The sequence below is a fragment of the Chenopodium quinoa genome, unplaced genomic scaffold (genome assembly GCF_001683475.1).
Source record: "Chenopodium quinoa cultivar QQ74 unplaced genomic scaffold, ASM168347v1, whole genome shotgun sequence".
Taxonomy (NCBI): Eukaryota; Viridiplantae; Streptophyta; class Magnoliopsida; order Caryophyllales; family Amaranthaceae; genus Chenopodium; species Chenopodium quinoa.
Window position 1 is genome coordinate 3,879,460 of NW_018744537.1, and position 144,179 is coordinate 4,023,638.

At 35.6% G+C, this 144,179-nt stretch overlaps 10 protein-coding genes, 2 non-coding genes and 1 pseudogene across 16 annotated transcripts; 6 read left to right on the top strand and 7 right to left on the bottom strand.

Annotated features, from left to right (window-relative positions):
- Positions 1–1,721: 1,721 nt before the first annotated feature.
- Positions 1,722–6,234, bottom strand: LOC110698899 (auxin-induced protein IAA6-like). The gene is made up of 3 exons (XM_021876404.1): positions 5,757–6,234; positions 4,402–4,495; positions 1,722–1,921 (listed from the first exon to the last, which is right to left on the bottom strand). Exons 1-3 carry the CDS (start codon positions 6,127–6,129, stop codon positions 1,828–1,830), a joined length of 561 nt encoding a protein of 186 aa, XP_021732096.1. The 5' UTR covers positions 6,130–6,234; the 3' UTR covers positions 1,722–1,827.
- A 19,601-nt stretch (positions 6,235–25,835) lies between these two features.
- LOC110698730 (thylakoid membrane protein TERC, chloroplastic-like) lies at positions 25,836–39,579 on the bottom strand. Of its 4 annotated transcripts, none has more exons than XM_021876238.1 (15): positions 39,163–39,579; positions 39,002–39,082; positions 36,946–37,013; positions 36,784–36,860; positions 32,754–32,841; positions 32,508–32,588; positions 32,328–32,384; positions 31,491–31,572; positions 30,322–30,371; positions 28,525–28,581; positions 28,340–28,418; positions 27,266–27,324; positions 26,693–26,750; positions 26,467–26,587; positions 25,836–26,231 (listed from the first exon to the last, which is right to left on the bottom strand). In XM_021876238.1, exons 1-14 carry the CDS (start codon positions 39,302–39,304, stop codon positions 26,496–26,498), a joined length of 1,071 nt encoding a protein of 356 aa, XP_021731930.1. In that variant the 5' UTR covers positions 39,305–39,579; the 3' UTR covers positions 25,836–26,231; positions 26,467–26,495. The 4 variants fall into 4 exon arrangements, with proteins under 4 accessions (XP_021731930.1, XP_021731929.1, XP_021731928.1 ...); XM_021876237.1 differs by having other exon boundaries at positions 25,836–26,216; positions 36,946–37,085; positions 39,163–39,578; XM_021876236.1 differs by having other exon boundaries at positions 36,946–37,085; positions 39,163–39,578.
- A 2,301-nt stretch (positions 39,580–41,880) lies between these two features.
- On the top strand, positions 41,881–42,884 carry LOC110698834 (glutathione S-transferase T2-like). Its single transcript, XM_021876352.1, has 2 exons — positions 41,881–42,189; positions 42,240–42,884. The coding sequence occupies exons 1-2, from the start codon at positions 41,881–41,883 to the stop codon at positions 42,882–42,884; spliced, it is 954 nt and encodes a 317-aa protein (XP_021732044.1).
- A 687-nt stretch (positions 42,885–43,571) lies between these two features.
- Positions 43,572–44,825, top strand: LOC110698835. The gene has a single exon (XM_021876353.1). It carries the CDS (start codon positions 43,572–43,574, stop codon positions 44,823–44,825), a length of 1,254 nt encoding a protein of 417 aa, XP_021732045.1.
- A 3,769-nt stretch (positions 44,826–48,594) lies between these two features.
- Positions 48,595–53,213, top strand: LOC110698731 (annotated as a pseudogene).
- An 820-nt stretch (positions 53,214–54,033) lies between these two features.
- TRNAW-CCA lies at positions 54,034–54,105 on the top strand. The gene has a single exon. It is a non-coding gene; the product is annotated as a tRNA-Trp (tRNA).
- A 1,326-nt stretch (positions 54,106–55,431) lies between these two features.
- On the top strand, positions 55,432–55,519 carry TRNAY-GUA. The gene is given in 2 exon segments: positions 55,432–55,468; positions 55,484–55,519. It is a non-coding gene; the product is annotated as a tRNA-Tyr (tRNA).
- A 1,599-nt stretch (positions 55,520–57,118) lies between these two features.
- Positions 57,119–62,099, top strand: LOC110698732 (E3 ubiquitin-protein ligase At1g63170-like). 2 transcript variants are annotated; one of them, XM_021876242.1, is made up of 6 exons: positions 57,119–57,384; positions 58,072–58,475; positions 58,569–58,866; positions 60,685–60,810; positions 60,888–61,179; positions 61,684–62,099. In XM_021876242.1, the coding sequence occupies exons 2-6, from the start codon at positions 58,217–58,219 to the stop codon at positions 61,924–61,926; spliced, it is 1,218 nt and encodes a 405-aa protein (XP_021731934.1). In that variant the 5' UTR covers positions 57,119–57,384; positions 58,072–58,216; the 3' UTR covers positions 61,927–62,099. The 2 variants fall into 2 exon arrangements, with proteins under 2 accessions (XP_021731934.1, XP_021731933.1); XM_021876241.1 differs by having other exon boundaries at positions 57,120–57,384; positions 58,072–58,866.
- A 17,605-nt stretch (positions 62,100–79,704) lies between these two features.
- Positions 79,705–83,346, bottom strand: LOC110698733 (putative receptor-like protein kinase At3g47110). Its single transcript, XM_021876243.1, has 2 exons — positions 80,635–83,346; positions 79,705–80,461 (listed from the first exon to the last, which is right to left on the bottom strand). The coding sequence occupies exons 1-2, from the start codon at positions 83,300–83,302 to the stop codon at positions 80,058–80,060; spliced, it is 3,072 nt and encodes a 1,023-aa protein (XP_021731935.1). The 5' UTR covers positions 83,303–83,346; the 3' UTR covers positions 79,705–80,057.
- Positions 83,347–84,906: 1,560 nt separating this feature from the next.
- On the bottom strand, positions 84,907–87,391 carry LOC110698734 (N-terminal acetyltransferase A complex auxiliary subunit NAA15-like). Its single transcript, XM_021876244.1, has 6 exons — positions 87,311–87,391; positions 87,086–87,183; positions 86,942–87,000; positions 86,742–86,853; positions 86,322–86,422; positions 84,907–85,504 (listed from the first exon to the last, which is right to left on the bottom strand). The coding sequence occupies exons 2-6, from the start codon at positions 87,154–87,156 to the stop codon at positions 85,230–85,232; spliced, it is 618 nt and encodes a 205-aa protein (XP_021731936.1). The 5' UTR covers positions 87,157–87,183; positions 87,311–87,391; the 3' UTR covers positions 84,907–85,229.
- A 1,721-nt stretch (positions 87,392–89,112) lies between these two features.
- LOC110698836 (putative receptor-like protein kinase At3g47110) lies at positions 89,113–91,379 on the bottom strand. Its single transcript, XM_021876355.1, has 2 exons — positions 89,690–91,379; positions 89,113–89,516 (listed from the first exon to the last, which is right to left on the bottom strand). The coding sequence occupies exons 1-2, from the start codon at positions 91,377–91,379 to the stop codon at positions 89,113–89,115; spliced, it is 2,094 nt and encodes a 697-aa protein (XP_021732047.1).
- An 18,136-nt stretch (positions 91,380–109,515) lies between these two features.
- LOC110698735 (probable LRR receptor-like serine/threonine-protein kinase At3g47570) lies at positions 109,516–113,078 on the bottom strand. Its single transcript, XM_021876245.1, has 2 exons — positions 110,363–113,078; positions 109,516–110,189 (listed from the first exon to the last, which is right to left on the bottom strand). The coding sequence occupies exons 1-2, from the start codon at positions 113,028–113,030 to the stop codon at positions 109,786–109,788; spliced, it is 3,072 nt and encodes a 1,023-aa protein (XP_021731937.1). The 5' UTR covers positions 113,031–113,078; the 3' UTR covers positions 109,516–109,785.
- Positions 113,079–115,066: 1,988 nt separating this feature from the next.
- On the bottom strand, positions 115,067–130,263 carry LOC110698736 (N-terminal acetyltransferase A complex auxiliary subunit NAA15-like). Its single transcript, XM_021876246.1, has 26 exons — positions 130,023–130,263; positions 129,081–129,159; positions 127,668–127,750; positions 127,419–127,568; positions 126,944–127,059; positions 124,909–125,014; positions 123,541–123,612; positions 123,332–123,447; positions 122,892–123,024; positions 122,577–122,654; positions 122,440–122,493; positions 121,863–121,933; positions 121,428–121,482; positions 121,223–121,318; positions 120,889–121,017; positions 120,713–120,795; positions 120,394–120,624; positions 118,553–118,685; positions 118,367–118,474; positions 117,919–118,050; positions 117,627–117,683; positions 117,402–117,499; positions 117,258–117,316; positions 117,058–117,169; positions 116,640–116,740; positions 115,067–115,822 (listed from the first exon to the last, which is right to left on the bottom strand). Exons 1-26 carry the CDS (start codon positions 130,071–130,073, stop codon positions 115,638–115,640), a joined length of 2,688 nt encoding a protein of 895 aa, XP_021731938.1. The 5' UTR covers positions 130,074–130,263; the 3' UTR covers positions 115,067–115,637.
- Positions 130,264–144,179: the final 13,916 nt, after the last annotated feature.

A 144,179-nucleotide genomic window follows, 5' to 3' on the forward strand; every position in this document is an offset into this window, starting at 1 on the left:
TAGGGATCCCTTACCTTCCCCCCTCACTTTTAAAGTGTTTGACTTGTATATATCGAACAAAAAAAAAATTATAAGGATTGAGCTATGGTCAGGGTCCTTCTTCCCCAAGAATGGAAAATTTTGGTGTTGTGGACCTTGTGGTAATGAGGAATAACCACTGACTTGACAGCGATAATTTATTAATCTAACACAATCAAGATTACACATTATATTCGCCAATTTGATCTCTAAGTTTTACTTACAAAAAATAGAATTTGTGTTTGTGGTCATAGATTGGAACCATGTAACCTTATATTTACGCAATTGGCTTGGGGTACACACTAAAGACAAGGTTGGTGGTTGAAACCACATAAATTTATACCCCAAAAATAAGAATTCAATCATAGTTTAAGGGAGGGAAGATTAGATATATATAATAATTTGTAGAAAATAATGTAACCTGCTTGAGAAATGCAAGAGTCAAGAATAATTAAAAAGATAAGATTCTAAGAAGTTTTTGTAGCCCTATAACAAGATTATAAAATCAGAATGATGAGGTTTTATAACCCATTAATTATCAACCAATATCTACTACAAGAGCCAAGGATAGAAATTAAAGCTAATAGACATTTCTTGTTGGATGTATAAATATTATCAGAGTAACTTTCCTCAAAAAAAAAAAAAAATAAAAAAAAATGGAGTAACTAACATGAAAAAAGTGTACTCTACAATCCAAATGCGACAATAATAATATATGTCACATGGCCCAGGCAGCCAGGCCACACCCTACGTACATGTGAAAAATTATACAATAATAAAAAGGGTATCACGAAAGGAAAACATAATCAACTACCTTACATTAATGTTGCATAATTGACCATTTTAATCATTCCTTTTGTCTTATAATTTCTGGAACACTTCCTTCTACCATGATTCCCCACCGCCGAACGCTTAAGAAATCGTACTCGATCATCCCTAAACTCCTTTTCCCCCAATTATTAACCCTGGCTATCTCTTTGGTCATCCTTGACCATCTCATTACACCATATATACCAGGCCAGCAGGCACCATCAAACCATCACTTCAACCACCAATGTCGCCCTTGGAAAAACATGCACCACCAAAATCCACTCCAACTCTCTCAAAACTATCCAACCTCCACCAAAAATCCACCTTTCCACCATGCAACTACCCTCGACGGCCACAACTGAAAATCCACCACAAAACCACCCGCTCACAACCCCCAAAAACTACCCATAACCCACTAAATCATCCCTAACACCCTAAGAGCAAGCCCTAAACACAACACCACCAACCTTAATATTATCAACTAAACAACAAAATGTCCAAGTTGTAGGTTTGACTCTAATACTATGACAAACTTTATGTTAAAGGAGAATGTAAATATTGTTTAATATATTGAACAAATCATCAAGTATATATGTACTAAAAATATCTGAGTCGATTATACTAGTGCATTAACATAACATACCCAATCTTATTATAACAAATACTCTACAATACATAACAAGAACTATAGATCGATATAATATTTTTTCTAAGTAGTGGGTTGTAAATTAACATTTTCATCTTAATGAATAAAGAAACATATAGATATATAGCTAGTACTTCGTAAATGAATTGCTAGCTAAAATATAAATAAACACAAAGTAATTAAGTTATAACAAAAACAGCCATGTATCAAGAAATTTTCTCTATATAAGGCATCTACTATGTATATATTTCTTAGTAATAATTCATAATAATAATAATAATAATAATAAAGTCTACAATTTGCGTAGTTTTTTCTTAATTTCTTTGATTTTCGCCGTTCAAAAGTAGCATTTTTCATCCATGGCAATGCTTCTTAGATTGCAAACCAAAGCCCTTTGCGTCTGCTCTTTTCATGATCCTCAGCCTCTTGCAAGATTCTACAAACAAACTGTGCAAATCAAAATAAAAATTCTAATTAGTAATATAATTAAGTTATGTAGAAAACCTAGCGATGCAACTTTATTTACACCTTATTTTCTTTTGGAGTGTAATCACATTATTTTCGAATGGAGAGAGCACTCGTGTACGATTATTAGTGAGATGATTTCTCAATACTCAAAGCATTCTAATTGACAATTTATTACTCTGTAGTATAAACAATAATCTCAAAGAAAATAACTGGCCTTTAAAATATGATACGAGTGTTAATATTACCCATAACAATGTATCGATGTTATAATGGTACAAAATTGTACGCAATTGCAGTATATGAAATAACAATACTTTGTATGTACAATAAGGTTGTTCAATTGACAAGTTATGGACAGTTATTATGCGGAGTTTTAAGTATGCCGGAAAAATGTGGTCCATAAAACTTTACTACAAATGCTTTATTTGGTTAACTTTTGTTAAGTAAGCCTTTTATACAACAAGTTATAAGCACAAGATAGTGCTTTGAAAGAGAAGACAGCCTAAAAAGAGGAAAAGTTATGGGAATTAAAGTTGATTGAAGTTTGGATTTAAAGTAATTCCGTTGTTTTACATATGCTTTGCTACTAGGTTAGTCCGTTTTTATTTCTTCGTTTTAATGTAACATTTTTATTGAAAATGGTGTGTCACGCGTTACTCAAGCCGCCCTTACTAAATCTGCCTACGATAGAGAGATACACAAAGGATATATGAAGTACTTCATATGATGTACTCCATATGTAGTTAGACAACATCTAATATTAATGATTTTAGTTTTAATCTTCCATGTGGAAACTTTAATAAATTAAAAGTAGAAAGATTAAAAAAGAACAAAGGGAGTATTATCATACGTCACCACAACTAGATGTATAGCAAGATCAAAAACTTACTATACAAAAATAGCCATGCTCCTTTTGTATGATATATAAAAGGTGACAATGTGTCAATGTTTCATATTCACGTAACATGTTCGTACTGATCAATGAAAGTGTTAAAATGCCTCAATCTCATTTAGATATACATTTACAATTCGACTTGCTTTGTAAGTAATAATAATGATGAAAAAATTTTACATGTGACTTTTGTTAGTAAAATTTTATGGGATTAAATTATGACATCCATGAAATTGAAATTCCATCTCCAATATTTGTTAAATTGTTATTGCTAATCCCATTGAAAAAATTAAAGAAAATAATTGCATATCAATTTGTTACTATTACTTATTACTCGTACCACAATTTAATTAAAGGCCCTTATCAAACAAGCCAAAAACAATAAGTAGTACTAGTAGAAAGAAAAGATATGGTTTTGTCAAATAAAATTTCCTAGACCGACACTTTCATTTTTGGAGTCGAGGCAGTAGGCCAGTACATAATAGAAATTTTGTATTATGATATGGAAATTCATTTTCACCAATTTTCCGAGAATGCGGCGTTGCACTATTGTAAGAAAACGCTAGGAGTCCAATCAACAAAAAGTAAGTCCTCCTCTTTCCGGACAAGACATATAAAGAGACTTGCAAGCATATTCATTACCGTTCACTATTGTCCTCTCCTTAGCTTGCGAGAGACCTTTCTTTATAACCAAGTATTTATTTTAGAATTTTAGATCTGTTATTAGGTTGTTACTCATAGAGAAGATATGATATAAATTCAAAAGTGTTTAGGGTTTCATCAATTTTCGATCCAAATCACTATAACACGAAATCGCAGTGTAAGGTCTCCATTGAAAAGATGTAAAGACGTCGAAGAACACTGCTCGCATCATGAAGTGGTAGAATTGGAGTTGTGCTCGAGTTTGCTTAAAATTAATTGTTATGGGCATGAAAGTAATGTAAATTTTTTTAAATCTTCCGTGATTTACAGATCTTGATAATTATTGTAAATGACTTATAACTTATTATTCATGATATAATTTTTTTTTCCATAAAAATAAATGAAGAAGTTATTACCAAACATCATAAGTATCAAATAGCCATCAATGTTAAAGCATTATTCATTTGAATCATTCCGCATAGGTCACCATTAAAAACAAAGAAATAATATTCTCTAATGTAATACGTACTATACATCCTCTATTTTTTACTAGTTGACACATTTTGACTTCAAAACTATTCACCTAAGTTACATAGACTTCCTTGTGTAATTAATACTTAAGATGAAAAAAGTATAGTGATGTTAGGTCTTATTAGATTATTCTTCCCAATACATCTTCCAAATAGTAAATAACAACCTATATTATAATTTATATTGGTAAGTGAAGATATAGATGATTGAAATCATGCAATGAAAAACATGACTAGAGCAGAATTGTGTCAATCAAAAGGAAACAAAGAGAGTAATATTTACTTAAAAATATTAAAAAGAAATTCATCTAAAGGAGCAAATTATATATAGAAAAATATAAGCTAGAGTAAATTTAAAATAAAATTGCGTTAGTTTATGATTGGTAAATACTTACTTCCATGGGACATCCCCAACAAGCAGCCAATCTCCATCTTTGTCTTCATAAATAGGAATGTACTCAGAATTGTCTGCATCTTCCAATGCCTCTTCTGTTAATTAATATACAAAATTAATTAGCACCTTTATAATTTCCTTGTAGTTTGGAGGCTCAAGTATCGAATTTAATTTAATTAGACATTAATGATCAATGGTGCTTGAGATCATGGCTCCTATATATATGCTTGATGAATGATAAATTTTACTTGTGACCTAAGGTATAGAGCAAAGTGATTGCATGTTTTTGCTCATTCATGGATTATTTTTTGATTAATGATTGACATAGGTTTATCTTAATTTCTCGACTCATGTAAATGTTTATATATATACACTTTGGTAACTAAACTGTTTCAACTTAAATTACTCCGTATTAGAAAGTTGAAGTTGTAAAAGTATACATTAATTAAGACAAATCAAACAAGATTTCACAAGACTATTTTGTTAGTTAAGTATAAATCATCAAAGATTCAAAGATAATCACAATAAATAAATATATATATATATATATATATATATATATTGCATATGTTAGCAGTATTAAAGTTAAAATGTTGTAACTAAAAATAAATTAATGAATTACTTCATATGAGGAGCGAGTAAAATATGGATTTGGTTGGTTGGTCTTGAATAATGAATATTAATACAATACCTCGAATTCGAAAGCAGCAACCAAAACATCCAGTGTGAGCAGGATGTTTGCATGTATAGGAAAATAATCAAATTATATAATTCTATTGTTTATGCATGGACTTGCATACCGCTCTATGCACATGTGAAAGTAAATTAATTAGCTAAATGAAAAGGCAAACATCTTAATTAGCTAGCTAATCTAATCATTGAGACATTGACCTTCGCCTAACAAAAAGTTAAGGAGGGGTATAAATTATGGAATAGTATATCTAATGTATATTGAGCTTTTCTTCTGAAAATCATTATGTTCAATTATTTAAAACATTAAAGATATGTAGTTATGAAGTATACATTATTGTCACAAAAATGTAAACAACACACAAACAATAAACTTATTCAATGATGCATGATGCACAACAAAAGGTCTAATATTTATTTGACAATAAAACGAACCATATTTTCAAATATACGAGTATAGCTTATCTTTATATAGTAAATTAAGAGCCGCTTTTAAAAATAATAATGCTAATTTACAATGGATCGCAACAATTATGTGCATTTTAATTTAAAAACAATTTTGTTGACATTTCAAGATTATCTTTCTTTGCAGATTGGATAAATCCCGTGCATGGCATTCACTGTGGTATAAGAAATAAAGAAGAAGAAAATGAAGAAGTTACTTACTAATGCCAGAGCAGCTAAACAGATTTTCAACAGCCGCAACAAGATCAGAATACTCTTGATAACAATTAACATCAATTTTCCTAAGAAAAGGTACACCATCCATGCTAATCTTGATCAACCTCTTAGAAGCCTCTTGGCATTCCTTCTCACTACCAATGCTCCTCCTCCTATACGAGCACACGGGCGGCCACCCGACTGCCGGGCTTTTATTACTCGCCACCGCCACTTTCGCCGTCCGACCACCACCTAGCTCAGAATACACCCTCTTCTTCTCATTACTTTTGACCTCCCCTTGGTCACATGAAACCCTAGCTCCACCAGGAAGCCCTAGCCTTAACTCGGTGATCTCATGTTCGAATCCCGCTTTAGACATTTTCTTAGCTTAGCTTGCTCTTAATATGTTAAAGGAAAGTTATGAATTGTGTTTTATGAGATGAAGTTGAATAATAATGAGTTCGTTCGTAAAAATTGCAAACAAAGTTGTTTTTATACAAAATGAGAAGAGAAGGCATGGAATGATCAAGGACAGGTCAAAGAGTGGGAAGTGGTCGGTCACATGAGAGGCAAAAGTGGGCCACCCTTTGTGTTAAGGAAAATTAAAATAATATTTTATTATTTATTATAATTAAAACATATGTAACAAAACATATGAAAGGCTAAGATATTAAATTATAATATAAAGTTTTAATTAGAATGCGTGGGGTACACATAATCAAGATCAAACGGCTAATATTCTCCTGATTAATTGGTGGAAGTTTGATTAGGACGAGTTTGATATGGTGGATGGAAACATAGCATGTGAGTTTTTGCCTTATTGTGGGAAGAAGTAGGGTATATTATAGCAAAAATCGTGGACATCCATCATGTATTCGTGTCAATTGAATGGTACATATATACTTATATCATGCATCTTTTTGTTAACACTTACTACTCCCGTACTCCGATCTATTTCTAAATACTTACAACATTTGTATGAACATATAGTTTTATAATAATTTGTCGGTAGTACATAAAAATGAATTGAAAAAATATGCAAGTGGAGTTAATAGGAAGGTACGTATTTTAAATTGTTTGTGGGAGAAAAAGAGAGAGCGACGGATAACAAATAATTAGTACAAGTGGAGTTCATGAGAGAGTGATACTTTGACCTTGTTTGGTAAAAAGCTTCTAAGAGAGCTTTTAACTTATTGAGCCTACTAGAGATTTGACCATATATAATGAAAAAGACTAATTTGAGTGTATGGTAAGCTAACTTTCGGGCTCAAAACATGAGCTTTTTTAAATTAGCTTATTTAAACCTTTCGCATTTTGATAAGTTCATGATACACTAAAATAGCTAATAGTTAATAGTTGTTTACCAAACATGTTTACATCTACATAAGCTGTCATTTCCACAACAAGTTAGTCAAACTTGTTAATACATAAGTTGTCATTTCCACAACAAGCTAGCTAATCAAACCAATTATATCAATCAGGTACTAGCTAATTACCAAGCAAGACCTTTATAATGAAATAGTGTAAGTGAGATTGGTGAAAGACATAAATAATAGTAATCCCATTAATTACAAATAGAAAGTGTAAAAGTATTCAAAAATGGCCGGACAAATGTGACAAATTAAATATTGCGATATTTAGGAACGGATGGCAGTGATTAGGTTTGAATAAAGAGATAATTATATAAATGATAATAGTGAATTTCTAGTCTAAGTTGAGTAACTTATGATTTGAACTTATTGTTATAGTGAAAGTTTAGTGGCTAATTGGCTATATATTACCTTATCTAGCTATATAGTAGACGTGTTTTGGACCGATAAAAACACCCTAATCACCAGGGGTAGCTAGTACGGAGTAGCTAGCTACCAAATGCACATCCATAACTAACAACTTCGCTTAACTATGAACTATATTAATTATATTTAATGAGCTCTCTAAAAAAAAAGGTGCACCTTGTTAATGTGAGCAGTACATCAAATCATAGCAAAGCAAGTGTATTTAATTATTATAAGTTGTTCCAATAATCTTCTTTTCACACACGATTAACTATCATTATATATTATAAAAAACAAAAACTCAGTTCGAATTTGACATAGCGTATGATAGGTCTAAATAGGCCAATAGACAAAATGGTCCGAAGTAATAGACTAAACGTTTATAAATAGGCAAAAAGTCTTAATCCATATTCTCTGGATTAGACAATCTGGTCCTCCGAACAGTCTCACGCACCCATAACGTGTGATTAGAATAGCACCTTGTTTTAATTGATGATCTAAGCATTTGATTTGACTTGTTTTAGTATTAGTTGTTTTGATTATGAAATAAAATTGCGTCAATTCTCTAAATGTGTGTTTTTATCGATAATCAAAGTAGATGCCATATATTATGACTTTGCACCAAAAAAAAAAAAAGTAGATGCCATATGACTTATTGTTAATGAATGATGATTACTCTTCTCATTGTAAAAAAAAAATACTGGATACAAGTAATAATAATGCTAGCATAACTTGATTTCTTTCCACATTATGATGTGTGTAAAAGTACGTACGTAAACAACACAGGGTTCAAACAAATATGTTTACACATTTAGTGAACTAACAATGTATGTGAATACAAACTTACAAAGATTACATTAATTATGTGTATTCTGAATTAGACTATTTTATTATACGAAGTATATATATATATATACATTATTGTTGTGGTTAAACATTATCATCACAAATGTTTCTTCAAAATCTAATTACTGGTTGTTCTGTGTGTATTCCTACGGTTTGAAAAGCTTGGTGCTGTGTTGGATATTGTGGGTTTAGTACGGTCTACAATATTATCGTACGTAAAATAATTAATCACCCCACAAGTCCACAACCTACAAATTAATATGGCTAATGGATGGTTCAAACTAGAAACCTATAAACCATATTAAAGTAGTTTATATTATTTCATTCAAAAATAGATTTAAAAGCTAAGGTTAAAAAGTATGCTAGGGCTACTGCTTATTTCAAAATCTATTACGGAGTACAAAATTTATGAATATCACTAAATTTAAAGAAACTTTTAAATTAATTATTTTTTGTACAATTTTAATTTTAATGTAGTTAACATATCAAAAAAAAATAATTGCACCACACCGTCTCGCACCAAATTGTATTTTGCGGTGTGGTGATGAGGTGTGATTTGTTGATTTATTTATAATTATTTATTATTCTTTTGTATTGTGATTTGATTTGTCTTCACCATTTAGTTTGATTTGGGTCTTAAACCCTATCAAACCTAACCACGAACATACTAGTAATCTCATGAATAATGTAAACTTATATTTATTGAATCGGATCAACAAATTTATGTTAACTAGGAAGATATAGTTTTTTTTTTTTTTTTGGGACAAAACACAAGGAAGATATAGTTAATGCAGGTTTAATAGAAAATCAAAGCAGGAAATCCTCCATTATTAGAGGGTTGTTGGATTTTAATCAACACTATGGTCAATTAATATTTAGCAATTGTTTTCTTATAGTCAAAATTTGTACTCTGTCCATCCCAATATATAGTTCTTATTTGTGTTTTTTCACGGTATTTAAGAAATGGGAGGTGAAAGTAAATAAAGTACATAAAAAAAAAGAGGTGAAAAGTACAATTATAGACAAAAGTTAGAGAGGAGAAAGTGAATAAAGTACATAAAAAAGATAAAAAGTACAATTATAGACAAAAGTTAGAAAGAGAAAGTGGAAAAAAGTACAAGGTAAGTGAAAAATTTATGGGTAATTTAGGAAGTACAATGAATAAAGTTAAAAAAAATGAGGGTATAATGGTCTTTATATACTATCCAAAAATAGAAACAGGAAGATAATTTTGAGTTTCCAAAATAGGAAAACAGAAACTATAATATGGGACGGAGGAGGGAGTAAATTTTAACATAATTTTCTTATATACAATCTATTACGTATAATATTTATTAAAGGCAAAGAAATATTACTATCAATAATAAGTCACATATCACCTCCTCTATGCAAAGTGCAAAGACGTTCATTCAAATGAATAAGCTCTTCATATACAAAATGTGTCCAAGCTATTAATTTAATTAATACATAAAATTTAAATTAGTTGTCCATTATTTAAGAGATTAACTAGTATTTGGGTCCAAGCAATGCTTCATTCGGGTCATTAGACTCATTACATAGGGTTAACAATTAGTAAACACTTAATTTATGGCTCAATTATAATTCTTTAATTAGATTTGTTATTTATATTGTCATTCATTACATATTAATTTTATTTTTTTTCAAATTAGAATATAAATTAAAGTATAATATAGTTTTATGGTAAGCCATTTATTGTTTGAATTGAAGGTTACCTGTTCAAATCTTATATGAATAACTCTTATAAATAAGTTGATGACATGCATGAAATGACAAATAAAAGGAGAAGTGTGCCTCGTGGCACATATACTTCATTTTGAACGCTTTTTAATTTATAGTATAGAATATTTATAATGGTAAATTAGTGTATTGCACATTTGCACACCATGCAAAATCATTATATTTACTACCATCATTGTGAGAAAATTACTCATTTTTATATTAAATAAACATGTGCATATATAGATTTCTTAATATATATGATTGGGTATATAATATACTCTTAATTATATATGATAACTATAAATTAAATAATTTGTTGTACCATATTTAGTAGGAAGCCATATATGAAATTTCTAGAATTTTTTCATTTAACAAACAATATAGATATGGTATACTATCAATGAAATTAATCAAAACGGCAACAACTCCATAAAACAATATTGACATGATACATATCTTAGCTAATATTGAGATCACTGTATTTAATAGTAAATCATTTTATAACATAAGACACAAAATGCTCATGGGTTCAATAAAATTTTTAATTAAAAACTACAACAAGAAAATGAAAAAAAAATAAAATTTGTTTCAACTTCCAAAGCACAAATTTTATTTATTCTCCTACATGTAAATCTTAGAACCGAAAAAATATATACGATCACAAAATTAAATATATGTATTTATATACAAAAATTAAACTACTACTAGTATACATTAGCTTATTATTTCTAGTTGAACGAACTACTTATTAATGGTTATGGAATATAAATTAAATGGACCGACATGGGAACATTTATAATTAAGCTTAAAATTTTTTGGTTCATGTTTATACTACAAATCGTATTAATTAGGTATATGAATTATGGCTTTAGTGTATGATTTTCCTGGTTTTGCATGTGCAATCATAAGAAAATATCAGCCATTTGTATGATTTAAGTAGGTACGGAGTATATCATCTATTCATTTTAATCATTGACTTAAAACCGTTAAAGCTGATTAGTTTGTTAATTACTAATAAAGTAATAAGTGAATCATTAAATTGGTTACGACATTATAAAATATGCATGTAACAACTTAACTAAAGTTGTTGATTATTCATCTAGATAGTCATTGTGCCCTCGTAATACAATGGAACTGTATGTTGTGCTTCAATTTTTTTTTTTGATTTTAATTAGTTTAATACACCTATTGGCAAAATTAACGGTAGCAGGTAGCTTTTAACGGTCGAGTAACAGGTAACTGTTAGATTAGCAAGTAACTATCAATTAGTAGTGGGTACAAGTTAGCTATTAATGTAGCGGTTAATAGAATGAGTGTATGGCAAAAATAGCGGTTGAAATGTTAAAATACAATAAAAACACATGCATAATATTTAAAAAGTAAACAAAATTTGTCAAAAGCTACCTGCTACCTTTTAAACGGTAATATTTTTAACGTTTGACAAAAGCTACTTAAACGCTACCTCTATCACCAACCGCTACATGAAACGCTACCTTATCAAACACACTTATTTTTTTATACTAGTATTTTGGTCCAAACGCTAACTGCTATCTAAAACACTACAAATTTATATATTTCCCTAATTTGATTTATATGTATTTCAAAAGCTTCTAGCCAAGACTGTCAAATATATATATCATGCATCTTAATTAATGTACCATGCTCAAGGTATAATCAACCCTTTTTTTCCTCGTACATAAGTCGTTTTTTTTTAAACATACATATGCTTAAAGAGAATAAAAGGCAAAATTAGTGATTGTTCGTTCTTTCGCCAATTCGTTGGCGTTTTGGATTTTGTCTTTTAATCTTGTAAATGTTGCACCATTTGAAGTTCTTGCCGATTATTCTTATTTTACTTTGCTCATTTGGTGCTTGCAAGCAGTTTTGTAAATTCTATAGTACAAGATATACATTAACTAGTATTATCACTTAATTGGTTTATTATTGTCTTTTTTTTTTTTACACGGTAAGATACGGGGGGTGCCCTTCTATCACAGTAGGGGTGGGGTGAGGATCGAACTCAGGTCACTCCTGGGGGAGATGGAGGGACAAACCCGTTCATCCATTCCATGATCCTCATCTTGTTAGGGATATACATCACTTAATTTGATATCATTTCAAAGTAACTAGTATTATTACTTAATTAGTTCATTATTGTCTTGTTTAGGGATATACATCACTTACTTTGTTATCGTTTCAAAGTAACTATCAATCTACAATCATATCTAATTGTATATTATAGCTACTTATACTATTGAGTTAACTAGGCTCCTAATCATGAAAAGGAATATATTGTCATATATCGTTATATTAAACATTACATAAGCAATAATAATTAATCATATCCAAGTGAGTATCTATAAGCCGATAACATCTAACCGATTGAAGGTATATGTTCATCGGAAATAATTAATTTGATTAAGCATCTATTATATCTAATTACTAATTACTAACTAATTGACTACAAATAATGAAATTCTCATTTTAATAATGAAACGGAGTAATATTCTTGTAAAATGCCTCTTTCCTACCGAACATATGTTCCCGTTGAGTAGACATGGCGTAGAAATTAGAAAGACAAATAATTTGACCCTACAATAAGGTTGCACGTGATATAACCCATGATTCTCCCCCCTAGGATTTATATTTTTATTTTTGGTCGTTTTTTTTTTTAATTTCTAATACAAAAAAATAAAAATAAAAATAGGACAACAATATGATGAATTGATGCCCCATAAGATTAAGAAGCATCCATATAGACCATATTAAGAACAATATGACAATGAAATCCCATGCATAAGATCTTGCTAGCCCTCTAAAATTTGTTTTGTTCTTTTATCTTCCTCCTTCTAATCTGTAGGTCATTTTAAGTTTGTTACTTTGGGGATAAGTTAGAAGACCCTACAATATTTGGTCTGACCCAATATTAGTAATTGTGGCCGGCACTCATTGCTTGGCTAAGATATTAAAATTGTGGTCATGGTTAGTTGGTCGTATTTAGGTCTTGTTCCACTTACGTTATTTTCACTTACATATTTGTAAAAGTTCAAATAAAGTATAATAATTAAAAATCAATTCAAAAAGATATGTTCATGAAAAATAAGTTGTGATAATATATAAAGGATAATAACTAAAACTTAATTCGATCAAAAAGATATGTTCATGAAAAATATATTCAGATCAGATATATAATATAGGTTATTCATGATCAATTTAAAGCTAATATAAGTTCAAATAAGTGAAACTAAGTTTTAATAAGTGATAAATCAAGTAGAGCTGAAGTGCATCCCTAAATGTAATAGAAGTGTTGGAAGTATTATGTTAGATCCTCTCAAGCTCGCTTTATTTTTACTTATTTCAGGAAAAACGTGTTCAAACAAGGATTAATATATAATAAGATATAAGATCTAATATAGGTTAATAAGGTTTGTTCAAGCTCAATTATTAGCTAAATAAGTTCTAAGAAGTTCAGCATGTAAATCCAATCAAGTTTAGAATAGTTTAATTTTGTGCAAATTAGGCCCTTTTTTTGTGAAAACAAGCCATGTTTAGTTTGATGTAAAATATTTTCATAGAAAATGATTTTTTTTTATTTTTTTTTCATTTTCCTTTGTTTGATTTGTGAAGGGTGGAAAACAATTTTTCCAATGGTGAAACATTACATCCTTAATGGTGGAAAATATTTTCCCTTACAAGACAAGGGAAGCCACATTTTTCTCTCTTCTCCTTACCTCCTTTTTACCTTTCGTTCCTTTCATCCATCCTCACATTTTCACCCCTATTACATATTTTTCTATAACTTTTCGTGTATGAAACCAAACAAAGGAAAACTAACTTACAATTATGGTTTTCTTTTAAAATATTGTTTTAATGAAAACTAATTTTTCACTGAAAATATTTTACATCAAACCAAACGGGGCCTTAGTGAAATCAACACAATTGAGCAAACCCTTTTAAAACTAACAATGAAAGTTTTAGCGCACCTAATACAACTTTTCGAAATCCTCAACTTTTAATGTCTATTATAGTACTCATTCTTAAAAACTGAAGGAAAAAAAAATCATAAACTCTCTAAACCAAAGAAAGAATAATAACAACAATATATTATAATCTATCCATAATTATCACTCTTTGAGTAAATAAAGTGTCTTTTCTATGATTTGGGATATATTTCGTATATTAACACAATTAACATTTCATAATTCAATTGTACTCCATAAATTATTGTGAATATTGCACACTAGCTACTTCTTTCATTGATTATTTTTCCTCTGTATAAATCACAAAAGGAAATTAAAGTTTCTACTATGTAAATCACAAAAAAAAATCAAAGTTATGTAAATAATGCGAAGTGACAAATTATCAACTAATATAAAATGAGATTCTACCTCAAATCAAAATAGAAATTAGTGAAAACAAGAGTCTAGAAATGGGGATATAGTAATTTGAACGTGTCATATATGATGACCATTGATTGAGATATAAAATGGGTGGTTCGGGTTGAGAAGTTTACGGTCAATTTTTGGTCCCCGGTGCATGTGAAACCCTCGTGGTCCTATTTACTAATTTTGCATGAGAATACTTAATAAGTTATATGCCCATTTACCTACCTATTCAATCGTGCCTACTTAGCTAACTAGCTTAACTACAAATCTACAATAATAGTCACAACTTTTTTTCCATTTTCAGAAAAATTTACTAATTAGTTTGATGATTAATACGTGACGTGATATCATCATAAATTAATACATGAATATATACTTTCGTATAATGTAAGGTCAATTAAATCTATGAATCTATAATGCACTATATTCTTCTAGAAGTACCCCCATCATATTCTTCCTAATTTCATGATTATCTAGATTCTAGCTTTTTAATGGCAATCTAATATATATTTATAGGAGAGTTTTTTTCCAAAGATGTTAGATATCATCTAGGATTTTTAATTTTAAAAAATTATTAGAGCGCCATGCAAGATTAGTATTTTTAGAGCGTTACTTATAGGATTATGCCATGTAGGATTGTTATTTTAAAGCGCCACTTAAGATTAAAATTAAAAATTTAAATATATTATAAAAACAAAATACTGTCTTTTTAAATTGGAAATTTTATCTAAGAGAAAAGAAACAATTTATTTTAATTCGTATATAAAAAAAAAATACTATAAATTTTTAAAAAATGAAATTCACGTTCAATTGATATTTAAAAAAAAAATTGGATTAGATAATCACGTTAAATTATATAAATAGGAGTTTTTTTCCAAAATTTTAGAGAGCCATCTAGAATTTTAATTTTTAAAAATTATTAGAGCGCCATGTAGGATTAGTATTTTTAGAGCGTTACGTATAGGATTTTTCCACGTAGGATTGTTATTTTAATTTCTTTATAAAGATCAATTGAACATGAATTTCATTTTTGGGCTCAATGTTGATATTTAAAAAAAATTGGATTAGATAAAAAATAATGAAAATATGACAAGTGATTATAATAAAATAATTTATAAAAATATACTAATAAAAAAAATGAAATCATGTTTAATTAAAAAAAATCAGTTTTCTCTAAAAAAAAATAGTTTTAAATTAAATGCAAAAAATTAGAAAAATCCATTGAAATTAAAAATATATCCTTTCTCTTTTTCTAGAAAAAAAAGAAAGGTTCATCATTTATCATTTACTCGTCTTAAAGATTAAGTTATACGTTAAAACAATAAAATTGGCGAATGAAATTTTAAAGTTTAAAATAATAAATATAAAATATTATCTTTTGATATTAAGAATTTCATATAAATATATAGCGAATGAGAGAAATTTTACAATTTATTTTAAAATAAATAAAATAAAAAATATTAAATGATAATATGATATACTACGTACAACGAATAAATAAAGTAACAAATTTTATCACAAATATAGGAAAAAAATATAAGTTGTAAAAAAATACAAACAACCCGTGCGATAGTTAATTAATGATATGTGAATAAAATAATTAGTAGATCCAACCATTATAAGCTAGCTTAGATATTTATATTACAATGTTTTGTAAGGTTTTAAACTCAGGCCCGGTTCACTTCACCTAAAAAAATAAATATTAAGTAAAAATAATTTCACTTCAGATCCAACCATTATAAGCTAGCTTAGATACATTACAATCTTTTGTAAGGTTTTAAACTTAGGCCTGGTTCACTTCACCTTAAGAAAATAATATTAAGTATAAATAATTTCAGTTCAGTAAAAATAATTTCAGTTAAGTAAATATCAGTTCAGTTCAGTAAAAATAATTTCAATTCAGTTAAGTAAAATTCATTAACTTTAAAGAAGAAATATAATAGAAAATCAGTAAAAATAATTTCAGTTCAGCAAAAATAATTTCAGTTCAGTAAAAATAATTCACTTTAACAAAAATAATTCACTTTAGTAAAAATAATTTCAGTTCAGCAAAAATAAGGTGAAGTGAACGGGGCCTGGGCCTTAATCTCGATAATAGTAGATCCAAAAAAATAATCATCCCTTTACATTAACCGTTAAAAGAATAATTTAAATTGTAAGTAAAATATAGGATCAGAGTAGAACACGAATATTCTTTCCTAAGAACATATCGTTATGATTGCATTTTTTAACATTTTTTCTATTTCAATTTATAAAATGGAGTGATGAGTATAAAATAATTTTACTATATATCATTATACCTTGCTTCTACCTCAAAAACATCCTATTTTGAAAATTCTTAACATTTACATTTACAAACAAATAAAGCTGTGAAAAAAAAAAGGTGCAATTAAAGAGATAATGTTAATGTGGTTATATGGTAGGTATGGTGTAAGAAAATAATTGTATGTATGTTTAAAGTAAGAGGAAATGAGTGACAAGATGCACTACATACATATAGGGTTATGGTAATTGTCAAAAATATACGTAAATTGAAAGTGTGAAAAAAATTATGAGATGGACGGAAACGATAAATGTAAAGAATTTTCATATATAGAGTTAGTATATTATTGTTTGTATTACTTTTCATTTATTGATTTGTTTATGGATCATGATAGGTGAAAATGAACCATAAAAACAAAGCAATGTAGCAATACAAAAAGTTTATGGTTGAAGAAAAGTAAAAGATAAAACCAAAAACGAGTATACAAAATTAGAAAGAGCATCTTCATGTTAGTTTGCATGGCAAACTCATCATCAATTTTGCCATTGTGCTACGTACGGATAATTTTGTGGCTTTTATTTTGGTGTAGAATCTTCCATAAGTAGCATCATGCAATAGCAAAAAATTTCATCACAAAAAATAAAAGAAAAAAGAAAAAAAAAAGGCAAATAATAACCATAATTTAATCCATCATGTCACCATTTTTTATGGTTCTTTGTTTATTTACGTGGGCTTTGCAATGCGGAATTTGTGGCAAATTTTACCACCTTCCATTTTTTATAGAAAAAAAAATATATTAAATTTTTTCGCATTTATATTTTGGTGCAAATCTTATTTTGTCATTATGTAATGATGATAGCTTGAAATCGCCATGAACGGAGGAGAATGAGAGAGTAGGGGGTATGTCTTCAATTTAGGCTTTTGTAACCCAAAACAAAAAGGCTAAGATAATGGCATTATCGATGTCTCTTTTGATTGGTATATACTTGATTTGAAGATTTTTATTTTTTAGCTTTTAAGAGATATGTTCATGTAATTAAGCATAGATATACCGTATAATTGTACGTAATACAATTGTTTATTTTAGAATATGGGACTTAATATCCCAACAAAATGTTAGCTCAGTTTTGGTAAGTTCTTTAGAATATCCATGGTAAAAACTCCGTCCATTTTTTTTAATTTTTCATTTACTATTCAGGTGGTTAACTGAATTTTTGATCGTATTTTGTAAATATTATATAAGAAACAAAATTTATATTCTTAGATTTGTTGCAATTTGTAAGAGATATAAATTTCTTATCATTTTTTTTTTGAATTATTGTTCACTACAAGTTGCATAAATCTCGTGCATTGTTTTTTCTAATGGGAAAATTAAACTTTATTATCGATTTTCAAATGTTTTTCACTTCATAAGTCGAGATCTTCTCTTTTTCACAATTGTAGGGAAGCGTTTGGATAAAAACATAGGCACAATTATAGGGAAGCGTTTGGCTAAAAACATAGGCACAATTCTAGGAAAGCGTTTGGTTAAAAACATGGGCTAAAATTTGAACCGGATTTACAATTCATGTGCAACCTTATGTCTCAATACAGTTTAAATGTCAAAGTTGTGAGGTTGGATAGTGAATGTCGATAGAATATTATGCTCCAATTGACGATAAATTTGTAAAAAAAAAAAAACGTAATTTATATATTTATTAGTTTCTTACTATTGTATGTGTAAATTAATCTACCTGTTTCAAATGTAGCACGTTATTCAATTTTGCTATTAATCCTCACGGACAATTTTACTTACTGCTTTAAGATGCATAACGTATATAATTGTTTCATATAATTTTTTTTAGACATGTAATTGTTTTTCTTATAAAATTTGATCTAAAATAGATTATTGTTGGTTAATTCACTAGTACATAACTAACCTTAAGTAACACCCAAAAAGTGTTACATAAAATGGTAAAAGTGTTATTATAGACAATAGGTAACACTTTAGTGAGTGATACATCCGCCCATGTTACCTAAGATCTTATGTAACACTTTGGGTAACATATGGTAACACTATTAAAAGTGTTACTATAAACCTTCTTATGTAACACTTTTTATATTATTAGTATCATTTTTAAAGTGTTACTTATTATTTCTTATGTAACACTTACTTACCTTTAGTATCATTTTTTAATCATATAGTAACACTTTATCTGACATTGTGTATCACTTTTCCAAACTAATGTATCACCTTATTGATTATTAGGTAACATTTTTTCAATCATCTTTTGACATATAATAACACTTTGTTTGACATTATGTATCACTTTTTATAAAATAATGTAACACATTATTAATTAATAAGTAACATATTATTATTACAACAACAAGTACTACTATGATTATTTAAAATATGCAACATTTTTTATTTTTTTAAATATAAAAATAATATTAACATGTACAACAACCAAGAATATGAAACTAAAATATACGATAGACCATAATTTGAATTGATACAATTTCATAAAAAAAATTTAAAAAATAATCCATAAACACCAATTTGTTTGTTTGGCTAAACAATCTAAAAATCAAAACAAAAAGAAAATCAACTTCGGTCTCTAAAGGCAACATAAGTCAGCACAGTAGCAAAGAGACAGCAGCAGTAGCAGCAGCTAGTAGTAACAGCGCGCAAATAGCAGCAGTACCAGGCCAGCAGACAGCAGTACCAGGCCAGCAGACAGCAGTAGGCATTAGTAAACGTAGTAACAACAGATAGCAGCATGTAGCAATAACAGCATACAGTAGTACCAGGCCAGCAGACATCAGTACTAGCAGTAGGCATCAGTAAGAGCAGTGACAGCAGCAGACAGTAGTAACAAGACTGTAAAAATAGAAACTAACAGTTGTCAATATTCTCGCTTTATTAAAATAAAAGGAAGACATTGAGGCTAATCTATCACATGAAATAAAAGTGGTTTATAGCACGTTGTATCTCATCTAAAACAATCCAAGTCCACTACTCCTACATTATTGAAAGACAGTAAATAAAACAAACATAAGAGTATTGATCCATGACTGGCAGATTGTCAATTCTCTCTTGCCCTTTAATATTTCAATTTCTTGAAGGAACGGCCAGGTCTTGAAGAACTTTATATTGATGTGGACAGAATTAGCAATTCTTGATATTAGATATACTCTTTCAGAAAAACCAATCACGCAGCCTGAGTTACTAGGTTAATGAGGAGTGACTTGGTCAATCAACAGTAAATTCAAGTAAAAAACGAGAAAAATGGCAGTAGCAACATCTACCATAGCAGTATTAAATGGGCTTACCTCACCGTTCCTACCGGGAAGGAAGAAGAGTTGTGGTTGTTAACAGCAAAGTCATCACTACAACTAGCAGGAAGTTGTGGCTGTTGTAGCTGCTCCTAAGAAGTCTTAAATTGCAATAAAATTGACATCTGAAAAATAAAGAGCATTGATCATCACAACTGATGATAGAAACTTGTTTTAACATTCCACAGTAGCATAAGTGTTCAAATTTTTAATAAAAATAAAAAGCTTCCCCTTCAACAACATTGGCTATTTAGAAAAGCGTACATCAATTTGTATGATGTATACTTAAGAAAGAGGGTGGGGTGATTCCCACAGATATCTAGTAATCTTATAAATAATTTCAGAAGACTAGTTCCAATTTCTTGTGAGAAGGATCATCTCAAGTATTTATGCACAGAGGAGCACATAAGCCAATCATCTCATTTTCTACGTTAGAGCCTAAAAACATGAAATATCTATCAAGAGAGCTCGGCAACATATGCAATCACTTCTGATCTAAGGGGCTATAACAAGATAATGATTTGGCATCAAATGCCACTTTCATTCTTTGCAAGGAAAAATACTTTCCTAATAAACTGGATGCTTTTAACCATAAATCCACCTTCAATTGACATTATTAGGGAATTGTGAGAGCATAAAACTTTAGGAATGAATCATATAAATAGGATAATGTAGAAATTGTTCATGAAGCTTAAGAGTTAGTGAGCCTACTAGCGGGACTAATCCTAAAGTTTCATATAAAAATGTGAAGCAAAACAAGCTTGCAATTATTGTTTTACATAGCTTACATCCACTGATGTAACTGCCATGAGTGTAGTGGCAATTTTCCAACCATCAGCACCATGAATTTCAACGCTTCTAACATTCTAGTTCTAGTCCATCACAGTAGAAAATTAAAAAAATAAATGCACATTATTTCATGTTATATTTCATAATAGAAATATCACTTAGCTTACATTATATATTGACCAATGCAAATCAATTTGATCCAAATAAGTATTACGAATACAATAATTTTATTATCAATAACATTATAATACCAAAACAAAGTGATTTTTTAAACAAAATTCGAGTATAATACTAAAACTTAAACGTGTGAGTATGATATGGATGATGAATAGGACAGAACATTGTAATCTAGTAGCTAAAAACTATGAAGTAACATGAAATGGAAACCCTAAAACATCCCAAATAATTTGTTCATATGTTGGGAGTGATTCCATTTAATGGTAGGGTGTTCGAAGGATACAACGGAACAAAAGCTCAAGTCTTTTTATTTCCCACGCAATTTAGGGCTACCTGTCAGGTGGTTTTATAGCTTTTATTTGTCTTTATTGATATGCCAATGTGTGCTAAAATGGTTTGTACCAATTTAGATATTAAATTAATGGGCAATATTTATGACAGATGGCTGAATAGCAACCCATGATGCCTTATATCAATGGCAAGTATACTAATTGGTATCAATAATTTTAATGAATTAAAAAATGATAACAAGCAAGTATGTGTGTCACGTGTGAACTTACCCAAAAACAATAGTAACATATACCAGTTGGGCCAGTTACATATACTGCTAATGCATAACAAAAGTTGTTTAACATTTTAGGAAAAAAAATGAATTAGACATTGCATTTAAGTATCTAACCATTTCAAATATTCATAGGTATATTTTTCTACTCCATTTAAATATAAGTTGGATTTTTTTTATTTGTACTATTACAACCCGTTTGGTTATTTAGTGGTTATAAATCATGGAAATGGTAAAGAACTTGTGAATAATTGTTTTATTCATGACTTTCATGTTCAGATCATGGTAATGAAACTCCATCAACATACAAGTGAATTTTCTCCATAAATTTTCATTACTACTCAATAGCACCTTGGAAATGGTAATGGACGGTAATAATGAAATTTTATGAGGAACATAAGGGCTTAGAGATGACCTCACATACCACTGGTAATGATATACTGTACAATTTTTTTCACATATTTGCACATTATTTCATTACCATTTTCACGATTTATATACATTCACCAAATGTGCCGTTAGGTCTTAACTCATTTGCTAATTTTCTCGATGACAACATGAGTTTTGAGACAAAATAACTCTAATGACTATAATTTTAAACAATTGTGCCTTTACTCCGTGTGATGCGCGCATAGCTAGTCATGTTTAGTGAACCCTTTCAGTTGTTGTAAACATTAATGAGAGAAATATGTAAACAAATATTTTAATGATACAAATGTTCGTACACAGTTTTTAAGAGTTAAAAAAAATGATAATTAATATTAATAAGAGTAATTAAAGAGGGTATAACAAGTAAAGTAACGTTTGAGCTACATAATAGTTTTCGATGATAAAGAATATTTAAGGCTATGGAAGGGCATTTTGTTGCACATTAGTGTAGATTTTGTGGGACCTTTTTTTTTTGTCCCCTAAATGTGTATATTAGGCAATAAAGTTTCAGTGTCATGGCACAATCACACGTCTGGGCTTACACATACCGCTATGTTGCACTAAGTTTTAATCGGGCCACAAAGCTTGTATATGCTGGATTCCTCTATATGTGGACAACGAAGTATATTACATCACTAAGCTTGAATAGGGTGTCAACAACTCACCTGACCTAAAAGGTTTACCTGAACTGATTGAATTCGAGATTTTTTTATTCGAATTCGATCCGGAGTCAACCTGAAGTTAATTCAAATTCGACTTCACCTGGTAATTTATAGTCCAAACCCAATTTGAAATCAACTCATAATTAATCCAAAACTAATAAGACCCGATAATTCAAGATCCGGATTCGATCTAACCCGAAACGAAATCTACCTGAAACCATTTTGACCCGAAAAATATCTCTTTTTATCCGATCTGTATAAACCCAACCCCTATTTAGCCGACTTGAAACATCCTTTGACCCAACTAAACCCGACCCAAAACTACAATAGTCCATTTAAACCCGGCCCATTTTAATTAGCTTAACCCAAAATTTTCCATGACGATCCTCTCCTACCATTTTAAATTGTGGGGCTCAAGAGAAGTTATAATTTAGAAAAGTGAGACATATGCTCTATCACATTTACTTATCCTCTGCATTCATCTAACTAAGCTGACAAACTACAATCATATCCATGAGCCCATGATTTCCCACATCTAAATATTCTACAACATTGGCAAACTAAAAGCTCATGGATGACCAAAAATTCAACCAGTAGCCTTACACGTACATTATAAATTCATTACTCTTGTCAACACCAATGACAAAATCAATCCAACCATTCGTGTTAGCTACAAGCAAAACTGGAACCACTGAGCATATTATTGGTGATCATTACAGCCATTCAACATTACAAATGTTCAGCAAAAAATGTCTCAAGTGAATTGTAGTGAGAACAAAAAGGGAGACAGAGAAGGGAATGATAATTGGTAATAAAATGGTATAAAGAAAACTTTAATTTATAGGAAATACATACATACTAAAGAAGTATAGAGTGGTGCCGCAAAGAAATAGCAATGTTGAATGGAGTCAACATTATAGGGACGGTACAATGATCATTGATTAATATATTAGTCCATGATTTTGTACTCTAAAGTCAAACAATCCAAATAAAATATACTTCCTAAAATGTATAAAATTTGAAATTTATGACATAAATATGTATATATGATATATTAATGTGATTAGGTGTATTATATTCACCTGATTTTGATGAATTTGAATTTATCTGAATTTATTCAACTTAATTGAATTTATTTGAATTTATTTCAACATATCTGAATTTATCTAAATTTATATAAACATATATGAATTTGTCTGAACTTATCTGAATTTATTTGAAGTTATCTGAACTTATCAGAAATTATATGAATAACTGAACTTATATCAATTTATCTGAATTTATTTGAAATTATTTGAATTGATCAAAACTTATCATAAATTATCTTAACTAATCTGAATATTTCAAAAATTATCTGAACTTATCTAAATGTATCTGAAATTATCCGAACTTAGTTATTTAAATTTATTTGAACTGATTAAATTTATCTGAACTAATTTGAACTTATCTAAACTTATCTAAAATTATATGATATCATCTGAACTTATAGGCTTGAAATAAGAGAAAATAAGGTGAATTGAACAAACCCTTATCTGAACGGATTTTAACTTACTAGGGCTTATTATAGCTTATTTTAGTTGTAATTTATTTGAATTTGGATAATAGAGAGTGTAATATGATGGTGTGTCCATTTCATATGATTGTCACCAATCTAATCTTATCTTATAGGTTTAGGGTTTATGCATTGCATAGAGTTGTTGGATAATTATAAGGTATGGTCCAAAAGGAGAATTTTATAATATAAAGTGTAGTTAGTGAAAATATAATTAATTGTTAATATGAGTAAGAAATAATAAAATACTTGTGCTGGTAGGATTAATGGGGAGAAATAATAAAATACTCCGTAGTAATGTGTCTTTACTAAATAAGATGTTAGGATTATTATGAAACCAACTACGTAAAATAAATGTGTTGTGATTATTACGAAATGGAGGGACATAACTTCACTAACAATAACAAAATTCAAACATTACTAAAATTTGAAAATCTTGTACTCTCATCACGAGTTAGATGTTAATATATAATAAACAATCTGGATACTTTTAATAATCGAGTTGCTAATGAATTGATGATGATAAATAGTCGCAAAAACGATGATAAACCAAAACGGTAAGGAAAAAGACATTTTACAATGATGTGATAATCACCTGATGAAGGCAATAAATAATCATTTTCTTTAATAACTTGAGTTGTCAATCTTATATCAATTCTAATAAGCCAATACAAACTTAAATGAAACCCAAAAAAATGATATGGACTATATATGAATGAAAATCTCCAATAACAAAAATGACATGACAAGTATTCTAATATAGCTAAAACAACTTGAAGTGAGATTGGCCCGAATTCAAATGATTCGATCCAAAACCAAAACTAAAGTAATTCTAACTGAGAATGAGCTAACAATCGAAGTAACTAGATTCAAATTTAATCAGAACTGAATTGATTTGAACCGAGATCTAATCGAATTCGAAATAACCCGATCCAAAGTCAAATAAATCCATTTTGACCCAAATAAACCCGATAAAATCCGAACCCGAGTTCATCTTAACTAAGTATGACTCAACCCGAATTTGACTTGACCCAAGTTCGATTTGTATCCAACCATGCTTTAACTCAACTTTAACCCAAATCTGATTAAGTTCAACCCGATTTGATTTGGTTTGTTAGGTTAAAATAATCCATCATTACCCGACCTAAACATCCCGACCCGTCGTGGGTCAATCCAAACTTCATCTGGGTACCCGATTTGACACCTTCTAAGCTTGGTTCACTTGGTAAGTTTTTTACATCATAAGCTCGAATTCTAGAGGTTGCTTGATTAAATTTTGTTGATTGAGGGTTTCATGAGAATTTGAGATTGGGGATACCTTTACGTTTCCCCTACTCCCAAATGCTTGACCTATAAATATTGGATTAAGAAACCATGAAGGTTGATATCCAATAAGAGTAATTTTCCGTATCATCAAAACGAGAAAACAAAAATCATATTTCGTTGCCCAATATTAGAATATAAAAATCAGACAACCATGAAGTATGTTTTGTGCTGTGAAGAACCATTCAAAAATTGCAAAGATATCTCATGAATTCAAGGTAGTAAACCTAAATCAGTTTATGATCATCGAAAGGCAAAAACATATACAGAAAAAATGATATCATTGCTCATTATAAACTAGCTAAGTTTGACAGAGCAGAATTATACTGATGTTAGTCAATTAGTGCTCATTGTGGCAAGGCTACTCCAAGTCTGAGATAGAGAAGACACAATCACAGCTCGCCCCTCGAACCTGAATGGGGGGGCGAGAAAATACAACAAAAAAGGGGGGTGGGGGTGGGGGAGATGGGAGAATGAAGCAGCACTCGATGTAACATCACAGCTTTCCCTGTATACATACAACTATACAAGATGACACCAACAATTTTCATGAACTGCAGCTTCACCTACAAAATGCCTGATATGATCCTCTACTGGACGAGTGCACGATTGACTAGCCAAAAGTTCCGACGAGGACAGTACTTCCTGTTAGCCAATAAGCTGGGAATGAGTCAGGTGGCCATCTCATTTCTTTTGATGAAAAATAGGGGATTGGGGATTTGAGCAGCTAAGTTTTGGTTGATTATAAAACACAGCTTAAAAATTATTGAATTCCCCAAGAAAAAGTTTGCAGTCTTAGCAGTGATAATTTTTGCTCATGGATCTGTTAAGAAAAGCCTTAAAAATAATATTGACGTATGAAAACAAAAAAGATGCAGATGACATGAATGCTTACAATGGAGCCATACTCCCTTGTCACTTCAATTACTCAGACTTTTTAATAAAACTCAGAAGCACACCGGTGGAAAGGCTCGTAGCCACAAAACCAAGAGATACTTCTGTTCCGACATGGAACCCTGAAAGAAAACAAAAGGAAGAGACAGAAATTAAACCACTCCTGATTAAACACTAAACATAGAAAAATAAGGGAAACCAGGAGAATTTAGTGTTAAAACACCCACCAAAGTAATCAAGGATCATCTTCAGCCCAATGAAGCCTAGTACAACAGCTATGGAGGGCTGAACAAAAGAAATTGTGGCTGTTATTAGTATTTTAAATAGTCATAGGGGATAATTCTCTCCCAAACAAAAATTAAAAGATAAGAAGATGATGCTCCACAGAGCTTGGAGCCATGGAGGGGAAAGCAACAAACAATGAAACAAACCAGGAAAATAGAAATACGGATGAAGTAGAAACCAGGCCATTAGTATCATTTAATTACTAATGATATATTCATAGACTGCATTTCTATCAATCAATCAATCAATCAATTAAAGCCTTAATCAATCAAAGACTGCATTTCTATCGCCACACATTATTCAAAGTGCACAAAAGGTGAAAGAATACTTTGAACTCCTTCTGAGTTGACATATTTTGTTCCAAGCCTTCATCAATTTTTATGTATTTAAGTTTCCTATAATGAATCATTATGGTTATCAACATGCAGCATATTACTATTTACTAAAACAACAAAACCTAAGTTTGTATAAATTCACAAAAAACAGGTCTAACGATGACAGAAAAGTTAACTCACCTGCAGGTACTCCAAATTGGCCATGCTTTCAGAAATAAGAGTATATAATGATCTTAAACCTGTATTAAAATTGGACGCATCAGTTCATACTACTACTTTATAATTATAAAAAAATTAAAAATGTTAGCCATTCAATACACTTGGAAGCTTTGCATTGCATTTGGTTTTTCCAGCCTATAAGTCAATTGATACAAGTATATTATTTTGTGGTCAAATAAAGTTTCAGAGAAATCATCTACTTCGTATTATCTTTTAAACCTAGTTTATGTTCCTCCTTGCTCAGCCAAAATTTCCTATCCCTGTAGTTTTCTTAATTTTAGTTCAATCAAAATCTCAAGAAATGTCTCTTTCTTTGCCCACCCTAAGCCCAAATTTTAGTTTTGCATCTTTTTTTCCGTTCCTTTGGCTGGGCTTGAAGAAGCTTTTGACTCGTTCAATTATAAGTTCAATAATTATCTCAGATTATGTAGTCCAAACACCACCTATTTTTTTGTCCAATTAGGTTCGTAATCTTCGGACTTAAAAGCTATAGATAATTTTTTTCACTTTGGAAATGATTATTCTGTCACTTAGAGTCTAATAGAAAGGTTTGATTTATTTAGACATAACTTCCAGCAGGACCAGCACCATAGTTACAACTCTAGTTACCATTCTAACAGACAGACACAGGCATACCTCAAACCTTAGAATAACGTTATTAAGATAGGTGGTAACAAAAGAACTTAATCTAAGCCAAGTCTATATCAATATATCATCAGATGTTCAGCTCTAAATGTGCTTCTTAAGTATTCCAAGTCAAAGTTTAGCAGAAAGTTTTTAATTTTTTGGTTTCAAGTTAATATTACTTCTTCCATCATGTTATCACAATATTTAAGTTCCAACAAAGATAGTATCATATTACTCGGATAAGATTCTCATGTTTCATATGGTAATGAAGAAGAACCAGTAAAAGTGATAGCTAAACAGTACGCTCAATTTTTCACCAGCATAGTGGTCATAATGATGGAATGTTCAATGTTTTGTCTAGAAAACTAACACCTATAGATTATTGGTCTACAGAGAATAAAATATCACCTAAGATCGCAAAGAGATTGGATGAAAATACTATGAAAGGATCTCGTGTTACACCAAACACAGCTGGTATTGAGTCGACCTGCATGTAACAGAGATAGGCAAACAAAATACTGATTAATCTGTCCATGATCTAAGCATGGTTAACCATAAAGTTGATATTAAAAGGCAAGAGATAAAGAACTTACAGCAAATGCAATATCACTCAATTCAATAACTGCTACAGTGAGGAGTAAAGGTGTGGCCTGCCCAAAATTTTTTTATGCCTGTTAGAAGCCAAGTACAAATGTACAATTACTGTAACAATACAAGATAAAGATAACAAAGGAAACATATGTGCACACATTGATAAGGAAACATTCACTAATTGTCAAGTCATCTGAACAAAACTTAAGGTGAAGTGATGGGCAGAAATCTGTTCAAACAGCAAAATAAATAAATAAATAAATAACTGATTAAAAAAAAAACAATTTAAATTGGTCATCTAACCGAGATAAAAGGCAACATGGAAAGAATAATTTGTTACATAGCTTGGCCAGTCTTGAAATAAAGCTCTACTCTGAGTTACTCATATACACACTTTGGGGCAGCTCTTTTAAAAACAGTCCAGGATTTTGACGGTGTTAAATTTTCAGTTATAAATTAAATTTTACGGTATAAATCATTTTTTAGTCTCTCTTTTTTGTCTCTTCTCACTATCTACCCAGCGGCGGAGCCATCTAAGGACCTGGTAGGGCACGTGCCCGGCTACCACAAAGAAAAAAAAAGTGGGGGGGGTTCAAGTTAAATAAATATAAAATGCATAATTATAATCATAGATTGCTAGTAGCCTAGTGGTTGAGCCTTGGTGATTCCATCAAAGGTCATGGGTTCAATTCTCTTGCCTAACATTTTTTTTTTCTAGTTTGGTTGTAAATTTTTTTAATAATTCTTTTAACATATGCATGCTCGAATTATAATAATTAATATTTTAGATCTTACTATTTGATACGAATATGTATTTAGTGATTTTGAACCTACAACACGAAGGTTTTTTTTTTAATAAATTGGGTCATCGCTTAAAGTCTTGAATAGGCCAGGGTAACATTTGATGGATTTTGGAATACTACGTAAAATAAATTTGAATTTTGATATCAAGAACATTCTTTCACGATTGCATGTAGTATGTATGTAGTTGTGTCTTGATTTTTTTAAAAAAATTGAAAAGTTTAAGGAAAATTTTAGAGGCTTAATTCATCGAAAAGAGGATTTCCTGACGGCATGGTACCCTACCATTGTTAAAATCCTGGCTCCGCCACTGTCTACCATAAATCCACCACCATACTCTCCTTACTCTCTCCTCTATTACTCTCCATCCCCACTAACCACCATCTTCCTTTCTTCACTCTCCCATGGTACTCTACAAAGTACAAACACCACCTACATCATCCTATCTCCTCTTTGACACCACCACGGCCCCACCATCACCATAAACACGTGATCATATCTCAAGTAATTCTAGGCACATAAGCAAGAGGATGGACTGTGAACTATATTAAATTCCAGAAAAGTTGGGATTTTTTTTCAGAAGAGTTCCCTCAGGGTTGGGATTATTGTGAGATAAGAAAAAAGATTAATCCAATAGTTTATTTTCCCAAATACAAACCCCTTAAATAGTTAATTACATGTTTAAAGAAGAGATGACACTGATAAAGAGACATGGCAGGTGCAATAACTCAATATTTGATATGACAACCTTTACTGGCTGGTCCAATGAATGATCCTTTTTACCTGACTAGTGATGGGGGTACTGTTTCCTTTTCAATGTTTCTCTATGCATGTGTCCATGTGAAGAGGTTTAAGAGCAATAGCATTTCATGATGAAACCCATAACGACATAGCAAAAAAATCATGTAACTGTTGGCACACTTCAATTTGATTGATGTGCTCAGTCTAAGCTTCAATTAATAAAGAAAATTAACTATCAATGTTCATTGGTGACTGACCTTCCACACACCATTGTCAATTGTGAAAAACCGATTGCCATCATACCTAGCTGCAAAGTTCAGATGATGAGAAATGAGAATTTTGGACAAAAAACCCTGACAGCAAAGTGTAAACTATTATCATCAAACCTTACAGGCTTACAGCATTATAATTCAAGTATTCTAGCGATTATGATTCTCTTACAACAAGATTTTAAGTCTATTGGTAACTCATTTCACGAGACTTAACTGATATGAATCTGAATTTATCTGACAATTCAGTTAAGCGACTTAAACAACCACTTCTATTTTCTAATAAACAGCTCATGCAACCATCTAATGATCGACATCCTTATCTGTTTCAGTTTCTACATACGAAGTATTTTGTTTAAGATAACTTGTCAATTAAGGCCCATATCTGTTAGTATTGCCAATAAACATAGTTTCTATAAATAATAGAGCCTGACATGAGTTGTAGCCCTACTAAGACTAGGAATCCAAACAACTTAGGATCCTTTAAAAGAACATAGAATTTGTAGAACATGCATCATTATTTATGTTTCACTTAGAGCAATTATAATCCATTCAAAACAATAAAATATAAGGCCATTTCAGTAGTCTGCTACATGTCATTACGTGAAAGCTGGCAACAACTCAATCAATTCCTTTTATCTACTTCATATACGAGAGAATCAAACGACAATGGCTTTCTGTTGGTAAAACAATTTCTTATCAACAAACTCATGAACAGCACTCTTGTTGCCACTGCTCGTACACTAAAATCTTTGAAGCCAGACCTACTTTTAATTGACTTGACAATAATTTTTATTCGTCCTATCAGATATTCCAAGGAAAAGAGCTTCTCAATCTGACACATCAGTAACACACCCCACCCCCACAATTTTTCTTTAAGATTTATATGTATCATACTATCATCTAAAATAGTAGTAGACAAAATTGCATATTGCTCTGATCTTCAATACTAAAGTACACTTATTTTGATACATGGTTCGTAAACTTAGAAGACAAGACTAAGCTTGAAAGTTCAGGGCACTTGGTTTTTTAAGTAGAACAATATAGTATCACAAAAGGGAGCCATAACCAAGACAATATTATTTGACACATCCTCATGAACTCGGCTGAATGATTGAAAAGCTACAAATTGTCAATATACATAGAACAATCGTTACCTGTGACAGGAATTACTTTCTGGCAAGTCTTCACGATAAAATTGTCTGACAAGTCTTCATCTTCTTCTTCAGCAGTAAATAACTATTTTCAATATGCGGAAAAGGGTACACACCCAAAAAAAAAAAAAAAAAAAAATGGTATCAGAATGAAAATTTTGTGCAAAGTCAGACCAAATATAAAGCAGAAGGAACGTTTTAAGCCAACTAGGAAAAAGTTAGAAGACAAATTAAAGCAGAACCTAGGTAAGAGGAGCAATTAAAGCCACAGTATGAAGCACGGACCAGGTAACAGTGCCACAGCCTACTCAAAGTACTGCAGGTTTGCCTTAATTTGGCACCCAGGACAGGCTTTAAGCAAGGATTCCTTAATGTTTTAGCTGTCTTAAACTCTTAATATGAGCTAATTACGAGTTTCCCCTGTTATTTCAGTTATTATTGGATCACGAGCAGTGAGAATAATTAAATTTGACTTGCATCAAGAACTTTGTGTACAGGACTATGAAAAGACCAAGAGATGACAGTTCTTAGAAAGACTGCAACCATATATACCAAATTACATGGGCAACAGTAACAAAGGAAATTATAGAAAAAAGAACTACATGTTAAATTTCTTAATGATGAGTTAAAAACCACAACATATGCAAGGCATCTATACATGCTCATCTAAGAAAGGGAGAACTACCAACAGAGTATAATATGCAGGTACTTATATACTATTCTAACAACAGAGTATAATACGGCCAGTGCCTCTTAGTTTCTGCTGAACTATCAATTATAAAGTTAAAATTTTGCATCTTATACAGGTAAAAGTGGCCCTATGGTTAAAAGTAATGTTACCTTAAATGAGGAATACAGGAGTATTGCTGCTAGTAGAAGGTTCACGACTTCAAACCTCTATCAGAGCAAAACAAAATGTACAAGTTAAAACACTGTCAACAGCAAGGGAAGTTTCCAAGGACTGTAAAAAAAAAATTAAAAAATAAAAATAAAAAAACCATAAAACGGTGAAGAGTCAACCTGAAGCGTGGCTGTCCCAAGAAGTATCAGTGTTAATCGGAATATAATGGCCCCAGCGATACCATAAGAAAGAACACGATTCTAGAAAACAGCACGAAAAAAGGTAAGACATTGAAACAAATTAAACAAAATTCCCCTAAAAGTCTATCTTTCAGTGAAAGAGGTAATACAAATTCTACAGCAGAATTGTAATACTGATTTTTAACTGATATAAACTACAGATCACAATTAGCAGATAAGCCATACCTGGTACATGATTGGGACTTTGAAGTACTTGAAAACTAAAACAAAGACAAATAGATTGTCCACAGAAAGACTTTGCTCCAACAGGTACCTGAAAATGACTCTCGTCATACTGATGAAGATTCACAAAGTACAACAGCAAATTTGTATAGTAAAGAGGACAGAGATGCCATACAATACAAATATGTAGCTGTCCTAGGACACAGGCGTGGTTATTTCTACATTAAAGTTTCGTCAATAATGAAGCTCAGACTATCATTTGAGCATAATATATCTTTCCTTTTTCTACCATTACAACCAAAATTGAACTAGAATTCCCTTTTCTCTCCAATCCCATCACTACTCAAACTCAAGGCATATACAATAAGTCAAGCTACCACAACCTCGTGTCAATTGATTTAGGAAAGAATCGTAAAACAAAGAGGATGCATGAGAACACTACTGGATGAAAATTGTTTTATTAGCACATCTTCCCCAATGTATTAAATGATTCAGATGCACAACGAAAAATATGCCTGAAAATAGATGAGGTTTGCCTTGTCGTCTTGTCGGTATTGGGACCTGAAGCAGGTTTGGGTTAAGTATCATGGATATAGGTAATCAACAGTGATGTGTAACCAAGATGGTTAAGCAAGAGCCAGTTTTATGTGTATATATAGTTAGTAGTGATGACAATAACCCACTAGTGTTAAAAACTTCTTACAAAAACATGTCTTTGTATTCCTTATAGTTAGTAGTGTATTCACCTACTACAACACGTAGAAATATAAGCTGCCACTGCTCCATGTTGAAAGTTATCCTCGAAGACTTGTAGTTAGGAGCATACATCTTTCACTACACCATGTTCTGGTAGTTATCCCAAAAATTAAGGCTTCAGATTATATATTTATAGCCCCCAACACACCATAGGGTGATAGTTAACCTAACATTGGGAAAATAAGTAACATAATTTAGCTAAGACCAATCAAGTTTCACTAATATCTGGGAATTAGGAAATTCTTATTTAGCTATTTGGCATGATTAGTTGTAGTTAACTTGTCCCTCCTAAATCCATCGAGAACTAGAAATCCTGCTTAGAACCCAATTAATTCATGCACAAGCCAAGTAATCAACTCCACGCAAACCCAGCCATATTTCCATGTGTTTTTGCCAGGCACCAGCCCTGTTTCCACATGTTTCACCATACATCCACCCCCAAATCCACCAATAACAATCAGCCTAAATTTGCTGCAAGAAGCACAAAGATTAGCTCAGAAAAACAAGTTAAATTAGTGAGCACAATCTGATGCAAACCCCATAATTATCCTACAATGAACAAACCAAGATAATGAAGACCTAAATTGAATCAGTAAGCTTCCTCAACTCCATTCTGTGGAAGCTAACCTTGCATTTTAGCATGTAACCACCAAATACTCCATGCTGTCCATAGTTAATTATAATACTCTCTAAAACCAAGCCCCTCTTTTGGGTGAATATTCATGGATCCATGTAACCCTACTGAATTTACAAAATCCAAATAAATATAATTCCTCTATTCAAGTGTTAAATGGGAGACATAATAAATTCTCAGCATCATATAATATTTAATCTAAAATAGCTATGTCAAAGTTTTATACTCATTTGTCACTAGTGACAACTCTTTAACCAATGTGGCTAAGGGGTATCAAGTTTAATACCAATGTTGATTAATCGGCCCTTGAAAGTTGGTAATGATTTTGGTTCATGTCATGTGATGTGACAAAGTTTTACATTGGTTGTTGCCTACTGTAACCCTCCACCTTTATCCAGGCTTGGACTGGCACCGGCGGAGTCTGGATGAAGGCCAATTCAAGATGAGGTTCCTTGGTGTATGTTCGTAGATGATATCGTTTTGGTGGATGAAACTAAAGATGGGGTTAACGCCAAATTGGAGCAATGGAGGTAAAGGTAGGAATCTAGAGGGTTTAAGCTAAGTTGGAGTAAGACTAAACATTTGGTATGCTGCTTTGGTACACAGAGGGGGACAAGCGATGATATAGTGAGTTTGGACAGAAAGAATTTGACCATGAGTAAGTGTTTTAAATATCTTGGTCAATCATCCAGAAAAATAGTGACATTGATCAAGACGTGGCCCACAGGATTAAGTCGAAGTGGCTTAAATGGAGAGCGGCCTCGAGAGTGTTATGTGACCGAAGCATTCCTATACACTTGAAGGAGAAATTCTATAGGACTGCCATAAGACCAGTGTTGCTCTATTGTACAGAATGTTAAGCTTCTAAGAAGGAGCACATTAAAAAGATGGAGGTTACGGAAATGCGCATGTTAAGATGGATGTACGGGAACACTCTAAGAGATAGAATAAGAAATGATGTTATTCGCAAGAAGGTGGGTGTCGCAGGCATTGCAGACAAACTAAGGGAAAATCACTTGCGTTGGTTCGGGCATATAAGATGGCGACCCTAGGGTGCACCGGTACGAAGAGTGGAAAAGTAGATAAACGAGGTATGAAGAGTTGGTTGGAAGGAGTTAGGAAGGATATGAAACATATGGATTTACGTGAGAATGAGGTATTTGATCGTAAGGGATGAAGGAGGAAAATTTTTGTGGATGACAATACGGAATAATCACTTTTAGTTCATGTAGCCGACCCCACTTATGGGATTAAGGCTTTGATTGATTGGTTGAAAGTTGGTAATGATGATTTTTACTACCCCGTTTTCCTGAGTTCTACCCATTTACTATTCACTAGGTCAAAGTTTTGGAATTTTGACCATGTCTAAATATTATCAAGTTTGATTATTTAGATTCGTATCGTTATGAATTTTCAATACATCAACTTTGTATAATTTTTTACTAATGCACAATCAAAGAAATTAATGGTCAAAATAGTGCATTGAAGACCGCGTAAAATACAAGTGAGTAACACTTAGCAAAACGGAGGTAGTATATCTTTATTTGATTTTGATTTTTAATAGTAGATATCCTCTCTTTAGGTTTCAGCTCACTTTCCTAATTCCTTCATGACCTCATTAGAAGTTGCAGACCAACTATTTCCAAAGACTGTAAACATTATATACATTAACTTTGAACTTTAAAAAAATCACATAGTATTAGATTTGTTGCCAAAAATTCATGCATGGCTTTGAGATTATCGAGCTTGAATGTAAAAGTTAACTGTAACTTGCTCTCAATACTTTGGATCAAATCTTTTCTTTTCAATTTTTTTTTTTTTTTTTTTTGGAACCATTGGAACTGAAAGATCTATGTTGATCCAAACAGGGAGCTACGCAACCACATGGCCAAAAAAAAAAAAGATTTTTACAAATTTAATAAAACAGTAGGCCAAGAAAGGATGCCTTCTAAACAACTAATGGACCACACTAATATTTCATGATCTACAGCTGCTTGGAATATCGTATTTAAAAGGGAGAGAAGATGAGTTCTGATCAGCCAACTGTATCTGACTCTCAGTAACCATGTTGAAGCTAGGATCTAGAAAGGGGTAGAACACATAAGCAGTTCTCAAAATCTCTTAGAAATAAAGGAACAAAAAAAATGTTCATCTGTAGCCAAATATTCTACTGTAACCAACCAGGTTATAGCTATTTTCTGGGAGAGGAAGGTCACATAAATAATTCCGAAATTTCATTTTGAAAGAATTCCACAGACTAATGTGAATGAAGGAAACAAGAACAGCAAGTGGAAAGATATAGAGGAGGCTAAGGAATAAATTAGCAGTACTTTGAAACAAAAATTAAATATGAAGCAATAACTACAAACACTCTCTTATCCTATTTATCATCCAAATTCCAAACAGTAAAATGTGAAATCATCAGATATGATTCTCCAATTTGGCTACCCGTCGAGTTCTGTAAGCAGCACTATATTCAACATACTTATTTTTTTATGGTAGTGTGGATCACTCATTCCATTTGTATTCATATGAGATATGTAGTACAAGACAAAAGCAAAGCCATGAAGTTACCGGGTATTGGCACATATAATATATATTTAATTTGTACAGGTTTGACAAAAAGAAATTACAGTATCATACCCCGCAAAAAATTCTGTAGCTTTGCCAACTCCTTCTGTGAACCCTACACCGATACCAAATGCCACTGCTGTGCTTACCTGATAGGATGATTGACTACATTGTTTAACATAAGTGAAAGTAAACAGGGGGAAAAAAGTAAAAAATACTTTCAAAGATACTCACACACAAGGCAACATTTCGAACAGATGACATATAGCTTCCTTTATCATCCTTTTCTTTTATTGTACTGCCTGCAGAAGTTGACAGATGAGACTTCCTATCATTACTACTGGGATATGATTGAGTACTATCTTCATCCTGTTCTGCATGCCATTCAAGCAACAAGCTACTTCAAAAGAAGCTGAAAAAAAGGACGCCATAATAGTCCAAAGACTTTTCCACTTGTGTATAGATACTCAAAATGTCAAACTACCAATACCATTGAAGATTCAAAAGATTTTTCAACTCATCAAAATAAAATGAACTGATAAGCCAAACAATAGCATCAATATGGAGGGGAGGGAGGAGAAGAGGGGACTGCAAATTAATACTACTATTCCCATCAAGCATGCAACTCTCCCTCTAGCCTTTCTCTACCACTCTGCAAATTTTACAAGTAGACCATCATCTTTCTACATATATTTCCATATTTTTTTTCTGTTAGACAATCTACTCTTGGTAACTGAAAGATATGAGTATATCACAGAAAGGATTTTGAAATAACAAGGAAAAAAAATAGAAATTGGGACTTTGTAAAAATTTGAGATATGATTGTCGTGTGTGGGCAAAGGGAAGAAGTTGATGGATTAAGAAAGCCACAAGTGCACAAACGAGGTGCAGTCCTACTAACAGAAAAATTATAATTAGAGCAGCGACATGATCAGCAATTAATCTTGGTTAATGTTTTGTGAAGACCACTAACATGTAATTTAGGAACAGTATTTGACCTTTTGAAACCTTTCTAAGTGGTAAACCTCAAAATATATTTAATTGCTTTGAGTGACTCAAGATACAAAAACATTTCTCAAATGATTTTCAGGCAAGCATGTGGCTACTGCTTGTCCGCTGAATATGGAAGAAGAGAGAGTGAATGAAGCTCAAGCTGACCTGTGGCTTGAATGGAAGCTATTAGGGTGAATTTTGTTACTCAGGAAAACAAGATGATATTATGTTGACATCCTAAATAGGAATAACAAGATGATTATTTGTAGATAGAGGGAGTAGATCATAACTATACATAGTTGCTCTATGGATGAATTATGTTGACAGCAAACAACTACAGATACTCAATGCCAATCCCATATCGCCGGAAAGGCAATAATCACGTCACATACAATAACAAGCAAGTAAAAAAGAATGCATTTTGGATGCCCGGGAACTCAATGACATTACCACATCCCTTCTTGTGTTTCGTTAACAAAGATCAAATTCTAATTAGTCTTAAACTACTATTTCCATCAAAATTGAATCATTTACAGCCAGCTTAGCAAGTGATAACAAATAACGATATCGCCACTATATTGGTAATCAATTTATACTTTATTCTATAAGGACAGTACCATGCATCTATGCTAATGTCTAAGGTTTTTTGGCCTCGTAAAATTTAGACTGGCATTCCCTTGTTCTTTTTAGACTGGCATTCCCTCGTAAAATGTAAACGAGGGAGAGGGAGACCGAAAATGACTTGGTGGAAGGAGTTAGGAAGGATATGAAATATATGGATTTGCATGAGGATGAAGCATTGGATTGTAAGGGATGGAGGAGGAAGATTTATGTCGATGACTACACAAAATAATCAAATTTGGTTCATGTAGCTGACCCCACTTATGGGATTAAGGCTTTGATTGATTGATTGATTCCCTCGTTCTTTAATGTTGACCCCATTTGACCTTTTCACGATTTCAAATGAACATCATTGAACAATAATATCTTTAAATTTAATCACGTATGATTAAAATTATGAAAATTTAAAATATTAAAGCTGCATCAAAATGAATTTAAAAAAATCTACCTACAGGTATGTTCTCGTTAAATTCATGGATACATAATCATGGTCACAATTCCCCTCTTCAAATGAAATTATTCGAGACAAACATAGAACAGAAAGAGAAATCAATTACAATAATTAATAGAAATTATACTAGTATAAGGTAATCATTTACAGTAATTATACTTGTATACTTGTAATTATACTTGTATAATTACAGTAATTAATAGAAATTATACTTGTATAAGGTACCTGAGGTAGTGGAAGTAGTATCTTCCTCCTTAGTACTCTTGGCATAAACAACGGATAAACTATGCGTTTGCTGGGAATTCACTGAATCAAAATCAATCAAATTAAACAAAATCATCAAATTAAATTCGAAACATCGAAAACGAAGCTTAAGAGAGAGTTGCCTGAGGGAAGAAGAAGAGATGGAGGATGCAAAAAGTGAGTAGAAGACAAAGAAATGGAGGATGAAATTCTGGTGGAGAAACCCTTATTGAATTTAAGAGGGATTGTTTGGACACCATTGTTGATCACTGAAGTAACTCCCATTTTTGCAAAGATTTCTGGGTTTTGGGAGGTTGTGATTTCGTAACACTTTAGTTTAAACTCTCACTCAGTCACTCATGAAAGAAAGAAGAAGTCTGGAATTCGATTTTGTTTTTTCTGAATTTGGAGGGAGGAGGAAGGTCGTCCATTTTAGATGGGGATAATAGACACAGAATCTGTAAGGCTTGATGATTATTCTGATGCTGGGTACGGGCTGGGTCGGGCGAGTGAATGTGTCGTGCTAGTGGCCCTCGTGCTGTGATTAAACATACTACTTGTACAGTAGCCTTGTAGGAAAAAAAATATGAGTTAAAATTACTTCATATACTACAAATTTGTTATTTAGAAAACGAAAGTTTAGACGATTTTAACAAGATATACAAGACACAATTACGAAAAGATAAATCCTTACCGTTTAAAAAGTATGAGAAAATACTTATTAATAGTATTAAGACAATTATATCCTTAAAATATTTGTTTACTTATATGCCCCTATTAATATGACATTAATTACTTCTAAGCTTTTCATTGTATGATTTAATGATTTAACTCCTATAAATAGTGTTTGGATAATTATAAACTCAAAAATATTTATTTGTTCACTTATTTACCTTCATTAATGGTACTTGTCTTTTTTTGTTAATAGCTCTTAAGAATAATGAATGGATATTTATACCATAAAAAAATTTGTTTACATAATTTCTCTCATTAGGTTGTCAACCGAAAAAGTTCTTCGGATATTGCTAGCTATAGCAAAGTTGCCATAGTCACAAAAAGGTAACATAAGTTAATTGCTAGTCTAGAATAGAGTCTTGAGATAAGTCTCATGCAAGACTCGTGCGTTAATATCATCAAAGACTCATGTGAATCTTGGATTGAGTTTGGAAAATCTAAACTCGTCTCCAGACTTTGCATGGTAACAAAGGTGCTGCAGCATTTGATCATGAGCCAATCACAACTTACCACCTCACTTAACAAAGTTAATGGCAATTCAATCTCAAGAATCCCAACGGCTACTTGCATGTAATTATAAAAATTTCGCAAAATTAAATAATTTCGTAGTATTATAAAATTATCGTTATATATTATAAAATAAATTTAGTAATTATCATTAAATTTAGTAATTATCGTTAAATTTAGTAATTATCGTTGTGTAATATGTCGTCTATAACAAGTTTTACAATATTAACTTAAAGATAATTTTATCCGAATCATCATAAATGAGTATTTTTATCCAAAATAAATTCATAAGACATGAGTATTAATAATGTTTACAATAATTAAAAAATAATAATTAAAGATATTTTACAAAAAAATCATCAATCATCAATAACATAATACTAAAACAGATACCAGAAATGACACGTGTCAGTGTGTCACTTCTTGGTGCAAAATTTTCCCTCCAAAAACTATTTTTCTTTTTTCTTTTTTCATTTTAGCCATTATGGGAAAGATTTTATTATGTATGGGTATAATTTAATTATCTCCTTTTGTTTCTTTTGTAATTGTTTCAACTATAATATTGTTTCCTATAATCAAGATTTAAATTTATCAAATTTATTTCAAATTTAATATTATTTTTTAAATTGGTCAACATATATATATTTTTTTCGAACAGGTCAACATATATATTATTAGAGCACTCTCAATGGTGAGCATTTTATTTGCTCATGGGCATATTTGATGAGCAAATAAAATGCTCACCATCTACAATGGTGAGAAAATACAAAAAACCCAAAAAAAGCCCACGGGCAAAATGGAAAACGCCCAAAGTATGGGCATTTTCTTTGATGAACAATAAAGCAAGTGGGCATTTTCTTTGACTGAGCGCGTCAGCGAGCTGACCAAGGGGAAGAAGACACGTGGCATGCGCAGTAGATTGTCCAATGAGAAAATTGTTACCGTTTACAACGGTTACAATTTTTGTAATGTATTTTCTGAAAAATATATTTTGTAAAAAAAAAAAAAAAAATTACCAACGGTCATAAAATTAAATTCTCTATAAATAGACATGCATTTTGATATATTTTGATATAATTTCGTAAACACTTTAAATCCTCCACATTTTAATTTTCTTAAAAGTATTTTAAATTTGTAGAAGAATATTGTTGTTGCAATTCACCCATATTCAGGTAACAATTAGTTTTTTTTATTTTTAAATTTATTTTTCTAATATAATTAGTATATATGTGATTTTTTTAAAAAAAAAAATTGTAGGCCATGTAATTATATTGCAATATGTAATTAAACAAAGTTGTGTATATTTTCTCCATAAATTTCTATATATAAATGTAGTTACGTAATAAAATTAGTATATATGTGATTTTTAGGCCACGAAATTATATTGCATTATGTAGTTAAACAAAGTTGTGTATATTTTCTCAATAAATTTCTAAATTCATAGTTCTTAAGTGTTGCAAGTATTGGTTAATTAATTTTTTTTAATATGTACATGTAATTATGTGTTAAAATTAGTATATATGTTATTTTTTGAGGAAAAAAAAAATATTGTATGGCATGTAATGTAATTGCATTATGTAATTGAAGAAAGTTGTTGTTTTTTTATGCAGAATCTTTTAATGGATCCAAACAACCCAAATTTCCGTCAACAATTTTCGGGTTTTAGTGATGATTTCCTAACTAATCCCGAGTTTCAATTGTTCTTGCAAAGAATAGGCAGTATGTCTTCGCAACCACCTCCTCTGCATCAGACACCCACTGAGGTTCCCCTACAAAACCCTGCTAATGAAGATCGTACACCCGAAACTGATCTTGGTAGTAACACACTCTTCGATGAGAGCGAAGAGGAAAGCGTACCAGAGACGCCGCGATATCCTCCTCCAGCAGTTCGCTTGTGGAACCCAACCAGGTTCCTGCACGAGCTACCCGTATTTGGTATGTTGCGGAAGATGAAGCTCTGATTGGGTTGTACTTGCAGATTAGCGAGGATGCTATTAAAAGTACAAGCCAAAAAGCAACTAGCCTATGGCGCAATGTACATGCAGCATATCAAACTTTGCATAAGCAGAAGCCGCATATAATTCCGCCAAGGCCTATTAAGAGTCTGACGTCGCACTGGAGAAGGTTGGCAGCGGACACACTGCAATGGATATCTTGCTATGATGAAGCAGGTAGACTTCCGGAGGGAGGGAGTGGTTACAATGAAGCTGATCGTATGAAAAGTGCGGCGAAGCTTTTTCATGTCGCCCAAGGTCGCAATTTCACTTTTCCTCACGCAATTGAAATGCTTAACAAGGATCCAAAGTGGAGACCAAAGTTGAGATGGTCAATGTCCTTGAAGGAAAGAAAAGCCGCTTGTGATGCTGAGGAAGAAGGTAGTGCTGGAAGTGGGAAGAGGTCCAGAGATGATGTAGAGGATGAAACCCCTACGGATGGTTTTTCATATGGCGGTTTACAACGACCCGAGGGTGTCAAGAAGGCAAAGGCGAAGCGTAAAGGGAAAGCAGTAGCAATAGAAAGTGGTTCGTCTGAGCTTAGCGAACGAATGAAGGAATTCGCTACAATTCGCGAGAGGGAGGACATTCTGAAGGAAAAGAGGATCAAAATTGAAAAAGACAAGTAACAAAGGAAAAGGGAGGAACTTGACATTCATAAGATGAAAACCTGGTTTGATATGGTGCAAGCTCTGAAGAATTCGCCTACGCCACTCACTTCTGAAGAAGAGTCGTACAAGAATTTTTTACTGGGTAAATTACAAGGCCTTTAAGCATGTTTGGTTGTAGTCTTTTATTTATTAAGCGCAATTTAGTCTTTTATTTTTAAGTTGTATTAGTGGTGTGGTTAATCTCAATGTAAGATGTACACTTGTATTCTGATTTTCCAATATTGAATGACAAGTTGTTTAACAAGTTGATTTAAGTTTCCATTCATACCGACATAATTGCTTTAAATCTTTGTCATTGTGTAGTCACAGTTTTCTGATTTCACTTTATCAGAATGCTTTAACTTTGTGTCATTGATACCGACATAATTACAATAAATCTTTGCCATTGTATAGCCACGTTTTCCTATATTCACTTTATTAGAATGCTTTACCTTTGTGTCATTGATACCGACATTATTGCACTCAAGACTTGTCACTGTCAACTAGCATAGTATACCTATTCCGTGGTTGAAAATTTGATTCCTGTACTTGGTGTGGTCATTCAGATTTGTAACCACATATTCATTTGATATTTTTGCTATATATAGTAGGCATGACACATATCCACAACCACACCCCTTCATCAAGTAACAATATTAATACGAGATGTATTCTAGACCATCATCACGCTCAAGTTCAAGCTCATCTTCTTCAAATACTGAAGAATATGACCAACTTGTTGATGAACTCTTCACATACCAACCCCCACCTGTCCTCATGCCCCAAACACAATCCCAACACTCTTCAAAAAAACCTAGAGGGGGTACGAATAGAAAAGATAGGGAAATTGGACATGCCAGGTTATTTAATGATTACTTTTCCAATAACCCTGTGTACAACACCACCCAATTTAGAAGAAGATTTTGTATGCAACGACCTTTGTTTGTACGTATAATGAACAAGGTCGTTGAAGGTGATGTTTACTTCCAGCAGCGTAGGGATGCAGCTGGAAGGTTAGGTTTATCACCTCTGCAAAAATGTACAGCGGTGATAAGAATGTTAGGCTACGGCATGGCTGCGGACGCCGTGGATGAATACGTTCGGATCAGTGAGTCAACCGCTCGAGTTACCCTTCAACGTTTTTGTACCGGTGTCATTGAGCAGTTCGGAACCGAGTACATGCGAAACCCTACAACTGATGAATTAGCCAGAATACTGCATCAAAATGAACTGCGTGGTTTTCCAGGCATGATAGGCAGCATTGATTGCATGCATTGGGAATGGAAGAACTGTCCAACGGCATGGAAAGCGCAGTACGCCGGTAGGAACAAGAAAGCAACGCTAATACTGGAAGCCGTTGCAGATCAGGATTTATGGATATGGCATTCCTTCTTTGGGATTCCTGGATCTTGTAATGACCTTAATGTCTTATACCGTTCCCCAGTGTTCGATGAGGTTCTGCATGGTCGAGCTCCTCCGGTAAATTTTACCGTTAACGGCCATGAATACAACATGGCATATTACTTAGCCGACGGTATTTATCCGAAGTGGGCAACTTTTGTTCAGGGTATCACAACCCCTCAACTTCAAAAAGATAAATTGTTCGCTGACCACCAGGCTGCTGCTCGAAAGGACGTTGAAAGAGCATTCGGTGTTTTGCAAGCTCGATTTGCAATAATACGAAAACCGTCACTGGCGTACAATGAGGACATACTGCGAGACATAATGAAAGCATGTATCATTATGCACAACATGATTGTTGAAGATGAGCGCCACAACTACACTCAAGCCGAAGTTCTAAGAGCCTTCTACGAAGAAGATCAACAAGAATCAACACCAGCATCAACATCTACAACGCCACCGTTTGAATTCAATGTAGGCCGACCTACCAACTTTGACTTCAACGCATTTCTACAGTGAAAAGCTTCCCTCCGTGACAGAGAAATTCATCTATCTCTGAAACGTGATTTAGTCGAACATATTTGGCAACGATACGGGCCACGTAATTAGGGAGAAATTAGCATGACTTAAATAAAGCCAAGTACTATGGCGTAGCTATTTTTCCGTACGCAGTCGAGTTATTTTTTAGTTGTTGTGTTTTTTTTATTTCCTAAGTTTAATTACGCATGACGTTGCAAATGTAATTGGTTTCTAGTATTGTACCGCTTTTAAAATAAATAAAAACATTTAACAAATTTTGAGCTTTTTTTTACTATTTTTTTTATATAACGTACTTAATTTTACGACAAATTTTAACGATAAAAAAGACAAAAATAAAAAATATAAGTTACACAAATTTAAACTAATTTTTATTTATTTGGAGTAACATTGTTAAAATATAAATGAAATAAATAAATAAAGAAGTGTTGTGTAGGAGAGAGAAAGTAATGTTGGGGTATTGAAAAAGTAAGAGAGAGAGAGAGTGGTGGGTGGACATTTTTTTTGCTCACCATTGGGAGAGAAAATGTTAAAAAAATTTGCCCATAAGCAAAAGTGATTTGTTAAGAGAGAAAGTGGGTAGAGAGAGAGAGTAGGTGAGCATTTTTTTTGCTCACCATTGAGAGTGGTCTTAGTAATATTATTTTTTTGGGAAATTCTCCTTGGTAACACCCAATTTTTCATTTTTCTTAATGGTAAATTGGTCAAAAAGTTATATCAATAGTAACATTGTATTTTTTGTTACCAAAGATAATAACTATTTTTTTTAATAAAAATCATTAAACATGGTTAATATTTTTTTTTAATAATAAAATTATTTTTAAAATAATTTTGTTTTTTAAAAAATATTCAACACCTCCCCAACTTACCCAGCCACCACCTAACCAACTCTCCCTTGCCGCCGTCGCCTAGCTCCCCACCCACGCCGGCCAATCCCTCCTTCCCAAGTCAGCGACTTCAAAAAATCAGAAAACTCTACACCACCATCACCATCACTGTTAGTTTTACAACCACCAACTACATCAAAAACATCATCAGCCTCCGATGAATCATGAACGATTTCGACGGCGGCGATGGCAGAGCGTCGACGGCAGTAGCCGCCGGAGCACCGCTAAAATCACCCTCATTGCTCGACCATGAAGCCGCAACAATTTGCGCAACACTGATGTTGTACAGTTCTGGCGAGCCTAGGTGTTCAATTGCCGAACAAAGTGGAGGAAATCGCAACTATTACCGGAAAACGAAGCTCCGCAGCTGCTACCTTCTTCCCGGCCGGAATCCTGTCCCCACCCCGAATCGACCTCCCTTTCCCCTCCCCAACCCTGAATCTACCTCCCCTTCACCCTGAAAATCCCTCCAAACCCAAAACCCCCTACCTCGAACCCCCATCTGAAACCAACCATCAAACACAGCTCGAATTTCGCCATTTTTATACGAAGATCTGCAATCACATTCTCACATCAATCAACTTTGAATCACTAAAAAATTCAACATTTTCAAACAAATTATTGGTGCGGAAATCAGGGTTTCAGAAATTGCAATGTATGAGCTTGAACCTTGAGCTCGAGATCTGAGTTTTCATGGCGGTTTGAGGATTGATATGGAACGAGGAAGTTGAAGGAATTGAGTTGAAGACTAAGCAGGAACCATGGAAAATAGAGAAAAAGAAAGGGGAAAAATAGAGGAGAGAGAAAGGTGGGGGAGGCCGGCCACTAGCAAGGGTAGGGACTGGCCGCCGGCACGAGAGAGGGGGCTGGGCTCCGGCTCCGGCACCAGCGCTGACGGGGAGGGAGATGGCTGGTGGTTTTTTTTAAAACGGCTATTTCACCGAATGCCTGAGCACATTAATAATTCACCAAATGCCATTAAGGTTTTCAAAATTCACCAAATGCCACCGAGTTTTAAAAAAATTCACCGAGTGCCATTAATGACTTGCCACTTGTCACCTTCTGATTGGTCCGTTTAAAAAAAATATATTTAAACAAAAATTAAAAAAAAAACAAAAAAAACAGAAAACCCTTGAAACCACCCCAGCCACCACCCGTTCCCTGCCGCCGAACCCCGAAACCCTGCCGCAGGCGGTGCCGGCTGCCGCCGAAGCAAGCCCTCCCCCTCCCCTCCTCTATCCCGTCGCGAAACCCCTCCCCTCCTCTCCACCGCAACCAGTCACAGCGCCACCAACAATTCTCCACCTCTCCTCACCCTACCCCCATCAGCCCCCAAACCCAATTTACACCGCCCTAACCAAAGCTTCTCCAAACTCTTCGTTTCACCAATCACCGTCATCGTCGAATCCCGCAATTCCATCGCAGTAGACCAATCTAACGCCATCAAACCCCGACAATTCGCAACCAAAACCGCTAAACCATTTCAAGTGAAAGACTTCAACCTCGACAGATCAACTAACTAGATCGAACAAGTTTGTAGTTGAAGATGAAGTTTCCGCCATTGTTGGTGGTGCTGTGACTGGTTGTGGTGGAGAGGAGAGGTGGAGAATTGTTGGAGAGGAGGGGTTTCGCGACGGGAAAGAGGAGGGGAGGGGGAGGGCTTGCTTCGGCGGCGGCCGGCGCGCCTGCTGGTGAGGGTGCAGGTCGCCGGCGGCAGGGAACGGGTGGTGGAAGGGGTGGTTTCAAGGGTTGTCTGGTTTTTTTTTTTTTATAGTTTTTTTTTTAATTTTTGTTTAATTTTTTTTTAAACGGACCAATCAAAAGGTGACACATGGTAAGTGGTGGGGTCAACTAACAGTCGTCAGTCATTAATGGCACTCGGTGAATTTTTTTAAAACTCAGTGGCACTTGGTGAATTTTGAAAACCTTAATGACATTTGGTGAATTATTAAAGTGCTTAGTGGCATTTGGTGAAATAGCCGGGGTTTTTTTTTTCAAAAAAAGTTGTTAAAATAGTATTTAAATTATATTTATCTTTTTTTTTACTGTTAAAAAATAAAAATAACTAACTATAGCTAAAGATTCATTAAAAATTCATCATTAATGTTATATTAAACTTAATATCAAAAGTACAAGTTTACCAATGATAATAGGCTTTTTACAATTCACCATTGAGAAAAATAAAAAGTCTAGTGTTACCAAAGAGAATTTCCCTATTTTTTTCAGTCATTTTCCTAGATAACATTAAATGCAATTGAAATCATTTTAATTAATTTTATTTGTAGTTCTTTGAATAATTATATCCTTTCAATAAAAATAAAAATCTACAAAAAAAAACTTTGACAATACTTTTCTTTGTTTTGCTGTCTTTGGATTTTTATTTTTTTTATTTCTTAATCTTTTTGGTAACAATTTTAACATTAATACTATCGAGACAGACCATTTATGATCACCTCTAATGAAAACCTAACATATGTCTTTATAAATTTTTTTACATTGAATAATTAATTTAGAACGATACTTCATTTATAAATTCCACAATACAATAATTTCTTTTATTATTGACAATGTCTTATTCTTTAATAATTTCTATCATTGTTATAGGTTTGTGCCAATTTGTGTTTACAGATTACTATGAGCTATGTGATTAATTATATTTGATTAAGTTATTTGAATTTTCTGAAATAAATCAACTTTTTTTTAATAAAGAGTGGTTGAACTATAATATCTTTATAATTCTTTAAAAAGTTTAGTAATATCGTGCGTTGCAAGGGTACTAAACTAGTATAAATATATTTTGAAAAGGATAAGTGAATCTTGGGATTATGTGTGAATTTGGAGAGAATCTTGTATAAATTTGAATGATAAATAATTTTTTTTTAAAAAATTAGTAGAAAATTGATGTAACCGAGTCTAAAATCTGACGTGGATTTGGGGATAAATTCACCCTGGCCTGTATGAATGGGTTAACCCAAAGAACATTGTCTAAAAGTCAATTACTCAATTATAGTAGAAACTTAACTTAAATGTGTGTCTTCGACCTTCCTCTAATAAAGTTTTCTACTTTTACCCACCACCCTTCTGTCGTCCCTCCATTTAAGCCTACTCTGAATTCTCCATTGAAGCGGCTTCTGAGCTTTCTCTCCTCCGTTGAAAACAGCTTCTGAGGTTAGATTTTTTTTCTTGCTTTTTCTTCTCTTTTTTTTTTTTATTAGCCATCGAATATCAATTTCACAATCTAGGGTTTATCGTTAATTCAATTGTCATATATGAGTATTGTCAATTTAGGGTTCTTTCAAAGTTGATTATTGAACTATTAATTATGCTTACAGAAGTTTTGAAAGATTATAACAAACGATTTTGATGCTAGAATTTTGTTATGTGCAATTTGTGTTGATATTCTTAAGCCAGAAGAAATTTATGTGAATTTTCTTGCCTAGTTTGATGATTGGATCGACTTTGTTTGCCATCTTGCCAATATGTTGCAGGGTTTTGTTTATAACCCTTTAATGTTTGGACAGAACTATAAAAAATGGATCTTTTCTCCCACGCCCAAGGCGGTAGCCCCTTTTCCCCTAGCTAAGGGACGGCCTGGATAAATTTTTTCTATGACAATTTTATTTAGTTGAGGAAGACTAGCTGAATGCGATTTATTGTACGAGTATTTATTTACGAATCTTAAGATTTAGAACATTTGGAGGAGGGTTGGTGGTGTGGCAGTGTAGGTGTATTGTGCCATCAAATGCAGCTGAAATTCTGAATATCCCTTTAAATTATCTGTTGGGACTTCAAGTCGTTAAATAAGGGCTGGTGTCATTTCATGGAGTTCAATCACGGGTAAATTTTTATTGCATGATGTCTTGAGGACTGTACTATTGTAGCAATGCTAAGAGTTGAAATACAGGAGTGTAGATGTAATCATGTTGTTTTTCACTGTATGGTTTAGAGGATATCGTTCTGATCACGGTCATTCATCATCAATTCAGACTTGGGAATTTCTATTACTTGTATTGTATTAAAAGAATTATCACCTCTTATTAGAACCGCAGAAGCAATATAAGTGACAGTGGGCAAATCAAACACACATTGTTCACAGTTTTATCATGGTAGGGCTGTAGGAGATGTTTAATTTTGTAAGATGACCTTCGTCAATGAAACAAGTCTGTTATTATAAAGATTTTTTTTTCATTAAGGAAGTTGTAGTTGTGTGAAGTATGACTGCGTTTGTCAGAACCAACACTAACAACCCCCCCCCCCCCCCCCCCACATGCACTTTTGAAGTGCTGCCATATTTATCTGATGATGGAGAATTACAATCTAGGGTTTTATAATAACTCAAGATGAGGAAACTTATTCAATGGTCATGGCTAACTGCTTTTGGTCCTAGATCTTTGGGATAACATTTTCAGTAAATGTAAGCATATTAGTTCTAATAGAATTCATTTTGTGGATGAGTGCTCTTGGGAATTGTCTTTATACCTATGAACATGTGACTTCATTATCCTGCTGAAGGTCCCAAATGAGAATGCAACTATACCAAAATATATGGAGTGAGGGTCAGAGTCTTAAACACTTTGTGCTTGGATGGCGGCTTAAGATTATCCTCATGTAAACTTGTATTCCTTGGATTGGGTCATAGTTCATACTCTTAAGTCTTAATGGTGTGTTCTGTTACTGAATTTGGCACATCTTAATGTAGGTTAACTTAATTTATTGGAGTCTATTGTAGTTGCGAATTGAATTTATTGGTACGAATGGTACCTATTGGAACTTATGAGTCTGTAGTAAGTTAAAATAAGTTATGTATAAAACAATTCTATGGAACTTTGTCTTTATTCGGCTGTGACGAAGAAAAGATATTTGAAATGGTTGCAAAGACCTGCCATGTGCTTTAGTCTCTTAATGTGGCCCGAACCATAAGATGATTTTGTGTGGTTATACAGCCTTTTTTGTTGGCAAAGAACAAGAAGTTATTTGTATAAATAATGAATGACTAGCCCTTTTTTTTTCTTTTTTATTTATTTATTTATTTTTTTGTTTTTTTGCTGCAGCTATTGTTTCTGATGGGAAAGAAAAAATCTGATGATGCTGGAGGCACTTCAAAAGGTCAATCAGCTAGTTCTAAAGACGGGAGGAAAGAAAAGTTTTCTGTTTCAGCCATGCTTGCTAGCATGGATCAAAAGCCAGAGAAAACAAAAAAAGGCATCTGTGTCGAATAAACCCAAGCCAAAGACACAAGCTTCATCTTATACTGATGATATAGATCTTCCTCCATCAGATGATGATGATGATTACTATGGCTTAGAAGAAGAGCGACAGCTGGATGAGAAACAAAGCTCTTTACAGCAGCAGACAGAATCCAAGATGATTGGTGCTTCTATAACTGATAAAGAGTTGAAGAAACGAGAGAAAAAAGACATGCTGGCTGCTCAAGCTGCTGAACTTGCAAAAAGAGAGGCCTTGAAGGATGATCGTGATGCATTCACTGTTGTCATTGGAAGTCGGGCTTCTGTCCTCGAGGGCGGAGATGATGCTGATGCTAACGTCAAAGATATTACAATTGAGAACTTTTCAGTTTCCGCTCGGGGAAAAGAACTTTTAAAGAATGCATCATTAAAAATCTCTCATGGAAAGAGGTATGGTTTGGTTGGTCCCAATGGGATGGGGAAGTCTACCCTTTTGAAGCTTTTAGCCTGGAGAAAGATTCCAGTGCCTAAAAATATTGATGTTTTACTGGTTGAACAAGAAATAGTTGGTGATGACAGATCAGCACTTGAAGCAGTTGTTTCAGCCAATGAAGAATTGGTGAGACTGAGGAAAGAGGCTGCATCTTTGCAGAATGTTTCTTCTGTGGAGGATGGTGCCAATGATGATAATGGTGAGGATGATGCAGGTGAGAGACTTGCTGAATTATATGAGCAGCTGAATTTGTTGGATGCAGATGCCGCTGAGGCTCAGGCATCTAAAATTCTGGCTGGTTTAGGGTTCACCAAGGATATGCAGGAACGCCCTACCAAGTCATTCAGCGGAGGATGGAGAATGAGAATCTCCTTAGCCAGGGCACTATTTATGCAACCTACTCTTCTGTTGCTTGATGAACCAACCAACCATCTTGACCTTAGAGCAGTTCTTTGGTTAGAAGAGTATTTATGCCGATGGAAGAAAACTCTCATTGTTGTCTCCCATGACCGTGACTTCCTCAATACTGTCTGTAATGAGGTTATACATCTTCATGATATGAAACTTCATTTATACAGGGGTAATTTTGATGACTTCGAGAGTGGATATGAACAGCGTCGAAAAGAGATGAATAAAAAGTATGAGGTATATGAAAAGCAATTGAAAGCCGCGAAAAGGGCTGGAAACCAGGCTCAGCAGCAGAAGGTGAAAGAGAGAGCAAAGTTTGCAGCAGCAAAAGAAGTGTCAAAGAAAAAATCAAAAGGAAAAGTGGATGAAGATGAAGCAGTTCAAGAAGCCCCGAGCAAATGGAGAGATTACACAGTGGAGTTTCACTTCCCAGAACCCACTGAGCTCACTCCTCCACTACTTCAGCTCATTGAAGTCAGTTTTAGCTACCCTAACCGACCTGATTTCAGGCTTTCAAATGTTGATGTGGGTATCGATATGGGTACCCGTGTTGCTATAGTGGGGCCCAATGGTGCTGGCAAATCAACCCTGCTCAATCTTTTGGCAGGTGATTTAAGCCCTAGCGAAGGGGAGTCGAGGCAGAGTCAGAAGCTGAGGATAGGAAGGTATTCACAGCACTTTGTTGATCTTTTAACAATGGATGAAAACCCTGTTCAATATCTCCTTCGTTTACACCCTGACCAAGAAGGGATGAGCAAGCAAGAAGCTGTCCGAGCTAAGCTTGGGAAATTCGGGCTTTCTAGTCATAACCACCTTAGCCCGATAGCAAAATTATCAGGAGGTCAAAAAGCTCGGGTGGTTTTTACTTCCATATCAATGTCAAAGCCCCATATACTAATGTTAGATGAACCCACAAATCACTTGGATATGCAGAGTATCGATGCACTTGCTGACGCACTAGATGAATTCACCGGAGGTGTTGTGTTGGTTAGTCATGATTCTCGGCTGATTTCACGGGTTTGTGATGATGAAGAGAGGAGCCAGATTTGGATTGTCGATAATGGGACAGTGAGAACATTTCCTGGATCATTTGAGGAGTATAAGGAGGACCTTCAGAAGGAGATCAAGGCTGAAGTTGATGACTGAGAGACCTTTCCTGTATACTGTACTATATCTTGTTATAGCTCCTCGTTACATCCAAGTCAGAGGCTATTATAATGCTGCAATCTGAATTATCTGATTTATCTCCCATTTTTGCTTCTGTTTTGACAAGGAAGCAGATGAATTTTGCAATTTTTGCTTTTCTTGTTTCCATGTAATTTTTTTACTTATTCTTTACTGGATTTTCTACTGGAGTTAAATTATCAATTCAACTGCTGATAGTTTTTCTTTTAAAGTACTGTCTTCCGAATTGAATTACATGATTTACATCTGTATTTTACTGTAAAGCAAGCATAGAACGTGCAGATATAAGAAAATTTGCTAGAAGTTCTGAATTCTCAAGCCTTGAACTGTTACTTCAAAATCAGCAAATACAGTAATGATCTGCTAGGAGATGATTATGTTGATTAAAAAAAATTATGTTGGAGAAGTTATTGGGTTTTATTTTAGAAACGAGAGAGTAGCAAACTACCACAATATCCCCTACATTAGCTATATATGATGATATGAACATATGCTTATATGCAAAGTTATCAAAATCGGGATTCTACGGGCTCTCAGAGTCAAATCTTAAAATCGAATCTAGATTCTACGGACATGCATTATTAAGACGTCATATCCATATTTAATTGAATATATTTAAATTATGATTTTGAAACCTAATTATTAATAGAAAATAGTTGTTTACCCATTAAGCAACCACTTGTAAGGATTTCGCTAGTTAAGAAAATTACGTAAAATCAGGTAGAATCGTAAATCGAAACGTATGATATACATGAATCGTAAAATCGTAAGATTTTAAGATTTAAATCGAGATTTTAATAACAATGCTTATATGTAAAAAAAAAATATTTTGAAATTGGAAAATCAATCCAATTCCTAACACCGAGACATATATTTGATCAAACTTTGGACCATATCCATTTATAGATGACATTAGATGATTAAAATCGTTGTTCATAACTTAAATGATTCGAACTATTTAATTTCATTTTAGTGCAAGATGTAAAATTTAATTAGAATAAATAACAAATAAAGTGTAATAAATTCAACGGGGATCTGTGGCGCAATGGTAGCGCGTCTGACTCCAGATCAGAAGGTTGCGTGTTCGATTCACGTCAGGTTCAATATCCTGGTCCCGACAGATCATCTTTTTTTTTTTTTTTCTTTTTCTTTTTCTTTTATTAATACCATACTCTTTCTAAGTCTTTAATAAAACTTAAACAATTAAAGTTTAGCTTATTTGCAGTTTTTAAAAGTTCTGCTAAGAGAAATAATTAATCATACATTTAGTATGGAGTTAGGTAGATAATTGATATTTGAGAAAGTTTTTCATTTAAACAACTTTAAGTTTAGCTTTAAAAAAATTTATATACGTAGTAAAATACTTAATCTATTAATTTATACAAAAAAAGGTTTCCCTTTTTAATAACTTGAAGGTTAGCTAGTTTGCATTTTTTCGCTCAAAAGAAATAATTAATGCAGCAAATTGAAAATTAATACATTTACTCATTTGGTACTTACATGATTTAATGTACAAGACATTTGGTAACGAAAATGAAAAACTTTTTTTTTCTTCGATGTGGGTCTAAGGTTGACACCCCAACATTCGCTACCTACATGGTTTAAAGTACAAGACGTCTAAAAGAGCTTATGCATAGTTGAAATAATGCTTGGCACAATAGTATTTGAAAAAAACAATTATATTTGACTTTCTACACATGGCACTCGACCTATTGTCAAAGATATAAGAATAACTTTGACCATGTTTTCTTACTAATACATAAAAATCAATTATTGTTGTTGTTGCTGCTTCTATTGTAACAAGTGTGCTAATCAAAATGTTACAAGTATTCAGAAATGTAAGAAACAATTTATTCAAAAAAAAAAAAGAAAGAAACGTAAGAAACAATAATGAAAAACAATTCCACTTTTGAAAAATGCTAAAATTATCAATGCAACATTATCTATCCACTGAACTAGTCTTCCTAATATTATGCATATTAAACCTCTAGAATCAAATAATTGGTTACTGAATTCTTGATATATGTGTATCTGACCATTTTTTTTTAATGACAATCACAATTTAATATGAGTGGAAGAAGTAAACTAAAAAAAATATTATTGACAAAATGCCTACAACCCGCTCTAATGTCATGGACAAACCAAGTAAGGAGGCCAAAAAAGATTCCATATTAAAACTTTAAAATTAAAATTACCAATGTGAGTCACAAATGAAATAAAATGAATTTCAAGTCGAGACAACCCAAGCTATTTTAATTACTGATAACAAAGGCATGAACTTTGGGGTTTCATCTTTACCTATTTATAGTCTTGGTATTAGTGGTAAACTGGTAATCAAATTAATTTAAGATGTAGACCATCTTTGTCGTCAATTACATTTGTACTTGAACAATATTCATTACATTTGTCAACCAATGAGAAACAGCGATCCGACCTTAGCTCAGTTGGCAGAGCGGAAGACTGTAGTGGTTTACACAGCTAATCTTTAGGTCGCTGGTTCGATTCCGGCAGGTCGGATTTTTTTCCTCTTTTAATTTTTCTTTGGTTGATCAGTCAGTTAAGGTACTTTATTGCTGATATCAACTTTTCATATTTTTTTTTTTTTGGGAAAGAATTAACCGTTAGTTTCAACATGGAGAATTAAGAAAGTGTTTCTTGTTTTCTGCCCTTTTTTTTCAACTTCAATGAATAATACAAAATATTAGGTTATAGCCTTATAGGTAAGACTTTATTATTACTAGTATTTATGCACACGATACATGCTCAAAATTTTCGGTAAGTAGTATCAAATTAGCTATCGAGCTTTATTATTTTCTCCGTTCAAAATTAGATGATATGTTTTTTTTTATCTTGTTTGTCAACTCATAAATTCAATTGTAATTAGCTCTAATTATCAATATGTAAAAATTATAGAAATATATAATTTGAAATTACATGTTGAGAAGAATCTAATAAGATCTCACATGACCATATTTTTTCTTATGCATTAAAATTAGTAAAGAAAGACAAAGTAGAGTTTGCGAATTATGTTAAAAGTCAAAACATGTATCAATTAAGAGGAGATATCAAGGGAGCTATGGTTCTCACAGACTTGCTCAACACCAAAAGGAAAAAATCTAGCTTGATGATAAGCAACTAAGTTGTCATCCCTTTTGACACCAAGGTTAAAAAGAGTCCTCTAATAAATGACGTCGTTCTAAAACAGCTCGAGTAGGGATCATGTTGGTGCATTATTTCCATAAGAGATGACAGATTTTATCTTGGTGAAACATCAAGGCTCCAAATTTCTATATGATCGTGTTGGATTAGCCTGAATTACCACTTTAGGCAAAACTTCCTTCCTTGCTTTGGACAATAATTTCTCCTCCCATCCTTAAAGTTTCTTCTAAACTCTATCGATTAGAAGTTAGGTCCCCAAAAGTTATCTTCTTTATTCTTCTAATAATTGACGGATCCCCAAATATTTCTTGTGCTCATCTACTTGTCTCATTTTCAAATTACCAATCTTTTTTTTTAAATTATATTTTTTTATAACACAAACAACACACCAATTAACTCTTTGTGATCAATACTTACCTCGTTACTAAACCTAAACTTTTTCTAATAATAAACAATAATCAAATACAACACTATTGACTTATATGAAGATGAATTTGTCATTGAAGTATTAACAAAGAACACAAAAAACCAATGAACAGTTATTATTTTGGATAGAATGGAATAAATAATTTACTTGCAACAAAATTTTCCTTTGCTATGTTAACCAAAAAAAAAAAAAAAAAAAAAGAAGAAATTATAATTAATTGAACTGGACTTCCATATTAACAATATCAACAAGGAACAATTTAAAAAGAATTTTTTTTAAAAAAAAATTAAAGTAATTAGAAATTTCATTACAAAATGACCCAAATTATCTAAGTCAAATTGTCAGTTTCTCAGAAAGTCCTACTTTCAGGTACAATTTATGTTACTCGTACTTTGTATTTTATTTCAAGTATCTATGTAAAATTTTTGTCATTAAACACATTAGTGGAACATACATTTGAAAACTTCATTATAGGCCAAAATACTTTCTTTCACAAAATATCTAATTTAGACACCCATACACATATCCAAATCAGACACAAGCACCCGAGTTCAAGTAACATACTAACATAGGGCACACTAAATTCTATGGTTGAGGCAATTGGGTAAGATAACATTAACAAACATAGTACTGCCGTTATAAAGCTTGTATTCAGCCCCTTTTTCTATGTTTTGCGTCATAGTGTGAAGTAGGAATACTCAAACCAAAAGCTGCTACGTATTTTGCAAAAGCTTAATTACCCAGAAGGCCAGAATGAGTATCAGCTCAGAAATCTGAAACTTGTCTGACCAAATTTGTAAGATTCCCATCATTTTTTCTAATTTTATCTACGGAGTACTTTTTTTTAGCATCTATTACTTTTCTTTCTGTTTTCTTGCTTGATTTTATTCTGTATCTTCTGCTTAATTTAGCACAATTTGCTCGGATTATGCCTTTTTGTAGTGTTTCAGCTCAACTTTTTTACTGTTGAAGTTCATCGAATTTGTAGTTTCTCAGGAATTGTGCACTTTCCCACTGATGGGTTTGTGCTTAGCTCGAATTAATGTAATGGGGTTTTATAACACAACGATTTATTTAATTATTTTTGTATTTTTTTGTTGGGTTTAATTGGAAAATTTTCTGTGAAATTTTATCTTATAAGATTGGGGTTTATGTTAATTTATGGAATGAGATTTAGTTGTTGCTTAATATATGGATCTGCAATAACCCATTTTGGATTTCTGGGAAAAAAGGTAAAAAAAAAAAAATGGGGTGAGGATTCTTGTAAATTTGCAGAAATAGAAAATGGTAACCTCTTCATTAAGCAATTATTGTTTGAGAACATGTGAAATTGTTTGTTTTTTAGAGTAGTTTTTGTTTGGTGTGTGAAATTCTGGTTGAGTGATAGATTTATCACAATACTTGTGGTCTTGTATTTGCTGCCCTTTTAGTCTTTGTTTGGCTGTTCAAGCACATTGAAGGTCCTATATTTTGCTGGTGCTAGGTGTTCAGCGATGTCTGGTGACTGATGCAGAACGCAAGCCGAGTCTACTTGTAAAAGGAGAGAAGTTGAAAGGCATAGAGAAAGTATAAATATACCGGGCTCTCTATGCTACGCCCATCCTACTCGCTTTTGTTTTCAGATTTAGATGGGCATTCCCCTGCTGGCATTACATAGTGAGACATCCAGAGACCAGTTCCCTTTACTTATGGAGCGTTTGGAAGATCGTGAAGGCCATCAGCATGTGATTGATATTGCTGTAGTTAATGATGCTCCTTCAAGTATATCGAATCAAGCAGAATCTCATGATACTGTAGATAGACCTTCAAGTAGTACACAACAAACCAACTCACCACAGTCTTCTTCCGGAAGAAATAGCTCTGGAAACCCCTCTTATGTGGGGAGAGGTGATTCTTATGGTTACACAAGCCCATTGAATTCTGGTCTATGGATCTCAGTTGAGCTGATTGTCACTCTTGCTCAAATTGTTGCTTCTGTAGTTATTCTGTCCTTGTCAAGATATAAGAGTTCAGATGCCCCGCTATTTGCATGGGTTGTGGGCTATGCATGTGGTTGTCTTGCAACACTTCCTATTCTTTATTGGCGTCTTCGCAATTGCAGCCGTGGTCGTGATCGTGATCGTGATCGATTTTCAGTTCAAGCACATCAGAGCTCCTCAGAGAGTGTCACTGCTGAAGCTACTGTGTCCACATCACCTCTAAGTCAAGAAGTAAATAGCCATGACAATTCACGTATAGTTGCTAGAAACAGTCAATTGAGACGAAGAATTAGTGTACGGTAAGCTATTTCTTTCATTTCAAAAGGTTATCTTGGCCGATTGGGCAAGTGCTAAAATATGGTATGTCTAGTCTTGAGTAGCTTCTTTATTAATCTTAGCTGCCTTTACGCCATAAAGATGCTTATCAGGAAAAGAGAAAAGAGTAAACATCTATTTGATTGAGTTAGTAGCTCAGTTATGATGAAATCTTTTTATTGATGCCTTGTCATAAATGATATGATCTGCAACGTTCTGATTTGGTTAATAGAGCATATGTGTTCTTAGATGCAATCTTTCTTCTAATTGAAAGTTGCTTTTTCACTTACATGCATTTTAGTCAACATTGTTTATAATTATTGACGATTAAAATCTCTAAGGAAAATCTACAGCAAGTGTAGTAGGGCTAGTTTATAGAAAACATTTCATTAACTTCTCTGTTATTTAGGGAATTTTCAATTTTCTAGATAGTATAACCATGCTGTTGATGAGTGTTTCATTCTTTGGTGCTACTACTACTGCATGTAGGTTTCCCTGTTTCAGCATGTCTTGCTTTTTTCTTTTAATTGACCAATTCTCTATCATTTGAATAATCCAAAAAGTGGCTGTCCTTAATGAGGTCGAACCAGAATGTGTGCATTTTATTTCATTATTTGTTAAAAAAATTCCCTTATAGAGCAAGGGGAGGGCAAGAATAACTGAATAAATTGGACTACACTAGTCACTTGGAATGAACTGGATGTTGATGCCAATGATGAGAGAATTACAGAGGGGGTTCGCTCACAATATGAGATGATGTAGTTAATGATGTACTGATGTAGTTAATCTATGCAAATTTCTTGAAGATCTAATTGGTAGTTTAGAGTTTAGCGCTTAAGATGGTTGCCCTTTATCATGTGCTGACTGCTGACTAAGTTGAACCATATACAGTGTGCAACATTTGAAGTCTATGCTGTTCTGATGTTTTGTGTAACCTCCATGTTATCCATGTTTTTTACTCAAATTTGAAATATATATAGAAAACTAGGATGACTGATGCTGAGTTATTGAGTTCGCAAAAACTGTGCATGATAAATTTTTGGCTTGTACTTTAGACTTTCCAAGCTTTGAAACATCATGGCTCATAACTTTTGTGGTTGAATGATTAGTATATCTGGTGGATTGGAGGGATTCACTGGTGGATCATGGATGCAAGGAAGGAAATCCAAAGGATATCTTTGTGCTGTCAATTCTGTTTATTTCCTTATTTTAACTCTGCCGCTGAAAGACAATAAATAACAGAGGCAACAATTTAATTATTTTTAGTAGTCAAGGAGACCTCTTCCCTCTGGTGGATTGGCTTTTATAGTAGTCAAGCAGACCTTAGAGAACTATGAACCAAAAAAAAAAACTGTTTTCATGTGTGAATCTAAATCATTTTTCCGGATTACTGCGTCTTGCAAAAGCTTGAGAGCTTCAGGTTGATTATTACCCTTACTGAGGTCTTCCAAATAGGATGGAGTTGAAAGGACATAAATCCAGCCTATGTTGGCGGGCATACATGGAGTGAAATTTTTTTTCTAATCATTTCCAAATACTATTTTATGGCATATGCATCACTAAGTGAAGGGAATGGTAATGGTAATGGTAAAATGGATACAGTAAAAAGGAAAGTAGAAATAGTAAAGCTCAGAGTGGGGAATAAGGATATCCAGTCAATAAAATAGCTGGCCAATATCTAAACTAGGATGAATATGCAGCCTATAAATTTTCAGGTCTTGGGTAAGATTTTTGGTCAATTTCTTTGTAAGTTGACATAAAATGATTTTGTCATTACTTAATAAGAAACTTTTCATTTGCAGACTCAATGGAGTAGTGGATCACTTCAAGATGGCCTTGGACTGCTTCTTTGCAGTGTGGTTTGTTGTGGGTAATGTGTGGATTTTTGGGGCACATTCCTCTCCTTCAGTAGCTCCAAAGCTGTATAGGTACATAACCTTAATTAGTATCCATCAATCTTCTACATCTTTATACCTCATGTGAACTGTCTTTGTGCCCTATGCAGGTTATGTATAGTTTTCCTTACCTTCAGCTGCATTGGGTATGCGTTGCCATTTCTATTATGTGCTACCATATTCTGCTGCTTGCCCTGTATTATTTCAGTAATGGGTATTCGAGAAGATCTCTCAAAACCCAGAGGAGCAAGTATAGAAACTATTGATGCTCTACCGACCTACAAATTTAAGTCAAGAAAAAATGGGAGCATTGATGATGAACAGATATGCTTGAAGGCTAGCAAAGATGACATTTTGTCTGATGGAGCTCAGAATGAGTGTGTCATATCTGGAGAAGATGCTGTAAGTGTCGTGTAATTTGTTTCAATCGATTCTTCATTTATGATTTTATAATCATGGTTGGGGTTAAATAAATTTGGATTAGAAAGCTTAAAGTAATTTGCTAATCATCTGGTTGATGGAGGGGCAATAGGAGGATAAATGACAGGTAAGATAAATGTTCTTACTCTGATCTTTTGAAGGAATACATATGGGAGTACTAGTATAGTAGTATTGACATAGAAGTTAATTTTACATATCCATGCCACAAGGTCACAGATTAGTGATCGTTCACAGTGACGTTCTAGATCCCATTAACTTACAAACCACTTGTAGATTGACCGTGTAGCACTCGAAAGGAAATTTTTTTACTAAGCTGAATAATGTAATGTTCCTCTTCTTCTTCCGCATACTTGAGCTCATGTTTCCAATTCTTCTTTCTGTTTAATAATCGTACAGCTTGTCTGTTTTGTGAATTTTCAACTTAGAATTAGCTACTCATGGTTTCCCTCTTAAATTTGGATGCAGCTTTGTTGTATTTGCTTGGCAGCCTATGTGGACAATGACGAGTTAAGGGAACTGCCTTGCACCCATCTATTTCACACGGAGTGTGTGGACAAATGGTTGAAGATCAATGCTTCATGTCCTCTATGCAAGCTTGAGATTGGTGAGGATAGAACTAGGGCCTTGTCATCCAGCCGAAACAACAGCATGCGACAAAATGTGAATGGTGAAGGCGATCTCAGTTTAACCTCCTCCAATAATCCGTAGTGTCAAATGTTATATACTACATATGTAATACCAACCTTCTTCTTTTGAAAAGTTCACTATGACCAGTTTTCAGCTTTGTAAAAATTTGTGATTAATAGTACAGAGAGAGACTGGTCTCGAATATATTGAATGAGCTTGGATTACATTATGAAAATGCGACTTAATTGTCTCAATCCGTACATTCAAAAGTTTATGATCAATTCGTGTTGATTGAAGAAAGTTTTCAGACAGCTAACAAGAGCCTAGGCAGAGTCTGGAATTCTATCTATCACCATTATTGCTGTTACTATGAACTATTTTCTTAACCATTCAATCTAAGGTTAGGGCGCTCGGGACTCGGATATGTTCATACCTGAAGAAGACCCAGGCCGGGCAACCTTCTTTGTGCAATCATACCTCAGGTAAAGTTCAGGCACTACTAATCTCACTGAACTGCTACATCATGCTTTACCAACAATATAATGTAACAATACAATTGACACGTTGATCTTTTTTCTTTTTTTTTTTTGTTTTTTTCCCTATTCATATATTAACTTTGACTATAATTTTTTACTAACGTAATAAATACATATTTATCATGAAATATATTGTTAGATAGGTATTGATTTAAAGTTTTATAATATAATTTTTTTAATAACTTTTATTAATATTTAATTATATAAAAATAAAATCAAACTTGTATATCGGCATGTATGTACAGTTTGATTGTGTCAATTATTTAGAGACACATGGAGTAAAGAACACAATTGAAAATACATTGATCAAATGAACATATGGAGGAAAACAATTATACCCATATAAATAGTAAAAGAAAAAACTAATTTTATACGGTAAGCAAAAATGACATCAACTTTCAAAAGCATGATAAAGATCATAAACAACAATCAACTTATCAACCCAACATAAAAAACAATAAAATAAAAAAGAACAATCTAATTGAAAGAACATCCAACTACAAACAGCCTTATACTTGTGTTTTTCTTAAGGTCCTTGTACTTTTTGGTTGATAATTTCTTTTACGTAGTATTAGAACAAGTTCAGTTGTTAATATTAACTATCCTTAAAATTATATGTTGAGACATCACATCTGCTATATTTTATCATAACTATAGATCACAAAAACAAGTTTAAAGTAGGGTTTGTGAATGATGTCTAAAGTTAAAACAATAAATGAGAGTGAGGGATAGCTCAAGTGGTTAGAGCTTTCCTCTCGATTCCAAGAGATCTTGGGATCAATTCTCATCATTTGTCCTTGTGGCTCTCTAAACACCAAAAAAAAAAAAAAAAAAAAAAAAAGTTAAAAACAATAAATCAAGGTAAGGGCGGTGTAAATTGGGTTTGGGGGCTGATGGGGGTAGGGTGAGGGGAGGTGGAGAATTGTTGGTGGCGCTGTGACTGGTTGCGGTGGAGTGGAGGGGAGGGGTTTCGCGACGGGATAGAGGAGGGGAGGGGGAGGGGAGGGGGAGGGCTTGCTGCGGCAGGGTTTCGGGGTTCGGCGGCAGGGAACGGGTGGTGGCTGGGGTGGTTTCAAGGGTTTTCTGTTTTTTTTTTTTTTTTTTTTAATTTTTGTTTAAATATATTTTTTTTAAACGGACCAATCAGAAGGTGAAAAGTGGCAAGTGGTGGGAATTAACGACCGTCAGTCATTAATGGCACTCGGTGAATTTTTTTAAAACTCGGTGGCATTTGGTGAATTTTGAAAACCTTAATGGCATTTGGTGAATTATTAATGTGCTCAGGTATTCGGTGAAATAGTCGTTTAAAAAAAAAAACCACCAGCCATCTCCCTCCCCGTCAGCGCCGGTGCCGGAGCCGGAGCCCAGCCCCCTCTCTCGTGCCGGCGGCCAGTCCTTACCCTTGCTAGTGGCCGGCCTCCCCCACCTTTCTCTCTCCTCTATTTTTCCCCTTTCTTTTTCTCTATTTTCCATGGTTCCTGCTTAGTCTTCAACTCAATTCCTTCAACTTCCTCGTTCCATATCAATCCTCAAACCGCCATGAAAACTCAGATCTCGAGCTCAAGGTTCAAGCTCATACATTGCAATTTCTGAAACCCTGATTTCCGCACCAATAATTTGTTTGAAAATGTTGAATTTTTTAGTGATTCAAAGTTGATTGATGTGAGAATGTGATTGCAGATCTTCGTATAAAAATGGCGAAATTCGAGCTGTGTTTGATGGTTGGTTTCAGATGGGGGTTCGAGGTAGGGGGTTTTGGGTTTGGAGGGATTTTCAGGGTGAAGGGGAGGTAGATTCAGGGTTGGGGAGGGGAAAGGGAGGTCGATTCGGGGTGGGGACAGGATTCCGGCCGGGAAGAAGGTAGCAGCTGCGGAGCTTCGTTTTCCGGTAATAGTTGCGATTTCCTCCACTTTGTTCGGCAATTGAACACCTAGGCTCGCCAGAACTGTACAACATCAGTGTTGCGCAAATTGTTGCGGCTTCATGGTCGAGCAATGAGGGTGATTTTAGCGGTGCTCCGGCGGCTACTGCCGTCGACGCTCTGCCATCGCCGCCGTCGAAATCGTTCATGATTCATCGGAGGCTGATGATGTTTTTGATGTAGTTGGTGGTTGTAAAACTAACAGTGATGGTGATGGTGGTGTAGAGTTTTCTGATTTTTTGAAGTCGCTGACTTGGGAAGGAGGGATTGGCCGGCGTGGGTGGGGAGCTAGGCGGCGGCAAGGGAGAGTTGGTTAGGTGGTGGCTGGGTAAGTTGGGGAGGTGTTGAATTTTTTTTAAAAAACAAAATTATTTTAAAAATAATTTTATTATTAAAAAAAAAAATATTAACCATGTTTAATGATTTTTATTAAAAAATATAGTTATTATCTTTGGTAACAAAAAATACAATGTTACTATTGATATAACTTTTTGACCAATTTACCATTAAGAAAAATGAAAAATTGGGTGTTACCAAGGAGAATTTCCCAAAAAAATAATATTACTAAGACCACTAATCCTGGGCACCGTGCCGTGCCGGGCCGCCGCGGGCCGTGCCTGGCGGGCCGCGGGCTGGTTCGTGCCGTGCCGGTCGTGCCGGCGGGCCCAGGATTTCGTGTCGTGCCGGCCATTTTCACAGGCCAGCCCACGGCACGGCCCTCGTGCCTGGCGGGCTCGTGCCGTGCCAGCCACGTGCCGGGCTGCGGGCTGGCCCGCGCGGGCTGGTGCAGTTTTCAATTTTTTTTTTTTTTTTTTTTTTTTAATGACAACATTATTAATTAATAAGTTTATAATGTATATAAGTTATAAAATTATAATTATAAGTTTTATAAGGTAACTTATAAGTTTATAACTTATAAGTTATAAGTTATTAAGTTATGAATTTTATAATTATAAGTTGAATATTTATGTTTTATAATTTGTATATTCAATATTTATATTTATATATTTACTTTATACTATTACTTTAAAATTTAATGTTTATGATTTATTAGTAATTGGTATAATTTTATTTTTTTTAATATGAATTTACAAATTGTAACAAAACGGGGAAAAAAGGCAAATTGGACTTTGGATGTGAATAATGCGTACTTTATATTATTATTACTTGAGTTGAGAAAATTGTACAATGATAACAATGATAAAAATCATACAATGATGGTATTAAACAAAAATTGGAAAATGATAAAATTGATATTTTTAAAATCGTACAATATACAATAATTGTCTATTCTTCTTCTCCTTCTTCTTGCTCGTCTTCGTCTTCGTCTTCGTCTTCGTCTTCGTCTTCGCCTTCGCCTTCAAGGTCATCGGCTAGTTGCATAGATTGGGAACTAGCCGAACCCGAACCGGAAGCGGAGGTTCCTTCTTCGTTGTCGTTGTGGTCGTAAGAACGGTCTTGTGAGCGATTTTCCGCATCCAACCAATCTTTGAAACACACGCACATTTCTAGTGTTTCGGGTTTTAGACTTGTTCTTCTATCGTCTAAAACCCTTCCGGATGCGCTGAAAGCTCGTTCGGAGGCGACGGAGGAAACTTGGATAGCAAGAATGTCTCGTGCCATTGCCGCCAAAGTTGGATGCTTCGAGCTTTGTTGTTTCCACCATGCAAGGAGGTCGAGGCTGTTTATCTCATCGTCGTCCATGCCTTTGGTGAAGTCGTAACTCAGGTACATCTGCAACTCCGAGACGTCGCTTTGCGTTCTCCTGATTGATGAATCACCTGAAAACCTTGAAATCAAGTTAGTAGCTTGTGAAAATAAATGTTTGGCCTTCTTACTTACGTTTTTAGATGGTTGGGAAGGCCCTGAGCGAGGAACGGTGCCATATTTGGCTTCATAGACTCTATATAAAGCAAAAAACTGATCCTTCACATTAGTCTTATAGTTTTCCACATCATCGTCAAGAAACATGCATTGAAAGTAAATGTCAACTAACATAAATGTGTTTTCATACTTTTGCCTAGGATCTAATATGGAAGCAAAAATATAAATCAAAGGAATCTGACTATAATATTTACGCCACTTTTTTTCCATTGCTGGAAGATACTGATCATAATCACTTTGATCGCGATGATCAGCGAAGAGTTGGGCGAGTAAGCATGCATTAGAAAGAAAGTTTTGAGCACAAGGATTGTAAACAGTAGAAAAACAATACGTCATGTTATATAATAACTGTAAAAATTGCATATATCTTTCACAGTTATTCCAATCATCATCATACAAATCATTTTGTGGAAATTTTTGGTTGTAAAATAATGTTAACGGGCCCTTGTACTCAATTGCCTTTGTTAACATGTCATAGGTGGAATTCCACCTAGTTGGGCAATCGGTTCTAATTTTTATTACCCTTATCTTTTGTTGTTTTAGAAAACTCTTCCATTCTTGGTATCTCATGTTAGAGCTATTAATAGACATAATAGCATCTCTGATTTTGCTGTAGTATGGGCCAATTGCCCGAACTCCATCCTGTACACATAAGTTAAGTACATGGCAAACACATCTAGTATGAAGAGCTTCACCGTCTAATAGTACATCGGTTAAGTTTTGTTTGATAAGATTAGCTGTGTATGTCATAGAGGTTGCATTATCAAAAGTCATAGACATCATTTTATCTCGAAGGTTGTATTCGTCTATTGCTTGCATTAAATGGTGAGCAATGTTAATGCCGGTGTGTGGGTATTCCAGCATTTTGAAATGTATTATTCTTTTTTGTAACATCCATTGATCATCTACCCAATGGCAAGTCACACATAAATAGTGATATTTATAACCACTATCCCAAGAATCGGCTGTTAAAGATACTCTACAGTTAAGGTTACTCAATTCGGCTTGTAACCGGACTTTGTACTCTAGGAAATTTTTCATTGCTGCGGAACGAACGGTTTTCCTAGAGATTCTTTTATGTTGGGGTTGTAGTGCTTTGTTAATGTAGGTGTTGAATGCGTCACTTTCCGAGAAAAGAAAAGGTTGTTCAGCGTGTACTATCATTTTTCCTAGTTCATCCCTATCCCTCTCATAGTTGTATGTAAAGCCGTATGGATGGAATTGGGAAATTTTGGGCTGGGTTGGATCACTAGCTGGTTTTGCACAAGCTTTCATGTGTCTAGATAAGTGTCCCGTCCCGTTTTTGGTAACTGCCGTGAATACACTATTACATGTTTTACATTTTGCCCATTGTTCACCATCTTTACTTAGGACAAAATAACGCCATACCTCACTCCTTCGGTTTTTCAAAAGTAGCATCTCAGTTTCGGTTAACCATTCATGATGTGTGTATTGGTTAGTAGGGGGACTAGTGGGAGTGGCAGTAGAAGGGGTAGTAGAACCGGAGGGAATTCGGGTACTTTCTTGGCTACCTTGGCTAGAACAATAGTTTTGTTGATTACCGATATAATTAGGTGGAAATTGGTATGGTGGTTGTGGAAATTGGTTTAGTGGTGGTGCTGGAAATCCCGACGTATTATATGGCTCATAGCCCGGGGGGAAGTAAATGGGGTCATTGGTTTGACTCGTAATTTGGGGGCTTGTTGTATTTGGTGGTTCCCTAGAACTACTACTACGGATAAGTCGGCCTTTCCCCCTAGACCTAGATGATGGGTTGTTCGATGCCATAATTAACAATTAATTTTTTAATAAAAAGTGGTTAACTATAATAATAATAATTAATAACAACAATTTTAACAATAAAAATATCAATAATAATAATTAATAACAACAACTATAACAATAACAATAACAACAAAAATAAATAATAACAACAATTGTAACAATAATAATAATTAATAACAACAATTATAACAACAACAATAACAATTAACAACAATAATAATTAAACAAGATTATTCTAATAATAACAATAAAACAATAATAAATTTAAGATTAGTTTAGATCTTACAACCGTGCTTCAACGCTCCACTAATTACGATTACGAACTTTTTAATTTTTTCCGATATTAGGAAAATAATTAGAGAATTTAAGAGAATAATTAGAGAATTTAAGAAAATAAGGATTATTAGAGATTTAGAGAATATAAGAGATAAGAAGAAGAGATTGTGATTTTGTGATTTGGGAATGAAATGGAGGTGAGTATTTATAGAATTTTTGGCAAAAAACTAGCCGTTTATAGCCGTTTAACTAGCCGTTTAACTAGCCGTTGGCCAGCGGGCCGTGCTTGCGGGCCGTGCCTGCGGGCCGTGCCTTCGGGCCGTGCCTGCGGGCCAGCACGGCGGGCCTTGCTCGTGCTCGTGCCGGGCCGTGCCTGGGAATTCTCCACCGTGTCCGTGGCACGGCCCGTGGCACGGAAGTCGAAGTTCGTGCCGTGCCGTGCTCCGAACGGCGGGCCGTGCCGGGCGGCACGCGGGCCAACCCGGCCCGTGCCCAGGTTTAGGTATATGTATACATCAAAATATTATCCTTAACCAATAAGGATTGCCTCAAGTAAAGCTTTTCTTATCTATAGTGTTCTGCCGTATTTACCCTCAAAAATACCCTACACTTTGCTTATATACGGTGTTTGGACTTTTTTGCCCTCAAAAAGATACAAATACGTTTGTTTTCACTTTTCCTTTTATTTTATTCTAAAGGTGCTCAATATCGGCCCGGCCCACTAACCTTGTCCGATCTAACCTGAAAATAAGGCGGGTTTAAACGAGCCTAAAAATGCATTTTTAGTTAAACTAAACTTGGACCCGAAAAGCCCGAAAAACCCGGCCTGATTTTTTGATCACCTCTATTTTATTCCTTTGCTAAATTTATCTCTCTCCTATTTGTTTACTCCATTTTCGATCATCAATGGCTTCCTATGCCTCTCACATTCCCATCACTGTTACTCCTCCCAACCAGATCGCCAAAGGTAATATTCTACAATGTTTTTCGATCTTTGAAGTCACTTTTGAGACTAGATTTGTAGGTGAATGATATCACAGGTCCAATCGCTAATCTTATCTCACTTAAAGCTCAGAGCTTTATCTCACAAAAAATGTTATACTCAGAAAATCTCTTAACACCCATCTATCTTCTGGGCTTCACCATATTAACCCCATCTTCTCTCTACTCACTCCCTTATCTGCGTATCTCAACAACAACAACAGTAGCAGAGGAAGAAGAGAAAGAAGAAGAAGCTCAAAAGAACAATAACAATGGCGGCTTTAACACAGCAAGTAGCTGGAGGATTAAGATGCCCACCACTTTTAAATTCCAACCTTTCAAAATCCTTTTCCACTCTTAAGCCTCGATTCTCCCCTATTATTAATTGCTTAATTGTTAATGTGGAAATTATTTTGTGGGTTTGGATGATTGATTGTTTTGCTGTAATGGGTTAACTTTGTTGCAATTTAGATTGTGATGAATTTGATTTTTGTTTGATTGGAATTGTTCCGAGTAATTATAGTTTTTTTTTTTTTTTTTTTTTTTTTTGTTTTAATTATTATTATTATTTTTTATTCTGTTCATATATTTCTATAGATTTTACCAACTTTTGGGTGATGAATATATGTGTTTGACAGTTTAAGGGATGTGAACATGTCATATATTTTCTTTGTACGGAATTAATAATCACGTATATGTTAGGAAGTCCATAATTATGCTACCTTTCTGTATAATTAGCTATGGCAATGTTAATTAAGTGATGTGGTGGGATGAAAGAGTTTAACAATGGCGATGATTGTAAATTCATGTTATATCAATAATTATGCAATTAAGTTTAAATAGGAAATGTAATGTCACCCTTCTAAAATAAGTAATGGCTATGTTAAATTAAGTGATGGGAGGGCATGAGAATTTAACAATGGCGATGATTATAAATTCATATCATATTATTATTTAACCTTTCCGAAATTAGTAATGGCTATGTAAATTAAATGATGTGGAGGGATGAAAGAATTTAATTATATGTGTATTTTTAAATCATATCATTAATTATGTGAGTCTATAATAGTGTGATGATAAAAGGTGGATCTAAGGTCAAAGTTATGGGGTCAATTGATCCACTTAATTTTATTTTTTTTCTTTAAAAAAAATTGTTAAAATATTTTTAAAAAATAATTTATTTAACATTAAATTATTTAATATGAAAAAGATAATATAAAAATTATGAGTAATCTAACATTTACTTCGTATTAATACACCTAATTTTATATAATATATAGGTAGTTTCACATAATTTGTTAATTTATGAATAATTTTAGTATAATTTTTTATGTTATTTGAACCCACTTATTAAAAAATGATGGATTCACCATTGTATATAACTACATGCATAAATGTTGTTATGACATTAATGCTAATTTCGTTACTAATTATCTGAGGATAATTACACAAATAGTTCACCGAATTATATTGTAAACGTGTTAAAAATGAGTTTAAATATTTGAATTTTTGCAATTCATGGTAAAGGGCATTACTTGAGTGCAACTGCGCATAGATTCTTTCTTTATTGTCCCCTCTCTTTTAGGAGATGAAAATTTCCAGATCTTTTCACACTTTCAAAAACAAGTATCCAATATTATATGCCGGACTGAAACAGTTGTTTTGGACTCTTACTCCTCTTGCCGTGTTTGAAAATATTGTAGATGTACGTCCAAGTCATAAAGGAATAGTTTATAATAAACTATTCGGAACTCGAGATAAGGTATGTAGTTGTTTTAATTCTGATTTTCTTTTCTAACAAAAATCGATTTGTGAAAAATAAGATTTGTTTATATCCCCTTCCACAACCATCCCTTGAAATATGAAGGGAATAAAGGCTAGCTCTTCATGAAGTTGGTTTTTAAGCTCATAGAGAAAATTCGATAAACCATTTGATTTTTTTTTTAATCCCTCCTACGCGAGCAATTGATAATTCAGATGAATAACTACGAAAGGGGATGAATTGTAGTAGTTAGACAAGATTAGCCCTAGGTCGTCTTAAGACTATACATGATATTAGCAAATCACTTTTAAATTGTCTTAACACAAGACTTACAAAATTTATGCATTTATGAAGCAAAGTCTTGAATGGAGTCTTGAAAACTTAAGACTCATTTTAATATTTTATGCACTGTATTTTGCCTATATACGTATGCCAAAGCACAACTTTTTTTTTTTCTGAAAATATTATCGTTAATAAGAATTTAATTTAATTTTATTGAAATAAAATGTAAAGTGTAAATTTAATTGCAATTGACTGTTGTATTTATTTTTATTGATAAATTTTTTTGTTGTATTTTAATATAAAGTATTCCTTTATTTGCTATTTTTTGTTGTATTTTAATCTAAGGTATTCTATTATTTGCTATTATTTTCATCAACAAATTTAAATTATAAAAAAAATGTAAATTTTACGTCTATGGTATTATGTATATATATCGATCACAATATTTATGTAATTTCATTATCATTTATAATTTTGTATCTATTAATGGTTTGATATTATTTTTCAGCTATGTGCGTATGTAAGATACGTAACTTACGACACCATTGTAAATTATACTATTAAAATATCTTATATAAAAAAGGAAAATAAAAATAGTACGTATATTTGAGAAATTTTAAATGAGTCTGAGGAATGAAGATCTGAATTTAGTTGAATTTTATAGAGTCTTAACATAATTATAAAATATTAAAAATTATTAAAATATGATGTAGTATGGGAAAAAAAATTTAACACTAGATAAGGCTAATCTTGCTCTTACTAAGTGACTGATTTTTTAAAACAAAACGGAAGCATAGAGGAACTCAAAATCAAACACGCAGATTATACAAGGAAAACATCCAACCAAACTACAGGATTAACCTTGATCCACTTAAGGATTTTAACTCAATAACTTGTTCACTATAAAAAGCCATTATGAAGTTTTGCAATATGTTTGGGCACCGTACTACACTATCCACAAGGTACGGATTGTGTGTTAGTCTAAGTTCAAAAGATGATATAAATTCTTTTCTTTAATCCCTTCTTAATGATGTACCACTGTTTGTATCATTGACAGATTATGGCAGGCTTCTTGGACCAGTATAACTTTGCTAATAACACTCAAACCCTACAGATGGTCACGTCAATAGCTAATTACTTTTATATTCGTGTTCCGAATGTAGTAAAGCAATACACTATTGAACGACATTATGCAGCACAAGATAAAGAGACTGGTGGCATGAATGATGTCCTTTACCGGATGTATAAGTTATTTTGCATCTCAAAAGGTTAACGCAGAATTGTCTTATTTGTATCAAAAGTATAAAATTTATGTGATTTGAGGCAATATGCAATAGGCTAGATGTATATTTAGGTAATATGTAACTTTGTTAGGCTTTTAAGCCAAAAGCTAGGTTAGTAACACTGAAATCTTATGAAGTTATCAATTACTCCCTCCATTTTTTTTTTTTTTGGCATCACTTTTTTTTTATGGGTGTTTTTCTTTAAAAATGCATCACTTCTATATTTGATAACTTTATACTATATTTTATCATTTCTCTCTCTTACTTTAAACCCCACTCAAATTATTTTAACAGTTTTCTCTCTTCCATGATCTTCACTTAAATAATAAAAATATCTATTCTCTTTCACATACTTTCTCTTTCATGGTCCCTATCTTACTTTTACTATAATAATTTATTCACTCACTCACAATATTATATTACTCTCCTAAGACTCTATGCATTCCCAAGTGATGCAAATAAAAAAATAAAAAAAACGGATGGAGTATTTGGTTTCTATGTTAATTTTTTCTAAGCTGTAATATTATATAGAAGAAACTTTTAGAGTGTAGGATAAGAGGATTGGATTCTTGGGGTAATATTGGAGGATGTGGGTGGATTGTTCCTACAATGATGTCCAAACACCAATACTTATAGTCGAAGATGGTGAAGGAAAGAAATGGCTAGAAAATTCTAGAACTCCATTCACATTTTTTGTAACTATAATGTTCTAGAAATCTCAGGAGTCATTACGGTACCTTTAGTTGCTTCCAATTTCAAGTTTTCCCTAGAATGTTCTTGCATTATATGACCAAGAATTAACCTCGCTTGATAATCCGCTTACAATATATGCATGTACATACATACATTTCACCAACAGGCAATGGCCTAGAAATGTTGGATCACGCCCAACAATCTCCACCTTGGACCAAATTTTGTATGCACTCAACGTCTAAACCCAAAAGGGGTATTTTTGCTCAAACAACCAAGGATATATGTGTCATTTCAGAAAAACAAAAAACCCCATACTCATTACTTCAATGGAGTTTGGAGATCGAAGAATTCTTTAACAATGGACGCAAAACTCACAAATAATAACCTACACGTACCATTTAGATTAATCATGCCCTTAATATATGAGAAGGTATTGGGTGCGGACTGTTGGCTGATATATTTTACTTGTTGGCTAATATGTTTCATTTGTTGGTTGATATGATTTTTATATTGGCTAATATATTCCTTTTGTTGACTGATATGTTTATTTTTTTTAATTTTTTTTAATTTTTTTTTTTTTTTTTTTCATATGTTTCTTTTGTTGGCTGCTATTAGACATCAGTTGACTAATATGTTTCTTTAGTTGGCTGATATTTTTATTTTGTTGGCTAATAGGTATATTTTAATTGTCGGCTTATATGTTTCATTTTGTTGGCTGATATGTTTATTTTGTTGGCTTACTTGTTGCTTTTGTTTGCTGATTTCATCATTTTGTTGGCTGATATGTTCCTTCTGTTGGCTTATTTGTACCGTTTGTTGGCTGATAATATTCCTTTTGTTGGCTGATAGGTTTCTTTTGTTGGCTCATAGGTTTCTTTTGTTGACTGATACGTTTATTAATGTCTAATACATCTCTAATATTGACTGATATCAGACATCAGTTGGCTTATATGTTGTTTTTATTAGCTGATATGAGTCATTTGTTGTCTTATATAATTAACAACATACTTCGTACAACGTATTGTTGGCTGATATAATGTTGTCTTCTTCACAAAATGGCAATTTCTCTCTTCCCCATGCATTCTTTCTCTCTCTTCTAATCCTATACAGCCCCAACCCACCATCAACACAACCACACTCTCTCTCCTTCCTCCGCCCCTGCCGCCGCCCCTTACCACCATCACCACCACCACAACAAAGTTCACTCACCTTCCTCCGTATTTGCTGCCACCACAACCCACCACCACCAAGCGAACTCCCTTGTTCCCCCAATTCACCAACACCAAATCGCACCACCAATAGCAACCGCAACTCCTACCAGGCCACCTCATACACTCCCTCACAGCCCTCAATTGAGCCACCACCGAACACCAAGCCGTGCAAAACTGCCCATGTTAACCCATACACACCAAATCACCACCAATCGTACCAATCGCCACCACAGTTCCACCTTCAGCCCGCAATTGAGCCACCGAATCGCCACCATTTAATCGCCACCAAATCGCACCAAATTGCCACATAATCGACCAAATCGCCACCACCAAATCGAGACCACAAGGAGAGAGAAGATTGTTGTGATGATTGCTCCTGCAATTGTTGATTTGATGAAGAAGATGATGAAATTGAAGATTGAGGAATACTTCCATTATGGTGTTGTTAGATAGGTTAGAGTCTGGAGGAAAATTGAGCTTCTTATTGGGACGTTTTACCAAATTGAGCTTTAAACGGAAACTATTTACGAAAATGGTTGCGTGGCAAAACTATTTACCAAACTAAGCTTCCAGCATAAAACGCTGTCCGAGACAGCGTTTTATGCTCTGGTATTTTTTAAAAAAATATTCAGTTGGTAAAACGCTGTCTCGGACAGCGTTTTTACCTTTTGTATTTTTTTAAAAAAAATTATTAACAATTGTATGTTGAACATAAAACGCTGTCTGAGACAGCGCTTTATGTACTACATACAACGCTGTCTGAGACAGCGCTTTATGTGTGGTACATTGTTGATAATTATTGATGGTGATGTGGTACATTGTTGATGAAATTGTTCATGAAATTGTTGAAGTTGTTGATAATTATTGATGAAATTGTTCATGAAATTGTTCGTCGTTGGAGGTGATCTGATGCAGGGCGTCATGGATCCTGACGATCCGTACATGGTGTGGTACAGGCGTATCACATGACGTTTCATCAACCCCAGCTACGCACCACCATCCACACATTACCATCCAGCATATGACATCATTAGCGGATATGTGAGTTATTTTTATTCTACTCATTTTCATCAATTTTCAAATTTGTATACCATAGATCTGACTGATCGATGATTACTGCAGGCGGCGGATATGGTGGCGATGGTTGATGCATTGTCAGTCTCCCTTGAATGCGGACCTACTAGAGCCCAGGTCGAGCAGGTGCGAGATATGGGCGTCGCTACCTTACAGAGATATGGTCACGCTCATCTCGTCCACCGGCGGGACGGTCATGATGGCCACTCACAGTTCGAGCTCGGCCAGAGCAGCGGTGGATGTGATCCTACGTCACCCAGACACGCAGAGGATTACAACATCCACAGTATTGCGCCCTCTGGTACCCAGGAGGACCCCTCGTCCAGCCAGCTGACTCCCCCACCGCCCCGAGACCCATTCACCACCATTACTCATTACAGGCGGCGACGTGTCAGACGGAGGGCTGACACACAGGAGGAAGAACCTTTACCCCGAATAAATGAGTCGGGCTAGTATTATCTGTTGTATTGCCTGTTATTTTGTGGAATGATGTACATAACACTTATGAAATTAATATGATAAATGTTTTTTGAATGACTCCGTGTGTGCTTTGAAGTTTAGTTCCTTATTTGTCTAAATCGGACTTATGTTAGTCAAAATAGATCATTCAAGGGCCGTGGTGGTTAATTTGGTGGTTCATGGTGGTTGGACTGTTGTTGGGGTGTTTGGAGTTTTCTGAAGTGCTTAAGGTGGACGGAACTCCCAGAAGGTGGTGGTAGGTGGTGGTCGACAGTGGTGGGACGGTAGGGGTTGGTGGTGAAGGTGGTTGTACTGTTGCGGGGAGTAGTTGGACTGTTTTAAAATGCGTAAGGGTGGTCAAAAGTGGCGGGAGGTGGTGGTCGACGGTGGTGGGACGGTAGGGGTTGGTGGTGGTTGTGGTGGTGGCTGTTTGAAGGCTGGGGGTGCTGTCTGCAGGGTAGAAATGGAGCCTGCATGCAGGATGTTGTTTTCTGTCTCCAGCAGAAAAGCGCTGTCTGAGACAGCGCTTTATGTTCAACATAAAGCGCTGTCTCAGACAGCGTTGTATGTAGTACATAAAGCGCTGTCTGAGACAGCGTTTTATGTTCAACATACAATTGTTAATAATTTTTTTTAAAAAAATACAAAAGGTAAAAACGCTGTCTCGGACAGCGTTTTATGCTGGAAGCTTAGTTTGGTAAATAGTTTTGCCACGCAACCATTTTCGTAAATAGTTTCCGTTTAAAGCTCAATTTGGTAAAACGTCCTTCTTATTGGGCTGCCGCACAAACTATTGGGTGCGCACCCAATAGTTTGTGTTAATTTATATATATATATATATATATTTTTTTTTTTTTTTTAGGATTTTCGTTAAATTCGGCAGCGAAGCCGCCAGAGATTGCGGGGTTAGGGTTTGCTGTGGTGTCGGTGGTTTTGGGCATGATGTTGGTGGTGATGGACATGGTGTTTATTATGGTGTTGCAATTCGTTCGTTGTTGATGATGGTAAAGGTTGAAGAAGATAAAAAAGGTTGAAGGAGAAAGGAGAGGAGGAGTCAGTTACAAAAAAGAATAAAATATTCATAAAGTTGCTATTATTTATAATTTTGCCATGTTGAAAACATTGATGTTTCTCGTGTTGAGAAAGTGGGACATGCCCTCTAAAAGGTATTTTGTAGTATGTCACAATTTTCTTAACCCCAAGTGTTGGATTGGGTTTATCAAAGGTATTATGTGGTATGCCCTCATCAAAAACTCAACTATCGTTCTTGTTATTTTTGTCCATGTTTTTTGCATAACTATGCATTTTGGTAAGCCCTGGCTAATTCCTTGCATGGCTAGCTGATCTTATGATGAGTAATAATTTCTTTCTTTTTTCACTGCATTTGTGCGCATCAAGTAGAGTGTAGTGAACATGCATTGTCTAATATTCAATTCAAATGTCAATTCAATTATGAAGTTCTCTTCAATCTTGTTATATCTTGACAACCTTGTAAATGTCTCTCAATTGATGTTATTTGTGATAAATTTTGTACCGTTGTAACGCTGTTGTGTTGCCAACTTTCAATTGTTTAAAATAGAATTGACCATTTTGTTGAAATCATTCTGCTTTAGTTCTCTGGATAACGAAGTCAATTATTGTAAACATCTGACTCACAGTAATGTGGAATGATGCATGCATTTCTTTTTGCAGCCGTGGGAAGATAGAGTTCTCGTCCACTTGGTTACTTGGTTTTGTCCCTTTTTTTTTTTCAAAAATCAGAAAAAATGATTTGAACTTTTTTATTGTTAGTTTTCAAAATCACTATGATTCTAATATATTTGACTAATTATTACACTAAAACCAAGAAAATGGAAACTACAATATAATAATACCAAACGAGTCCTTAATTATTACATATGTTCTTTCTGTTGGCAAGACTACTTAATACATCCGACTCTAGTATCCATTTTATTTCTATATTCATGAGTGCATGAATAGTGTAAAAGTTAAACTGTCGCAGCTAAATAAAAACGGAGAAAAGAAACATATTATTCTGTATCTTTTTTAAGATCAGATGTAGTGTTTTTTTCCCCTAAGGGCCAATTCTGATCTCAGAAAACTTGGAAAGAAAATCTTAAATCAATTTTAGCCTTGTAAAACTAGAAAGTATCAGAAAAACATCCTTAAATTGTTAAGTAACAAAGTTTATAATTGAGAACAAGAACACTTTGAGCTTTGTTATTGTGAGGCAAAACGATTAGCACTGTCAAAACGGTTTGACAGTTCGGTTTCGGTTCGGTTTGAAATCGGTTCGGTTTGAAATCGGGTCGGTTTAAAATCGATTTAAATGTCTTACGGGTCGGTTTCAGTTCGGTTTAAATAATTTTCGGTTCGATTCGGTTTCGGTTTATTCTTGAACGGTTTAAATTCGGTTCGGGTTGTAAACGGTCCGGGTAGTAAACGGTTCGGTGCAGACAAGTTGTGGTTTGTTAATGGTTCGGTGTAAACGGTTTTTATCCCGGTTTAAATTCGGTTCGGGTTGTAAACGGTCCGGGTTGTAAACAGTTCGGGTAGTTAACGGTTCGGTGCAGACGGGTTGCGGTTTGTTAACGGTTTGGTGTAAACGGTTTTTATCCCGATTCAAACAGTTTCGGGTTAGAAACGGTTCGGTTCTTTTTTGGTTCGATTTAATTTTAGTTCGGTTTTATAACTGGTTCGATTTGTTAAAGCGTTCGATTCTTCTACGACTTAACATTATTTGGATCGGTTTTATTTCTGGTTTACTAAATTACGGTTCGGGTCTGTTTCTGATTTCAAAAAATCGATTTTTTATCGAGTTATTTGGATTCAGCCAATCAAACAGTTTTGGTTTGAAATTTTATACTACTTTCTAACTTTTTGCTAGTTAACAAGTTTTATATCAAGCCGAGACGTCATCACTTCATATTGATGCACCATATTATATGCAAATTCTCATTAATTTTATAAATACATATCATGTTATGTTTCAAGTTTAGCCATACTGATCTTACTAGTTTATTACGAAGTAGATTATAAAAGTTTAGTGCATTAATGTATTATTGTTTTACTATCAGATTATTATCTGCTTCTTATTTGATCATTTAGTTAATAGAGTCATAATCATGATTTGATGAGTTGTTGTGACATCGAAATTTGCAATTTGGTATTTGATACTTAATTAGTCAACAAGACTGATAATTAAGACTCGTTTATCATTATATATTTGCATAAACTGATAGCAGAAAGTAGAAGTTAATGGCCCGTTTCACTTTTATCTCGACCTTGACCCGACCCTGACTCGACCTTGACCCGCTAAATATTCATCTTGACCCGCAACCGATCGCTAATGACCTGCATCGACCCGCCCAATAACCACTGCTAGTAGTAAGTGGTTTGTAAACGGTTCGATTTATAAGCGATTCGGTTCATAAACAGTTCGGTTTATAAGCAGTTCGGTTTATAAGCGGTTCGGTTTATAATCAGTTCGGTTTTTAAACGGTTCGGTTTATAAACAGCTCGGTTCATAAACGGTTCGGTTTATAAACGGTTCGGTGTAAACGGTTGTTATGCTAGTTCAAACGGTTTCGGGTTAGAAACGGTTCGGTTCATTTTCGGTTCGGTTTCCTTTCAGTTCGGTTCTTAAACGGTTTAACGTTACTCGGATCGGTTCGGTTTCGGGTTTACTAAAATGTGGTTCGGGTCGGTTTTCGGTTTCATAAAAACGATTTTTAATCGGTTCGGTTCTCATTCGGATCGGTTTGAATCAGTTCGGTTTCCCCGGTTCGGTTCGGTTTTTGACAGTACTAAAAACGATTCATTGTTGTGATGGCAAAGACTATAAATAGAGTACAAAGATATGACGACCTTAGGAAATATTCTGGCTAAGATCAAATAATGCTATATTCTATCCTATGCAAATCATAACATAACATAATTATCATATCTCCACATAATTCTATTTTAACATTTTTGTATGTAAGAGCCTCATATCTTTCAGCTACCTAGCACATATTCCTGCAGACTGTAAGAGCCTAAAATTTCAACAAGTGCAGCATAGAAACCTTAAAAATGCATTGCTTCAACGACGCTTAGCTCTTTTAGGAACATCTCCTGTGTTATTTTTAGCCCTCTAATGGTATCCTCGATTCTCATTCGATCTTGAGGTGATTCCACAGAACACTTCACGCCGATGTCAATGACAGACCATACACATTTAACATAACAGTCATATCGTGCCAAAGCTACATATTGACTTCCACTGCTTGCAACAACATTATCATCAAAAAGCTTTGGGTCGATAATCTCTGTTAATTGGTCAGACAATGCTGATTTTGCATACTTATGAAGGTCTAAATCTCCCTCGAACATCCTATTTGTGGGATATATAGTGCTCATCATCTCTATCAACACGATGCCATAGCTGTACATGTCACCTTCCTTTGATACCACACTTCCTAGGCCGTACTCTATCCAAAGCAGAATGTTTCAAAAGTCAGATCAGTAAAAATGATAATAATAACTTATGAAAAATGCTAAGTTTTCCTTTACTGATTTTTACTCTAGTGAAGTAATTTGCACATCAAAACTCTTTTTTCGCGTAAATTAAACAGAATGGCCTTAAAAGAAGTAGTGTAGTTACCTGGAGCAGCATATCCAATTGTCCCTTTAACTGCAACTGAATTGCTATTATAAGTCCTTGCGTCCGAGTGAAATGTAGCTAACCCGAAGTCTCCAACATGGGCAACCATGTCACTGTCAAGAAGAATGTTGCTTGGTTTGAGGTCACAATGGATTATAGGAACATCACAACTGTTGTGCAGATAATCAAGTGCACAAGCAACATCGATGGCAATTTTCAATCTTTGGAGGAGGCTTAGAGGTTTTGTATGTTGTTCAATATGAATCCATTGTCTAAGGTTTCCATTTGGCATGAACTCGTAAATTAATGCCTTAAAATCATTCCCTTGGAAGTCAGTACTCGAGCAAGCAGTGACAATCTTAAGCAGGTTCCTATGACGGATATTTTTCAATGCTTCACACTCTGCCATGAAACTCTTCCTCGCTCCTTTCTGTTCAAGGCTGATAACCTTAATGGCTACAACCATGCTGTTTTCTGGATCAAGGACTCCTTTATAAACAGAACCAAAACCGCCTGCACCTATTAAGTTTGCTTCCGAAAATCTGTCAGTTGCCTTCAGAAGCATATTATAAGATACTTTTGAGAAAGGCTCCTTCAAGTTCAACAATGATCCCTGAGATAGCTTGTTCTTTTTATTCCTAATACACATCAGGAAATATATTGCTGAGATTATCGACACACCAACAACTAATGAAGCTACCGCGATAATCAGGGTCACAGCAACAGAGAGTCTACCCCTCCTTTTAGACCCTCTTGCCAAGGTAGTATTGGTTGAACATTTTGGCAAATGAATCTCAGGAATCCCTCCACAAAGCTTTTTATTTCCCAAAGTTGTCACAGCACTTATATTTGTGAAAACTCCTCTTCTCGGAACCTCTCCCTCTAAATTATTAAAAGATACATCTAATCCTAGTAATGAAAAATTAGACAAGAAATCCGGAATTTGGCCTGACAGTCTGTTATGAGATAAATTCAAGTACTTGATACTAGTTAGAGACTTGAAAGATTGAGGAATCGAACCAGTAAAGAAGTTTTCTCCCATTTGAAGTTCAAGAAGGCCAATGCAACTAGCAAGGCTAGATGGAACCTTTCCTGAGAACGCGTTGCTTGTTATGTCTAACACCACTAAATTCCTCAACTGACCAATCTCCACAGGGAAGACTCCTTGCAGATGATTTTGATCCAAATGAAGTTCGACTAACATTGAAGCATGGAACAGATGAGAAGATAAAGGCCCACTGAGGTTGTTTTCTGAAAGTGTCAAGTATAATAAATATGTGCACTCTCCTAGACTCGAGGGAATAGCTCCTTCAAAGCTATTGTTAGCCATATGTAACCCACTCAACCGCGATAAATTTCCTAATGAATAAGGAATATCTCCAATGAGGTGATTGTTATTACAGTTAAAGACTTCTAATTTGCTAAGATTTTCAATCTCAAGTGGAAGATGTCCTGTTAGTTCATTGTCTAACAATCCTAGTCTTTGTAAGTTAATGAGGTTGAACAATTCAGTTGGAATGGTTCCAGTTATTTTGTTTTGTTGAAAATCAATCACAGTAATTTCTGTTGACAGATTACCAAGAAAGCGCGGCAGACTCCCACCAAATCTGTTAAAACCACATTCTAACATACTTAACTGACTACAGTTAACAAGAGTTTGTACAAAACTCAGATCATCAGGTTCTCCCATCCCCAGATAGTTAGAGGTGATATCTAGTTGTCTAAGATAGGGCATGTCTCGAGCACTAAACATGAATTTTCCTTTGAAATTGTTAGAATAAAGTGCTAGAACTTGAAGCTGAGTAAGGTTAGAAAGAGACAGAGGAAGAGTTCCATGGAAAAAGTTTCCACTTATTTTAAAGTATTCAAGCTGAGGAAGTCGAAACCCAATATCGAATGGAAGAGTGCCTTCTAGTCTATTAAGGTCCAAATCAACAACAAAGAGAGATGAAAGGTTGTAAAACGACGAAGGAATAGTACCTGAAATCTCATTTTGTGCAAGACTGATGTAAACTAAATTTGTTAAAACACTTCCAATGTTGTCAGGGATGCTTCCTTCAAAAGAATTGACAGCTGCAGACAACACGCTTAACGAAGTCATGTTCGTTACAACTGTATTAAGGAGGTCCCCTGTGAATCGATTTTCGTGCAGTAACAAGTTATTCAAGTTTGACAGACGGCTAAGTTCACGAGGAATGCTTCCTGTTAAATGGTTATTTCCAAGACAAAGTGTCTCTAGTTTCGAGCATTGAGATATATTGGCTGGAACTTCTCCTTCAAAGGAGTTCAACTGTAAAATTAGAGACTTTAGACTAAGAAGATGACCAATTTGAGGTGGTATATGACCTTGGAAAGTATTATTAGACAGACTCAGACTCTGAAGGAAACTCAGGTTTCCAACAGAAGGTGATAAGGTTCCTACTAAACCGTAGGAGACAAGTCGTAAGCCAATGACTCGTTGTGAAGGTGTTGCATCACAAGTTACACCGAGCCATTGACACACGGAAATGGTGCTGTTCCAAGAGTTCAGAACACCTTGAGGGTCATTAGTAATTTGAGACTTGATCGCTAAGAGGGCGAGACGGTCTACTGAAGAATTGGCAGAAGTAAGGCATGAATTTGGCAAACAGAAATAGAACATGAAAAAAATTATGAAGATGAGATTCATGACTGATATATGGTTTCAGACTTTCAGGTCAGCTAACTGCTATAACTTGATGAGTTATTCCTGGTTTCTGAGTATATATCAGTATATGATTTTATATGAATTAATGAATATATATATATACATACACGGATACGGTTATCCTGGTAACTTACATAATACTCATTTTTATGGTCTCCCAATCTCAAGGAAAGACGAAATGCTAAGTAATTGTAGGGTAATTACTTGATACTTGATACAATAATGTGTGGAGATGTGTTGACTCTTGACTACTAGGGTAACTATTGTACATTTCTAGATGCAATACTGTGTAGGCGTGTAGAATGGGCTGACTAATTGGATTATTAGTCAGTATTTATCTCTGTAGATATGACAAATAGACGTTTAAATTGGGCATAGTTTGGGTCAGTATTTAACTAAGAACTGTTTTCCTATTCAATAAAGTTTTGCTGCCAAGTGTGAGACTTTCAGTGAGATTTCGAGGAAAGCAGAACCTTTTGAATATTAGTGCCTAGTTAAGTTGAAATAGTTGATTTACTTAGAGTGAAAATTTCTTAATTTCAGCACATAAGTAAAGCAAGCTTTGAAAGCACCGACTGAAAATTATAAAATGTAAATTATTGAAATAGTAAAGCTTGACCAATATTGAAATAGTTTATCATATTCAATTTATCTCTGATATTAGTTAGTCCACACGGAGTTTATATTTTTGCTCCGCAATTTGTCATTAGTTAATTATTTATTATTTATCATATTTAATCTCAAATTGGCATTAATTAAGTTATGTTTCTATATAAATACGGAAAAATGATAAATATAGCCCTTAGGGCTATGAATAAGAAGTTAAAAAAGAAATATTGAGGATAGATTAACATAATCACACCAATATGCACGTGAATTTGTCATGAATTTCAAACTTAATTCCATTTTAGGAAGTATATTTAATGTTTATATCATTACCCATAAATAAATATTTCTTATACTTTGTACTTCCTCCATTTCTTTTTAATTGACACGTTTTGACTTTAGCACTATTCACTCACTCCCCTTTGACCATGTTTTGTAATTTATACGTAATGAAAAATATAGTTGTGTGAGATCTTGTTAGATTTGTCATTATATATATTTTTAAAATATCACTTTTTATAATTTTTGTTTATCGGTAATTAAAGATATTACTGGTTGAAATTATGCATTGACAAACGTGACTATTGAAACATGTCAACTAAAAAGAAATGGAAAAAGTACTAACTAACCTCAAAAGAAGACTAAGGGGCTCAGCAAGAAAATATCCTTTTTTTACTAATATGATTGAATTAACTCCGCCAGTGGGAAACCCACTGTCAGGTGGATAAAGGAGGGTTGTTACGGTAGATCAGTGACAACCAATGTAAAACTTTGTCACATCATTTAAGCCACAATGAGAGTAGTATTAGGATGGGTGACCTCATGGAAAGTCCTCATTTTGGTTCATGTAACCAGCCCACTAATGAAATTAAGGCGTTCAAGCAGAAGAAGATTGAGCTTATAACTAATATGAATAATTAGCTAGTACGACTAATGAAGAAAGCCGAATGCAACAACCGCCAGTGAAAAAGGCATGAAACAAGCACAAACCTAAATAAGAATTCTACTAAGATTATAGAATTGACCAAAATTTTTCACATGGATTGGCGTTTATACAAAAAAGATAATTTAGAATATCTGAAAAGCAATACAACAATTTGGAGCAGTTCATCTCCATCTATTCTTTGATCACAAAAAGGAACCCTGTAATCCAAAAACTCCTGTAACCCTCCCGAGTTCCTTGAAAAGAAGAATCAAACTCCAAATGTGGAGTATGCAATCATCATCATAACCCAAAAGCAAGGATCTCATTGAAAGCACATCTTGAGGGGCAAAAAATGAAAAAATCCTAGTCATAATGGACCTAATTATACACATTTGCAAAGCACATTGATAATTGTGTGGTGCATGACTCGCACATGAGAGCCCGGACCTTCTTCTGATGGTTCAATAACCTGAGTATGACATGCAAATCAGCCGGGAATAGATTGTCTTTGACTCCACGGGAACACGACCCCCTTTTCCTCTCCGACATTCTGACCCAAGTCATGTTTAAACAGGCATTTGAGACAGCAGAGCTCTTGCAGCCTTCAAAATACACAGAATGAGGAAAAAATTCGGCACATCGTGTCTTCCATCCTGCAAGATTTAGATAGCATGTTGAAGATTAATAAATTTGACCACGAAAATAAAAACAATCAGTCACATTCAACTCATACCCCGTGACAGGCAAAAAATCTAAGCTCACGACTTCACGAGATGATAAATTAGGTTACACATGTACAGATATGTGACGCCTGTGGAAAAACTGACTTGAAAAGATAATCCAAATATCCCTACACAAACCAGAACTGTACGCATGTGCCAAACCCACAATATTCCAACCCGGCCTAGCACAAAAATTAATGTGACAGCTAATTGACAATACACATATCCCAACCAGACCCGAATCAGAAGAAAGATGAATCCATTTACGGGTTAAATACATATTGTTAAGATATTCATTTGGTTAACAAGAAGAAAATATATATAAATATACATACATGCGTATTTTACAATATCTATTTTGGTAATAATAGACTCTTTCATAACAAATTAATTTTATGAAGTAATAACTTAATGGATTTAACTTTTTATAATTAAATATAGTGTTAATTAAAGAATAGTTATTGAAAATTATCGTGAATGGCACGAAATCTAACCTAGTTTAAGTAAAAATTTTGCCCAAATCAGACGGCACAGAGCTTACAGCTATTGACTAGAGGACCTAGCCTATAAAGTTTTAGTAAGAATAGCATCACAGTGGTAACTGTTAAAGCAGCAGATCAAGCATGTTTCCAGTAGACAAAATTCACCAAGATTCTTTACAAAACTGCTCATGAAAAATTTGCCAATACAGTCAATTTACTTTTTGTCAAGACAGGCAATAATACTAGAAAGGCCACAAAATACTTACTGGATGCAGCATCATTATCAACCAAAACACTTTCCAAGAGTTTGTGAACGGCAACACAGTCCTTAAGCTTCCACTGCCCAACACGGCCGAAAGCTCCATTTTTCTGTAAGAATATTAAGTTTCAACATCAGCATAGAAAGATCAAAAACAGTACTCCCTTCATTTCAAATTATGTTATCTGCTTCACGGTCTTTTAACACACATGAAATGATAAAAATAGTAATTAAAAGTTTACATTGAAACAAATCTAACAAGATCACACGTGATAATGCTTTTTCTTATCTGGCAGTGAAAGAAAACATATAATCAAAAATTCACGAGTTTAACTTTGAAAATTCAAATGGAGCGAGTTAATTGAGATTGAGAGAATAATATTGGCACTCAAAACAGCATTTATAATATCAGATGAGATCATATTACATCGAAAACACGTCATCTGATGATTCTTCAATCAACTTAACAGCCTCAGACTTTTTACTTGGATCCAAAAGACAAAGCATTTCTGCAACTGCTGCTCTGTGCATCAAGGAATCTGCAGTATAATAGATGTCAGAACATATTGCCAAAAGGTCCAAAACACAGGAAACGAGAGCAAGAGCCAAATATTTCCAAGAAAGCACCTTTATGCTTCGTCAAGAACGACATGTTTGCATCCATCAGAGATTTTTCATGCACTTGACTGCATTAGAAAGCAATGAAGCAATTAGAACGAATAAGGATAAATTGAAAGAACTTATATACGGCAATACAAACAACTTAGAAACCTTATAGATTGACGCTCTGCTTCTAAGACATTCCAGACAAGCTGCTCGGCATCAGAGGCAGGAGCAGGCATAGAGCTCACCTTGTTGAAAAATCTTACCTGTAATTAAGCAAAAAACTTCAGCACTCAACCAATCCGATAATCAGAAGGACAAAGACACCCACCGACACAAACCATGATATGGAAAATGAAAGGAACAGCCAAACAGAATGAGAAAAGAGCATACCAAACAGCGATGTGAATCTGGGTTTTCAGCATCCAACCTCAACAAATTCTTTACAGCCTTCAAACAAAAAAACAAACAAACATAAAATTAAAAAATTAAAATATTAAAAAAAAATTAAAAAAAAAAAATTATCAAAGCCTGCAAAAGTTTCTCTCCATGAGGATCAGGATCCACTGCTTTAACATGTTTTTTTCCAGATTTCGAGACATTGCTTGCAGTTGCTTCCTCATTTTTACTTTCTGCCTCCTGAAATTAGGCAGAAATTAGATTGACATTCAATGGACAGGAAGGATCCACGATCATCATTAAGAAAATGACACGTACTTTCTTAGCTCGGGCTTCTGCCTTCCTCTGCTTTTGCCTCATTTTCTTTTTCTGAGCAGGAAGCAATTTTGACATCTCCTCATCTTCTTCAGTTGCTGACTTGGAGGGGGCATCGAACAGCTTAATGTAGCATCTGCAGCCACCAAAAAACAGTCAACACCAAACAAACAGGAAAAGAAGAAGGAACAAAAAAACCAACTTGAAAAGGTCTACCGTCATATATAGATTATGCATCAACTTGCAGAGCCATAAACATATAGAGAAGCTAATATATAGGTTAGGGCGCTCGGGACTCAGCTCGGATATGTTCATACCTGAAGAAGACCCAGGCCGTGCAACCTTCTTTGTGCAATCATACCTCAGGTAAAGTTCAGGCACTACTAATCTCACTGAACTGCTACATCATGCTTTACCAACAATATAATGGAACAATATAATTGACACGTTGATCTTTTTTTTTTTTTTTTTTTTTTTCCTATTCATACATTAACTTTGACTATAATTTTTTACTAACGTAATAAATGCATATTTATCATGAAATATATTGTTAGATAGGTATTGATTTAAAGTTTTATAATATAATTTTTTTAATAACTTTTATTAATATTTATTTATATAAAAATAAAATCAAACTTGCATACCGGCATGTATGCACAGTTTGATTGTGTCAATTATTTAGAGACACATGGAGTAAAAAACACAATTGAAAATACATTGATCAAATGAACATATGGAGGAAAACAATTATACCTGTATAAATAGTAAAAGAAAAAACTAATTTAATACGGTAAGCAAAAATGACATCAACTTTCAAAAGCATGACAAAGATCATAAACAACAATCAACTTATCAACCCAACATAAAAACGAGTCCTTAATTATTACATATGTTCTTTCTGTTGGCAAGACTACTTAATACATCTGACTTTAGTGTCCATTTTATTTCTATATTAATGAGTGCATGAATAGTGTAAAAGTTAAACTGTCGCAGCTAAATAAAAACGGAGAAAAGAAACATATTATTCTGTATCTTTTTTAAGATCAGATGTAGTGTTTTTTTTTCCCCTAAGGGCCAATTCTGATCTCAGAAAACTTGGAAAGAAAATCTTAAATCAATTTTAGCCTTGTAAAACTAGAAAGTATCAGAAAAACATCCTTAAATTGTTAAGTAACAAAGTTTATAATTGAGAACAAGAACACTTTGAGCTTTGTTATTGTGAGGCAAAACGATTCATTGTTGTGATGGCAAAGACTATAAATAGAGTACAAAGATATGATGACCTTAGGAAATATTCTGGCTAAGATCAAATAATGCTATATTCTATCCTATGCAAATCATAACATTACATAATTATCATATCTCCACATAATTCTATTTTAACATTTTTGTATGTAAGAGCCTCATATCTTTCAGCTACCTAGCACATATTCCTGCAGACTGTAAGAGCCTAAAATTTCAACAAGTGCAGCATAGAAACCTTAAAAATGCATTGCTTCAACGACGCTTAGCTCTTTTAGGAACATCTCCTGTGTTATTTTTAGCCCTCTAATGGTATCCTCGATTCTCATTCGATCTTGAGGTGATTCCACAGAACACTTCACGCCGATGTCAATGACAGACCATACACATTTAACATAACAGTCATATCGTGCCAAAGCTACATATTGACTTCCACTGCTTGCAACAACATTATCATCAAAAAGCTTTGGGTCGATAATCTCTGTTAATTGGTCAGACAATGCTGATTTTGCATACTTATGAAGGTCTAAATCTCCCTCGAACATCCTATTTGTGGAATATATAGTGCTCATCATTTCTATCAACAAGATGCCATAGCTGTACATGTCACCTTCCTTTGATACCACACTTCCTAGGCCATACTCTATCCAAAACAGAATGTTTCAAAAGTCAGATCAGTAAAAATAATAATAATAACTTCTGAAAAATGCTAAGTTTTCCTTTACTGATTTTTACTCTAGTGAAGTAATTTGCACATCAAAACTCTTTTTTCGCCTAAATTAAACAGAATGGCCTTAAAAGAAGTAGTGTAGTTACCTGGAGCAGCATATCCAATTGTCCCTTTAACTGCAACTGAATTGCTATTATAAGTCCTTGCGTCCGAGTGAAATGTAGCTAACCCGAAGTCTCCAACATGGGCAACCATGTCACTGTCAAGAAGAATGTTGCTTGGTTTGAGGTCACAATGGATTATAGGAACATCACAACTGTTGTGCAGATAATCAAGTGCACAAGCAACATCGATGGCAATTTTCAATCTTTGGAGGAGGCTTAGAGGTTTCGTATGTTGTTCAATGTGAATCCATTGTCTAAGGTTTCCATTTGGCATGAACTCGTAAATTAATGCCTTAAAATCATTCCCTTGGAAGTCAGTACTCGAGCAAGCAGTGACAATCTTAAGCAGGTTCCTATGACGGATATTTTTCAATGCTTCACACTCTGCCATGAAACTCTTCCTCGCTCCTTTCTGTTCAAGGCTGATAACCTTAATGGCTACAACCATGCTGTTTTCTGGATCAAGGACTCCTTTATAAACAGAACCAAAACCGCCTGCACCTATTAAGTTTGCTTCCGAAAATCTGTCAGTTGCCTTCAGAAGCATATTATAAGATACTTTTGAGAAAGGCTCCTTCAAGTTCAACAATGATCCCTGAGATAGCTTGTTCTTTTTATTCCTAATACACATCAGGAAATATATTGCTGAGATTATCGACACACCAACAACTAATGAAGCTACCGCGATAATCAGGGTCACAGCAACAGAGAGTCTACCCCTCCTTTTAGACCCTCTTGCCAAGGTAGTATTGGTTGAACATTTTGGCAAATGAATCTCAGGAATCCCTCCACAAAGCTTTTTATTTCCCAAAGTTGTCACAGCACTTATATTTGTGAAAACTCCTCTTCTCGGAACCTCTCCCTCTAAATTATTAAAAGATACATCTAATCCTAGTAATGAAAAATTAGACAAGAAATCCGGAATTTGGCCTGACAGTCTGTTATGAGATAAATTCAAGTGCTGGATACTAGTTAGATACTGGAAAGATTGAGGAATCGAACCAGTAAAGAAGTTTTCTCCCATTTGAAGTTCAAGAAGGTCAATGCAACTAGCAAGGCTAGATGGAACCTTTCCTGAGAACGCGTTTCTTGTTATGTCTAACACCACTAAATTCCTCAACTGACAAATCTCCACAGGGAAGACTCCTTGCAGATGATTTTGATCCAAATAAAGTTCGGATAACATTGAAGCATGGAACAGATGAGAAGATACAGGCCCACTGAGGTTGTTTTCTGAAAGTGACAAGTATAATAAATATGTGCACTCTCCTATACTCGAGGGAATAGCTCCTTCAAAGCTATTGTTATGCATATATAACCCACTCAACCGCGATAAATTTCCTAATGAATAAGGAATATCTCCAATGAGGTGATTGTTACTACAGGAAAAGACTTCTAATTTGCTAAGATTTTCAATCTCAAGTGGAAGATGTCCTGTTAGTTCATTGTCTAACAATCCTAGTCTTTGTAAGTTAATGAGGTTGAACAATTCAGTTGGAATGGTTCCAGTTATTTTGTTTTGTTGAAAATCAATCACAGTAATTTCTGTTGACAGATTACCAAGAAAGCGCGGCAGACTCCCACCAAATCTGTTAGAACCACATTCTAACACACTTAACTGACTACAGTTAACAAGAGTTTGTACAAAACTCAGATCATCAGGTTCTCCCATCCCCAGATGAGTAAGGAGATATCTAGGAATCTAAGAATAAAGTGCAAGACCTTTAAGCTGAGTAAGGTTAGAAAGAGACAGAGGAAGAGTTCCATGGAAAAAGTTTCCACTTATTTTAAAGTATTTAAGCTGAGGAAGTCGAAACCCAATATCGAATGGAAGAGTGCCTTCTAGTCTATTAAGGTCCAAATCAACAACATAGAGAGATGAAAGGTTGTAAAACGACGAAGGAATAGTACCTGAAATCTCATTTTGTGCAAGACTGATGTAAACTAAATTTGTTAAAACACTTCCAATGTTGTCAGGGATGCTTCCTTCAAAAGAATTGACAGCTGCAGACAACAAGCTTAACGAAGTCATGTTCGTTACAACTGTATTAAGGAGGTCCCCTGTGAATCGATTTTCGTGCAGTAACAAGTTATTCAAGTTTGACAGACGGCTAAGTTCACGAGGAATGCTTCCTGTTAAATGGTTATTTCCAAGACAAAGTGTCTCTAGTTTCGAGCATTGAGATATATTGGCTGGAACTTCTTCTTCAAAGGAGTTCGATTGTGTATAAAAATAAAATAAAATCAAACTTGTATATCGACATGTATGCACAGTTTGATTGTGTCAATTATTTAGAGACACATGGAGTAAAGAACACAATTGAAAATACATTGATCAAATGAACATATGGAGGAAAACAATTATACCCATATAAATAGTAAAAGAAAAAACTAATTTAATACGGTAAGCAAAAATAACATCAACTTTCAAAAGCATGATAAAGATCATAAACAACAATCAACTTATCAACCCAACATAAAAAAGAATAAAATAAAAAAGAACAATCTAATTGAAAGAACATCCAACTACAAACAGCCTTATGCTTGTGTTTTTCTTAAGGTCCTTGTACTTTTTGGTTGATAATTTTCTTTTACGTAGTATTAGAACAAGTTCAGTTGTTAATATTGACTATCCTTAAAATTATATGTTGAGACATCACATCTGCTATGTTTTATCATAACTATAGATCACAAAAACAAGTTTAAAGTACGGTTTGTGAATGATCTCTAAAGTAAAACAATAAATGAGAGTGAGGGATAGCTCAAGTGGTTAGAACTTTCCTCTCAATTCCAAAAGATCTTGAGATCAATTCTCATCACTTGCCCTTGTGGCTCTCTAAACACCAAAAAAAAAAAAAAACAAAAAGTTAAAACAATAAATCAACTAAAAAAGGTAAGGGGTATATGTATATATCAAAATATTATCCCTAACCAATAAGGATTGCCTCAAGTAAAGCTTTTCTTATCTATAGTGTTCTGCCGTATTTGCCCTCGAAAATGACCTACACTTTGCTTATATACGGTGTTTGGACTTTTTTGCCCTCAAAAAGATACAAATACGTTTGTTTTCACTTTTCCTTTTATTTTATTCTAAAGGTGCTCAATATCGGCCCGGCCCACTAACCTTGTCCGATCGAACCTGAAAATAAGGCGGGTTTAAACGAGCCTAAAAATACATTTTTTAGTTAAACTAAACTTGGACCCGAAAAACCCGGCCTGATTTTTTGATCACCTCTATTTTATTCCTTTGCTAAATTTATCTCTCTCCTATTTGTTTACTCCATTTTCGATCATCAATGGCTTCCTATGCCTCTCACATTCCCATCACTGTTACTCCTCCCAACCAGATCGCCAAAGGTAATATTCTACAATGTTTTTCGATCTTTGAAGTCACTTTTGAGACTAGATTTGTAGGTGAATGATATCACAGGTCCAATCGCTAATCTTATCTCACTTAAAGCTCAGAGCTTTATCTCACAAAAAATGTTATACTCAGAAAATCTCTTAACACCCATCTATCTTCTGGGCTTCACCATATTAACCCCATCTTCTCTCTACTCACTCCCTTATCTGCGTATCTCAACAACAACAACAGTAGCAGAGGAAGAAGAGAAAGAAGAAGAAGCTCAAAAGAACAATAACAATGGCGGCTTTAACACAGCAAGTAGCTGGAGGATTAAGATGCCCACCACTTTTTAATTCCAACCTTTCAAAATCCTTTTCCACTCTTAAGCCTCGATTCTCCCCTATTATTAATTGCTTAATTGTTAATGTGGAAATTATTTTGTGGGTTTGGATGATTGATTGTTTTGCTGTAATGGGTTAACTTTGTTGCAATTTTAGATTGTGATGAATTTGATTTTTGTTTCATTGGAATTGTTCCGAGTAATTATAGTTTTTTTTTTTTTTTTTTTTTTTTTTTTTTATCCTGTTCATATATTTCTATAGATTTTACCAACTTTTGGGTGATGAATATATGTGTTTGACAGTTTAAGGGATGTGAACATGTCATATAATTTCTTTGTACGGAATTAATAGTCACGTATATGTTAGGAAGTCCATAATTATGCTACCTTTCTGTAATTAGTTATGGCAATGTTAATTAAGTGATGTGGTGGGATGAAAGAGTTTAACAATGGCGATGATTGTAAATTCATGTTATATCAATAATTATGCAATTAAGTTTAAATAGGAAATGTAATGTCACCCTTCTAAAATAAGTAATGGCTATGTTAAATTAAGTGATGGGAGGGTATGAGAATTTAACAATGGCGATGATTATAAATTCATGTCATATTATTATTTAACCTTTCCGAAATTAGTAATGACTATGTAAATTAAATGATGTGGAGGGATGAAAGAATTTAATTATATGTGTATTTTTAAATCATATCATTAATTATGTGAGTCTATAATAGTGTGATGATAAAAGGTGGATCTAAGGTCAAAGTTATGGGGTCAATTGATCCACTTATTTTTATTTTTTTCTTTAAAAAAAATTGTTAAATTTTTTTTTAAAAATGATTTACTTAACATTAAATTATTTCATATGAAAAAGATAATATAAAAATTATGAGTAATCTAACATTTACTTCGTATTAATACACCTAATTTTATATAATATATAGGTAGTTTCACGTAATTTGTTAATTTATGAATAATTTTAGTATAAATTTTTATGTTATTTGAACCCACTTATTAAAAAATGCTGGATTCACCATTGTATATAACTACATGCATAAATGTTGTTATGACATTAATGCTAATTTCGTTACTAATTATCTGAGGATAATTACACAAATAGTTCACCGAATTATATTGTAAACGTGTTAAAAATGAGTTTAAATATTTGAATTTTTGCAATTCATGGTAAAGGGCATTACTTGAGTGCAACTGCGCATAGATTCTTTCTTTATTGTCCCCTCTCTTTTAGGAGATGAAAATTTCCAGATCTTTTCACACTTTCAAAAACAAGTATCCAATATTATATGCCGGACTGAAACAGTTGTTTTGGACTCTTACTCCTCTTGCCGTGTTTGAAAATATTGTAGATGTACGTCCAAGTCATAAAGGAATAGTTTATAATAAACTATTCGGAACTCGAGATAAGGTATGTAGTTGTTTTAATTCTGATTTTCTTTTCTAACAAAAATCGATTTGTGAAAAATAAGATTTGTTTATATCCCCTTCCACAACCATCCCTTGAAATTATGAAGGGAATAAAGGCTAGCTCTTCATGAAGTTGGTTTTTAAGCTCATAGAGAAAATTCGATAAACCATTTGATTTTTTTTTTAATCCCTCCTATGCGAGCAATTGATAATTCAGATGAATAACAACAAGAGGGGATGAATTGTAGTAGTTAGACAAGATTAGCCCTAGGTCGTCTTAAGACTATACATGATATTAGCAAATCACTTTTAAATCGTCTCAGCACAAGACTTTACAAAATTTATGCATTTATGAAGCAAAGACTTAACAAAGTCTTGAATGGAGTCTTGAAAATTCAAGACCCAACTTAAGACTCATTTTAATACTTTATACACTGTATTTTGCCTATAAATGTATGCCAAAGCACAACTTTTTTTTTTCTGAAAAATATTATCGTTAATAAGAATTTAATTTTATTTTATTGAAAAAAATGTATAGTGTAAATTTAATTGCAATTGACTGTTGTATTTATTTTTATAGATAAATTTTTTTGTTGTTTTTTAATATAAAGTATTCCTTTATTTGCTATTTTTTGTTGTATTTTAATCTAAGGTATTCTATTATTTGCTATTATTTTCATCAACAAATTTAAGTTATAAAAAAATGTAAATTTTACGTCTATGGTATTATGTATATATATCGATCACAATATTTATGTAATTTCATTATTATTTATAATTTTGTATCTATTAGTGGTTTGATATTATTTTTCAGCTATGTGCGTATGTAAGATACGTAACTTACAAACACCATTGTAAGTTATATTATTAAAATATCTTATATAAAAAAGGAAAATAAAAATAGTACGTATATTTGAGAAATCTTAAATGAGTCTGAGGAATGAAGATCTTGAATTTTATAGAGTCTTAACATAATTATAAAATATTAAAAATTATTAAAATATGATGTGGTATGGGAAAAAAAAAAAATTTAAGACTAGATAAGGCTAATCTTGCTCTTACTAAGTGACTGATTTTTTAAAACAAAACGGAAGCATAAAGGAACTCAAAATCAAACACGCAGATTATACAAGGAAAACATCCAACCAAACTAGAGGATTAACCTTGATCCACTTAAGGATTTTAACTCAACAACTTGTTCACTATAAAAAGCCATTATGAAGCTTTGCAATATGTTTGGGCACCGTACTACACTATCCACAAGGTACGGATTGTGTGTTAGTCTAAGTTCAAAAGATGATATAAATTCTTTTCTTTAATCCCTTCTTAATGATGTACCACTGTTTGTATCATTGACAGATTATGGCAGGCTTCTTGGATCAGTATAACTTCGCTAATAACACTCAAACCCTACACATGGTCACGTTAATAGCTAATTACTTTTATATTCGTGTTCCGAATGTAGTAAAGCAATACACTATAGAACGACATTATGCAGCACAAAATAAAGAGACTGGTGGCATGAATGATGTCCTTTACCGGCTGTATAAGTTATTTTGCATCTCAAAATGTTAACGCAGAATTGTCTTATTTGTAAAAGTATAAAATTTATGTGATTTGAGGCAATATGCAATAGGCTAGATGTATATTTAGGTAATATGTAACTTTGTTAGGCTTTTAAGTCAAAAGCTAGGTTAGTAACACTGAAATCTTATGAAGTTATCAGTTACTCCATCCATTTTTTTTTTTTTGCATCACTTTCCTTTTATGGGTGTTTTTTTTTTAAATGCATCACTTCTATATTTAATAAATTTATACTATATTTTATCATTTCTCTCTCTTACTTTAAACCCCACTCAAATTATTTTAACAGTTTTCTCTCTTCCATGGTCTTCACTTAAATAATAAAAATATCTATTCTCTTTCACGTACTTTCTCTTTCATGGTCCCCATCTTACTTTTACTATAATAATTTATTAACTCACTCACAATATTATATTACTCTCCTAAGACTCCATGCATTCCCAAGTGATGCAAATAAAAAATAAAAAAAAACGGATGGAGTATTTGGTTTCCATGTTAATTTTTTCTAAGCTGTAATATTATATAGAAGAAACTTTTAGAGTGTAGGATAAGAGGATTGGATTCTTGGGGTAATATTGGAGGATGTGGGTGGATTGTTCCTACAATGATGTCCAAACACCAATACTTATAGTCGAAGATGGTGAAGGAAAGAAATGGCTAGAAAATTCTAGAACTCCATTCACATTTTTTGTAACTATAATGTTCCAGAAATCTCAGGAGCCATTACGTACCTTTAGTTGCTTCCAATTTCAAGTGTTCCCTAGAATGTTCTTGCATTATGACCAAGAATTAACCTTGCTTGATTAATCCGCTTACAATATATGCATGTACATACATACATTCCACCAACAGGCAATGGCCTAGAAATGTTGGATCACGCCCAACAATCTCCACGTTGGACCAATTTTTGTATGCACTCATTGTCTAAACCAAAAGGGGTATTTTTGCTCAAACAACCAAGAATATATGTGTCATTTTAGAAAAACTAAAAACCCCATACTCATTACTCTCTCTCCTCCAACAATGGAGTTTGGAGATCGAAGAATTCTTTAACAATAGACGGAAAACTCACAAATAATAACAAACACGTACCATTTAGGTTAATCATGCCCTTAATTTATGAGAAGGTATTGGGTACGGACTGCTGGCTGATATATTTTACTTGTTGGCTAATATGTTTCATTTGTTGGTTGATATGATTTTTATGTTGGCTAATATATTCCTTTTGTTGGCTGATATGTTTTTTTTTTTTTTTTCATATGTTCCTTTTGTTGGCTGCTATTAGACATCAGTTGACTGATATGTTTCTTTAGTTGGCTGATATCTTTATTTTGTTGGCTAATAGGTATATTTTAATTGTTGGGTTATATGTTTCATTTTGTTGGCTGATATGTTTATTTTGTTGGCTTACTTGTTGTTTTTGTTTGCTGATTTCATCATTTTGTTGGTTGATATGTTCCTTCTGTTGGCTTATTCGTACCGTTTGTTGGCTGATATATTCCTTTTGTTGGCTGATAGGTTTCTTTTGTTGGCTCATAGGTTTCTTTTGTTGACTGATACGTTTATTAATGTCTGATACATCTCTAATATTGACTGATATCAGACATCAGTTGGCTTATATGTTATTTTTATTAGCTGATATGAGTCATTTGTTATCTTATATAATTAACAACATACTTCGTACAACGTATTGTTGGCTGATATGATGTTGTCTTCTTCACAAAATGGCAATTTCTCTCTTCCCCATGCATTCTTTCTCTCTCTTCTAATCCTATACAGCCCCCACCCACCATCAACACAACCACACTCTCTCTCCTTCCTCCGCCCCTGCCGCCGCCCCTTACCACCATCACCACCATCACAACAAAGTTCACTCACCTTCCTCCGTATTTGCTGCCACCACAACCCACCACCACCAAGCGAACTCCCTTGTTCCCCCAATTCACCAACACCAAATCGCACCACCAATAGCAACCGCAACTCCTACCAGGCCACCTCATACACTCCCTCACAGCCTGCAATTGAGACACCACCGAACTCCAAGCCGTGCAAAACTGCCCATGTTAACCCATACACACCAAATCACCACCAATCGTACCAAATCGCCACCACCGTTCCACATTCAGCCCGCAATTGAGCCACCGAATTGCCACCATTTAATCGCCACCAAATCGCACCAAATTGCCACAAAATCGACCAAATTGCCACCACCAAATCGAGACCACAAGGAGAGAGAAGATTGTTGTGATGATTGCTCCTGCCATTGTTGATTTGATGAAGAAGATGATAAAATTGAAGATTGAGGAATACTTCCATTAATGGTGTTGTTAGATAGGTTAGAGTCTTGAGGAAAATTGAGCTTCTTATTGGGCTGCCGCACAAACTATTGGGTGTGGACTGCCGCACCCAATAGTTTGTGTTAATTTATATATATATATATGTATATATATATATATATATGTATATATATTTTTAGGATTTTTGTTAAATTCGGCAGCGAAGCCGCCAGAGATGGCGGGGTTAGGATTTGCTGTGGTGTCGGTGGTTTTGGGCATGATGTTGGTGGTGATGGACATGATGTTTATTATGGTGTTGCAATTCGTTCGCTATTGACGATGGTAAAGGTTGAAGAAGATAAGGAAGGTTGAAGGAGAAGGGAGAGGATGAGTCAGTTACAAAAAAGAATAAAATATTTATAAAGTTGCTATTATTTATTATTTTGCCATGTTGAAAACATTGATGTTTCTCGTGTTGAGAAAGTGGGACATGCCCTCTAAAAAGGTATTTTGTAGTATGTCACAATTTTCTTAACCCCAAGTGTTGGATCGGGTTTATCAAAGGTATTATGTGGTATGCCCTCATCCACAAGAACGTTTTTCCAAATTGAGCCAAATTGGCAAAATATAAACCAATTTGGACGCGTGGCAAAACTATTTACCAAACTAAGCTTCCAGGGTAAAACGCTGTCCCGGACAGCGTTTTATCCCTAGATTTAAAAAAAAAAAAATCAATTGGTAAAACGCTGTCCCAGACAGCGTTTTACCTTTTGTACTTTTTTTTAAAAAAAATTCTTAGTTTTTGATATGTAAAAGAAATAAATTAAAAAAAAAAAACAGTAGCACATAAAACGCTGTCTGGGGCAGCGTTTTATCGCTACTTTTTTTTTAAATGAAACGCTGTCCGGGACAGCGTTTCTTGCGAGTATATGAATTTTGGTCTTGTTTCAGTTCAGCAGCAGAGTAAACAACAACAACAACAACAACGCACTCCCTCCTCCCTCTCACACTAAACCACCAACGCACTCAACCACCCACACTGCTACTGCCGCCGCTGCGCCACTGCTGCTGCTGCCCTTCTTTCTCTCACACTCACTCACTCAATTTCGTGGTAAACCCTAAACTCAATTTAGTGTAATTGCTCTAAATTGTGGTTAATTCATGTCAATTGTATGAAATTGTTGCTAATTATTAATGAAAATGCGGTACATTGTTGATAATTATTGATGGTGATGTGGTACATTGTTGATGAAATTGTTCATGACATTGGTGAAGTTGTTGATGGTGAAAATGTTGAAATTGTTAATGGTTGAAATTGGTGAGAAGAGTTTAAATTGTTGAAATTATTGAAATAGTTTAGGTTGAAATTGTTGAAATTGTTCATGAAATTGTTGAAATTGTTGAAATTGGTGAAGTTGTTGATGGTGAAGTTGTTATTGGTGAGAAAAGTCTTATTTCATTATTGATAATTTATCTATCAATTCATATTAGTGTAATGTTTGCAATTTTAGTTTGTTAGTAATCGTTTTGCATTTCAACCTAAACTAAGAGTTTATAAATGGAGTTAGTGCTTAGCTTGTGGGCAACCTGTTTTACCTCGCTCTAGATTTCAATAATCCTAAAATGTGTTTTGGTTATGTAGAATATGGCTGCACAAAATGTAGTTTTGTTATGCCGGTGGGGAGGTGAAATTCTGTTTGATGGACCCCGTGTCGAGTATAGTGGGGGAAATACGGAACCACTAACACTTGAACCGAATATGACTATCAATGATTTGATGAACGAGGTTCATAGTAGTATTGGTTCAGACCCGAGGAATGTTGAAGTACACATTAAAATGAGGTTTGAGACCGGCAATGGGGTTCAAGTGTTACCGGTTTCTACGAATAAGCATGTGAAAGCTCTAAGGAGCGTTGTTGCAATGAAGGGTGTTCCCACTGAGATATATGTAGAAATGGTGCCTATATGTACCCAACAAAGTACTCGGCCAGAACAACAATCTACATATACTTCCGGTTACAACACAGAGCCCTTCCAAGTGCCCTCACACGACATTCCATCAACTGAATTTGGGATGGAAACTTTCAGTCGAATGATGCACGACGATCAATTTCACATGCCGTTTAGTTCTCATATAGCTTCACCTGTACATGGGGGGGCATATGTGGCAATGACCGGCCAAGTTGGGCCTTCGACATCAAACACCGTCACACCTTCACCTGTGCAAATACATAGTCATTCGCCCATGCAAGATGATGTTCAAGCATCGCCGTCTCAGATTGTGCCAGTTCATCTTCAAAATATTGTGAATAACGAACTGTCTGTGTATGATGTGTATACAAATGATGAGGCTGAGAGCGGAGAGGAGGAAGACGAACTTCAGAACATGGATGTTGAACCTGCTCACATGGAAGTTGGTGAGCCCCTGGTTAGAACTCCCAGTCCTTGGTTCAGTCAGCTAAACGAGAACTACGAAGTTGATCAGTATTGGGCCGAATCGGGTAGCCATTCATCGTTTGTTCCTGGGGGCAGTGGCGGAGCCAGGATTTATAATTCGGGGGGACAAATTTTGGAGGTTAAAGTTTCGGCAAAAATCTCAAGAAAAAAATTGATAACCTAAATTGTTTAATATTTATTTGAAATCACATATGCCAATTATTTCTATATGGAAAAAGAGGGGTAAAAAAGTTTTATTGTATATTAAGAAAATTATCCAACAAAAATGAATAAATTTATATTTGTAAATCCTGTTATGTAATCACATAATTGATAAATAAAAAGTCAAATAATTATCGTTAAAACAAATTGATGGTAGATATGAAGGGCCAGGGTTTGAGTTACATTCGAAAAAATAAACTCAACTTTTTCAAATCAATCATATTATTAATATGTATTTCGTTAAAACACAGTTACAAACAATTAATTAATAGTAATCTATTTATTAGAAATGTAAAAAAAAAATTGAGTTTAAGCACACTTAGTTAAAGCGATAATTAAAAACAAGAAGTAGGAAATAAGAAATAACATTAAAAATCCTAAAACAAGAAATAGGAAATAAAAAATCAAATTAAAAAGGTTGTTGAAAATTAGAGTATGTAATAAAAAAAACAAGAAGTAGGGGAAAAAAAAACAAAAAAGCTGAAAAACAGTAGAGTAGGGAATCGAACCTAGGACCAAAACACAGCCTTACTAAGGACTCAACCACCAAACCATATTCAATATTGTGATATCTACTGTAAGTATATGTTATTTATAGCCTTTTACTGTATTTTCTTGTTTTTTTTTTTTTTTTTAAAAAAACTTTTTTTCCGAAAATGGGGGGACAACTGTCCCCCCTTGTTCTAATGTGGCTCCGCCACTGCCTGGGGGAGAATTTGAGAAGGGGATGTGGTTTGAAAGTAAGAAAGTGCTTCAAGAAATGGTGACGATGTATTCCATACAGTGGAATCAATTCTACACCACAGTGACATCGAATGAGAGTGTCCTTCATTTGCGGTGCAAGAAGAAATGTGGTTGGATGCTACAGGGTACTAAATCAAGTGAGCACTCGCGTGGCTTCATCGTAGTCACGTACAAAGGCCCGCACCGGGAGAACTGTGTGAGTGAAGTACTATCTACTGATCACCCGCACTTGGATTCGTCCATAATATCAGAGTATGTGAAGTCCTTTGTGCGGAAATATCCGTCGTTGAAAGTTGAATTCATACAGGAACTCATCTCCAAGCAATTTAATTTCGATGTTCCGTATCGAAGAGCATGGTATGCCAAGGAGAAAGCAATAGCTGACATATTTGGGGATTGGGAGAGTTCTTATGGCAGACTTCCGCACTTCATGCAAGCACTCCAACAGTCAAACCCGAGAACGTGTGTCGTATGGAAGTACAAAGCTCTGGTGGACGGTGTGTACTACAGTAACTTGGAAGTGTTTGAACGAGTGTTTTGGGCCTTCGGACCTTCAATCGACGGTTTTAAACATTGTATGCCAGTTATCTGTATCGATGGGACGCACTTGTACGAGAAGTACAAAGGAACACTGTTGGTTGCTACAAGTGTGGATGCAAGCTTCCAAGTCTTTCCGCTTGCTTTTGCGGTGGTTGAAGGGGAAAACACTTCCAGCTGGTCTTGGTTCTTGGGCTGCATTCGGGTTCATGTCACGCAACGAGATGGCCTCTGTGTTATATCTGACCGACATCTTGGGATCATTGCAGCAATGAGTGACCCTGACGTTGGATTCACTGAGTCGCGAGCCTATCACAGGTTTTGTGTTCGCCACATAGCTTCTAACTTGAAAACTCACGTGCGAAGCAATGACATGAGAGATATGTTCAAGGCTGCGGCGTACCAAAGGCAGGAAAGAAAACTTCATGCCGATCTCTGTTTCATCGGTGAGTCGTGTACCAAGGCAATGGAGTACATTGTTCAAGTTTCGTTCACTATGTGGTCTCTTTTTCACGACGGTGGTCGCAGATATGGGATTTGCACTACAAACTTCTCTGAGACATTCAACAATGTGTTGAAGGGAGCTCGGTTTCTACCGATCATGTCCCTTGTCGAGTTAACTTTCCACAGAGTTAACAGGTATTTCACTTTGAGAAGGGAGTCTTTTGAGGCAAGGTCTGAACAGGGACTTGCATATCCCCCAAAGGTCACTGCCATCCTGGAGAAGAACACCGCCAAAGCCAGGTACCACAGAGTGGATGCGTATAACCGCCGATTGCATATTTACCAAGTCACAAAAGAAAGGGGAGAGCGACTCGGTAGTAAAGGAGGCCATAAACATACTGTTAACTTTTAGTTGAGAACGTGTACATGCAGCAAACCAAAGATATTCCACCTCCCATGTTCTCATGTTCTAGCAGTCTGTGCGACGTATTCACTATCAGAGTGGTCGTGGGTGGACCCGGTGCTGCAATCGGAGGCCTACACAAACACATACGCACCACAATTCTGGCCTATCCCCTGCGAGACAACCTGGACGTAGTACGTCGGCCCCAAACTCATTCCTGACGGCAGCATGGTGCGTGGAAAAGGGCGGCCAAGGTCAAAGCGTATACGCAATAAAATGGATGAGACTAACCGGACCCCGAGCAAATGCAGCCGCTGTCACCAGCAGGGTCACAACCGGACAACGTGTCCATCTAGACCGACATAGATCCCAAGCTTGTATTTAATATTTGTTGTAGTAGTACAAACACGAATTATGTTGTATTAGAATTTGATGATTTTATAAGGTTAGCTAACATTTGGATCGTTTCTGTTCTCTACTTTGGATGTCGTTTGAAATTTTCTATCTTTGCCTTGAACTCGTCAAGCTTATGTTTGGTGTATAACGTTTTCAATGTACAGATATCATGGACGGAGAAGATCGAAGGCCCGGACCCGTTGACCCTTCTGTGCTGACACTACAGGACACACATCAGAGCGTTGCTATATGGGACCAGACGGTAATGAATCATCTGTCCGTTTATGTACTTATGCATGTGGTGTTCTTATATTTTGTGATATTAATTTCGATTGAACGATTTTTTATCAGGTTGATCCAGCGCAGCATCTGGTTTGCAGGCACTATACTACCAGGTTTATGGTAGGATGGGTTATCGATCCACTCGTTCTGGAGTACGTCGAGTTTGCAGGCTTCGGTGGCTTACATCGGATGGCGTTCAAGGAGATCGATCGAGCGCTTTTCACTGCGCTCGTGGAGTGGTGGAGACAGGAGACGCACTCCTTCCACCTACCTGTTGGGGAGGCGACCGTTACGTTGCGGGACGTCGCGGTACTAACGCGCCTTCCTATACATGACAGGACATGCGTTAGTCGATCCCGCTGGTTTGGTGGCTCGAGTTCTCGGTGTTCAGCCAGGTTGATAAGTCGTGTTTTGTGTATATTATTTAGCTTGTTTTTAGTTGGTTTTATTAGCTTAGTCAAATGTTTTAGTCCATTTTGGTGTAATTTGGTTTAGTTTCGATGATTCGATGCTTTTATGGGTAGTTTTGTTGTTTTTGATGTATTTCAGGATTAACGGAGTAATTGAGTGGAAATGAAGCAAAACGTTGATGAAATACTTGACAAATATGACACCTGTTCACTATTATGCTCATAACTTTTTATATACAAATGATAATGGAGTGATTCAAATTGCATTGGAAAGTAGACTTGAAGACCTTTCCAACGATATATTACACGCCTCAAACGGAGCTCCGGATATGAAGTTATGACTGATTTAAGATGAGTGATACGCGCAGCAGAGCAGGCACGTCCGTGCCCAGCAGTCAGGCACGTCCGTGCCTGGAAGATAGACTCTGCAGCGTTTTTATTTCTAGAAAGGCACGTCCGTGCCTCCTGGGATTCTTGTGCGCCAAGACTTGGCTGATTTTCTTATCTTTTTGGGCTTGTATATATATTCTTTAGCCTTGTTTTTCTTTTTTTTTTTTATCTTTTATTCATTAAGTTTATATTATTTTTCAATTCCTATTATTAAGAACTAGTTCTCCATTATTTTTCTAAGTTTTTGTAATTCAAGATTCAAGATTCAAGCTTTCTACTTTCTATTTTATTCAAGATTTGGTATTTATTTTTCATCCTTTGTTATTTAATTATGTTTTCATTATTTATTATTATTTTTGTTTCTTTAATCATGTGTGAGTAGATTCTTTAATTCAAGATCTAATGTAGCCCAAGTATTATTGATGCATGAATTAAATCTTTAAATTCTTTAATAACTTTAACAATTGAATTGTTAAATTGATTGTGATTATGCCAATGCTAGGTTAGACGTAACTATAGTATTGCGATTATTCCATTGTTTTTATCACAGCGAGAGTTGGGTATAAACGGATTTGAGTAAATCAATTTAGGGTTTGATTCATAACACGAGAGTAGTTATGTTTGATAATTGGGAAGTGAGAGTAACGTGTTTAATGTCTTTAATATGCATGATACCATGAGAATAGGATTGATTGTATGTTAGGGAAGCCATTGATACTCGAGAGAGATCCTTGGTATTTATTAGGGTTTACTTTTCCCCGTTCGATTGAAATCGTATGTTAAGGGTAGAATTTCAATTGCATCAATAATAGTTGTGGTGAAACTAGATCTTGGATGTTTTAAGTACTTGATTTAATCATCTTATTTAGCTTATTTTCGAATTCTTCTCATACTTAGTTCCGTAGATAATTGATTATAATTGATTCTTGCTTAGTAGAAATTCGAGTCTATTTAATTATTTTTGAACCTTAGTCTCTTGGGATCCGACCCTTACTTGCCAGTCTACATTAGTATTGGTCTGTTAGGTTATTTTTGATAGGTACGCGACACGCCTACCACAGGTCCTGGACAAATCAAGGGGTCCGGGTTGAGGCACGTCTGGTTACGCAAGACTTTCAGTCACCTGACTCAGGGCGCTGATGACGCCACGGTTCAGAGATACGCTCGGGCGTACTTGTTGTTCCTCATCTCGGGCGTGTTGTTCGGGAACAAGAGCGAGAGCCATCTGCAGCTTCTTTACCTACAGCTGTTAGACCACGATTGGGATCATATCCGTGGCTACAGCTGGGGTAGTGCCTGTTTGGCGGCATTGTATCGCCAGCTGTGTCGCGCATCCCACCTTGGTTCTGGCGAGATCGGGGGTCCTTTGATTGTGCTTCAGGTAACTCACCTAATTAATTACCAGTAACCTATTTCGAAAGCCACTTACGTAGTTTATACTAAACCTAATTTTGTATTTTTGTGTGCCAGTTCTGGGCTTGGGAGCATTTCCATGTAGGCAGACCAGGTAGGCTTGCTAGACATCGTCCGGGACAGCAGGACTGGGACGACCAGTACCAGGCGTACGGTTGCAGGTTCGATACAGTTGTCATTACTCTAGACTTCATTTATTGTACTAGTTGATAACCTGAAACATTTTCTGGTATTAGGTGGGTGGTCCCCAGACTGACACATGCGCATGCGGCGAGTGGGCTTCCATACTACCGCAACGCCCTAGACCGCCTTACCGAGGACCAGGTAATAATTTAAATGATACTTGCAAACATTTTTGTACTGTGAATACTGTCTGCGACTAACCTTTTCATGATATTACTGTTGCTGTGTTATTGCAGATGACATGGGATCCGTATGTACCTGACTTGGTAGATTCCATGCATGCACATCTGTTGGACCATCAGGCGGAGTGGCGCGCCAGGGTCCCCCTGATCTGTTTTGAGGTCGTGGAGAGTCACCTACCCGACCGAGTCCTGAGGCAGTTTGGACTACGCCAGCCCATCCCCCAGCAGTGTGACACTAGCGTACGCCTTCACGACGTTGACCGTCGGGGAAAGGGGGAGACAAGCTGGTTACTGGAGCATTGGCGTTACGTTGAGTTGTGAACGCAACGCTTGGAGTTCGTCGTTGGAAGTGATCCGATGCAAGGCGTTATGGATCCCACCGATCCGTACATGGTGTGGTACAGGCGTATTACACGGCGTTTCATCAACCCCGGTTACACACCACCATCCACACATTACCATCCAGCATATGACGTCATTAACGGATATGTGAGCTTCTTTTATTCTACTTATTTTCATCAATTTTTATTTTTTATATCATACAACTGACTGATCGATGATTATTGCAGGCTGCGGATATGGCTGCGATGGTTGATGCACTGTCAATCGCCCTCGTAGACGGACCCACCAGACCCCAAGTCGAGCGGGTACGCGATATGGGCGTGGCTACCTTACAGAGATATGGTCACGGCTATCTCGTCACCCAGCGGGACGACCATGATGGGCACTCGGTCCATTCACAGTTCAAGCTCGGCCAGAGTAGCTGTGGAGGTGATCCTACGTCACCCAGAGACGCAGAGGATTACATCATCCACAGTTCTGCGCCCACCCCTACCCAGGAGGGGCCATCGTCCAACCTGCAGGCTCCCCCACCGCCGCGAGACCCATTCACCACCATTACACATTACAGGCGTCGTCGTGTCAGACTGAGGGCCGACACACGGGAGACAGAACCTTTACCCCGAATAAATGAGTCGGGATAGTATTAGCTGATTTATTTCCGGTAGCCCGATTTTGTAGAATGATGTACATAACACTTATATTATTAATATAATGAATGTTTTTTGAATGAATCTGTGTGTGATGTGAAGTTTAATTTGCTTATTTGTCCAAATCGGACTTATGTCAGTCAAAATATATGCTTCTAGGCTGATATATATCAAACACAAGACATTTGAGCTCCATAATGAGAAATGGGGTAGAAGCGATGGCCCGTGGTGGTTACATTGGTGGTTCACGGTGGTTGTAGTGTTGTTGGGGGTGTCGACAGTGGCGGGAGGTGGTGGTTGGTGGTGGTCGACGGTGGTGGGACGGTAAGGGTTGGTGGTGGTGGTGGTTGTAGTGTTGCGGGGGGTTGTTGGAGTGTTTTCAAGTACATAAGGGTGGTCGAAAGTGGCGGGAGTTGGTGGTTGGTGGTGGTCGACGGTGGTGGGACGGTAGGGGTTGGTGGTGGTGGTGGTGGTTGAGGGTGCTGGCTGTTTGAAGGCTGGGGGTGCTGTCTGCAGGTTGCTGGTTGAGCATGCAGGTTGCTGGTGTGCTATGTCCAGCAGAAAAACGCTATCTGGGACAACGCTTTATGTTTGAACATAAAGCGCTGTCACAGACAGCGTTTTATGTTCAACAAAAAAATTGAACATAAAACGCTGTCACGGACAGCGTTTAATTCACATTTGCGTTTTTTAGTTTTTTTAATGGTAAAACGCTGTCTGGGACAGCGTTTTACCAATTGAATTTTTTTTATAAAAAATCCCTAGAAGCTTAGTTTGGTAAATAGTTTTGCCACGCGTCCAAATTGGTTAATATTTTGCCAATTTGGAGAAACGTTCAAAAACTCAACTATCGTTCTTGTTATTTTTGTCCATGTTTTTTGCATAACTATGCATTTTGGTAAGCCCTGGCTAATTCCTTGCATGGCTAGCTGATCTTATGATGAGTAATAATTTCTTTCTTTTTTCACTGCATTTGTGCGCATCAAGTAGAGTGTAGTGAACATGCATTGTCTAATATTCAATTCAAATGTCAATTCAATTATGAAGTTCTCTTCAATCTTGTTATATCTTGACAACCTTGTAAATGTCTCTCAATTGATGTTATTTGTGATAAATTTTGTGCCGTTGTAACGTTGTTGTATTGCCAACTTTCAATTGTTTAAAATAGAATTGACCATTTTGTTGAAATCATTCTGCTTTAGTTCTCTGGATAACGAAGTCAATTATTGTAAACATTTGACTTACAGTAATGTGGAATGATGCATGCATTTCTTTTTGCAGCCGTGGGAAGATAGAGTTCTCGTCCACTTGGTTACTTGGTTTTGTTCCCTTTTTTTTTCAAAAATCAGAAAAAATGATTTGAACTTTTTTATTGTCAGTTTTCAAAATCACTATGATTCTAATATATTTGACTAATTATTACACTAAAACCAAGAAACTGGAAACTACAATATAATAATACTAAACGAGTCCTTAATTATTACATATGTTCTTTCTGTTGGCAAGACTACTTAATACATCCGACTCTAGTATCCATTTTATTTCTATATTCATGAGTGCATGAATAGTGTAAAAGTTAAACTGTCGCAGCTAAATAAAAACGGAGAAAAGAAACATATTATTCTGTATCTTTTTTAATATCAGATGTAGTGTTTTTTTTTCCCCTAAGGGCCAATTCTGATCTCAGAAAACTTGGAAAGAAAATCTTAAATCAATTTTAGCCTTGTAAAACTAGAAAGTATCAGAAAAACATCCTTAAATTGTTAGGTAACAAAGTTTATAATTGAGAACAAGAACACTTTGAGCTTTGTTATTGTGAGGCAAAACGATTCATTGTTGTGATGGCAAAGACTATAAATAGAGTACAAAGATATGATGACCTTAGGAAATATTCTGGCTAAGATCAAATAATGCTATATTCTATCCTATGCAAATCATAACATTACATAATTATCATATCTCCACATAATTCTATTTTAACATTTTTGTATGTAAGAGCCTCATATCTTTCAGCTACCTAGCACATATTCCTGCAGACTGTAAGAGCCTAAAATTTCAACAAGTGCAGCATAGAAACCTTAAAAATGCATTGCTTCAACGACGCTTAGCTCTTTTAGGAACATCTCCTGTGTTATTTTTAGCCCTCTAATGGTATCCTCGATTCTCATTCGATCTTGAGGTGATTCCACAGAACACTTCACGCCGATGTCAATGACAGACCATACACATTTAACATAACAGTCATATCGTGCCAAAGCTACATATTGACTTCCACTGCTTGCAACAACATTATCATCAAAAAGCTTTGGGTCGATAATCTCTGTTAATTGGTCAGACAATGCTGATTTTGCATACTTATGAAGGTCTAAATCTCCCTCGAACATCCTATTTGTGGGATATATAGTGCTCATCATCTCTATCAACACGATGCCATAGCTGTACATGTCACCTTCCTTTGATACCACACTTCCTAGGCCGTACTCTATCCAAAGCAGAATGTTTCAAAAGTCAGATCAGTAAAAATAATAATAATAACTTATGAAAAATGCTAAGTTTTCCTTTACTGATTTTTACTCTAGTGAAGTAATTTGCACATCAAAACTCTTTTTTCGCGTAAATTAAACAGAATGGCCTTAAAAGAAGTAGTGTAGTTACCTGGAGCAGCATATCCAATTGTCCCTTTAACTGCAACTGAATTGCTATTATAAGTCCTTGCATCCGAGTGAAATGTAGCTAACCCGAAGTCTCCAACATGGGCAACCATGTCACTGTCAAGAAGAATGTTGCTTGGTTTGAGGTCACAATGGATTATAGGAACATCACAACTGTTGTGCAGATAATCAAGTGCACAAGCAACATCGATGGCAATTTTCAATCTTTGGAGGAGGCTTAGAGGTTTCGTATGTTGTTCAATGTGAATCCATTGTCTAAGGTTTCCATTTGGCATGAACTCGTAAATTAATGCCTTAAAATCATTCCCTTGGAAGTCAGTACTCGAGCAAGCAGTGACAATCTTAAGCAGGTTCCTATGACGGATATTTTTCAATGCTTCACACTCTGCCATGAAACTCTTCCTCGCTCCTTTCTGTTCAAGGCTGATAACCTTAATGGCTACAACCATGTTGTTTTCTGGATCAAGGACTCCTTTATAAACAGAACCAAAACCGCCTGCACCTATTAAGTTTGCTTCCGAAAATCTGTCAGTTGCCTTCAGAAGCATATTATAAGATACTTTTGAGAAGGGCTCCTTCAAGTTCAACAATGATCCCTGAGATAGCTTGTTCTTTTTATTCCTAATACACATCAGGAAATATATTGCTGAGATTATCGACACACCAACAACTAATGAAGCTACCGCGATAATCAGGGTCACAGCAACAGAGAGTCTACCCCTCCTTTTAGACCCTCTTGCCAAGGTAGTATTGGTTGAACATTTTGGCAAATGAATCTCAGGAATCCCTCCACAAAGCTTTTTATTTCCCAAAGTTGTCACAGCACTTATATTTGTGAAAACTCCTCTTCTCGGAACCTCTCCCTCTAAATTATTAAAAGATACATCTAATCCTAGTAATGAAAAATTAGACAAGAAATCCGGAATTTGGCCTGACAGTCTGTTATGAGATAAATTCAAGTGCTTGATACTAGTTAGAGACTTGAAAGATTGAGGAATCGAACCAGTAAAGAAGTTTTCTCCCATTTGAAGTTCAAGAAGGCCAACGCAACTAGCAAGGCTAGATGGAACCTTTCCTGAGAACGCGTTTCTTGTTATGTCTAACACCACTAAATTCCTCAACAGACCAATCTCCACAGGGAAGACTCCTTGCAGATGATTTTGATCCAAATGAAGTTCGAGTAACATTGAAGCATGGAACAGATGAGAAGATACAGGCCCACTGAGGTTGTTTTCTGAAAGTGTTAAGTATAATAAATATGTGCACTCTCCTAGACTCGAGGGAATAGCTCCTTCAAAGCTATTGTTATCCATATATAACTCAGCCAACCGCGATAAATTTCCTAATGAATAAGGAATATCTCCAATGAGGTGATTGTTACTACAGGAAAAGTGTTCTAATTTGCTAAGATTTTCAATCTCAAGTGGAAGATGTCCTGTTAGTTCATTGTCTAACAATTCTAGTCTTTGTAAGTTAATGAGGTTGAACAATTCAGTTGGAATGGTTCCAGTTATTTTGTTTTGTTGAAAATCAATCGTAGTAATTTCTGTTGACAGATTACCAAGAAAGCGCGGCAGACTCCCACCAAATCTGTTAGAACCACATTCTAACACACTTAACTGACTACAGTTAACAAGAGTTTGTACAAAACTCAGATCATCAGGTTCTCCCATCCCCAGATAGTTCAAGGAGATATCTAGGAATCTAAGATCGGGCATGTCTCGAGCACTAAACATGAATTTTCCTGTGAAATTGTTAGAATAAAGTGCTAGAACTTGAAGCTGAGTAAGGTTAGAAAGAGACAGAGGAAGAGTTCCATGGAAAAAGTTTCCACTTATTTTAAAGTGTGTAAGCTGAGGAAGTCGAAACCCAATATCGAATGGAAGAGTCCCTTCTAGTCTATTAAGGTCCAAATCAACAACAAAGAGAGATGAAAGGTTGTAAAACGACGAAGGAATCGTACCTGAAATCTCATTTTGTACAAGACTGATGTAAACTAAATTTGTTAAAACACTTCCAATGTTGTCAGGGATGCTTCCTTCAAAAGAATTGACAGCTGCAGACAAATAGCTTAACGAAGTCATGTTCGTTACAACTGTATTAAGGAGGTCCCCTGTGAATCGATTTTCCTGCAGTAACAAGTAATTCAAGTTTGACAGACGGCCAAGTTCACGAGGAATGCTTCCTGTTAAACGGTTTCCTCCAAGACTAAGTTTCTCTAGTTTCGAGCATTCAGATATATTGGCTGGAACTTCTCCTTCAAAGGAGTTCCTCTCTAAATTTAGAAGCCTTAGACTAAGAAGATGACCAATTTGAGGTGGTATATGACCTTGGAAAGTATTATCAGACAGACTCAGATTCTGAAGGAAACTCAGGTTTCCAACAGAAGGTGATATGGTTCCTACTAAACCGTAGGACTCAAGTCGTAAGCCAATGACTCGTTGTGAAGGTGTTGCATCACAAGTTACACCGAGCCATTGACACACGGAAATGGTGCTGTTCCAAGAGTTTAGAACACCTTGAGGGTCATTAGTAATTTGAGACTTGATCGCTAAGAGGGCGAGACGGTCTACTGAAGAATTGGCAGAAGTAAGGCATGAATTTGGCAAACAGAAATAGAACATGAAAAAAATTATGAAGATGAGATTCATGACTGATATATGGTTTCAGACTTTCAGGTCAGTTAACTGTTATAACTTGCTGAGTTATTCCTGATTTCTGAGTATATATCAGTATATGATTATATACTTGATATAAAACTATACTTGATACAACTATACTTGACATTGATGGTCTCCCTATCTCAAGTATAAAACTATACTTGATACAATAATGTGTGGAGATGTGTTGACTCTTGACTACTAGGGTAATTATTGTACATTTCTAGATGCGTGTAGAAATGTGCTGACTAATTGGATTATTAATCAGTATTTATCTTTGTAGATATGACAAAAATTTAAATTGGGTATAGTTTGGGTCAATATGTAACAATCAAATTCAAATGTTAAGTCATTCAACCTAATTTTGGATTACTTTGGTATAAAGTAATTTGGTCTTTTGTCAACTTGTTAAGTATTGCCAAAAAAAACAAGACTACTTGTTTTATTTAGTGTTTAGAGAGTCATAAAGACGGGTGATGAGAATCGATCCCAAGATCTCCAGAAATCGGGAGGGAGCTCTAACCACTTGAGCTATACCTCACTCTCCCAAAAAAAAAAAAAAAAAAAATAAATAAATAAAAAAAATAAATAAAATAAAAAATTGTGGTATATAACAAAATAATAACCAAAGTCAAAAAAAATTAATAATAATAACCAATGTGAATCAAATTATCTTTTAGACTGATGAAGACATGAAGTTGGTTAGTATTGAGATATCGTTGAGATGATAATTTAAACTTAAGGTATCGAACTCGAGTTAGTTTTGTCAAATTCAATCATTAGTTATGCAAAAGTAATGTTGCTTAATTTCATTAGAAGAACTGTTTTCCTATTCAATAAAGTTTTGCTGCCAAGTGTGAGACTTTCTGTGAGATTTCGAGGAAAGCAGAACCTTTTGAATATTAGTGCCTAGTTAAGTTGAAATAGTTGATTTACTTAGAGTGAAAATTTCTTAATTTCAGCACATAAGTAAAGCAAGCTTTGAAAGCACCGACTAAAAATTATAAAAATGTAAATTAAAATACTAATAAAGGTTTTTTTTTTTTCTATACCTTGACCAATATTGAAATAGTTTATCATATTCAATTTATCTCTGATATTAGTTAGTCCACACGGAGTTTATATTTTTGCTCCGCAATTTGTCATTAGTTAATTATTTATTATTTATCATATTTAATCTCAAATTGGCATTAATTAAGTTATGTAACAATATAAATAAGGAAAAATGATAAATATAGCCCTTAGGGCTATGAATAAGAAGTTAAAAAAAAAATATTGAGGATAGATTAACATAATCACACCAATATGCACGTGAATTTGTTATGAATTTCTAACTTAATTCCATTTTAGGAAGCATATTTAATGTTTATATCACTACCCATAAATAAATACTTCTTATACTTTGTACTTCCTCCATTTCTTTTTAATTGACACGTTTTGACTTTAGCACTATTCACTCACTCCCCTTTGACCATGTTTTGTAATTTATACGTAATGAAAAATATAGTTGTGTGAGATCTTGTTAGATTTGTCATGATATATATTTTTAAAATATCACTTTTTATAATTTTTGTTTATCGGTAATTAAAGATATTACTGGTTGAAATTATGCATTGGCAAACGTGACTATTGAAACATGTCAACTAAAAAGAAATGGAAAACGTACTAACTAACCTCAAAAGAAGACTAAGGGGCTCATCAAGAAAATATCTTTTTTTTACTAATATGATTGAATTAACTCCGCCAGTGGGAAACCCACTCTCAGGCCTGGATAAAAGAGGGTTGTTACGGTAGATCGGTGACAACCAATGTAAAATTTTGTCACATCGTTTAAGCCACAATGAGAGTAGTACTAGGATGGGTGACCTCATGAAAAGTCCTCATTTTGGTTCATGTAACCAGCCTACTAATGGAATTAAGGCGTTCAAGCAGAAGAAGATTGAGCTTATAACTAATGTGAATAATTAGCTAGTACGATTAATGAAGAAAGCCGAATGCAACAACCGCCAGTGAAAAAGGCATGAAACAAGCACAAACCTAAATAAGAATTCTACTAAGATTATAGAATTGACCAAAAATTTTCACATGGATTGGCGTTTATACAAAAAAGATAATTTAGAATATCTGAAAAGCAATACAACAATTTGGAGCAGTTCATCTCCATCTATTCTTTGATCACAAAAAGGAACCCTGTAATCCAAAAACTCCTGTAACCCTCCCGAGTTCCTTGAAAAGAAGAATCAAACTCCAAATGTGGAGTATGCAATCATCATCATAACCCAAAAGCAAGGATCTCATTGAAAGCACATCTTGAGGGGCAAAAAATGAAAAAATCCTAGTCATAATGGACCTAATTATACACATTTGCAAGGCACATTGATAATCGTGTGGTGCATGACTCGCACATGAGAGCCCGGACCTTCTTCTGATAGGTTCAATAACCTGAGTATGACATGCATATCAGCCGGGAATAGATTGTCTTTGACTCCACGGGAACACGACCCCCTTTTCCTCTCCGACATTCTGACCCAAGTCATGTTTAAACAGGCATCCCATATACTCGTAGATCAAGTCTGCAAACGGATGTTATCATGCACGTTAAATCTTTAGGTCTTCCAATTTCCCATTTATTGTGACGGAGCCAGTATCCTCCGGATGATTTGCAGCCCCATTTTCAGAATTTTCGCAAGAGGTGTTAAGATAGGCATTTGAGACAGCAGAGCTCTTGCAGCCTTCAAAATACACAGAATGAGGAAAAAATTCGGCACATCGTGTCTTCCATCCTGCAAGATTTAGATAGCATGTTGAAGATTAATAAATTTGACCACGAAAATAAAAACAATCAGTCACATTCAAATCATACCCCGTAACAGGCAAAAAATCTAAGCTCACGATTTCACGAGATGATAAATTAGGTTACATATGTACAGATATGTGACGCCTGTGGAAAAACTGACTTGAAAAGATAATCCAAATATCCCTACACAAACCAGAACTGTACACATGTGCCAAACCCACAATATTCCAACCCGGCCCAGCACAAAAATTAATGTGACAGCTAATTGACAATACACATATCCCAACCAGACCCGAATCAGAAGAAAGATGAATCCATTTACGGGTTAAATACATATTGTTAAGATATTCATTTGGTTAACAAGAAGAAAATATATATAAATATACATACATGCGTATTTTACAATATCTATTTTGGTAATAATAGACTCTTTCATAACAAATTAATTTTACGAAGTAATAACTTAATGGATTTAACTTTTTATAATTAAATATAGTGTTAATTAAAGAATAGTTATTGAAAATTATCGTGAATGGCACGGAATCTAACCTAGTTTAAATAAAAAATTTGCCCAAATCAGACGTCACAGAGCTTACAGCTATTGACTAGAGGACCTAGCCTATAAAGTTTTAGTAAGAATAGCATCACAGTGGTAACTGTTAAAGCAGCAGATCAAGCATGTTTCCAGTAGACAAAATTCACCAAGATTCTTTACAAAACTGCTCATGAAAAATTTGCCAATACAGTCAATTTACTTTTTGTCAAGACAGGCAATAATACTAGAAAGGCCACAAAATACTTACTGGATGCAGCATCATTATCAACCAAAACACTTTCCAAGAGTTTGTGAACGGCAACACAGTCCTTAAGCTTCCACTGCCCAACACGGCCGAAAGCTCCATTTCTGTAAAAATATTAAGTTTCAACATCAGCATAGAAAGATCAAAAACAGTACTCCCTTCATTTCAAATTATGTTATCTGCTTCACGGTCTCTTAACACACATGAAATGATAAAAATAGTAATTAAACATTTACATTGAAACAAATCTAACAAGATCACACATGATAATGCTTTTCCTTATCTGGCAGTGAAAGAAAACATATAATCAAAAATTCACGAGTTTAACTTTGAAAATTCAAATGGAGCGAGTTAATTGAGATTGAGAGAATAATATTGGCACTCAAAACAGCATTTATAATATCAGATGAGATCATATTACATCGAAAACACGTCATCTGATGATTCTTCAATCAACTTAACAGCCTCAGACTTTTTACTTGGATCCAAAAGACAAAGCATTTCTGCAACTGCTGCTCTGTGCATCAAGGAATCTGCAGTATAATAGATGTCAGAACATATTGCCAAAAGGTCCAAAACACAGGAAACGAGAGCAAGAGCCAAATATTTCCAAGAAAGCACCTTTATGCTTCGTCAAGAACGACATGTTTGCATCCATCAGAGATTTTTCATGCACTTGACTGCATTAGAAAGCAATGAAGCAATTAGAACGAATAAGGATAAATTGAAAGAACTTATATACGGCAATACAAACAACTTAGAAACCTTATAGATTGACGCTCTGCTTCTAAGACATTCCAGACAAGCTGCTCGGCATCAGAGGCAGGAGCAGGCATAGAGCTCACCTTGTTGAAAAATCTTACCTGTAATTAAGCAAAAAACTTCAGCACTCAACCAATCCGATAATCAGAAGGACAAAGACACCCACCGACACAAACCATGATATGGAAAATGAAAGGAACAGCCAAACAGAATGAGAAAAGAGCATACCAAACAGCGATGTGAATCTGGGTTTTCAGCATCCAACCTCAACAAATTCTTTACAGCCTTCAAACAAAAAAACAAACAAACATAAAATTAAAAAATTAAAATATTAAAAAAAAATTAAAAAAAAAAATTATCAAAGCTTGTTTTTTATACTATAATGCCAAACAAAAAGCGAAGGTAATGTAATGACAGTAGAACAAAATGGCAACATAACAGTGACAGTTTTAGAATTATGATTATTCCAATTAGAGCTGTCAAACTTAAAGTGTTAAAATCCAAAATGCAAACAAATTACCTGCAAAGCAAGTAAAACCTTCTGCTTCCTCATATTTACTTCAAAAGAGAGCAAGTGCGTTTCTAAAGAATCAGCTGAATTTTTCTGCAACAGCTTCAGATACTTAGTAGCTTCCATCATTGTGTCCTCAACCTACAAGAATAAATTGTTTCAATGCAACCATACAGTAATTATGCAATTATACTTTAACAAAAAGGATTTAAAATTTTTAAAAATACAATTACACGGTTACTTTGAGTTTTTGACTTCCTTTTGTGATTTATACTTAAGAAATAGCAGCCATGTGGGATCTTGTTTACTCTCATTAATATTTGAAGGTATTAATGCTTGAAGTCATGTATTGGCAGATATTCCTAAAGTCTAAAGCAATGTGTCAACTATTTTAACACGGAAAAAAAAAAAAAATATAGAAAAAGTATTTAAAACAATTTTAAAAAATTATCAAAACCTGCAAAAGTTTCTCTCCATGAGGATCAGGATCCACTGCTTTAACATGTTTTTTTCCAGATTTCGAGACATTGCTTGCAGTTGCTTCCTCATTTTTACTTTCTGCCTCCTGAAATTAGGCAGAAATTAGATTGACATTCAATGGACAGGAAGGATCCACGATCATCATTAAGAAAATGACACGTACTTTCTTAGCTCGGGCTTCTGCCTTCCTCTGCTTTTGCCTCATTTTCTTTTTCTGAGCAGGAAGCAATTTTGACATCTCCTCATCTTCTTCAGTTGCTGACTTGGAGGGGGCATCGAACAGCTTAATGTAGCATCTGCAGCCACCAAAAAACAGTCAACACCAAACAAACAGGAAAAGAAGAAGGAACAAAAAACCAACTTGAAAAGGTCTACCGTCATAAATATAGATTATGCATCAACTTGCAGAGCCATAAACATATAAAGAAGCTAATATACATTTTGATGTACTAACATAGAGCATTATGCTGAAGAAAAGTAATGAACTGCAGAAACAGATTTATAATTCATGCACCAAAAAATTTAATATCAAATGAACATTTGAAGATCTAATCTTTCTGGCCTTCTTAGAATCAACTTTTGTATGCAGTAGCACTCACAAAGTCACAAGACAACTGGACATGATGATTTTCCACCACCAAATCTTCTTAGGAAAAATAAATAAATAAAACTCCTTTTTTTCAGGACTTTTCAGTAACACTTTAGAGGTGTATTGACTTGTAATGGAAAAAACATGTTAGGGATCAAATTTTGTTGTATTGGGCATTGGCATGAAATCTCTTACTAATTTATATACATTCATATACCACATTTATTTATTTACCGCCTAAAAATGAGCCGTGAAGAGTATCTACCACTCTAGCAAAAAGATTGAAAGTCAACAAAAAAAAAACAAACATTTGGAAACGGAACCACATGAACACACGTTAAATTTGATTCTTAGTAGGAGCACCTGAGCTGAAATTCTTAATCTTTGGCCATAGATTGTAGCAGACAATGGCGGATCCAGGATTTCCAATTAGGGGTAGCATGTAGTCATTTAAGAAAATTTTATACCAAAAAAAAATATTGAATAACTGAAAAATCGGACTTCATAGGTGGTGGTCATATATAAAAATTTCGCAAAAAAGGTTAACAAAATAACAAACCTAGTTACTTTTTGGATGCAATGTAACATGATGTTATATGACTGAGAACTTCTTTTAAAATAAAAACAGTGAAGTTGTATGGAGTATTAAATTTGTATTTTTTTTTTAATAATTAATGCTAGTAGCTTTCAAATGTAGCTAATTTACCAATACAGTTAACAAAATATTTCATACTCTTTAAATAATTAACGTGTGGAAACGACAAAAAAAAAAAAAAAAAAAAAAAAAGACTTGGAAAGGAAAAAGTCAATGAAGAAAATGGAGATGGAGAAGGTCGAACCCCTGATGTGCCGCACAACAACCAAAATTTAGGTAAAAACCCATTTACCACTGCAGCAAGCATTGAGATTAGTTCAAGCTGAGCAGTTTTAAAATTTTATACCAAATTACTAGGGGTAGCATGTGCTACCCTAGTTACTTCATAGATCCGCCAGAGGTAGCAGGATATCTATCCCCAATGTTAATGATAGACAATAACATGTCAAAATACATATGAGATATAGCAGCGTATCTACCTTCCCAGTAAAATAAATTATTGACCCAGGTAGCTGCCACATAGAACACAATTTAGTACGTAACTAAATCACCGCAAAATACTTTTCAGCAAAGGCTCCAGAAGGGGGGTGTGTGAGTGTGTGTGTGTGTTTTTTGGGGGGGAGGGGGGGGGGTACTGGTTTTCAACTTTTTGTTCCCTTAAATATGTCTGCAATCATATAAAATGAGTTCCACACATTCAGGAAATGTAAACCGACAGTGAACGAACAAAAAGATTTGACAGTCGACCAGTGAACAGCAATCTAAGTACAAACTTTACCATGGCATTTAAAGGAGAGGGGGAGGGGGTAGAGAGAATCACCTGATTGCCCCAGCTGCAGCCTTTTGAAAATACGAGTGTGAATGCAATCGGTCCTGAAACTTCAGCATTTCCACATACGTTCTCAAAGTCATTTTTCTTAGACAGTATGAGTGGAAATCAAATTGGTCCTCAGTTATATCAGCATAATGCTTCTCCACGGCTAAAAATTTTTTTAAAGAACGTCCAAGATCACCTTGTCTGAAATAGCTCTCACCAGATGCAAGCTCGTACCTTCCATATACGATCAGAAGCACAATCAATATCTTTCTTACATATATAAATTGCATTGAGAATTATTCACTGAATACCAAATACGTACCACATGCACTGCATGTCATACAAATTATTATGCTGATCACCATCTTTTGTGAACAAGACAGCTGTTTTCTCAGCTAAAGTCACCTATATACATGTTCAACAGATGGAAAATATAAGGAATGAAACCAACACAAAAAGTCAAAAAAATTTCTTCAGCAAAAGAAGAAAAGCGCAGACCTGATCAGCTTGCAGCATACGCTTGACACATTCACTGTTTACATAGCGATCAGCAAGATCCATGCATCGGGCTTCATCTGCTAAAGCAGCAGCTGCCTTCAAGTCACCAGCATGCTTCAAGATTCGGCTCTGTGGAAACGTAGCACACAGTAAAAGCAAGGTCACATATAATTGTACAAAAGAGTTCAGGGGTAAAGATGAAAAGGCAGTACACTTATCAGTTTAACAAACACAAGACATTGATCACATTACGAGAATGTGATACATACGAGAACAGGACTACAAAAGGCAAGCTCAAGAAATCCTGAAAAGGCTGCGCGAGATATGAACGAACCTTAACAGAATAAAGATCAATCACTGTAGGGGTGTGATTCATAGCTTCATCAATTTTTTCAAGAGCGGTGCTGTATTGACTACGTCTATCGTAATGCTGTAAAAGCAACAGGTAAAAAGAGCAAACGGACTTAAAGAAAGTGTAATAGGGATAACTCATTGTAGACTGTAATAACTACATATTCATAAATGACAGAAAAGCAGACCTGTGCCACCAAGAACAAAGTCCACATGAAGGTAGAAGGAGGCTCTTTTTCGGTTCTGTAAATTACAGGAGACCATCAGTCAAATTTTCAGAAATATAGATACAAAAATCAAAATTTTCAGAAAGATGAGCAGAAAAATCAACACACAAGACGCAACCATTAATGTTATGAAATACTATGCTGTCCAGGGGTAGACCAAAACATTCAAAAAAAAGAATAAAAAAATCATTTTGGTTAGAGCAAACAATAACATGCCAAAATCAAATAAAATAAAATAATATAACATGCCTCTTTATCAAACCCAAGGTACAACTACAGAGCAGATTATTACAGTACAATATAAACTCTAGTTTGCTACTTTTTACAAAAAATGCACCTACCATGAGTGCATATCAGAAGTGCTCTATAACAAGAGGCATATAAAATTCAACATACCTCCCAGGATAACCTCCAGTTTTCCTGAGTGAACCCTCCAAGTCCAATATCAATTTTTCAAGAATGTCTGCCTGTTAAATAGAGAGAGAGAGAAAAAAAAAAAAAAAAAGAGAAAAAAAAAAAAAAAAAAAAAAAAAAAAAAAGATGATATATAAGAACACGACCAAACAATCCCATGTCCCTGACTCTCCTACATATAACAAAAGAAAAGGAAAAGGGTGGAAGGACAAATAAATCACAATAAAATAATGCATTTCATTATGTCAACGTTTTGAAACTATTCTTAAGTTAGTTTCGACCATATTTTTTTAATAACATATTATACTTGCAAAAAAAAATCATCATTTTTATGTAAAAGGTTATTGCGTTGATCTCAATGTATATATTCTAGTAGTATACAACACATGTTTTACTGATAGGTAATTAAAAACATTAATAGTCAAAATTTTGTCTGACGACATGACTAGTGTAAAAGTCAAAATGTACAAAGCTAAAAATTAAAATACAGAGGAAGTGCAACAATGTCAGCCACATTCACAACTGCCCTATTCCACATCACTTTAAAATGCATACTGACCTTTCCAGGTTGATCATAAAGTGGAGACAGATCTGAAAATAAAGAAGGAACACCCTGCAAGCATCAAATAACAAGCATGGATTAATTTGATGAAACCACAACCACCAGATAAATAAAGGTAGCACGATTCAGAATACCTTGGTTAGCAAAGGCTGGATATAGTTGTCTGCAGCTTCTTGAAACTTTTCCCCTTGCAGAAAATCAAGTGGAATTCGCTGGTAGAAAATAAAACCAGTAAAACAAGAAAAATAAGCTTAACAAAAACATATAGGGGAGGCCCAATGGAGGGGCATGCTAAACTCCAACGAATAAGAAAACAATAACAAATGAGAATCCATCCAATTAATTCAAAATAAAAGCTTATGAAATGAGAATGTAACTCAAGAACGCTATTTTTTTGAATAGAGAAAGAGGTAATCAAACATTTGAATTAATAATTATAAATTTCTAACCTTAGCGGCAGATGACCATTTATATTCTTGCTGCAATGATTTATACAAGGCATCGAGTTTCTCTATTTCTTCAGTTGTATACTGTCCTTTTTCTGAATACAGTCCAAGGCATCTTTGCAAACCTTCATAGTATCTAGACCAAAAGACGGAAAGAGAAATGAATTAGCCTCAACCCACCTTCCCAGCAAACCCCATTTGGCAGAATAATACAGATACAATCACAAGATATTATAAGGTTATGGATTTTGGCAGAAAATGTTTCACATTTCACTTTGAACAATTGAGCGGGCATTTTTACACAACTACAAACAATTAAATACGTCAGTTCATTCAGAAAACCAGCATGCAGATTCCTATACAAGTTTGCATGTGCATCATTAAAAAAAAATTAAATAAAGTTTTGTTTCGCTAATAAACAAAAGACATGAAATAGCAAACACCTATAATTGTCAGGATTCATGGAGAGCAGCATTCTGTATAGTTTCGCAGCTTCTTCCAGACGATTAAGTTTCAGCAGAAGAGAAGTTTCCTGTTCTTTGTAAGATAATCTATCAACCTATATCCAAACCAACCAAGAAAAAATCAAGATTATAGATTCAACACATAGAAACTATACCAGAACAAAAGTCATATTATTCAATCATCTCACGATTTTGATTTCCTTCCGCTGTAGTTCTTCATGAGCTCTCTCCAAGGATCCACAATCTTCCAACAGAGACACCTAAAGAAATGAAATTACAAATTTGATTAATGTCATCGCTTAACAAAGACGAGAACATAAAACTAAAGAGAGATAGCACAAGAGCAAGCCGGCAAATGCACCCTGTTAATGGAAATTGAACTACAGGTGAATCATAGAATACAGAAATAGTTTATGTTTTCCATATGTCACTTATATTTCATCTACTCCCTCCATTTCTAAATGATCTTGCTTTGATGGTGATTCTCTCAAAAAAAAAAAAAAGAAAAATCAAAATAAGAAGAAAATTAGAAACGAGAGAGTAGTACTTAATTCAGCTACTATTTTATATTGAAGTCAAAACATTGGATGGATTAAAGAGATATTATTTTATAAAACACATCTTCCAGGAATACTTCTACTAGAATCAAATAGATAAAAAAAGGAATCAAGTGAACCTGAAGTTTGGGACTTTATTAATAGCTCAGTTCACCATAATAAATTGACAATAAGCTTCTAAAATCTAACATTCTAACAAGACCGAAATCTTCAAACTGTCATAACAGCAAATAAGATCAACACCACAAAACATTATACTTGCACTGTTCCACATCGCTACATTTAGATACACTATTTACACAGCACTTTTGACCATCTAGTATGATTTATACATAATTAAAACACAGTCACGTAGGATATTGTTAGATTCGTCTCAAAATATACTCTCAATAAATCATTTTTTAATATTTTTACTCATACACGTATTAAAGATATTAATAGTTAAAGAATGCGTTGGGAAGCGTAAACTCTACAGGTTGCAATAAATATGAAACAGGGGAAGTATATTTTAAGGATAAATAAGAGCTCAAAAACACAAGTTTCTAAATGACATATAAAATTAGAACAGAAGAAAAATCAATTATTGAGTGTTGACATTTGCACTACTATCAGAATTCATAGTAACATTAGGACACGCCTACTTTTTAGGTTGTATTCACACTCCTCAAAAGTGGACACCACAACAGTGCCCAACAAGCAAACATCCATGGTTTCTACTTATAGATAGATAGATAGATAGATAACACTTGTGTCCAACAAGTACTAGAACATAGGTGAATAGACGGTTCGCTTAAAGAGCTGCCAAGTTCTTTTTCAGAAAGTAAGAAAAGCATGGTTATCATTGGTTGTTAAAAAAAATTAATAACACATTGTAAGGGACGACTCGCTTGGAAACACAGTAACACACACATCCCCCCCCCCCCGGGGGGGCCCTAACAAAAAAAATTACTGTAAAAATTTAGGTGCCAAGCATGTCTTTTGTATGACGTAGTCAAGTACCTTATACAGCAGCATTTCACTATGCTCACATCGTTCATTATCTGGTGGATAATCATCCTCCAGTGTTCCTTCATATGCCTCTAGAATTTCAATTGCTTTTGATGCACTACAATCCAAAATTGAAGTGTAAGATTTAATTGAATGCAGATATTCAAGTTTCAAGAACTTCCAATAAATCACAATAACGGATTATACAAGTACATTAGAATATTTTCTTACAGATGCACAAACAGAATGAAATGGGTAAGACAAGGAGACATTTAAATGATTATCAGTAATATGAACCAAGTCAATCAGTGAACAATTCACCGAAACAAAGAAGCTTCCATCTGATACAAAACACACTAATAATTGGTCCTATTTTGCGGTCCTACATCCTAGTAAATTCATCTAATATTTGATCCTGTCAAACAGGTAACTATTATAAGGGCCCATTAACCCTGCATGTTATTTTACTTGGAACCTTCATGCCCTTCATTGACAATTGAATTGCTGCTGAATGCCTAAGCCACCAGATGAAGGTTTAACATTAGTACACAATTTAAGCATCTTGCATATGAACAATCAGTATGCCCTAACACAATAAATGCACCCTCAATTACATCGAGCTTCGTTTGGACCTTCCAAAGAAACCATGTCACTAGGTATCACCTAAATGTCTTGCCAGGAGCGCATCACAAGTATGTGGACCATATACAAACATTGACAACTTCTATCGGTGGACCAACTCAAAAAAATAAGCAACATCACTCATCAGAAGGTAATCCAAGCAAACCCATTTCACGCAAGCACTCAATGCCGGAGAAGTGGAGAGTGCAATTGTGTTTGACTTACAGGGCCAATGTTAAACCACCTAGGGCCATATGAGCCTTTAATAGCAATAATCTAAGTCAGAGAGTACAGAATCATTTTGGACTAATAGAGTCAAGCACTTAGAACATTTTGTTGTGCCTGAAGGTCTATTTTGCACCCTGTAATCTGTACACATCAGTTTCCTCCAACACAAAGACCTGAAATTTGCAAACCTGAGGCTTAATCAAGCAAAAACTACCTGGCTTTCTCAACATGGAAATCTGAAGAATGAAAAAAAAGCCTTGGTCACCTTTAAGTAATACCTCATAATTAATTTATCTCCACCAGAACCTCTTTTAGAAGGGATAAGTAATTGGCAAGGAGTTAAACTATGCACAATGTGTAAATCTATACTTTTATACTAAAGTAATCCCCATAATTATCCCCAAAATACGCGTGTCATCACCTTAGAAAAAATTTTCCCGCCAAAAAATTTTGTTACTCTTTTTTTATTTCATTTTATTTTTGTTTTTTTGTTAAAGAAAGAAGTTTGTTACTATATCTTAGGAAGAAGCTAAGTTTTAATTATTTGGTCTTATATTTAGGAAATGATGCACAACAAGAATAATTCAAAATATTTAAATAAAAAAAATATATAATGAAATATTATTGTAAAACCGTGCATGGCACGGGTTCTGAACTAGTTACTAGGTATACCTATCACACACCAATGAACCGACTCCCCTCATAAAAATAAAGCAACATAAAAAAGTACCAACCAAAGAAAACTAGCAAGTGGGTACACACAAAAGATCATACTTGCACAAATGTCCACAAAGAATTTTCAAATATTGTGAAAATCAAGATAAATTTATCTCGACTACAAAGTGCAGGGCTAAGATGCCAGGTTAAGAACCAATTTCTAACTGGACTCCAGACAATCAACAACCAAAATATTGAGAAAATCAAGAAAGTGGAAGTTATGGAACAAATCAAAAAATCACATAAGGCAAGGAAGACAAAATAATTATATCCTCGTGATCTGATTACACTTGCAAAAAAATTTAAAAATAATCCAGCAGCATTCTCCTTAATAGAAGATGTTAAGGAAATATTCAAGCAATGGAATAGTCCTATAATTCCTCAGTTACAAATGCCATCCCAAACTACATCAAAAGGGCACAATTTTTTCACAGATATTAACCAGATGGAAAACCAACTTAAGAAGAGAAAACATATATACTTTGAGTTTAGGTGGTGTGCAACTGCAAAGCCAATCCAATTCATGCGATGATTGGGTTTCAAGCTCAAAAGCCGCTGCCTTGTTTCCACAAAACCTGTCAAGTCACGCATTTGAGCCTGCAGAGAAATCAGCAAGGAATGACTTACAATTTTACAGAAGAAAAAGAGAGAAAGAGATCCATATGTACTCAACGCTACTAAAGAGTAAAGACTTTCTTATTCTTATCGTTTTTAACAAATTGGCCCTTTACTCATAAGTATTAAGAAGAGGCTACTGAAGGATTCTTTATTTCCATGTTTTACATATACATACCACTGAAGTGTAAAATATTGGAAGACTAATACACAAAAGCTGAATAACAGATCATTCCTCTTAGAAGAGAAAAGAATACATTAAACTAACCCATAATACTTCCAAGAGGGTGCCCAAGTCGTAAGAATTCTAAAAATTAGGAAAACAGTAAACAGTATATCACCTGCAAGAGAGATAAATCCCGCAAAATCTCAATGTTATCAGGATCAATCCTCAAAGCATTTCTGTAACATTTAATAGCCTCCCTGTATTCCCTGTCTGAGCGATACAGAAGGCCATACACATGCCAACAAACATGACTTTTGAGGTCATTCTGCACCAAGAGATGCATTAAAATTACAATCTTAACCAATGAAAACAAGAACAAACCATAAAAATCCATAAAAGGATAAGTAAGAGCACACATGCTAACCTTTAATCCAAGTCTAACAAGTTCATAAGCTTCTGTTTTACGGTCCATGCAATTCAGAGTTAGCCCTTTCATGGACAGAGTCTCTGTTAACCATTCAAAGATATATGTTATGAAGATGAAAAACATCATTTCACTATTCTTTAGACAAAATTAAGAACGGTTGCCATTAGAATCCACAGGCTTGAAACAAAATTACAGAATACAATTAATTAGAATTTATCATACCAATGGACGAAGCCTTCCTATCTTCATAAGAAAATAAAAAGAAAAGTAACTCCCCACACATAAACATAGCCCATTCACATACAAACGCCCACATTTCAATATATTGGCAGCGAACTTCTTGAACTACATATTGTTTATGACAGATGATGAAGTGATGATCTGAGACTTTAAAACTTAATGCAATAAGAAATAAGAGAGCTATATCTAAAAGCGATTGTAACACACACACACCAAAAAAAAAAAAAAAAAAAAAAAAAATTAAAAATAAAAATGAGGCCTAGAGGCAAAGAGTGCTAGAATAGTAAAGTTCCCTTCCCTTGTCTGGAACAACTAATCAGTAGGATTCTACCAGGAAAGAGTTGTGAATAGTATCTTTTAAAAAAAGACATTGAGTAATTAGGAAGGCTATTACTCTTCAAGTAAAAAGGTAAGAGCAAGAGGTGAAAGTATCATACGCATACACAAAGATTGTCATTTAGAAGGAAAAAAAAATCAAGAAAATCACAAGTTTTCTCACAAGCTTGGAAGAAGTAACTCGCATCAAAAAGCTAAAGTTTTTTTTTTTTTGGAGGAAGACATGATCGATGATCCCCATGAATAATTAAAATCACGACCTCATGTTCATTCATCATACTGCAGCAGCATGAGATGCAAGCCTACCTTGGGTGGCATGCAAGAAAGGGGATAATTACCTATGAACCTGATGTTATGAAACCCCACAAGGAGCTGACATCTAAAAATTGATGCAAAAGATGGAAGCTTTAAAGTTTTTCAAAATAAAGATACCAACTTTGGATCAAGGAGTGTACTCTGAAGGAAAGAAAAAACATTAGAGAAACAGTTCCCAAGAATTCTGGCAATTATTTAAGTAAGAAGTATAACAACTTCACAAATGCTTTGGTTTTATTAGTTTCCTCGAAACATAATACGTTGATGTCTCAGGTTAAACAGAATCATGTACTTTCAAGTTTCAACAGTGTAACCCAGTTTTGAAGGGAAAAAATGTGGTAGAAGAGCCCCTCAACAATAGAACTTCAAACAAACGATCACAACAATTATATCAAAATCAAAGCACCTAACTAATGACTCACTGTCAGCAGAATTTGCTAATTTAAGAATATTATATATACATGTAAAATTCACTTTTACCAGAGTCAGAAACTCATATGACATGATATTTTTACATACCTCCATGGTCCGGAAACTTTTTCAGAATGGCATCCGCTGCCTTCAATCCCTTCTTATACTGCTTTGTTTCATAGGATTTCTGGGGGAAAAATTGAGCAGAAAAATAATTATGGTTATAAATCCATATGCAATCACAATACTGTATTTAAGACCTTCCAAAATTTATCAAGAAACAGAAACTCAGAGCTAAAAAGGTTAAGCCTCATATATTAAAACTACTGACTATATATGAGAGGTAAAGACCATTAACCTAACATAAACCAATGCCCCCTAATCTGCCAACCTACATCACAAGGGAAGGAATACATGACAAGTCCTGCTCTTTATCTCCTATTACAGTAAACACGACGATTTTTGTAATTCTTAACTGCGAAGATTAAAGGACTAATGACCGAACATTCACAGAAAAAATAAATTCTACTTAATAAAGCTTGAAAATAACAATCAGCACAAGGATGGTTAATTCCAATTGACCTTCCAATTGATCAATTCACCGATTCCAGCAGTGTGTCATTGGACCACTGACACCACTGTGATGAAACAAAATTCTACATATTCATCTTTTCCCCATCGTTAAAAAACAACCGGCATTCACATTGCTTACACTAATAAATAGCAAGAACAACAAATGTGATTATGTGAGTAATTAAACCAGTAGTCAACAAAGAACAACATCAAGCTAAAACCCCAACAATTAAACTTAACAAAAAGTAACTCGAAAGCTCAAATCAAGCACAAAGCATCAAAATCAATAAGAACAAAAAAAAAAGACAAAAAATCCTGAATTTAAGCAATAAATATTCCAAACAATTGAATACTAATCTAGGGTTTAAGGGGTGGCGCAGAATTTTCAATGACGCAAACAAATCAACAACCAAATAATTGAACCACGATCAACGAAAAGAGTTGAACTAAAAGAAGAAAGAAAAAGCGAACACATACAACGATGAGCTTGAAGAGATTGGCTTCCTTAGGAGGAAGTGAAGCGCCCATTTTCGGCTGCGATATTCCGAGGTGAGAGAGACGATGAAGGTGATGAGAAACAGTGGTTGATTTGGAGAAAAGCTAGAAGGAGTTTTAATGGCTGCGGAAGAGAGAGAAATGGAGGAGAGAGAAAGAGAGAGGTGGCGTTTATCTGCTGCAACCCTACTGAGGGTGAGAAAAGGGAGAAGAGAAGAGAGTGAGAGAGAGAGAGGAGGGGGATGGAGAAAAGTAGGGAATAGGGACAAGCAAAACAATAGAAATTTTCTTGTTTTCAAGGGTAAAATCGTCATTTTCTTTGGAGAATTTGATTCCGAATAATATATCGCGCAGCTTAGTATGTTACTCCCTCTGATTCGGAATAATCCACACATTCCCCTCTAATTATAAGTTGGTAGAGTGTATAAATCGATTGTCAAGCTACAACCATTAGCTTAGATTTCGCAGCTTAGTATGTTACTCCCTCTGATTCGGAATAATCCACACATTCCCCTCTAATTATAAGTTGGTAGAGTGTATAAATCGATTGTCAAGCTACAACCATTAGCTTAGATTTCGCAGCTTAGTATGTCACTCCCTCTGATTCGGAATAATCCACACATTCCCCTCTAATTATAAGTTGGTAGAGTGTATAAATCGATTGTCAAGCTACAACCATTAGCTTAGATTTCGTTTGGCATTGTTGTGGTTTTCTATTTTTTGATTTTTTGTTTTTCAAAATCTATGAAATATTTCATACTTCGTATAATGAATCAAAAATTAGTCTAACTTATTAAAATAATGATAATTTTGAAAACTAATAGCAGAAAAGTGAAAACACCTTTTTTTTATTTATAAGATTCGTTTTGCATCGCTGTGGTTTTCTGTTTTTAGGTTTTTTGTTTTCAAAATCATATGATATATGTCATATAATGAATAAAAAAATTAGTCGAACTTATTAAAATCATGATAATTTTAAAAACTAACAACAAAAAGTGGAAACACCTTTTTCATGGTTCTAGTTTTTGGTTTATTGGTTTAAATAAAAAAACGATGTCAAACAAGCCCCCTAGCTTTTGTTTTTTTTTTTTTAGAAAACTAAAAACAAAAAACGATGTCAAACAAGCCCTTAGGCTTTTGGTCGAGTTGATTTTTTAAAATGATACACTTGTCCACTTGATCGAGGTCACACATTGTCAATCGCTCATTTCAAGTGGTATCCATGATGGGTATGTGTTATGATGAACTATATCTAAATTAAATTTAGAAATAATCAACAATGGCTCTGCCCGATTTTTTAGTGGATCTTTACCTAGCTAGGATTCCCAATCTCAAACGTTTGTTGCTTATTGTTGTCTTGTTCAATAATATAGTTGTTTATCTCAATATATGTATGAAATGACCACAAGCTAGGCTTCTAATTGGTGTTTGTTATTGAATTCATTCAATCCAACAATGCTAGTTTTTGGAACGAAAATTCATCTTTTTCATATTGAAATCATTCTCATGTAATTGGATCCTGCGAAACCACAACAATCCTTAGAAAAAATTGTATTTCAGCTTATCACCTTTATTTTATTTGATTTTTTTTTTTTTTTTTTTTGAGATTTTAAAAGTTTATGAGACTTACTGTCCAACGAGTCTTGAAACAACTAACAATTTAGGAGGCTTGCTAAATTAAGGGTTGGGGCATCATAATTCTTTCACATATGATGATCTTAGGAAGCACAAAGTGTTGGAATTTTGCATGATACAAGTAAACCATGGCTTAGAAAGAAGTAGGAAATTCACTCTAATGATTCATCTTTTCCTAACTAGGATTTATTTGACAACGTAAGGAAAACTGCTAAATTAATTCTCTTAATCGCGGTTGTATCTGATACAATATGCACCATTTGTGATGATGTCCATAAGCGTGAAATTAAACTTGAGTTGAAGGAGGTATCTTTTTCTCTGCAATTGAACGAGGCGACTTGCGTGGTTAAACTTAATATTATAAGCAAACCAATCATCTTATGCTCTTTGGTTTTGAAGATTGATATGAGGAATGCAACGGTTTTATTTGTTTAGTAAAGGCTCCAGTAAAGTAAAAGGTGTTTGGGTCCAATTTAGTCAAAATTGGGCCTAAGCACTAAATGATCCAATTAAAAGCCCAAGGTCAAGGTTCAACTCTCCAATTGCACAAAAGTCAAAGGTCAGCCCACAAAGCATGCCAATTGGGCTAAGGCCCAACCTCACCATGTATGATGAGGTATAAAAGCCATCATATTGACACATTCATACATTGACGTTCATATTCAGATATATTCCACAAAAGCCTCAAGCTACAAACTCTCTTGCATAGTGTCTTCCTTTTACACATTGTACTGACTTTAGCATCGGAGGGGCCTTCCTCGGCAACACCCCCGAGGCTAGTTTACGTGTGTTTACTGTGCAGGAAACCTTCGGCCCAACATAACTTGGACCGAATCCAGTCTTCTCCATTTCAGCGGACCTTCGGCAAGGTCCCATTGTTTTCACCCGAAACAATTTGGCGCCGTCTGTGGGGAAGACTTTCAAAAATCTTTAAGCCAAATTCCTAACCAAGATCATCTTGCAATTATCTTAGCAGCCATGGCTAAGAACCGCAAGAGCAAAAGCCTCCGTCAAGGAGCGGGCGAAAAGCCTAAAACCCCTACACCATCGCCCTCGCCGGACCGGAACTCTCCCAAGGGTGCCGGCTCGGGGGGAGGATCATACAAGGAGGATTCCCTATCTCCCGTAATGCATGACTCTCAATATAGGCCGGACCACTCTCGGTCTAGCAGGGGTCAGTCTGATCATAGGACATATTCAGTGTCCCGAAGCCAACCATCGGCTGCGCGGCCTCATTCCCACACTCGGCCGAGGACCCCTTTGACGGGGCCCAGTTCGGAAGAGGTGGCAAGAGCGCTGGCAGTACTCATGGAGGCAATGAGGGCACAAAATATGCCACCGCCTCGTGATCGAACTCCTCCGCATACCCGGCATCAGCGGAGGAAGTTAGACCATGACGGTGGGAAGCTTCCTTCCTTCCGGGAACTGGAAGAGTGGGAGGAGGATTCTTGGAAAAATGAAAAACAGAGGAAAAAGAACCCTCAATTATTTAAAGGATCCTCATCCTCAAGACCAGAAGCGCATAAGAGCAGCAGCTCAGCTTCTCGGCCAGAATCTACTCGTCGAGAACCTGAGACTGTTCGCAGAAGCGTCCTTGACCGACTCGGCGGCCAGGAACCGAGCGTGCGTAGTCGCCTCTCGTTCCCTGCAGCCGAGGCCCAGACTTCCCAGCCAGGGACGAAAACCACTCCTACCTCTCTAAGAGGGCGGAGCGCGGTCCCTTCGGCCAGGAACAAGGGCAAGGCCGTTATGCTACCCGCTAGTTCACCATTCGAGCAATGGATACTGGAAGAGCGCGTACCCACGGTTAAAATACCGTCGCATATCACATATGACGGGACCACGGATCCGAAGGACCACGTGGCCTCGTATGAGACTCATATGCATCTTTGCCCCAGATCCGAGGCGACTTGGTGCAAATATTTCCCAACCACTCTCAAGGGGGTCGCGCAAGCGTGGATCTCCAAGGGAGTAAGGCAAGGCTCCATAACAGGTTGGGATGATCTGTCCTCCAAGTTCAGGAGCAAGTTTTCCACGGCAAACCGCCGAGAGAAGACTACCGCAGAGCTCATGAGTCTGCAACAGGGGGAAACCGAAAGCCTCCGAGACTACCTGACCCGTTTCAGTAACGAGTCATCAAGCGTCTCCCAGCTGGACCAGGGGTTAGCTGTTTTTGCAATGCAGAATGGCCTTCAGCCAGGAAAATTCCTAGACTTCATGGTCATGCATACCCCGCAGACCTTGGAGGAAGCTCTTAGTGCTTCGGATAAGTTCATCCGAGCCGAAGAATGGAATAAAGCAAAAACCCAACCTCAATCCGGGGGAGGGAAACAGAGGCAAATACCCTTGTCTGAAGGCCAAGGCCATAAGGCAAAGGGAAAATCAAAGGCTCCGGAGCCATCTTTGGCCAACGACCTAAAGAAGGACAGATTAGCCTCATACACAGGCAGATACGAGTCCTACACTTCGCTTTCTCTTCCACGCGCCAAAATTTACAGTGTGACGAAGGAAGAGCAGAGTTACCGAAAGCCGCGACCACTCCCAGAGTGGTATCAGCGAAAAAATAAAAATCAGTGGTGTGAGTTCCACGAGTCTTCGGGCCACAACACTGAGGAGTGTATCCAACTGAAGGACCAGATAGAGGACATGGTCCGGAAGGGATACTTGAAAAAATACATCGCGGATCACCGCGAGAAAAAAGAATCTGAGAGGTCAGCAAAGGACCCTCGGCAAGACCTTGATTTCCCCCGGAAAAACAGTAAAAAGCCGGAGGGGAAATTCCCTTCGATCAATGTTATCTCGGGAGGAATATACTCGCGGAGGGAGCACAAGCGCCACCTTAGAGCTTTGACTCACCAGGTGAACAACGCTGACATTCAATCTCCCCAGTCGCCGGTGCCGAACATGACGTTCACAGCCGCCGACTGCCGGGGATCACGTTCCCTCATGAGGATCCGTTGGTGATCATCGCCACGGTGGCCAACCACGACGTCAGTAAGGTCCTTGTTGACGGTGGCAGTGGAGCAAACATTCTGTTCCGAAAGGCCTATAATCAAATTAAGCTGAAGCCCAAGCACCTTACGCCGGTACCCTATCCGGTATCCGGGTTCAATGGGGCTTCAACTTATCCAGATGGGAAGGTGACACTTCCTATCACCATCGGTTGCGATGAGGCAGCCCGGAACGTCATGATTGAATTTTTGGTCATCGACGCTCCTTCAGTGTACAACGTGATTTTGGGGAGACCCATAATTCACGAGATCCAAGGGGTCGTCTCAACTTATCATCAGCTGATGATTTACGTCTCAGACGCCGGCTTCCCCGAGAGGATACAGGGCAACCAAAAGGACGCCCGAAGGTGCAACTACCTCAAACCATCCAGTAGTCGCCCAGACGACGATAAGGATGAGGAGGGGAAAGGAAAAGAAAGAGAGCCAAGCACAAAAAAGCCGAAAGGCCTAAGTGCTTCGGCCCAAGGATCCGTGCCCAGAGAAAAAGGGCCCGAAAGGGAAAAGGCTGACTCTTCAGCTGAGCCGCAAGACTCAGAGAGCCAGCCGAAGAACACAAAGACTGGGACACCTGCTGACATTGGCAGCAGACCAGATTCTGAAGAGTTCAGTCCATCGGCAATGGACATGGACCAACAGACTGAAACAGTTGAGTTGGCTGAAGGAGATGCTGAGAAATGTGTAACAATCGGGATGGACCTTGATCCTAACACCCGTTGTGAACTTATTCAGCTCCTTCGGAATAACAGAGATGTGTTTGCTTTCTCGGTAGCTGATATGCCCGGGATAAGTTCAGACCTCATCTCCCATAAGCTTAATGTTGACCCAACGTGTCGACCAGTTAAGCAAAAGAAGCGGAATTACTCCGCCAATAAGAACCGAGACATCGCAGCCGAAGTCAAAAAATTATTGGAGGCAGGATTCATTGAACCTTGCCAATATCCAGAATGGCTGGCAAATGTGGTGATGGTTCAGAAGCCCAATGGTACCTGGAGGATGTGCGTTGACTTCACGGACCTAAATAAGGCTTGTCAAAAGGATTTCTATCCCTTGCCGAGAATCGATCAGCTAGTCGATTCGACAAGTGGCCATGCCTTGCTTAGTTTCATGGACGCATTCTCGGGGTATCATCAGATCTTTATGCACCCCGACGATCGAGCCAAGACAGCATTCGTCACGAACGCTGGGGTGTATAATTACAAAATGATGCCCTTCGGATTGAAAAATGCGGGGGCAACCTATCAAAGGCTGGTGGATCAAGTTTTCGCCGATCAAAAGGGCCGAAACGTGGAAGTCTATGTTGACGATTCAATCGTCAAAAGCAAAAAACTAGAGGACCATGTAAAGGACCTGGCTGAAACTTTCGCCACCTTGAGAAAGCATCAAATGAAGCTGAATCCGAAGAAGTGTGTCTTCGGCGTGAAGTCAGGGAAATTCCTGGGGTTCATGGTCAGCAAAAGGGGGATTGATGCCAATCCCTCTAAAGTCAAAGCGGCGTTCGACCTTCCTGAGCCGAAAACGAAGCGGGATGTTCAGCGGCTCACCGGAAGAATGGCAGCCCTCTCGAGGTTCATTTCCAGAGCTTCGGATAAGGGGTTACCTTTCTTCAAAGCCCTGAAACTCCCGAAAACAAAAGAGCTTGTTTGGGAGGAAGAGCAAAAAGACGCCTTTCAACAGCTTCGGGAGCATCTGGCTCGACTCCCAACGCTCGCTAGCCCAGCTGAAGGAGAAACTTTATACCTATATGTGGCCATTAGCCCGGCCACCATCAGCGCAGTATTGCTGAGGGAAGAGAGTAAGAGTCAACAACCGATCTATTTCGTCAGTCATACACTGACGGATGCCGAGACCCGCTATCCTCTACTCGAGAAAGTTGCTTTCGCGGTAGTAATAGCTGCTCGGAAGCTGAGGCCCTATTTTGATTGCCATCAGATAGTGGTCTTAACTGATCAGCCGTTGGAAAAAGTTCTCGGCAAGGTTGAAAAATCCGGTAGGCTAGCCAAGTGGGCTTTTGAGCTCACCGAATTCAGCATCAGCTACCGTCCGAGGGCTGCCATTAAGGCTCAAGCCCTGGCGGATTTCTTGGCCGAATGCTCATACCAAGAAGTGCTGGACAGTGAAAAGAAAGTCTGGACCGTGTTTACGGATGGGTCTTCCACCGAAAACGGTTCGGGGGCAGGAGTAGTGATAACTTCTCCCGAAGGCAAATCCTTTGAGTATGCACTAAAATTTTCTTTTAAGGCCTCGAACAATGAAGCCGAATATGAGGCAGCAATCGCCGGCCTACAATTATGCATCTCCTTGGAAGCCGATCATGTCTGCTTAAAAACAGACTCTCAGCTAGTTGCATATCAGATCAGTGGCAGCTATGAGGCCAAAGAGCCCTCCATGATAGCTTATCTTGCCAAGATCAAATCAGTCATTGCAGAGCTGAAAACTTTTGAGGTTCAGCTGATCCCAAGGGGTCAGAATACTCAAGCCGATGCACTCTCCAAACTTGCTAGTTCATCTTTTACCGAGCTGAACAGGTCTGTATATGTAGAAGTGCGTCGAGAGAGAAGTGTCGACGAAGCACCTGAAGTGTGCTGCGCTGACCCAGAGCCTAGTTGGATGGAACCCATCTTAGCTTTCAAGCTTCGGGGAGAAACTCCTGAGGATAAAGCTTTGGCCTCCAAAATGAAGAGAACCAGCTCTAGGTTCATTGTCTTCAGGGGGGAACTTCTGAAAAAGTCCTTCTCAGCCCCATTGCTGAAATGCGTGGGACCAACAGATGCAGATTATATCCTACGGGAGATTCACCTCGGCATCTGTGGGAACCACATTGGGGGAAGAACCTTAGCCCACAAGGCATTGAGGGCCGGATATTACTGGCCCACCATGATCGCAGATGCTAAGGAGCTGGTTCGAAAATGCGAAAAATGTCAAAAATATGCTCCAGTTATCCATCAGCCAGCAAGGGATCTTCAGCCGATCCTTAATCCACTCCCGTTTGCCCAATGGGGACTGGATATACTGGGACCATTTCCAGAGGCTGTGTACCAGAAAAAATGGCTGATAGTTGGTGTCGACTACTTCAGTAAATGGATCGAGGCCGAAGCAGCCTCGAACATTACAGAGCAAACTGTCAGAAAATTTATCTGGCAGAATATCATCACTCGCTTTGGCATCCCGAGAGTATTTGTCTTCGATCATGGGAGGCAATTTGACAACTTACCGCTGAAGCGATATACAGATCAGTTCGGCATAAAACTGGCATATTCAGCAGTATGCCACCCGCAAAGTAACGGACAAGCCGAAGCAGCAAATAAACAGATCTTAAATGCCCTCAAGAAGAGGGTGGAAGATCAAAAGTCCAAATGGCTAGAGGAGCTCCCTGGAACCCTTTGGTCCCTTCGGACAACTGAAAAAGAGGCAACGGGCCACTCACCTTTTTGAACTGGTGTATGGTGCCGAAGCCGTCCTTCCAGTGGAAATTGGCTCTGAGAGCCTTCGAGTGCACCATTTCTCGGCTGAGAATGAGCGACTGATGAGGGAATCTCTCGATTTCCTCGACGAAGTAAGAGACTCGGCTCGAGATAAAATGGCCGCCTATAAGCAGAGAGTCAGCAAATTTTATAACCGAAGGGTCCATGCAAGGCCTCTCAAAATTGGAGATCTTGTCCTTCGGAATGCTGCTGCAGTTCAGAAAGGCCGAATCCATGGGAAACTCTCAGCTACATGGGAGGGACCTTATGAAATTTATGATGAGCTTCAGCCAGGGACATACCGACTTCGGCAGTTGGATGGAACTGAGTTGAAAAATCACTGGAACGCTGATGTACTGAAAAAATATCATGTGTAAACCCTTCGGGGCATAACAATCTTTGTAAGTACATTTTGAACTAATGAAAGGCCTTGGAGCCGCCATTTATATAAATATTTACAACTTTTTATCCTTTCAAAATTTTCTTTGTTCTATCTACTCTTTAAGGGTTTTTTATTCAGCCTCGTCTGAAACCTTCGCCTTCGGGTAACTGGGTTTCAGATTGCTGACAAAACTCGTCTTTTTAAAGAACACCGGTCTTTCAGCTGAAGTCAAACTTCAGTAAGACTTGTTCTCCAAAGACATGAGTCCATGGACAATTCTGGGATATTGCCTTAACTGAGCCTTGTATCCCAGAGAGCCATTATCCGAAACATTGCCTTAAGTTGGCCCTGTGTTTCGGGTATCCATTTTTCAAAGATAGACAGAAAATCAAGGATAACAGCAACAGTTGGAAATTTTTAAAATCAGCCTCGTCTGAAACCTTCGCCTTCGGGTAACTGGGTTTCAGATGGCTTACAAAACTCGTCTTTTTAAAGAACACTGGTCCTTCAACTGAAGTCAAACTTCAGTAAGACCTGTTCTCCAAAGACATTAGTCCATGGACAATTCTGGGATATTGCCTTAACTGAGCCTTGTATCCCAGAAAGCCATTATTCGAAACATTGCCTTCAGTTGGCCCTGTGTTTCGGATATGCGTCTTCTTTAAGAACACTGGTCTTTCAGACAAAGTCAGTCTTCAGTAAGACTTGTTCTAAAGAGGTTAGTCCATGGGCAATTCTGGGATATTTCCTTAACTGAGCCTTGTATCCCAGAAAGCTAATATCCCAAGCATTGCCTTCAGTTGGCCCTGTGTTTCGGATATCCAACTTTCAGACAAAGTCAATCTTCAGTAAGACTTGTATCCCAGAAGCATTGCCTTCAGTTGGCCCTGTGTTTCGGATACCCATTTTGAAGAAGTAAAGAAATTGCTTATTCAGCTGAAGTCATACTTCAATTTCTGGGGGGGGCAAGAAGCACTCAGTGCAAGTATGTTCGTCAGAATTGAAGAAAAGAGCATTCAAAAATAAAGCAACTGAAGAAAAGAGCATCAAAATAAAGCAACTGAAGAAAAGAGCATCAAATTAATATTTCATGCTCAAAAATTGAGCTACAAGTTCAATAATTCAATATCGGCAGCCGCCCACAAGCGGAAAATAACAGCTGCCGAAATACGTACATAAGCAAAAAAATAAAACTGCTGTACGACAAGGCAAGCTGAAGCAAAAAACAAGGCAAAAAACTCAGAAAGCGGCAAGTCTAAAGTTAAGCACATGATGAACCGCAAGATTCTGAAGACGACTGCCCGAGTTCCTATGCTTCAGCCTGAGGATCAGACTGATCAGCGTTGAGCCCCATGGTGGCCTCAGCCCCAGCAGCAGAAGAAGCGGGCTTTGCACTTTGCCGAGCCTCCCTTTCCCTCTGCTCAGCTTCCAACTCCAGTCTCTCAGCTTCCTCTTCGGCTTCCTCAGCCTTAAGAATTTCAGCTTCGGCTGGAGTTGCATACTTCATGTGAGGGTCTTCGGGATTCTGGACCCACTCAGCACATTTAGACCAGTCCAGCTTCGGCTCAGCATGAAGGCAGACTCTTCGGCAAACTCGGAATCCGTTTCTGAAACCCATCTCATATTCCTCTTGGGTATAAACACGGACTTTGAGTAAAGCCTCAGCATCAGCCAGCTTCTTCTGGGTCTCCTCCAAGTCTTCCTTGGATTTCTTCAGCTCATCAGCGACCTTGGAGGAGGAACCTTTCAGCTCATTCAGCTCTTGCTGAATTTGGAAAGCCTTTGTCTGAGCTTGGGCCACTTCAACTTTCTGGATCAGCAGTTGATCCTCAGCCTCTTGGAATTTAGCTCTTTGGGCTTCAGCAGCAGCAGCAGCCTTTGAGAGTTGGACGTCTTTGGCCAGGAGCAACTCTTCAGCAGCCATTCGGCTGGCTTCAAGAGCCTCTAGACGCTGCTGCACTTCAGCTTGTGCAGCAGTTCCTTCTTGAATTCGGCTCTCAACAGCAGCCTTGAATTTGGAGACGTCCACTCCCATATGCTCCTGGAGGAATTTTTCCCCTTCCATCAGTGGGGGAAAAACTTCCTTCTCCATAGCATCGCAGAAGGTTTTCAGGGCTTCGGCAGCTTTTTTCCCGTACTCCTCAACCTCCTGCTGCTTCTCTTCAGCTGCTGCTTGCTTCAGCTTAGCAAGCTTTACTTCCTCTTCAGCCACCTTCTTGTCGTGCACAGCAGCGTCTACCCTATCTTGTAGGGTATCTATCAGCTCTACAGTGAGAGTCTGATTGTGCACGAACTGAAAACAGGAAGACAAAAATAAATAAATAATAAAAAAAATATATATATATAAAGCTGAATTTCGGAGGAAATGAAGACAAGGAAAATTACCTGCATCATCAGCAGTTGGTTAGACCTGGCTGGGTCAGGAACTGATCTGCTGGATTCGCCCATCCCAGCAGTGGCCTTCAGCGACCAGATCCTTGCCCTGTCTACTTCGGACATGCCAGCAAAATTGCCGAAGTAGGCTGCAGCTCCTTCTCGGTTTTGACCCCATATGAGGTCCCAGATGTGGTCTGGGATTGGAATTCGGGGGGCCGAGAAACCCATTTCTCCAGAATGCAGAGTCTGGAAAGAAGGGAAGGATGACGATGGAGCTTGATTAGCTTTGGTTGTCTCAGCATCATCCTTCTCAGAGGAGTCAATTACTATGACCTCCTCTTCTTCAGGGGTGAGGACGAAAGCCTCAACCTCTCTTGCGATGTCTGCCGTGAAGCCCTCAGCGCTGGACATCACGGCATCCTTATTTTCGTGCTCATCAGCACTCTTCTTGATTTCTTCTTGGACCCCTCCCTTAGGTTCGGGAGTTCTCTGATCCACCTCCATCTCAGGAGGTGGCGGAGGGGTCTTTTGAGGTGATTGGGGTGTTGGCTGGGGAACCCTCGGCGATCCGTTGCCTTCCTCAGGTTCCCTTATTGCGACGCCGATGGTCATCGGCCTCTGCTGAAAGTCATGAGGGCCGATGATGGCCATCCTTCGGCGCCTTTTCAGAAGGGGCTGCTCGTCCATATCTGAGTCTGAAGACTCTTGTATTTGGTCTTCGGGACGAACAGGAGCTTTGCCTTCTCTGTGTCTGTTACTCTCTTCAGACTGTAACAGACAGGGGGGAAGAAGAATGTGAGTAAAAAAAAAAGAAAAAAAGAAAAAAGAAAAGAAAAAAGAAAAAAGAAAAGAAAAAAGAAAAAGTTGTCTGAAAGCTCACCGAGGTCTTCAGCAAAGCCTCGTCTTCTTCAGCTGCTCTAGCTGCAGCTTCGGCTTCAGCAGCTCTGGAGGACCCTTCTCCTCCTTCGCAAGCCTCAAGTACCCGTGCAACCTCTTCGGCTGTGCGGGCCGCTTCAGCTTCTTCGTTCAGCAGCTGAAACCAAGGGTCTCTCTTCTTCCACCAAGGCTTCTGCCTCTGATACAGAGCAACAGCCTCAATTTGGAAGTGGGAAGAGTCTAGATGAACTTCCCTATGCCTCGGCTCAGTGATAGACGGGGCCCGTTCAGTTACAACTCGCTCTCGGTTGACACCAAGACGAGCGTAGTTAATGCCAACGTTGGTCTCGTCCCGCTCTGAAAAAAGGAAAGGGGAAAGTTTAGCTCAGATAGATCGGCACAGCATAAAAAAAAGCAAAGCGAGAGAAGAAAAAGAGGTAGTTAAAAAGCCTCGGCCCCAGCCGAAGAAGCTTACCATCCTTAAACTTTCGGCTGAGGCCAACAGCTGCTAGCATGTTCTCTTGGAAAACGTAATGCGTATCGGGGAGCCAAGTCTCCGGGATATGCTGCATTCGACCACTCCCCCCCGGGTTCGGCAGCTTGCCGAAGATATGTTGCTGATCCAGGTTCGGATCCGCCCCGTTATCTGCGGGGGGACCTAGACTTCCCATTTCGGGATCAGGCTCAGCTAAGTACCGGGGAGCGCTGAAGACGCAAGGGTGGCCCGGATCTGTGGGTGCCCTAACCCAAATCCATTGACCTCTCCAGTCCTTGTCTGAAGAGTCGTTTGGCCACATGGTCAAGTATTGGGGCCGGGACTCAATCCGGTACCACCCAGAACCATGGCTTTCGTGCCCACTTTGAATATTTGGCACTAGCCGATGGAGCTTTTTGAAGCAGTGCAGGTTCGGCACGTACTTGAAGAACTTGCAGACCCATAAGTATGTCATCACCCTTCGGATGCTGGTGGGGGTTAGCTGACATAGGGAGATGTTGTAATGGATCAGCAAGTCTCGGACGAAAACGTCCAAAGGGAACCTCAGCCCGTACTGAAGCTGTCTCGTGTACACCCCCACATACCCTGGGGGTGGACGATGGATTCTATCGGATGCTGAGGGCATTCGGCACCAATATCCATCAGCTTCAAAAATGCCGTAATGCAACTCAATTTGCTCGGCAAATCGATATTGATCGGCGTTCTCTACCCACCATGAGTAGGGGCGATTCTTTATCATGGCCGAAACGACTTCGGCATTCTCCCATTCTGAAAACCCAGGGAGGATATCCCAAGGGACAGCGGGAACTTCATCATCCCGTCCAGAAGCGCTCGGCTCATCCGTTCTTTGAGGAGGAGCCGAGGAAAGGGGAGTCGCCCTAATCCCTTCAGCAGGGTCAGACTCCGGCCTTTGACCATTCCAGGTCCCAATCCTGTTCCTAGGATCGGGAATCGGCCTTGCTCTTCTTGGAGCACGGGCTCTACCTCTAACTCCTCTTGCCATTGATTATTTCGAAGAGAAAAGTCGAAAGAAAAGGGGAAGGAGTTCGAATTCGAAGAAAAATAAACTGAAATCAAAGGAATTTACCTTAATCTGAAGCGAAAGTTGCCGATTTACGAGTTCGTAGTGGCAAGTCTCAGTTTCTAAGCTCAATGCTCGGGGAATTTGCGAAGTTTTGATGCGGGTTCTTGGTTTCTCTCTCGAGGAATTCTGGGTTTGTGTTGGTGAATAAGTGAGGAGAATGACGCGCCTCTGTTTATATCTCCAGGTACGGGATACGAAGAGTCTGTGCTTTAATTTCTCTTAAATACCCACTAAGTAACCATTAAACACATGATCTTGTGATTAAACTGCCCATTATCCGTCCAACTTCCGCAATCATTAACCGTTGTTATCTCATTAATTACGGTTTAAATTCAAATTTTTGGATCAATTAAATCATTTACTTCCCTCCTTTTCTGAATTAAATCAAACCCGACCCGTCATCCTTCCAAATCGGGTCTGGGGGGCAAGTTGTTTGGGTCCAATTTAGTCAAAATTGGGCCTAAGCACTAAATGATCCAATTAAAAGCCCAAGGTCAAGGTTCAACTCTCCAATTGCACAAAAGTCAAAGGTCAGCCCACAAAGCATGCCAATTGGGCTAAGGCCCAACCTCACCATGTATGATGAGGTATAAAAGCCATCATATTGACACATTCATACATTGACGTTCATATTCAGATATATTCCACAAAAGCCTCAAGCTACAAACTCTCTTGCATAGTGTCTTCCTTTTACACATTGTACTGACTTTAGCATCGGAGGGGCCTTCCTCGGCAACACCCCCGAGGCTAGTTTACGTGTGTTTACTGTGCAGGAAACCTTCGGCCCAACATAACTTGGACCGAATCCAGTCTTCTCC

What these genes read in the sequence shown, in the direction of transcription:
- LOC110698899 (XM_021876404.1), bottom strand. Translation starts at nt 6,129, where the DNA reads ATGTCTAAAGCGGGATTCGAACATGAGATCACCGAGTTAAGGCTAGGG. An exon ending in GTTTAGCTGCTCTGGCATTA is followed by an intron (nt 4,496 to 5,756) that starts GTAAGTAACTTC and finishes ATTAATTAACAG; the next exon opens with AAGAGGCATTGGAAGATGCA. An exon ending in GTTGGGGATGTCCCATGGAA is followed by an intron (nt 1,922 to 4,401) that starts GTAAGTATTTAC and finishes TGATTTGCACAG; the next exon opens with TTTGTTTGTAGAATCTTGCA.
- LOC110698730 (XM_021876237.1), bottom strand. Translation starts at nt 39,304, where the DNA reads ATGGGAGTTACTTCAGTGATCAACAATGGTGTCCAAACAATCCCTCTT. An exon ending in AAGTCCCAATCATGTACCAG is followed by an intron (nt 32,589 to 32,753) that starts GTATGGCTTATC and finishes GCTGTTTTCTAG; the next exon opens with AATCGTGTTCTTTCTTATGG. An exon ending in TGAGTGATATTGCATTTGCT is followed by an intron (nt 28,419 to 28,524) that starts GTAAGTTCTTTA and finishes TGTTACATGCAG; the next exon opens with GTCGACTCAATACCAGCTGT.
- LOC110698834 (XM_021876352.1), top strand. Translation starts at nt 41,881, where the DNA reads ATGGATCCAAACAACCCAAATTTCCGTCAACAATTTTCGGGTTTTAGT. An exon ending in GGTTCCTGCACGAGCTACCC is followed by an intron (nt 42,190 to 42,239) that starts GTATTTGGTATG and finishes TTGTACTTGCAG; the next exon opens with ATTAGCGAGGATGCTATTAA.
- LOC110698835 (XM_021876353.1), top strand. Translation starts at nt 43,572, where the DNA reads ATGTATTCTAGACCATCATCACGCTCAAGTTCAAGCTCATCTTCTTCA.
- LOC110698732 (XM_021876241.1), top strand. Translation starts at nt 58,217, where the DNA reads ATGGGCATTCCCCTGCTGGCATTACATAGTGAGACATCCAGAGACCAG. An exon ending in AGACGAAGAATTAGTGTACG is followed by an intron (nt 58,867 to 60,684) that starts GTAAGCTATTTC and finishes TTTCATTTGCAG; the next exon opens with ACTCAATGGAGTAGTGGATC. An exon ending in GTAGCTCCAAAGCTGTATAG is followed by an intron (nt 60,811 to 60,887) that starts GTACATAACCTT and finishes TGCCCTATGCAG; the next exon opens with GTTATGTATAGTTTTCCTTA.
- LOC110698733 (XM_021876243.1), bottom strand. Translation starts at nt 83,302, where the DNA reads ATGAATCTCATCTTCATAATTTTTTTCATGTTCTATTTCTGTTTGCCA. An exon ending in AATTGGATATGCTGCTCCAG is followed by an intron (nt 80,462 to 80,634) that starts GTAACTACACTA and finishes TGCTTTGGATAG; the next exon opens with AGTACGGCCTAGGAAGTGTG.
- LOC110698734 (XM_021876244.1), bottom strand. Translation starts at nt 87,156, where the DNA reads ATGCCTGCTCCTGCCTCTGATGCCGAGCAGCTTGTCTGGAATGTCTTA. An exon ending in GTTCTTGACGAAGCATAAAG is followed by an intron (nt 86,854 to 86,941) that starts GTGCTTTCTTGG and finishes ATTATACTGCAG; the next exon opens with ATTCCTTGATGCACAGAGCA. An exon ending in TGATAATGATGCTGCATCCA is followed by an intron (nt 85,505 to 86,321) that starts GTAAGTATTTTG and finishes TAAATCTTGCAG; the next exon opens with GATGGAAGACACGATGTGCC.
- LOC110698836 (XM_021876355.1), bottom strand. Translation starts at nt 91,379, where the DNA reads ATGGGAGAACCTGATGATCTGAGTTTTGTACAAACTCTTGTTAACTGT. An exon ending in AATTGGATATGCTGCTCCAG is followed by an intron (nt 89,517 to 89,689) that starts GTAACTACACTA and finishes TGTTTTGGATAG; the next exon opens with AGTATGGCCTAGGAAGTGTG.
- LOC110698735 (XM_021876245.1), bottom strand. Translation starts at nt 113,030, where the DNA reads ATGAATCTCATCTTCATAATTTTTTTCATGTTCTATTTCTGTTTGCCA. An exon ending in AATTGGATATGCTGCTCCAG is followed by an intron (nt 110,190 to 110,362) that starts GTAACTACACTA and finishes TGCTTTGGATAG; the next exon opens with AGTACGGCCTAGGAAGTGTG.
- LOC110698736 (XM_021876246.1), bottom strand. Translation starts at nt 130,073, where the DNA reads ATGGGCGCTTCACTTCCTCCTAAGGAAGCCAATCTCTTCAAGCTCATC. An exon ending in TTGTTAGACTTGGATTAAAG is followed by an intron (nt 127,569 to 127,667) that starts GTTAGCATGTGT and finishes CTCTTGGTGCAG; the next exon opens with AATGACCTCAAAAGTCATGT. An exon ending in GCACACCACCTAAACTCAAA is followed by an intron (nt 125,015 to 126,943) that starts GTATATATGTTT and finishes TTTGGATTGTAG; the next exon opens with TGCATCAAAAGCAATTGAAA.